Source organism: Daucus carota, chromosome 3, assembly GCF_001625215.2.
Source record: "Daucus carota subsp. sativus chromosome 3, DH1 v3.0, whole genome shotgun sequence".
NCBI classification, from domain to species: Eukaryota; Viridiplantae; Streptophyta; class Magnoliopsida; order Apiales; family Apiaceae; genus Daucus; species Daucus carota.
Genome location: NC_030383.2, coordinates 3,113,036 through 3,253,989, shown reverse-complemented (window position 1 = coordinate 3,253,989; position 140,954 = coordinate 3,113,036). Strand labels below are relative to the sequence as shown.

At 34.8% G+C, this 140,954-nt stretch overlaps 17 protein-coding genes, 1 long non-coding RNA gene and 1 other non-coding gene across 34 annotated transcripts in view; 11 read left to right on the top strand and 8 right to left on the bottom strand.

Moving 5' to 3' along the window:
- LOC108214940 (serine/arginine-rich splicing factor SR34A) overlaps nucleotides 1–5,373 on the bottom strand; it is a 5,553-nt gene extending 180 nt beyond the window's left edge. Inside the window, exons 1-13 of one of the 3 annotated variants that reach the window (XR_010289788.1) lie at nucleotides 5,208–5,373; nucleotides 4,767–4,891; nucleotides 4,310–4,375; nucleotides 4,133–4,207; nucleotides 3,922–4,048; nucleotides 3,725–3,771; nucleotides 3,581–3,638; nucleotides 2,369–2,418; nucleotides 2,221–2,277; nucleotides 1,182–2,016; nucleotides 980–1,105; nucleotides 855–891; nucleotides 1–296 (exon numbers count right to left, since the gene is read on the bottom strand). The exon at nucleotides 1–296 is cut by the window's left edge and continues 3 nt beyond it. Coding sequence is in view for 2 of the 3 variants with exons in the window: in XM_017387203.2 (XP_017242692.1) it covers nucleotides 276–296; nucleotides 855–891; nucleotides 980–1,105; nucleotides 1,182–1,267; nucleotides 2,221–2,277; nucleotides 2,369–2,418; nucleotides 3,581–3,638; nucleotides 3,725–3,771; nucleotides 3,922–4,048; nucleotides 4,133–4,207; nucleotides 4,310–4,375; nucleotides 4,767–4,853 (837 nt within the window). In the remaining variant the exon portion in view is untranslated. Of the gene's footprint in view, nucleotides 297–854; nucleotides 892–979; nucleotides 1,106–1,181; nucleotides 2,017–2,220; nucleotides 2,278–2,368; nucleotides 2,419–3,580; nucleotides 3,639–3,724; nucleotides 3,772–3,921; nucleotides 4,049–4,132; nucleotides 4,208–4,309; nucleotides 4,376–4,766; nucleotides 4,892–4,990; nucleotides 5,106–5,207 lie in introns of those variants that run through there. The other 2 variants (XM_017387203.2, XM_064088909.1) reach the window with 2 other exon arrangements.
- A 1,739-nt stretch (nucleotides 5,374–7,112) lies between these two features.
- LOC108215228 (uncharacterized) lies at nucleotides 7,113–23,207 on the top strand. 7 transcript variants are annotated; one of them, XM_017387630.2, is made up of 20 exons: nucleotides 7,219–7,272; nucleotides 11,475–11,555; nucleotides 13,870–13,950; nucleotides 14,606–14,730; nucleotides 14,854–14,938; nucleotides 15,118–15,220; nucleotides 15,323–15,407; nucleotides 15,695–15,778; nucleotides 16,100–16,200; nucleotides 16,314–16,386; nucleotides 16,701–17,158; nucleotides 18,487–18,568; nucleotides 18,657–18,833; nucleotides 18,937–18,990; nucleotides 19,397–19,489; nucleotides 19,573–19,638; nucleotides 20,527–20,573; nucleotides 20,905–21,600; nucleotides 22,256–22,811; nucleotides 22,913–23,207. In XM_017387630.2, exons 4-19 carry the CDS (start codon nucleotides 14,611–14,613, stop codon nucleotides 22,638–22,640), a joined length of 2,709 nt encoding a protein of 902 aa, XP_017243119.1. In that variant the 5' UTR covers nucleotides 7,219–7,272; nucleotides 11,475–11,555; nucleotides 13,870–13,950; nucleotides 14,606–14,610; the 3' UTR covers nucleotides 22,641–22,811; nucleotides 22,913–23,207. The 7 variants fall into 7 exon arrangements, with proteins under 7 accessions (XP_063946539.1, XP_017243121.1, XP_063946540.1 ...); XM_017387632.2 differs by lacking the exon at nucleotides 13,870–13,950 and having other exon boundaries at nucleotides 7,115–7,272; XM_064090470.1 differs by lacking the exon at nucleotides 11,475–11,555 and having other exon boundaries at nucleotides 7,117–7,272.
- A 3,986-nt stretch (nucleotides 23,208–27,193) lies between these two features.
- On the top strand, nucleotides 27,194–32,378 carry LOC108210753 (polyadenylate-binding protein-interacting protein 12). Its single transcript, XM_017382147.2, has 11 exons — nucleotides 27,194–27,326; nucleotides 27,492–27,982; nucleotides 28,240–28,350; nucleotides 28,461–28,505; nucleotides 28,606–28,678; nucleotides 28,762–28,874; nucleotides 28,983–29,042; nucleotides 29,132–29,179; nucleotides 29,267–29,335; nucleotides 31,863–31,924; nucleotides 32,014–32,378. Exons 2-11 carry the CDS (start codon nucleotides 27,521–27,523, stop codon nucleotides 32,072–32,074), a joined length of 1,104 nt encoding a protein of 367 aa, XP_017237636.1. The 5' UTR covers nucleotides 27,194–27,326; nucleotides 27,492–27,520; the 3' UTR covers nucleotides 32,075–32,378.
- Nucleotides 32,379–32,769: 391 nt separating this feature from the next.
- Nucleotides 32,770–33,457, bottom strand: LOC108213704 (uncharacterized). The gene is made up of 2 exons (XR_001805352.2): nucleotides 33,271–33,457; nucleotides 32,770–33,153 (listed from the first exon to the last, which is right to left on the bottom strand). It is a non-coding gene; the product is annotated as an uncharacterized LOC108213704 (long non-coding RNA).
- A 6,475-nt stretch (nucleotides 33,458–39,932) lies between these two features.
- On the top strand, nucleotides 39,933–40,457 carry LOC108211449 (uncharacterized). Its single transcript, XM_017383053.2, has one exon. The coding sequence runs from the start codon at nucleotides 39,933–39,935 to the stop codon at nucleotides 40,455–40,457; it is 525 nt and encodes a 174-aa protein (XP_017238542.1).
- A 203-nt stretch (nucleotides 40,458–40,660) lies between these two features.
- LOC108211448 (small heat shock protein, chloroplastic) lies at nucleotides 40,661–41,998 on the bottom strand. The gene is made up of 2 exons (XM_017383052.2): nucleotides 41,529–41,998; nucleotides 40,661–41,234 (listed from the first exon to the last, which is right to left on the bottom strand). Exons 1-2 carry the CDS (start codon nucleotides 41,812–41,814, stop codon nucleotides 40,801–40,803), a joined length of 720 nt encoding a protein of 239 aa, XP_017238541.1. The 5' UTR covers nucleotides 41,815–41,998; the 3' UTR covers nucleotides 40,661–40,800.
- A 1,491-nt stretch (nucleotides 41,999–43,489) lies between these two features.
- On the top strand, nucleotides 43,490–45,652 carry LOC108211725 (protein IQ-DOMAIN 17). The gene is made up of 4 exons (XM_017383400.2): nucleotides 43,490–43,943; nucleotides 44,029–44,373; nucleotides 44,486–44,719; nucleotides 44,822–45,652. Exons 1-4 carry the CDS (start codon nucleotides 43,818–43,820, stop codon nucleotides 45,428–45,430), a joined length of 1,314 nt encoding a protein of 437 aa, XP_017238889.1. The 5' UTR covers nucleotides 43,490–43,817; the 3' UTR covers nucleotides 45,431–45,652.
- Nucleotides 45,653–45,793: 141 nt separating this feature from the next.
- Nucleotides 45,794–47,937, top strand: LOC108211724 (stemmadenine O-acetyltransferase). The gene is made up of 2 exons (XM_017383399.2): nucleotides 45,794–46,080; nucleotides 46,457–47,937. Exons 1-2 carry the CDS (start codon nucleotides 46,067–46,069, stop codon nucleotides 47,763–47,765), a joined length of 1,323 nt encoding a protein of 440 aa, XP_017238888.1. The 5' UTR covers nucleotides 45,794–46,066; the 3' UTR covers nucleotides 47,766–47,937.
- Nucleotides 47,938–49,010: 1,073 nt separating this feature from the next.
- On the top strand, nucleotides 49,011–50,945 carry LOC108213297 (stemmadenine O-acetyltransferase). 3 transcript variants are annotated; one of them, XM_064088696.1, is made up of 3 exons: nucleotides 49,014–49,147; nucleotides 49,241–49,295; nucleotides 49,489–50,945. In XM_064088696.1, exons 2-3 carry the CDS (start codon nucleotides 49,258–49,260, stop codon nucleotides 50,795–50,797), a joined length of 1,347 nt encoding a protein of 448 aa, XP_063944766.1. In that variant the 5' UTR covers nucleotides 49,014–49,147; nucleotides 49,241–49,257; the 3' UTR covers nucleotides 50,798–50,945. The 3 variants fall into 3 exon arrangements, with proteins under 3 accessions (XP_017240566.1, XP_063944766.1, XP_017240567.1); XM_017385078.2 differs by having other exon boundaries at nucleotides 49,241–49,326; XM_017385077.2 differs by lacking the exon at nucleotides 49,241–49,295 and having other exon boundaries at nucleotides 49,011–49,147.
- A 4,786-nt stretch (nucleotides 50,946–55,731) lies between these two features.
- On the top strand, nucleotides 55,732–57,652 carry LOC108210884 (stemmadenine O-acetyltransferase). The gene is made up of 2 exons (XM_017382335.2): nucleotides 55,732–55,912; nucleotides 56,182–57,652. Exons 1-2 carry the CDS (start codon nucleotides 55,899–55,901, stop codon nucleotides 57,485–57,487), a joined length of 1,320 nt encoding a protein of 439 aa, XP_017237824.1. The 5' UTR covers nucleotides 55,732–55,898; the 3' UTR covers nucleotides 57,488–57,652.
- On the bottom strand, nucleotides 57,523–60,646 carry LOC108210885 (growth-regulating factor 7). 2 transcript variants are annotated; one of them, XM_064090746.1, is made up of 4 exons: nucleotides 60,449–60,646; nucleotides 60,190–60,358; nucleotides 59,511–59,865; nucleotides 57,523–59,175 (listed from the first exon to the last, which is right to left on the bottom strand). In XM_064090746.1, the coding sequence occupies exons 2-4, from the start codon at nucleotides 60,350–60,352 to the stop codon at nucleotides 58,509–58,511; spliced, it is 1,185 nt and encodes a 394-aa protein (XP_063946816.1). In that variant the 5' UTR covers nucleotides 60,353–60,358; nucleotides 60,449–60,646; the 3' UTR covers nucleotides 57,523–58,508. The 2 variants fall into 2 exon arrangements, with proteins under 2 accessions (XP_063946816.1, XP_017237826.1); XM_017382337.2 differs by having other exon boundaries at nucleotides 59,511–59,877; nucleotides 60,449–60,645.
- Nucleotides 60,647–77,086: 16,440 nt separating this feature from the next.
- LOC108211188 (GRF1-interacting factor 2) lies at nucleotides 77,087–81,757 on the top strand. The gene is made up of 4 exons (XM_017382715.2): nucleotides 77,087–77,346; nucleotides 78,872–78,948; nucleotides 80,931–81,012; nucleotides 81,091–81,757. The coding sequence occupies exons 1-4, from the start codon at nucleotides 77,269–77,271 to the stop codon at nucleotides 81,568–81,570; spliced, it is 717 nt and encodes a 238-aa protein (XP_017238204.1). The 5' UTR covers nucleotides 77,087–77,268; the 3' UTR covers nucleotides 81,571–81,757.
- A 1,267-nt stretch (nucleotides 81,758–83,024) lies between these two features.
- On the bottom strand, nucleotides 83,025–94,775 carry LOC108214759 (uncharacterized). 5 transcript variants are annotated; one of them, XM_017386932.2, is made up of 15 exons: nucleotides 94,580–94,775; nucleotides 93,689–93,898; nucleotides 93,508–93,606; nucleotides 93,356–93,411; nucleotides 92,487–92,598; nucleotides 91,934–92,113; nucleotides 91,433–91,687; nucleotides 90,581–90,790; nucleotides 90,309–90,509; nucleotides 90,088–90,210; nucleotides 89,685–89,972; nucleotides 89,494–89,592; nucleotides 89,062–89,411; nucleotides 88,929–88,961; nucleotides 83,025–83,319 (listed from the first exon to the last, which is right to left on the bottom strand). In XM_017386932.2, coding segments are annotated over exons 1-15 (2,313 nt in total). In that variant the 5' UTR covers nucleotides 94,676–94,775; the 3' UTR covers nucleotides 83,025–83,318. The 5 variants fall into 5 exon arrangements, with proteins under 5 accessions (XP_017242421.1, XP_063944711.1, XP_017242420.1 ...); XM_064088641.1 differs by having other exon boundaries at nucleotides 83,111–83,319; nucleotides 88,907–88,961; nucleotides 93,689–93,904; XM_017386931.2 differs by having other exon boundaries at nucleotides 83,111–83,319; nucleotides 93,689–93,904.
- Nucleotides 94,776–107,350: 12,575 nt separating this feature from the next.
- On the bottom strand, nucleotides 107,351–107,722 carry LOC108212070 (auxin-responsive protein SAUR32). The gene has a single exon (XM_017383802.1). The coding sequence runs from the start codon at nucleotides 107,720–107,722 to the stop codon at nucleotides 107,351–107,353; it is 372 nt and encodes a 123-aa protein (XP_017239291.1).
- Nucleotides 107,723–110,335: 2,613 nt separating this feature from the next.
- Nucleotides 110,336–110,415, top strand: TRNAL-UAG (transfer RNA leucine (anticodon UAG)). Its single transcript has one exon. It is a non-coding gene; the product is annotated as a tRNA-Leu (tRNA).
- Nucleotides 110,409–114,579, top strand: LOC108210442 (pyridoxal reductase, chloroplastic). The gene is made up of 9 exons (XM_017381725.2): nucleotides 110,409–110,602; nucleotides 110,708–110,942; nucleotides 111,501–111,594; nucleotides 111,820–111,943; nucleotides 112,436–112,537; nucleotides 113,103–113,254; nucleotides 113,388–113,481; nucleotides 114,000–114,181; nucleotides 114,283–114,579. The coding sequence occupies exons 1-9, from the start codon at nucleotides 110,483–110,485 to the stop codon at nucleotides 114,284–114,286; spliced, it is 1,107 nt and encodes a 368-aa protein (XP_017237214.1). The 5' UTR covers nucleotides 110,409–110,482; the 3' UTR covers nucleotides 114,287–114,579.
- A 907-nt stretch (nucleotides 114,580–115,486) lies between these two features.
- LOC108213969 (rab GTPase-activating protein 22-like) lies at nucleotides 115,487–121,586 on the top strand. The gene is made up of 5 exons (XM_017385754.2): nucleotides 115,487–115,990; nucleotides 118,922–119,057; nucleotides 119,162–119,211; nucleotides 119,882–119,935; nucleotides 120,047–121,586. Exons 1-5 carry the CDS (start codon nucleotides 115,848–115,850, stop codon nucleotides 121,278–121,280), a joined length of 1,617 nt encoding a protein of 538 aa, XP_017241243.1. The 5' UTR covers nucleotides 115,487–115,847; the 3' UTR covers nucleotides 121,281–121,586.
- Nucleotides 121,587–124,191: 2,605 nt separating this feature from the next.
- On the bottom strand, nucleotides 124,192–133,413 carry LOC135146775 (putative disease resistance RPP13-like protein 3). Its single transcript, XM_064088618.1, has 2 exons — nucleotides 131,204–133,413; nucleotides 124,192–124,859 (listed from the first exon to the last, which is right to left on the bottom strand). Exons 1-2 carry the CDS (start codon nucleotides 133,216–133,218, stop codon nucleotides 124,250–124,252), a joined length of 2,625 nt encoding a protein of 874 aa, XP_063944688.1. The 5' UTR covers nucleotides 133,219–133,413; the 3' UTR covers nucleotides 124,192–124,249.
- A 2,670-nt stretch (nucleotides 133,414–136,083) lies between these two features.
- LOC108213970 (uncharacterized) lies at nucleotides 136,084–138,734 on the bottom strand. Its single transcript, XM_017385755.2, has 3 exons — nucleotides 137,804–138,734; nucleotides 137,368–137,423; nucleotides 136,084–137,178 (listed from the first exon to the last, which is right to left on the bottom strand). Exons 1-3 carry the CDS (start codon nucleotides 138,732–138,734, stop codon nucleotides 136,084–136,086), a joined length of 2,082 nt encoding a protein of 693 aa, XP_017241244.2.
- Between the last annotated feature and the right edge of the window lie 2,220 nt (nucleotides 138,735–140,954).

Genomic DNA, 140,954 nt, shown 5'->3' with positions numbered 1-140,954 from the left:
AGCCTTAAAAACTAGAATTTTACTCCCAGGTTACACCCTGATCGAAAAAGTTCGAATAATGAAGCAATGCAGAGATGACCTCTAGACTCAAAGTTGGAATCCATACTAACGTAAATAGTTTACAACACATTAATGATAAAAAGGTTTAGCTTTCTAAAATTCATAATTCTCATCAAGAAATATAAAACTCTAAACACAAGGGTTCCTTCCAATAAGAATCCTATCAAACACTCCCTTTCAAGCATCACTGGACATTCGATTATCTGGCAAGAGTATCAAGCACTTCCTGATCGCACCTGAAATGGACCCATATCTCCAATGAGAACACATAATTTTAATATAAAAATATACAAATTCATTGTTTATTAGTGCAATAGTAATTCATATTTGATGCTAATCAATACTTTCAGATAGCCTAAATTCATTACTGTAAAACGTACGATTACCTAGCAGGAAAGGAATTTCATATAGGCCAGCACCCTATATCGACACACCAGGAAAAAGCACCAACACACCAAAAGTTCTTTATGTATTAAATTACAAATTAAAGACTAGAACATCTGGATTCATCCATCCATTATTTTTCTCCTCTAAGATATCCAAATTTTTAGATCTCTCACTTCAGCAGAAACTTTAGAGCAGGACAGAAGTGTGTAGTGAAGTACTATTAGGTTACAATAACATTTAAGGAGACGAAGTAAAACAAGATGAGAATGATATGCAGAAAGGGATCTTTACAAGAACTCCTAATGCTTGCACTACAACATTCAACCTCAATTAGAACTCATTATTTCTGATCGACTAGAGTGACTAGACTGAACACATGTATGTCAACCACTTAACAAAAGGTTCACCTGTTTTGGGGAAGCGGATAAGGATCTTGACCTAGGCCTGCATATATCATAATTAGAAACATAAAACTTAAAAAATTAAGATAATGGGGAAGGAGCAAAAACTTAATCATATAAGAGATTATGACCTGGATGATTTGACAGGAGATGCTGCCCTGGTAGATTTTACAGGAGATGCTGCCCTGGTCGATTTCACAGGAGATGCAGATCTAGACTTAGAAGGTGACCTCGAGACAGACCGGTCCACAGATTTGCTGCAGAATTAAACAGTTTAATTTTAGTTGAACAAGTATTCTGCAGGACGTATACAAAGTATTGACAGAGGCTTACCTCCTATCCCTTCTTAAGCTTCTACTCCTACTCCGGCTCCTACTTCGGCTTCTTGATCTTGATGGACTGCGGTCAAACTTGCTAACCTGAACTCGGAATACAATCAAATCAAAGGCTTTTAGATCAGAAACAATTCACACATTCTTGTTATGAGCCAAGGTATCAGCTTTAAACGGAAGTGTCCAAAAAAATGTAATATGTTAGAAATAATTTACTTTTCACGTCATTCAGTGGATTTCATTTAACTATCAAAAATTTAGTTATCTTTCTGATGTTATAATTAAATGTTCCAGGCTTCTACTTTGGAGTAACATGAAATTAAGTTGGGGCCTGTAATTGCAAGAATCAGTAGCAGACCCACATAAGTTGTTAAGCGAGTGAAAATTGCCCTTCTAATGTATGAAAATATTAAGTATCAGCCAAACTGCTGTTGTGTCTGCAGGAATTCAATGGTCTAATTGAAGAGCTGAAAACCAAAATATTAAATCTCGATTTATATTCTATTATATACTTCTCTACTTCTGTTTCCTTGGCAATGAGAGGTTAGAGGCATCGACTACACATGCCTATTCAAATATCTTAGTTTATGTACTTATCTTTTATCTATATATTAGTTTATTTTGAGGTTTTTTAAATTAATATATAGATAGCTACATAAATTAAGATATTCGACTAGGCATGCATTACATATGCACTATCCTATGTATATTTTCCGTAGGTGTGTCCCCCAGTATCCACGAGGCCAAAGCAAGAAAGCTTGGATGTAGAAACATCCTAATAGATCCTATCCTTTTAGGGTGCTGACTTTGATTTGGCCCATTAGCTGAGCACCATCCTGTAAATTTAGAAATTTGTTTGTCATATTTAACAAGCAACGATCAGAGGATTAAACCAACACAAAAGTACATGTGTAGATGCTATACACTTTTTTCATGAACTACAGAAATCTGCAATGAGTATGAGGCACTATTCAAAAATCTATTAATATATTAGGAAAGTATGAAATCACACTAGATACAAATACCGGAATGAGTATTACCCGGATATAGGTTTTTGTCCACGGATTTTTAAACTCGGTGTCATCAAGTTTCTTAATCTGAATTCATAAATGAAAATCATTATAGCTGGGGCTGGCCATGTTCATGGAAATAAACTATGCTTAAATATTAAAAAGATCAGCAACTTACAGCATATTTCATGTCTTCATAATTTGTGAAATCAACCAGACCAAAGGTGCCTGTATACAACAATACAATGATCATGAAAAGACTGAAAAGCAACAATGCGAAAGTCAAACTAGTATATTTGGAAATCTGAATATAGCTCTGCATACGTGTGTTAATTGTTGTATCTTAATCCCTGAACTACTGGGAAGTGGGAAGTGCCCGTTTAGAAAAATTATATCTCACAACTCATGAGTAAGATTTTGTATTACATAATAAAATAATCCAATCTATGATAAAGATAGAACTATAGAAACAAAAACCACCAGCACAAGAATGCCAAACAAAATGCACAAGTATACTGCTTCTAAATTGCTTAACAGGCGAAAGTGCAATATTTAACCAAGAGCATAACCAAAACAATTATAACACTCGATTAAGCTTATGTAAAACATATACAAGGATAAATATTGTAATCCTTAGTTCCCTCCATGCTATATAAACAAGCATAGTTCCAGTTTCTTGGTACTAAAGTTCCAAAATGACCCTTCTTTTACATTTTTAGCAGTCCAAGAGACGCGCCATGTAGCAGACAGAGCATATTTCCCATAGAAAGAGCTGTTTTAACAAGATTACAAAACATACAATATGACTTGTTTTCACTCTAAAACATGCTCAATATGACCCCCATTTAACCTTCACGCCACTCTAAGAAAACTTGCACTATTTAATCAAGCAAAAGGGATTAGTTTCTTTTGTAATCAACACAAAATTTAACATATTCAACCCTAACCTCCTATCTTTAGAATACAACTCATACATAGTCAGTCAGCAAGGGCAAACATATTACAAATATGGTCATCTAAAATGAAAACCCATAGTTTCCTATGACGAAAACTAAGATCGAAACAAAGATCTGGACATCAGATCCATAAAGCTCTACCCAGAACAACAGAATACTAATCAGCATGTGCTTGGCTTAATTCCTCTAATCACCTGCTTCAGAATTCCCAAAAATATATTCATGGTAAGGATGACTAGAAAATATAAAATTGATGTCAAGTGAACACAAGGCTCATGCGGCGCCAAATGTCAATACGATCTACTAATATCTGCTATCTTACACCTAGTAATCACTGTCCTCGATATTGAAAATATCAATAATCCAGGAAACTAACGAGAAAGATAGAATTTGACCACCCAAATAAAAGTACATTTTATTTAAACAATGAATACCCTCTCTGTCACGAGAAATTTCAGCGAAGGACACATCACCAGCTTTCCTCATGTGATCCTGAAAATAATTTAAAATTTGATTAACAATATCTACTAGGGGGATTCTAGCATCAACTCAAGTAACTTATCTTATTAACTTCTTACCTTCAAATCTTGCCATGAAGCCGAAGTTGGTAGTCCACGAACAATAACTGTGGCACATATAAGCACACGTGTTAAATTATCTACACATTCTAAAAAGTAAGGATGCCAACTGAAACATTTTGGCCTTGGAAATATATAAACAAACGAGCTAGACAGCGTTAAGTTATCCATAGACAATATTACAATAATATTCCTACCTCGGAACTCAGAGTAGCGTGAAATGGCAGGGCGACCCCTTCCACCCCCAAAACTACCACCACCACCACCATAACCACCACGGCGATCACCAGAAACTGACCCTCTACCACCATGTGCAAGTTCAACCTGCACCATTGGTTTTGAGTGTTATATAACTATTTATCACAGTGCCCTAATACGGAAGGTAGTTAACAGAGCTACGTAATGTACCCTCAATCTACAACCGTCAAAGTTGTAGCCATCTCGACCCCTAATTGCATCTTCAGCATCCCGGGGATCCTCAAACTACAAAGTTTAGTATATAGAAGTACAGAAAATAAATAGATTTTCTAAAAGAATATATTAACCGCACATTGAGATAATAAGTTGTATATTATATTTAGGTACCTCCACAAAACAAAAACAAGGAGGACGAGATGGAATCTTCAGTTCAATATCCAATATACGGCCATACTGCATGAGGAGAGATAATGATTAACTCAGCATGTAACTGTAGCAAACCACTGAATGCGATGATAATGATTATACGAATATCACAAGACTGACATGTTTCACCAAAAACTAAATGTTACGAGAAGTCTTGGCTTCTTAGAACCTCTAAATAACTAGCAAAAAAAAAATTATAAGAATGGGCATTCTATGTAGTAATCACTTAAATTAAATTGATGCTTACCACATCAAGTTTAGCAACAAAGACTACAATTTCAGATAAACATACAGTATAACTTAAGCATTTCGTGTCTACCACCTCAAATTTAGCAACAAAGACTACAATTACACATCATAAGACAATACATCTTACAAAATGCAAACACAACCCATCTCAGAACCACCGAAAACAAACCTTGTAAAACAGGTCCTCAACTTCAGACTCCCTTATGTCCAAAGGAAGATTTCCAACATAAATCGTGCGAGAGAATCGGCTACTCATCGTTATTCAACTCAAATTAGCACAAAAACCTCCTCAACCTGCAAACACACAAACCCTAAAAATTAAATCAAAGCTTAAACCAATAACCAACATTACTTCGACTACCATAAATAATCATAACAAACAAACAAAAATACCCCCAAAAACCAAGAAAATTCTAGATTCAGATCTTTCGTGCAAAGATAATAAATTGCATTCATATACACTTAACATAAACACATATATACAAAACAAGAACTGTTGAATTAGCTAATCTGCAAGTCTAGAGGATGACATTGATAATTATACATACATGGGTTTGTGTGTATTAAAAAACAAGAAAGTGGAGATGGAGACTGAGACAGAGAAACATACGATTTAATGGGCCAGACCCAAATTGAATCTGCGAAAAAGGGTTGCAATTGATTTGGGTAGTCGCAGAGAAATGGGGATGGGGTATTTGTAATTGAGGGCTTGGATAGAGGTTTTAGGGTTTTGCTCGTGAGCGCTCCCTTTCAATTTTATTATTGATTTTAAGTGTGTTTTACATAGGCCTCGGTTTTTTTTACGTTATGAAATTGAAATTCTTTTTCTTTGTTTGAAATTGAAATTTTTTCCCCATTAGACCGTTATTCGTTTGTATCATCTCCCTTTGCCGAATATTGATTATATTAATCTTCTTGGTTTAAATAGTAGTTTAAAATAATTTGAACTCCCTTAAAAAAAAGATAATTTGAACTCATCCATCTATATAAATTTCAATCTAAATACATGCTCAAATGTAACAATTTTTAATATTTGAGTGAAAACTACAATTGAATACGCACATTTTGAAACTCACGTTCTTTCACAAAACAATCCATTTAATATGTCCGATGAAAAATAAATAAAAATGAATTGTCGTTTAACGAAATGTCCATATGAATGTAAATAATACATAAGTTGAATAAAACTGAATATCTAAATAAATAAGCATGATAAATATCAAAGAAACATAACAAATGCATTCTCAGCTAAAACAATCACACTGTTTAAAATATTCTTAACACTTATACACAATAATCACATTTACTTTAAAAAAATAAACCAATAACTCTCATAACTCTGACGACACGCGTATACAATTTAATTAGAAGAGTTTTCATAACACAAAAGAAATATTATCAAAATGACTAAAACATACAAATAATAGTCATGATTATACGTGTCCAATAACTCCAACTACACGCTATACTATTTATTTACACCAAATAGGAGATGTCTACACAATATTCACCTCGTTTTGACTAAGGTCTTGCTAAATCTCTCAAACCATACATATGTTATAAGTAATATATAAATACAGTACTCAAATTTCTCATAAAAAGTGAGCATTATTTATGCTAAAATTTATAACTCAAAAAAAATAAATAAAAATTTACGCCCGAAAATTTTAACTTGGCAAGTCCTGAAAATTTAAAAACTATTCTTAAAAACAAATTTAAATTAAGAAAATATAAAACACGGAACACATAAATAACTACGACACCTTTCCAAAATGGTAAATTTTTTTTTTTTAAGAAAATAAGTATGAGTTTGAGATCTCAATTCGCATTAACTAGACTCATTAATCACTAATCACACATTTTTTTTGAATTTTTTTTTAACGTAGGAACCCGCAATCGTTACCTTTTCGGGTGCGCCTTGGGTAAACCCACGAGCTGACATAATAAAAGACTTTTTTCTTTTTTTCTTTTTCTTTTAAAGAAAAATAGATTTTCATTGATACCAAAGATCGAAAATACAATGTCCGATGGAATAGAATTTCTTTCATCCACAAAAGTATACTATCTAATCCAAGAGTAAATAAATACTCCGGACGTTTAGAAGGTATGGTCTCTATTGTGTGAAAAAAAAACTCACCAATTGGACCTTGTTAAAACCCCGCAAGAGGAAACCCTATGGGAAATAACTTAGGGGGAAAAAGAGTACCCACAAAACAAAATACAAGAAAAACTCATATCATCTGAAATATTCCTAACCAGATGTAATAAAAAGTATACTATTTATTATTTTAAAAATATATAATATATATTTGATATATAATTTTGTATAAAAAATTACGTTTATATAAAATTAACATCATTTTAACGTGTATAAGTTTTTTTTTAAATAGTCAAGAAACAAGTTTGAATTAATATAAATATTTTAATTAAATCTATCAAAAAATTTATAAATTAATCGGCCTAGACATTCAAAAACACCCGTTAAAAAGTTACAAAATAAAAGGATCGGGAGGGCCTAATCCCAAACCACCGAAACTTTAAAACGCAGCCTGAAGGGAACGGAGCGGCATTCACAGACACCTCGAAACCCGTGCTTGAATGCCTGCTGATTTAAGTTGAATTCGAGCCTTGTTTTCCGGCGAGGGCATCGGAAGAGGAGTTGCGTGTAATTAAAGGTACTTTCTTTTCTCCGCTCAACTCAGTTTCTCACTAGTGCGTATTGCTTATTTTGCATAATCAACCAATATGAATGACATAGATATTAGCCCTGTTAACTATTTTCTTCAATTGCTAATTACACAATTGCTTAATTACGGTATAGTGGGTTGGAACACCATCGATTCGTCAATCAACTCGGTTAATTTGTAGGTTTTGTAGCCATACAGGCCTTCGATATCAAGTTATCAACGGCTAGAAACGCATTACAGTAGTTATTCTGGTAACAGGTAACAGATGCTCCACACTCCGAAATTAACAGGAAAACTAATATTGGCATGTACTCCCGGGAACGGGAACGGGAACGGGCTCTTATCAGAATTTTTCTGTAGAAGTACAAATGAAAAGCGTAGAATCTTGAGAGTAGATCATGATTAGGGGTGTGCATGGTGCGGTTTGGTGCGGTTCCGAACATTAACCGTTACCAAACCGTTGAATGCGGTTCGGTTCGGTTAATTATCATTAACCGTAACCACACCAATTAAATCGGTTTTTCGGTTGCGGTTAACCATTAGTCGGTTGCGGTTTTTTTTTCGGTTTTTCTACTATGATTTGTTACTTTTGTCCATAATAAATTTCTAAACAAAATAGAAAAGTTTCATGTACATGTACAATGTATACTATGTTCGGTCACTCTTATTTCCATATATGAGGATATAGAAAATATTACATACTTTAATCTAAAATAAAAAACTTTAATACATAATAAAGACTAAAAAATAAATATTTTGACAAGAAATTAGATGATGCTAAGTCAATAAATTACCCAAAATAAACTAATCATGAAATTCAGATAAAAAGTCTTCAAAAAGTACATAAATAAAAAAAGTTGGGTAATTGAATAAGTTTCATAATAACATCTAATCAGCAGATTAACACCACAAATATTTCAGCTCTACTGCAATTATCCTATTCTTCGATCAAGCTCTCCTCCAAGTACTTAGGTGCCCTTCCCAACTCATCTACAATTTAAACAAAAAATTATAAGCACAATAAATCAATAATTATATTAATGTGAAATGTAAATTTTTATTTTTATATTTGATATTCGTGTGTGTTTGTTTATAAAAAGAATTAAAAATCAGAAAAAAATATATTATATAATGAAATTGCATGCAACAACCATTATTTTATATAATTAAAAGACTCATTCTATAACATAAATTAATATAAAACTAATAGTAACTAAAAATTTAAGATACCTTTTTCAATTTCTTCAAGCTGCTTTCTAATCCCATCAAGAGCAAAAGGTTGTGAAGTCTCCAGATCAATTTGCTTTGAATTCTTTGACCTGATCCAATCCTGTGTACAAATTAAAGCTTCAGCAGTCTTTGGAGTGAGTGAACTTCTAAATGGGTCGATCACCCTCCCCCCAGTGCTAAATGCAGACTCTGAAGCCACCGTAGAAATAGGCATGCCCAACACATTCTTAGCTACCTGAGAGAGAATTGGAAATTTTACAGAACTCATTTTCCACCACTGCAAAATATTAAAGTCATCACCTAAATTTCTCTCAATAGCATCTGACATATAAATATCAACTTCAGATTTGTTAGTCATGCTATCTTCTGACTCCAAGTGCTTTTGAAAATTCGCTATCAAATCAACATCATCCTCCTCATCTTCCTCGTCATCAATGGACATGGGTGCAATATTTGAATTTATCACAGAATATTTTTTCGATGTGTTACCACTTGTCTGGCCCTCCTGAAGTCTAGCATAATCTTTGTAAAATGCATCCAGGGTGCTCTTCACCTTTTCTTTCATTAGAATCTGCTTCTCTTTTTCATCAGGATATATCTGTGAAAAACAATAGTCAATGTACTGCATCTTCCTGCGGGGATCGAGGAGGACTGCCACATAGAAGAGAAAGTTTATGTTGTCAATATTATCCCAGTACTTGTCGTATTTTGCTTTCATGCGCTTTGCCATTTCTAAATATCTTGCATGCTCACTAAAACACATATTTCCAATTTTCACATGCATTTTCACAAGCTCATCAAAGAACAGGTTTGAGGTAACATACTTGGACCCTGAAATTTTCTCTGTCACCCTGTAAAATAGCTTCAAAAATTTCAGAAAATTCCGAGCTATCTCAAAATCATTTTCTGATGGAGGTCCTCCAACTACTTCTTTTCTCTTCTTCTTCTTCTTAGCTTTGGTCCTTGTGTTTGTTGTGACATCTTCTTCATCTCCAATAAGAAAGTAATTAAAATAAGATAAGTCATCTTCTTCAAGTCTTTTGAATGCCTTTTCATACTTTACTGCTGCCTCCAACATCAAGTACGTGGAGTTCCATCTCGTCTCGACATCAAGAGACACATTTTTATCACATTTTATGCCTTCCTTTCTAATACATTCCTCAAATTTCTCAGAACGAGATGGAGACGACCTAACATATCTTACAGCTTTTCTAACTCGCACAATCGAATCATGTTCTTCTTCCAGCCCGTCTTTCACAACTAAATTAATTATATGGGCACAACATCTTAAATGCATAAAATTGCAATCTAGGATCGCATTCGCCCCCTTATACTTTTTCTTTAAGAATCTGATTGCACCATCATTAGAAGCTGCATTATCGACCGTCACTGTGAATATTTTGTCAACACCCCACTTTTCTAAGCATGCATGTACCAACTTTCCAATTGTTTCCCCCTTATGATTTGCAATTCGACAAAAGTTCAAGATTTTTTTTACTAGATTCCAATCTTCATCTACCCAATGTGCTGTGAGGCACATATAGTTTATGTTTTGGACAGAAGTCCAGGTATCAGTAGTTAAGGACACTCTTTGACCCTTCAATAGTATCTTGAGTGCTTTAGCTTCTTTTACGTAAATACTTAAACAATCTCTTGCCACTGTCCAACGACTCGGAAGTTTAACTCTTGGATTTATTTCACACACATATTCAACAAAACCTTCATCATCAACAATACTAAAAGGTCTATTATCTTTGATACACATCCTAGCAAGTGCCTCTCTACTCCTCTCTTGACTAAAACTATAAGCCTGTAGTGTACGTTCACATTCATTTCCCGCCTGATTCTTAGGTGCAAATGTTGCCTCCAATGTTTTCTGCTTCTTGTTGCTAGTTTTAGATTTAAAAACAGGAGAAGTCCTACAGTGATTAGTAAGGTGATTACCTAAAGCACTCGTCCCATTTCTTCTAACATGACACTTGATTATCTTTTTACAGTAAGGACATTTTCCTTCAGTCATGTTCTCTACATAGGTAAAATGATCCCAAACAAATGACTTTCTTTTCGAAGTTTCATTTTTAGCATCAGCAGTTTCGTGTACCTGGGGTGTATCATGTTTTTGGTTGACTTGAGATGTACCATGCTCCTGTTGTCTCTCTGTTTGAGTCGGAGGAAGTTTTTCTCTAAGAACTCCAGGTGAAGAAAGTGGATCATTAAACTCCATCTGCAATAAAAAAAATTAGCAATATAAGTAATCTATGACTATGAGTAAAGAAATAAACTTACAAATGAACTTAGATATTTTATAAGAACCTGGTGTTTGAATCTGATTAAGACCAAGAAAAATAAAGAAGGATTCACCGGAGCATTATATGAATTGAAAGGAGTGAGAAATTGAAAAACCAAGAGTCTGTTTTAATATTATTGACTTGCTGTATAGTTATTTGTAGAGACTGGAGGAGAGCAAAGCAAAGTTGACGCTTGAGTTTACGTCTCGGCTAGTGTGCAAACTGCGTAGTCTCTGGAAGAAGCTAGCAGGTTTCGATAAAAATAAGATACAAAGTATCAATATTACTGAGGTGATTTATTATTATTTATTAATATATATATATATATATATATTTATTTATTTATTTATATATTTCGGTTCGGTTAATTTCGGTGCGGTTTTAATATAAAACCGAAAATAAAACCGCACCATTATTTTCGGTTATTTTATTTCGGTTTTTTTCGGTTTTATTTTCGGTTTGGTTTTTTTCGGTATGGTTTTTCGGTTTTTTCGGTTTTTTTTTTCGGTTTCGGTTTTTTCTGCTCGCCCCTAATCATGATTATTAGCGCCTAGGCGGTTATTGTGCAGTTGAATTAAATAATCTTAAATATGTATCAGCTATCCAATTATAAAAAGAGCCACGTAAGCGGTTTAACTTCATTGAATTCCATTTATGTATTTATCTCTACAGAGACTTTGTACCTGCCCATTTGGAGTCTAATTTACATATCAAAGATCTATAAACAGGAGCAGGCTTTCCTCTGGGGCAGAGGTAAAGATCCCCATATTTTAAAATGGACCAAATACAAAGTTTAAGTCGTTGGCTCTCATCTGGTGATCATATCTGTAGTCATTGTTTTTGATTAGCTTTAGTCACTCAATTACCCTTCTGATATGCAGTATTATAGTACATAAGGCTTTATTTTGGTAAGCACAGGACATAGTGTAATATCCGGGGATTTCGCGAATTGTATATCGAATATTATATGCAAATGTGCCATTTTATGTGAAATTAGAAAATAAATAAATATTATATAATATTCCAGTTGGATGAGGTGGTATATGATTTATGAATTTGAGTCAACGGTCAAGGAACCGAAAAGTGATTATTTATGAGGATTTAAACGAGAAATGAGTGGGTTATTAATTTCATGGAAAATATATGAGTACATGATTTTGTGACCCGTATGTGTTGATACGGTTAAGTGGATAAAGTGAATTTATGACCGATAAAGGATATCGGATTTTACGCAAATGACGGAAATAGAAAAGTGTGAATAAATATATTTTGATACATTAATTAAATGAAAGTATGAGATTTGATTGTGGATGTATGACTACGTGCTATATGACTTGTACGGGTTGAAATATGTGATTGATGTGGCTTTAGATAATTTTAAATATTTTATCATGTGAAAATATGAGTATATGAGCTTACATATCTTTGTAAAATATTTGAGATGTGATAAAATCATGGAATTTGCTTTATTATCTCTAGAATATTATTAAAGATATTTTAAGAATGATCGTTGAATTTATTTCAGTGATTTACTATTTTAAAATGATTTTATAATCATAATTTTGATTATCGAGCATTATCTTGTAAAATTCATATAAAATAATCTATGTGCTCAAAAATTATTTTAAAAATATGGGGAGAGAGGTAATTTCATATTCTATATTTTAAAAATATAGTTCGAGTTGTTCAGAGCAATTTCATAGAAGTTTTATAATTTACAAGCTCGTTTTTCAGGAATTTTGCAGTAAAAGGGTATTGGTTTTAATTGTATGATTACTAAATTGTCCCCGGCTATATCCTCTAAACCACCAGCCCAGTTCTTTCTTATTTAGTGTCGAGTTCTCTCGAACTCTCTTCATCTCTCTCGGCTCTTCTCTCTCTCTGGTACTCTCTCCCTCCTCACTCCCTCTTCCTTTTTCGTGTCCGATTCTCGAATTGAGACCGGATTTTTGTCTTGAATCACTTCCTAAACTATATAGTTGTGGGTATTGCTTGGTTTATTAGAACCCACTTCGGGTTTAGTTCGATTTTTGTGTTCTTGAATTTGATTCATGGAAAAATCTTGATAAGATGATAACTTTGTATGCATATTGGATTTTGTAAATTTTTAAAACAGATTTATGAGTTGGGCTTGATTAATATTGATTTGTTTTGATGATTGGGTTTAAGATTATGCATACAAGTATGAAGGTATGCTTTTAGAATGGTACTTTGAGAGTGTAAGTAGCGGATTAATGATTTAGAACGTTATAAATTTGTAGACTGCTGCTGGGCTGTTTTTGTAGCATAATTTTGGGTTAATTGAATCGACTTTTGTGCCTAATATTTCTGTGATAAGGTGTTCCTTGATGTCTATATCAAGTACGAAAAAGAATTTCGATGTTTCATTATATGAGCTAAAAGATATAGCCATTTAAGTGACATATGTGCGAAATTTTGTTGTGCTGTTGTGATGCATCTGTTGGAGTCATTTTCTGGATAAATTATGATATGCATGAGCAGTAGTTTCTGGTCATATTATATGATAATTGGAGTCTAGTTTACTCTCCAAAAAGAATCATTGCATTTAGATTAATGAGTTGGGAGTTATGATTATTTTAGTGAGGTATGTGCAATAAGCAAAACTGCTCCAATTTTTGATTTTATAAATTATAGTTAAATTACTTTGACTTTGATTTTTAAGCCAAAACAAACTTTGTAGCTACTTGGGGAGTTCAGGAAACTCTCCTCAAAATTTCAAGTGAAAATCATATATTTCTGATTTATTAAAAATGTTTGAATGTCGGTAGCGCAACTTTGTGAAAATTCTGTTTTAAGGTCACAAAGAGAGTTTTCTTCACAAATTCAAATATATGAGTTGAGTTGTGATTTATTAGAGTATAAATGTGTATTACTGGTTATTGGTCAGTAGTTGTTAATTTGTTTGATTTAAAATTTGATTGGTTGGTTGTTGGTATTGTGCAGTTGGATTAAATAATCTTAAATATGTATCAGCTATCGAATTATAAAAAAGGCCACGTAAGCGGTTTAACTTCATTGAATTCCATTTATGTATTTATCTCCACAGAGACTTTGTACCTGCCCATTTGGATTCTAATTTACATATCAAAGATCTATAAACAGGAGCAGGCTTTCCTCTGGGTCAGAGGTAAAGATCCCCATATTTGAAAATGGACCAAATACAAAGTTTAAGTCGTTGGCTCTCATCTGGTGATCATATCTGTAATCACTGTTTTTGATTAGCTTTAGTCACTCAATTACCCTTCTGATATGCAGTATTATAGTACATAAGGCTTTATTTTGGTAAGCACAGGACATAGGGGAAAAAAGAGCCCAAAAAACAGTGGTAGAATTACCTTAATGTCCCCATAAAACATAGAATAGCGGAAGTACCACCCTCTACAATTTCATCTCCATTTTATCACACAACACTGATAAATATTCCATTAACCGGCCTCGTAATTAACCCACTTTCCGGCAGGTAATTCCCCAACTCCTCGTTTCATCTACTCTGTGGTTTAGATTTTTCACTTATGGTTGCGCATTAACTGTTTGATGCAAGTCCCAAAGAATATATAGTTTTTTTTAATGTGATTATTAAATGCTTAAATTGTCTTTAAAAAGATTCGAACCCTCGACATTTCGTTTCATAAAAGGAGCGAGAGAGTTACCATTAGACCGAGAGGGCATTGGTTTATTTTTTGGTGCTTTGTTGTATGGTAACATGCTATTTCCAGAACTTCCTGCAAATAGAATCAGTTTTTTTTATTGTAGTCATTGTTTTGTTTACTGACCCATTGCAGCAAGAATGGCGGCGTTGCGCTTTCAAGCTGCTTCACTAGTGGCTTCACCTTGTTATCCGAATGCTGTTGCTTGGTCTGAAGAGAACTTGGTTGCAGTTGCTTGCGGGCATGTTGTGACTATTTTGGTAATGCTGGACTCACTCGCATTACGATTATGAGTTTATAAGGTTATTATGTGGTTGCTTGTTTATGTTTTTTTGGGTTTCTTTTGATACTCGTCATTTGTTGGTTTTACTTGTATATATTAGACTCCAAACATGCCTTTTGGACCTCGAGGCCTTATTACAGTACCACCAAGCCAACCTTTTCAAATTGGAGTAATAGACAAGGAAGGTATTTGTTCATTATGGCAACGTACTCATTAGGACAGAATCTCTACCAATGGAATAACCACTGGTATATTAGGAGAGTTGTTGGGATCTCTTGGTTGATGAGTTATGTTTAAGATCATGTAACCTGATTTATTGTTTGGTTTGCCTTGATTAGCTTCTTTTTTTTTTCCGTTTGCTTAGATTTGCTCAGTGGTTGCATGCAACCCATTAGTTTTCATAGAGATACCAGTCCTTGTGTTCGGTCTATCTCCTGGTCTCCCACTGGATTAGCGCCAAACTCAGGGTAAATTTTATCCAGCTTACCTTGTTTTGGTTTACATTTTGTTAGGTGTTGTAATGTGATTATATTTGAAAATGTAAGTTGCGTGTGTGTTACTTGGTGCAGATGCTTGCTTGCTGTTTGTACCACTGAAGGACGAGTGAAGCTTTACCGTTTTCCTTTCTATGACTTCTCCGCCGAGTGGGTTGAGGTATGTCCTCGTTTAGCTCTGAGTGGAAGCGTAGTAGAGTCTTAATATCTTAATATCTGTAGTTGACCTTTACCAAAAGTAAATAATCTTGAATGATTTAATTTGTACTCGAGTCACAAGGACATCGATTTCTTAAAACATTTATAGATAATATACTCTCTCTCTCTCTCTCTCTCTCTCTCTCTCTCTCTCTCTATCTCTCTCATTACACACACACACACACACACACATATGATTGTACCAGTAATCGTCTTGTAATGAAGTTTCAGTTTGTCATCATAACATAGATCTTGGATATTTCTGAGAAGCTGTACAAGTATTTACTGGATGTCAATTTCTGGGAGTCGGATGTTTACTCGGAGCTTTTTAATGTAAGTCAAGTAATTGAATAGTTCTAGTAGACCTGTTCTAGCAGTTTAACATAACCTGATAACTTTTCTTTATGTAACATGGACTCTGTACCTTGTTGTGAAGTAAGTTCACGTGTGCATGTATCAAACATATGATTTGTAGATAACTAAGCACACTTGAAAAGCACTTGTCAAATGTTTTTTGAAGTAGAAATGTAAATAGCGCATGAAGCGTTGTATGATTTATTATTTCTTTACTGTTTTATTGGTTCTGGTTATCCTTCATCTGTTATATTCTCTGTATCAGAACCCCCAAAAATAAAATATCTTTTTCTGTTTTAGGAGAGAGCAAGTGAACTCGGGAAAGATCATGATGTTGATACTTCGACCCCTGTGATGAGAAAAAACCCTAAACGAAAAAGGCGTAATGACATAGCAGTGAGGTACAGTGCTCGACTATGCCATATTTACTAGTATTGCACAGATTGTTTGATTTAATCAAGATAATAAACTCTAAACTCATAAGTTTATTCTGTTCTTCTGTGCTTGATGGTAGTGATTCTGCAAATGATATTACTGAAGTCTCAAGTTTTCCATGCTCGCTTGCAATTGAAGGTTCATCTATAGAGGTTGGTGTCTTTTAGTATATGAAGTTACAATGTTGTAACATGATATCATATATAGTCATTGCACTCTTCATTGTTGGGTTCATGGTAATTATAACACACACACACACACACACACACACACACACACACACATACATACACACATACATACATAAATATATATATATATATATATATATATATATATATATATATATATATATATATATATATATATATATATATATATATATATATATATAACACTATTAACTCAGTTAAACTTCACAGTTAGTAGTCATAGTTGTCTCTAAATCCTTTTGCTTGTTTTCCAGGCTCTTAAAGCCCCTGATGACAAGCTGAAAAGTAGGTCTCTTCAAATTGTTTGCATGCCTAAATCTAAAACAAAGAGTAAGAAAAGAGTGCCAGAAACGCATAACGTCGCCTTAATATCAGCTGATAAATATGCTTCACGCAGCTCAATGCTAGCTTCAGTTGTTGTTTCCTGGTCACCACTTTTACAAACATCCGAGTATAGATTATCGTCACCAGATGATTCGTGTGACTGTTGTTCGATACTTGCAATTGGAGGAAAATCGGGCATGATTTCGTTCTGGAAAATCAATAAACCACAACACTATTCTATTATAAACAACACATATACCAATGATGTACAGCTCGTTGGAATTCTCCATGCACATATGTCTTGGGTCACTACAATGAATTGGGCAGTGTCTGTTTCTGATGCTTCTAATCATCAGCTTCTCTTAGCTACAGGAAGTTCGGATGGGAGGTGAGTAGTTTGATGCTTACACATAGACTTAATTTTTGTACCCCTTTGTATCTAGAGCTTTGACATAATAGTGCCTTGTACACCACCTAGTGCTATGAAACACACAAAATTGAAAAAACCGCAAGAGATTCTTAGCACGGGGTATAAAGGATAGGTGCTCCAATTGTGAAGCGCGATTACTCACACGTTTTTTTTCCCAAAATTGAAATAATCTATATTTGTACTTATATGATATTGAGAATGTTTGTTCTAATGGTAAACAATAAAATAGTACTTAAAATAGTTTCAAACATAAATTACAGTCTCAAACATGTGGGAATATTATATAGCAGTATTAAACTATCAATCTATAATATTTAGTAAGTCAAAGGCTTCTAAATTGTTTAGCTCAATTTCATTCTTTTAAATTCTTTCTCTTCTTTGTAATGGGTACTTAGTAAAGATAAGTAAGTTATTTTTAACTTGGGGGTATTTCAGTTTTTGTGTTTCTTAGTGCGATTTTTGGCGAGTAATACTCGAGCCAAGCATGATTTTATGCCAAGTTTATAATCACACTAATACGCAGCTCGTAAAGCGTGATTAATCACGCCATTTCTCACGACTTAAACAACACATGTTATCTACTACAGTTGTCTGTTCAATTGCAACTTGGATGTGATTACACTGAAAATGGACAGAATGAGGTTTTACTTTATACTTATTGTTATTTATTGTGAGTAGATTTTTAAAATATTTTTTGGCATGTATTTGTTCTACCTTAATTATAACTAAATAAAAAGTGGCTAAACTCTAAAGTAACTGTTATACAAAATGTTGCTAAAAGTAGCTTCAGTCAACTTATTTTGAATGATAATTCAATAGGTAACAGAAGATACTAAATATTCTCTTGCTATTGATCTGATTATTGATATAGATGTATGCATCTAAATCAAAACAGTAATAACCCATTGCTTTGTCTATAATGCTAGAGAAGTTGCCGAACTCCGAAGATCATCTAAAAATTCCAGTTTTAAGGTTACACGTATATGCAAATCTTCTTGTGCTCAAACTTATGGTATTTATAGTTGTATGTAAAATTAATGACAAGATATCTCATATCTTCAAACTTTCAAGGTATATTAAATTTTATTAGACGCTGCAACTTCTACGAATATCAAATAGGCAATACAAGCAACATATACTTATATTTTGCTTTGTGTTGTTTTGGTTTTTTGTTATTGTATTTGTCTGTTACTAGAGGGGGACAACATGCAGTTGATTTGATCACTTGAATATAGAAATATTTGATTCAAAAAAGTTTGCTACTAATATTACTCTTTCATTTACAGTGTCAAGATTTGGCACTGTTATAGTGCGGAATTGCTGAAGCCATCCAAAACTAGTTCTGCCTCCTTCTCCCTATTTCACGAGGTCACCCTTTTGAACTCTTAGTTTTTTACTCCAAGCTTTTGAATGAATATATATTTATGTTGATGTGGATCAGTCTATCTCTATGCAGCTCATATCCGTGGATTCTGTTCCAGTTTCTACACTTTCTCTTACTGTGCCCATAGCCTCTGCGGAAAAAATTCTTCTAGCGGTTGGCAAAGGTTCTGGAGCTTTAGAAGTGTGGAAATGTGACATATCTACCAGAAAATTTCATAAAGTTGGTTCTGATGATTTACATGGGCATGTTGTAAGTTTCCTTCTATTCCTATCAAATATGATTATAAGTAAAAATATATGTAAATATATTATCATGATAAATTTTAAGTTTTCTATTTCCAATTACTTTTCAGGTAACAGGAATCGCATGGGCATTCGATGGAAACTGTTTGTACAGCTGCAACCAGGTATTTAGGCTCATTGTGCTCGTATGTGGCTAACGGCCAGCTTATGCAATTTGTGATGGTCATGTTTCTCTTATATGTATCCTGTTCACGATTTTCTCTTCTAACCTTTTTCCTATTCTTGTGTCTTTTCCGTATTTTTGACCCAAAGCAATTTTGAGGTTTCTAAGATTCTGTTTTCTTAGGTACATGGTACCCCCCCATAATGTTTGCACTTATCAATTCGTGGATTTAGTTATAATGTAGTATGTTTAATAGTAGAACTGTGTCGGACTTGACTCATTAATGCTTTCCAGTACTGACCATATAGCCCCCCCTCCCCCCACCCAGTTTGATGGCCAAGTAACTGGAATATTTTCTTCCTGATGATAAAAGTATGTACTCCTAACTACTAAATGTGTTATTTAAGGATGATTCTTTTCACTGCTGGACTCTAAATGGAGATTCCTTATGCAAAGTAACTTTACCTTCAAATACTCCTGGTGTGGAGAGCTCTACTGATGTATGATGTGATCCTCTACAGTTCTTAACACTCCAGATACACATATTATTCAGCATCTAAAGTTTTCCAGGGATCCTTTGCAGGTCCCAAATGCATTCGATTCATGTTTTGGTCTAGCATTATCCCCTGGAAATCTGGTAGTTGCTGTGGTACGTAATGTTGTCCCTGTTTTGTTTCATGTATTGCTATCAGTAAGCACATTAACAGTATATATTTAACATATTAATATACTACATTTAACATATTAATATACTATATTTAACATATTAATATATTTAACATTATTCCCTGGAAATCTGGTAGTTGCTGTGGTACGTAATGTTATCCCTGCCTAGTATGTATTGCAAACAGGAAGTCATGCTAGTTATCAAGATTATAATTAGGAACTGATTTTTCTGCTGCTATGTATGCTTGTATAGTATTTAGTATATATATAAGCCTTGGTACATCCCTAGTTTTTACACGAATGTGCACATAACATTAACATTTAAGAACATGCAAGATAGTCCTTAAACTATTTAAACCTTAAGTGTTGCTGTTGAGGTGTGTTCAATTGTGTATTGCGACACCAATAGGGTTCCAAGTTCCAACTGTTCACAAAATTTAACGCAGTGTACAGTCTAAAACTCCTTGAGTAGGGGTTGCATCCGCCCACATCTTGCATGTCTCAGCAATAAAGCCTCGACTGTCCAGCAGACTAGCAGAGATGGAATCCAACTATGTATCGTAATTGTGTTATTTATCGTAGGTCTGTAACTTAAAAGAATAGCAATGGATTTAGGGACAAATTTTCAAGAAAGTATATCTTTAATGTGCAAAGTTTGTTTGTTTTTGAGGAACAAGGAGTTACAGTGTGAAGTTTTTTGCACACGGAGGTGTAAATCATCGACTTAAGTAGAGACGCCGCGTCTCTACTGCTTGAACTTTTGCTTTTTGAGGGAAAACAGTAGAAGTTCTTTGTAAATTTGACTCGCACTATAGGTTGATTATTGCTACCATTATCGGTTGGAAATTAACAAGTTTATTGTCGATTACAGGCTCGTCGTTTTGATGCAGGTCTATTAGATCCAATGTACCAGTTAAGGTAAAGATTTTCATCTATTCAATATAACTCACAAAAAGTTTACATAGTTTCGACTTGCTCGCACATTTGCTACTATATTCTGTATATCTGCATATACAATATAGAATACATGCATGCATTGTCACTTGGTCAAAAATGATACATTAGGACAACTATTTAACGTCATATAAATATGTCACACATAAAAGTAGTCCAAGGAGATATAGCTGAAATAGATTAGTTGAAGGCGGAAAGGCTTTTCTGGACATGTAGAGCTCAAATTTATAATAGTAAAATTGTTGACAGGGCCTCTTTGCAGCTCTCTCTAAAAGATATTTGTGATCATTGTCAGGTCTCAGAAAGCAGCTGTCGAGTTCTTTTGGACCGGTGGTCAACAACTTGATAAGTTACTAAAAAAATGTTCAGACTTCGACGGTGAAGCTTTTTCTGGGTTTTCTACGAGAGAATTGATAAATTGGGATTTTAACATAATGTGCTCCCTCAGTCAACATGAACATTTGAACAAGCCTGTGGTTATTTGGGATGTGGTGGCAGCATTGTTGGCATTCAAGCAATTTGCTCCTATATATGTAGATCACATACTAGCCAAGTGGCTAAGGTCTTATGTGGGATCCAACTTGGAAAATGCTCCTCTTCAAAAAGTCGTCTCTAAATACCTCTCTAATATTACCACCCGTCGGCTGCACTTTTTGAACATCATCATTAGGCGTGTAATACTTGCAGATATGAAGGCAGATAAAGTCAATGAAGAAAATCAGAGCTTTGTAGCTGAACCTGGAAAGGGACAAATGGGTTTGTGGTTGAAGCTTCTAAAGAGCAGTGAAAAAGAACTCCGGGAAAGGCTCATTTATTGCAGTTTCTCCATCGTTATTAACTTAGTGTCTCAATCATCAGAAAATGTTAGTAAACTTGGATACTGGCAGCCTGCTGGATTGGCACAAATGGAGAACTGGGTTAATTCTCAACAGGCCCATATCAGGAATTCCCTTAAAGTACTTAAATCGGAATTTAAGAAGATTAAAAAGAGGTACTCAAATATTTTAGATATGCTTCTTAACTGTTCCTTTACCCTGGTCCCTTGAAGGTATATGTGCAATACCTCGTGGCAAACTTTATTAATATGCAGTATGTATTCATTTTGGATTCTCTTAATTTGTTGCCAATTGGTAATAGGGTTTGTTTGTTCAGGGTATTGCATAATCTTATGTGCACTTTCTATGAAAAAATAGTATCGGGGGTCATTGAATTCCATCTTGCGAGTCATACAGCAAGATTATGGGAAGTGTAGACACTAAGTCACTAACATAGCCCTAGTAGATTAAATAATGGTGATAGGTCTTTTCTGTGTTGTGCAGACCCTACTTGGTCTTGTTTGTGCAAGATCATAAATTTAATTTTGTTCTTCTTGTGTAAATTAGAATGTTTATGGAAGATATCACATTCTTTTTTAACAGCTTAATAATTTGTGAGAATAATTACAGTGTGACACTGACATTTGTGCACTTGTTTGTGGTAAATGGCAACTTGAATTTTCCTCAATTCATGCTCAAGTGGGTTGTGAACTGGGATTTGTGCATTTGTTTAAGCGTTTGACTGGGCCTTGCTGCTTATATTAAATTATAACAATGATGTAAATGTTTGTGGTTTTGCATGGCTAGTAATATGAAATTTTCTTTTGACAGCAAGCTTTGCTCAGTCGGTAAATATACAGCGAAGGAGCAATGCAGCTACTGTTCAGCACCTGTTCCATTTGAATCTGCAGAAGCTTCTTTCTGTCAAGGTACAGAATGCGAGAATGGAGTTGTACAGAAACACAAACTGACACGCTGTGCTGCCTCTATGATCGTTAATGATATCACTCCAACATGGTTTTGTGTGTGCTGTAACAGACGGTCTTCAAAATTTGCACCAAGGGCACTATTTTCAATGCTCCAATATCCTAGTGACCTTAGTAAAGACCCAAAAATTACAACCCTCCGACCATCATCGACACCCATGTGTGTATTTTGTGGTATACTACTACAGAGATTACAACCGGAATTTCTTCTAGCAGCTTCACCTGTATAAACTATAAACATGTTAGAACGGTATTTATTTTTGTTGTATATTAATACAAGTTAATATATATAGTATATGGTAAGTAGGTTCTGAAGTTCCAGAGTTGAGCATTCTTTCATTCTTTGCCTTCACCAATGTGTTTGCTGGAAGTCAACTAATGTAAGGTCATGGTACCCACAGGTTAGTGTTTTTTTTTTTTTGCTAATATTTCTGAAAACAACCCACATTGCACAACATATATATCATAAATGTATGTATAATATATTTATGGTGTTCTGCAGGCATCCAAGGACAAGGTACAGCCAGAAGAATTAATACTTGTGGTCACACATTATTCAAGTGTCCCGGAGGAAGATGTAAACATTAAATCTCAAGATATTCATCTTTTTATCATCTGCTCCCATGTTAGATGAATAAAATGAAACTGACTTTTTTTGGTTTGATTGAAATACGTATTGTTACTGTGTTCGTATATCCGAAGTCTGTACCGTTTGCTTTTAATTCGATACATGCTTAAACAGCTACCACACAAGTTTAATTGTTGTGCTTGGATGGTGCACGACACCTTTACTAGAATGTTTGTGTGGAAATGTCAAATACCTGTCACTCACTTAAATTATGAAACTTCATCTCTGCTTTATCAGTCGATTGTTATGTTGATGTGTACAAATATCAGATTTATATTGTACTGTAATGTCAAAAGAAAGTATTATAGAAGATGATATAGGTAAAGATTTTACATATGTGAAGGCTTGCTTTTTAATTTTGGTGATTTGTGTATATAATGACCTGTAATTTGTACGGTTGTAAGTTGTAACCGGTGATTTGCAATATTGGCTTGGGACCGATGATTTGATGATTTGTACCACCGAAACTCGTGATTTGTATTTTTGACTTTACAGTTTTCGGTCTGGGTCCTTGCCATATGTATGATGTATCATACTATCAACAGTTTTTTTTCCTTGCTGGATGACATTAATCTTTAGCGGAAAAATTATCCATTCTAGGATTTTTACCATCCATCGATTTTTTTCATGCTGAATTTATGCTGCTTATAATGGATTGGCGTGTCATTACCGATATAACAATATAAATATATTGTCTACTTTGCATTTTCTTGACAAATTGTGAATTGTGTGCAGTATGTGTCCAATGGATTGGGGACCTATACAGCCATTGCTGCAGGGGATGAAGGTAATGAAAGAATTGTTGTTACCAAAAAGCTGAACAATTATTGAGCATTTTGTAGTACTCAATAGAATAGAATCTGTGTACGTATGAAGCAACAATACTTGTCTAGTAAAGGGAGAAGCAACATTATTATGATCTAGGGTCACAAGAAGATTGACCCACTTGGGATGAATTAAAAACTTGCCACAGTTCTCCATCAATAAAGGCCGTCTTTGCATCCATTTTCAAGTGTATATAATTCCAGAATCAGTTTCCTTTCCGTGGTCCATCCGACCTAGCTACCTATCTAAGAGTCTAACCGAGAATCGTTATTATTTTTGATACCATCGTAGAAATCAGAATGAATCGGTCGAATTACCGATTCAAAATTTATAAGAGATATTTTGGATAAATCAGGAATTTTTAGTCAAATCGGAGTGTAATCGATAAATCGGTGTTTTTTCAAAAGACTAATCGGAAAATTTTAAAATATTGTGTCGATACTTGATACATCGAAAAATAAATGAATAAGAATATATCGTTATTTTCTGTTAGGCTTAATAATCAGCAACTTGTTCAGGACAGTCTAATACGGCGCACAACGAAACAAGATTTTTTCGGAAAACTGATATGAATCCATTTATCAACATTTCGAATTCTGTATCTATTACATTTTCAATCAACGGTGGAGATGTGTACAATGGGTCAATAATGGTAGCTAGGGGGTGAACTCTAGTATTTCTTGATCATAGCTTTCCATTCCTGTAAAATCAAACTAGCTTACCTCTTTCATTGTTGAATAGATATCAACAAAGTCATCAATTTTATTGTTTCGTGACTGCACCATAATGACGCCACCCGATTAGTTGAAATGTATCAGAAAATTGTTCGAATAGATGATGCGATTGAAATCAGAAATAAATTGGATAATGTCGAAGTTTAATTGGACGACAAGATATTATTATTTATTTGATAATTTTTTTTAATGGGATATACAAAAATATTTACTGATATAAGTGGTTTTTTTATTTTACATTTTTGTAAAATACATCACTTTTTCCCGGACAGTATATAAAAATTATTCAGGTTGTTATAAATAATTATAATGCTAAAAAAGGAGGCGTGCTGGGTGCTAAAAGCCTAAAATGATAGTAACATTACAACTTTTAAAAGGGGAAGGTACCGAAGTGCAGTTCCAACTTCCAACCATTGTCAACTAAAAGGCACTGTATTACGTGGCGAAAAAAAAAAAGACACTGTATTATTACTGCTATTATCCTCGTATACAATATTAGCATATAATAATTGTTTAATTTTTTTCTCCGCATACTTTTAAGAGTTTTGATCATATATTTATAAATATTATATTGATTAATTTTTGTGAATTAAAATATATTATTAATATTTTTATTCACAAAAAAATTAAAAAATAATATTTTTAAGTTGGCGTCAAATCTCCTAAAAGTACTTATAAATATGATTATTATATTTAATTTATACGAATGCAACATGATTCGTACAATGTATTCGCTGGAACTGTTGTATTCCTCAAGTTTCTCTTCCATGAGTTTCACATTTTCTTTTTAATATAACATAAGTACTGTAAAATTATTGTAAGTAGGTTTGACAAATAGATTTTGTGTTTATAAATGATCTTTGAGTTTTTTGATATTAAAATTAATTATTAGAACTTGGCTTTCGGTTTATTCCATCCATTCCCGTATATCATTTTTCTAAATATGAATTCTAAAAAGAAAATGAGCGAGTTTGAGATGTGAGATTAACCCATAACCCAACTAAATTGTTTGGTTTAGTTTAACTCGGCTCAAATTAGCAAAGCGGCTTAGAATATCATCATATATAATAAACAAAATCGTTACAATATAATATTTAGAATATTTCAATGTTCATTCTTCTCTTACTTATAATTAAGAGTAAAATTAGTATAATATGTTTAAATAGTCTACTTAATCATAAATGATTAATATCAATGAGTTATAACATAATTTTAGTTGCTGGCTCGATGTAAATAATAATATAATAATTTTAAATATTTATATTGAAAAATAAATATGAAAGATATTTATATATATATATTTATGATTTATTTTTAACACATGTATGCATGTATGTATACGACTAGTTGCAGAGTATATGTATAATTTGATTTTAAAACGGTTCATGTTGGATCAAACCGAAACTAACTCATACATTATTCTCAAATGGATAATAAGCGTGAATTATATTTCGATTTTGATTCAGGAAAAAAAATCTAAACTGTCTTACAGATTGTGTGATTCAATTAGTCATCCTACTGACTAAATATGACACATAATAATGATATAATTAAGAGGTGCGGAATTGTTATTTTAACATTTATCTTTACGACGAATATTAATTTTTTATCAGAAATAGAATGGGCAAAAAGTTTCTCATGTTATCTTTTAAATAAAACAAGTGAGATAAATTCTCTTATTATTTAAATATCTATTTATTCTTAAAATATTTATATTTGTGATTATTATTAACTAACTAAATTTTATTTTTCAAATAATATCCTTATAAATTAAATTTTCAAACTATTTACATCAGTAGTATTCAACGACCACACGTGAATATTTACCTAAGTTACAATGCAAAACGGTTTTGAAACGGACCTTTCAAAGAACACAAACATTTTTTAATCTCCTGTGTTCCCCCACACACAAAAAAATACATTTAAATATTTATTTTTGAAAAAAAAGAGATAATTCAATAAATAATGGCCATACGGCATCTACAAGAATGATCGAGTCGAACAAACATAGAAAAAATTAACATGCCTGTCTTCATACCCAAGATGAGACAAATAAGCGATGTTGAAATTGACGATGGTACATGTATAGATCCTTGCTCTGTGTTCACCATCTTTTCCAAAAACTCCGTTTGAGCTATCGACCACAAATGCAATTCCCGGAAGACTTTATCTATGAATCCAGACCACTCTCACAAAAGGAGAGAAAAATCACACTCTCTCACCAGGGAGAGAAATCAAACTATAATCAAAACAAACTAAAACAATTAGATCTGCACCACGACGCTTAGGAGATAATCGATCCACTCACAAATCCAAAAAGGCCTCTGGAAGCGAATAAGAACGAAAATCGAAAGTTTCGGTGATATAGATCTAAGAAAACTTTCCCCAAAGATGGAGATTTATTAAGAAACTCAATGAAAAAGCAAGAACAATCAAAAACTAGCAATCAAACGAAAAGATTTGGGGCTTTCCACCGGAAACCGATGGAAGCCCCGTCGGAGATGAAAAGAGGATGCGGCTACATAGAAGAGAGAAAAAAAACCTAGGGTTTTTTAGTTTATAAAGACAGTCTTTTGAAATAACAGTTTTTAAATATTTATTATAAAATATAGAATATATTGAAAAAGAAAAAAGAATAAAGAATAAAGAAAGCGAAGAAAAACAAGTGAGTTATTTTTGTTCTTGTTGAGTTTCCATTGTGTAAACTGAGGATCTTTATCATCTCCAAGGTATGTCATTCATCTCCTCATTTCACATATACATACATGTTCTACACACACAAACACACACTGATTTGGTTATTTGTGTGTGATAAAGTTTGAGTCTTTTTCCTGTTTCTTGGCTCAAGAACATATGTTTTGTTTTTGATCGGCTGTGTAATTTATTTTTTACAGGAAGATATTATATAAAGAAAGATTTGATCATGGCAGTGGTTGAAAATGGTGAGTTGAATGTTAATAATTTGATGAATCAGACTGAGGTGGTTAAAATTAGTGAGCCCAAATCAAAGAATTTTGAGATGGGTGTTGAGAATGAGCTGAAAAAAGTGAAGGGTAGTGATCAGATGAGTTTGGTTAAGCTGCAGAATGGTACTAATGGGAATGGAGGGGTTCATCATCAGATGAAGGGTCAGGATGGTTTGAGGAGTGATGGTGATGGTGATCAGGATGGTGGTGATGATAGGGGGGAGGGGTTTAAGAAGGAGATGAGGGATTTGGAAGAAATGTTGTCGAAATTGAACCCGATGGCGAAGGAATTTGTGCCTCCTTCAATTACGGGGTTTGGGCCAGTTTTGCAAGCACCTCAGTTTGGTTATATTGCTGATGGGAGTTTTGTTGTGCATACTAGCTCTCCTGTTGCGGCTGGTGGGAATTCGGTGAGACGGGTAATATTAAAGTTTTGATCTTTTTCGTGTTTTGTACAGTTTCTGCCTGATTTAGTCATGTAACTTTAAGTATTCTGATGATTGTCGGTTTCTTAATCAAGTAGTGATTTTATAAAATTAGAAAACTTTCCAAATTTGTAGTGTGAGGTTAATTTATAGGTTTGGAGGTATACTTTAAAAGATTGTGTAGATATAGGAAGGACTTCATTTGTTTTGTTTCTATAGTGTAAAGTTTTGTTTTGTATTTTAATCCTCAGAAGAAGTCTGGATATAGTCATGGGAAGCGAAGGATGAATAGTCGAACTAGTATGGCTCAGAGGGAAGAGGTTATTAGGAGGACTGTTTATGTTTCCGACATTGATCACCAGGTAAGAAGTTACTGCGATTGCTTGGGCATTATTGAAATTCTATTCAAGTTCGTCTTCTTCCTTTTTGTTCTAATAAATAAATTGAAGTATATTTGGTTGCATGGGTTTAGGTTACTGAAGAACAACTTGCAGCTCTCTTCATCAGCTGTGGTCAGGTAAATTTGACATATTAATCTCAATCGTTGTAAATTCTATGCATGCTAATGAAGGAATATTAGTTTAAGTTATTCTCCTGAAATTCTTTTTGTACCAAAGGTTGTTGATTGTCGTGTCTGTGGCGACCCAAATTCTATTCTCCGGTTTGCCTTTGTTGAATTCACTGACGAGGGTAAGCTGATAAGTTTTTTTTTTCTGACACATTTCTGATGAATTGGGTGGTCTTAAATTTTGTTACGTCTGACATCTCTGCAGACGGTGCAAGAAATGCTTTGAGTCTGGAAGGGACAATGCTTGGTTTTTACCCTGTCAGGGTGCTGCCTTCGAAAACTGCAATTGCACCTGTTAACCCTACATTTTTGCCAAGGGTTAGTGGTTTAGTTCATATGGTTAAATACTTCCTATAGTTATGTAATGCTTCAATAGTTGAGAAGTAAAGTCATAGTATCTTATTGCCTTTTGCAATGTTTTTGTAGTCTGAAGATGAAAGGGAGATGTGCGCAAGGACTATTTACTGCACAAATATAGATAAGAAGGTGCCATGGAAGAACTTTTATTCGTATTCAGTTTGTTAAAATCTTTGTAAAGCATTTCTCTGAGCTCTTTTAATGCTTGTTTGTTTCAGATTACTCAAGCAGATGTCAAACTCTTTTTTGAAACTTTCTGTGGGGAGGTATGCGACTTAACTGACAAATCTAAAGGTTATAATAGCTCCGATTTTATAACTAAGTTATGCAAAATAATTTGCTGTCTGTTATAGGTTCTTCGCTTGAGGCTGCTTGGTGACTATCATCATTCTACTCGTATTGCATTCGTTGAGTTTGTGATGGTAAGTAAAAATGCCTCCTGAAATCTTGCATAAATTTGTCTTGCACGTATGGTTCCTGCAAGTAGGTGGATTAGTTGTGTGCAAAGTATTTGGTAGGGAGTCAACTTACACCAAGGTTTCTGAAATACTTGATGGGCACACTGGAGGAGATAATAAGGAGGGTTTATATAACTTAAAGCCTAGATAAACTAGTACTCAAATTGGATGATAACCCGTATTGACTGATACATTATATGATGCTGACTATAACAGAGAATGTATAATTTGTCTCAATTAATAATAAATTTCTATGGCTCGAGGCTATCAATTTAAGGAGGTTTTACTATGTAGTACATCTGTTTGTGTGACTCTTTTAGTTTGATTTCCGTTTCTGTCAAGGACACTTGACACTCATTCTTGGGCATGGATACTAAACACTCATATATGCCCAAAAGCATGTTTAATTTTTCCATATTTTATGAATCCAATACCTGGATGCTTTTAGCGGAGTCGGGCAAACCTACTTAATTGATATATATAATTTGAAGGCTGTGTGGACAGCTAGCTCTAGGCTATAGCTTCAATCCTCCAAAACACTTAGGCCATGGGTTCATACCCCCAGAAAAAGCTAGGCCACGAGTTCAAACCCCTTCATAAAAAATTGCATACTTAGAGGCCTTCACAGAATTGGCTGATGAAGAAAAATTCTGCACTATGAACAAATTTTTTTGAAGTATATTTGGCGGAAATCGATGTATTTGATATAGAATTTAAAGGTAGTTTTTTTGGGGTGGGGTGGGGGGGGGGGGGGGGGGGGGGGGGGCTGATCTCTGTGGTTAAGTGTAAATTATATATTTTGAGTTATATTTGGATCCTTATTCAGTTTTGGAGAGGAATTTGAGTTCATGGAAACTTTTGGAATTAGTATTAGACTATTAGATTATCTTTCACCATTTCACTTTTGTTTTGGATGGGATGCGAAGGGTCTATATTTGCAATTTATTTTTTTAAAGAGGGAGTGAGGATGTGGCCGTGTTGGAAAAAGAATTCTTAGTAGGACGCATCTTATTAGCGAGCACACGAAGTTTAACTGGAGTGCTAAGTTTAGCGTTTTTTTACACTCTGGAAGCTATTAATCAGGTAGACAAATATGAGTACGTTCGACCATGGTACCTCATAAACAAAGGCCACAAGCAAACACCATCCTGTCAGGTCTTGGGTGTAGCCGCAAGGCACTTCAATCATCTATAATACTATGTACAGCATGGCTGGTTTTATTTATTGTAATTAAGTTTGGGTTAATTCCTAAATATTTTTCAAAGGGTCTTTAGCTATAAAGAGAAAAATTTGGGCACTGATAAGCCTGGATTAGCTTTGCAAAATAATGACTTAGTTGAAAAACTACAGAGGACCTGGCTGAAACAGGTAAATCAGGTTCTGGTATTAGTAATGAAAAGCATAACAACTTAGCCCTAATGTGATTATGTGATTTATTCACAGCCTCATCATCAGATAGTTCGTGTTCATGTGAAACTCTACAGTTGAATTTCTGTAAATATGCTATATTATTAGTTATCAGGAAGGTATAAAGGTTCATTAACTCGACAATAAAATTATGTGAATCTTTGATAAGTTCCTGAGTATAATTTCCTTGTGCAAAATTATAAAGGTTCTAAATTTTAAAAATGCAATAAAGTATTTGACTATATTGTATTAATGATTTATTAATTTTTATTTGTCTAAAATATATTAATAAACATTTCAGAATCAATGTAGCAAACGTATGCGTTAACGTTGGTGTGTAAATACCAGTAGAGAAGGTTTTTCTGTCCTTGTATTTCATCCTCCAAATTTTATCATGTGTGCAATCTCATTTTATATTTTGTGGGTAGGTATATATGCAAAATGCTATAATGTATATTGTTCTGGTATGGAACTGAGGAGTAATCTAAGAAATATTACCTTTGTACTTTTCCTAATTATGGTATGTTATGCTGTAGAATCATATGTAGTTTAATTTCCTCGGCTAAACTTCTTAATATGACAAATTACATGATTATGAACTTTGTTGTTAATCTTCTGGCCTTGTTGTCTTAGACCCCCTCTGCATCCTTTTATCCTTATCTTCATCCAACTTTTGGGCATCAAATTATTAGGACACTTGGTGTAATAATAATTTCGAATCAAGTTCAGTGACCTGCACAAAGCATGATAAAAATCTTGCCACCAGATAATCCTTTCTATGCTTATATTTTTATGCATGGTATAAATACTTGAGCAATGACATTCACGAATGCATTAACGAGAATGATTTGGTATCTGTGTTACATACGGCAACACATCTGGATAGTGAAGAGCCTATGCTTTCACAGTTTTTGTGATGTACATGTTTTTGTGGAAAATCTTTCTTAAATAAGCAATTTTCTTACTAAATTACGTGTTAAAAGATCCCAACTTTTCTCTTCTCTTTGATGTGTTGCGTTATAATCTGTGCATTCTTGTTATTTCCAGCAAAGAGTTTATACTAACTGCATTTCAACCCATACAGGCTGAGAGTGCAATTGCAGCCCTTAACTGTAGTGGTGTCTTCTTGGGATCATTGCCAATAAGGTCAGTCATGCACTTATCCTAGTCTCCCAATTCCCCCCTTCATTTTTTTCCATTCTAATTCGGGGTGCTTTGGAACATTTTCTATGCAGGGTAAGCCCATCAAAGACGCCTGTCAGGCAACAACGTGTTCCTCGTTCTGCAATGCACTAAGTCTACCATGCAGCACTTCTAAATCAATTTTCTGCTAATATAATATCTACTTATACATACATAGATATGGAGATACTTTCAAGGTACTTTTGTCCATTCCATGCCGGCCAGTATCTCCCATCTATAGGGTTATTTATGCTGTTTCTTTATCATGTAGAGTTAGATGGAATTCCGAGGCTATAGCTGGCTTGGTTATGCTGCATGTTAAGCTAAACTGTGTAGGTTTTGTCCCAAAGTGTTATGCTTTTGGAATGTTTCTAACATGAAACTCTTTGGAAGTCTAATTTCATGGGATTTTGTCCAACTTGCTTTTTTAAAGAGCAATCATCAGGAATGCTCTTTCTTCCTATATCTGTGAAGTTTTAAGCATGTTTGTTTTTATACTCTACAAGAATTCGAGCGAGTGAAAATCTAGCTCTTCTGTGTGACTGTAGTTTGTTACGACTTGGTAAAAGATAGTAGTTGAAGAATTAGTACCTATTATTTATTTATTAGGTAAAGGCGGACTTGCCAATTGCCGTAGAGTTTTGCACCTTACTCGCCTCTCTTTAGTAGTAGTGCACTCGATAGCTTAAGTGTGGCTTCAAAGCTAGGAAGGGAGGATATTGGTAGCTTTCATATGGAAATGTTATGCTCCGAATAGGAGCTTGATATGCTGATGATGAAATCCCATGAAAATGCTCAATGACAAAATATCAGTAAAAATAGTGCTTTCCTCCAACTTCCCGAATCTTTTATACTTTACAATATATTGATTAATTTCACCACTTTATTTATTTTCCTTACCTTACACACGTTTCCTAAAACGTAAAAAGATGGATGGGCGGGTGGGAGGGAGTAGTAATCATACATGGAGTCAAGTTACGAGGCTTAACTTTAGTGGCCTCAAGTGCTTGAGCTTCAGTTGCACTCATAGCGGTTGTAGCAGCCACCTCCTATGGGGATGGCTTTATAGGTTTCTCCGTCTCCATTGTGGTGGCTGCCGCCTCCTCTACTGTAGGCACTTGCTGCAGGGTGACTCCGGCTTCCACCAACTCCTCCAGCATAGTAACTGCTGCCGTCTAAACTGGCTGTCTCAGCTGCAGGACACGGGTAGTATATTAATTAGTAGTTAACTAGGCATTAGCCAACTTAAAATTCCTGCAATTCTTGTAGAGAATAAAGAAATAGACATGAAAATAGCTTAGACTTGTTACTCTTTAGAGTAGTTTCAGCTAAATCTCGAGCTGCAACTTGTGAACTGATGAGAAAAGTAAAAGCAATGGAAAGAGCAAGCAATAGCAAAATTTTGGAACCCATTTCTGCTTCAACTCTGATTCGCGTTTGATAACAATGAAATGCGAGGGCTGAATGGTTATAATTATAAACAAAAGATTTATGCATAATGCTTTGAAAAATATTTAGTGGAAATCAATTGCCTGGCTCAAAGTCCTTATTGCTTTCATGTCATACGCATGATCTGAATTTAAACTATGAACCCCGAACGCATTAGCTGTTCGCTCTTAGGTTTGAGAGTAAGGATCGGAGAAGGACAATCATTCATTCTTAATCGTGAGCATTATATATTGAGAGACGGGGTCACTGCACACATTTTAATACGTGACAACCGTACCATGACAATATTACTTCTCACCCCGTCTGGCCATTATCTTTTCTTTTGATTTTTTTGACGCAATTTTAATATTGTTAAAAAACGTTGGACGTGTTAAAATAATATTATAATTGTAATGATTAGATATTATCGAAGAACATAAAAATACAGAAAAATATTATATTGTTAAAACATCCCAACAAATGATTGTTGGGAACCGGACTCATATCTATAAAAGATAGATTGAATTGTGAATTTAGGTCTTTCCGATACGGTCTAGAGTCCGATCTCTGTTCAGACACCGTGATGACGCAGTGGCAAACCTTCTGCTGTTAAATTCCTGTAATCATTCTGTACTATTGATGACGATACTGGATAGTAATTATAATACTTACTTTAATAATCACAATTCACAAGTTAAAAACAAATAAAAAATCATGCTAAACAAAAGTTAAGATTAAGGTTGATGATGACATTCCCAATCACATCTTATTATCAAAACAAGGTAGAATCAATTGATCATAATCACCTGACCTTTATTTATTATCAGTCAACTTAACCATTCAGATGGATGTGATTCATAAAGATATAAAGTTGTGTTCATTTGGATGAAATAGAAGAAGAGGAGAATGAAATGAAAAATTATATAGAGGGTCTATAGAGAATGAAGAAAATATGATATAATAATAATTAAATATGAATAAGTTTAGATTACTTGCGATAAAAATCGTAAAGAAACATAATGTAGAAATCTAATGAGTATTCTTTCGAAATACAAATCGAATGATTGAAATAATAAAAATAATAAACATTTTTTTATCATCAATCAACATGTTAAGATACAAAATTCATTTCATTATCAGTACATTCTATTCACGTGGATCTAACCTAAAAATTGACAATCACGACGAACTATACATAAACCAAAATTTACGAGAAGAACGTAGAGACATTGTCTTTCCAATTTTAAGAGCAAAATATTATGGCATAGTAAAATCCATAGAAGTCCAGAATCTATAAATTTCTATCTGATCATCGGTGTTTTAGAAATTCCCAATTTAACTGATTAATCCCCAATTAATTCATGGCAGACCGATTCGATTTTTAAAATTTGATTAATCCTTATTAAATTTTCTCAATCAAATATATATAATAATTTATTAAAATGAAAATACTATATGCCTTAAATATGACCAATTATTAAATTTATGATATAATTAATATATATTTGTTAATAAATAACTAATATAATAATAACTAAATATTAAATAATATTTTAATATTAAAATACATTCAATTTTCATTCCAATTCCAATTAATCTCCGATTTTCGATTAATCCTAAATCGGTGGCGCAATCGATTAAGTCCGATTCCCGATTTCTGTAACACTGTCGATCACTATCGATTTGTTTCGGTAGCAGAATGGATAAAATTGATATTTAAATAACTAATAATTATAACTAAATCAATTAAATACTAAAACTAAATGAAAATCTAGAGCAATTAAGTTTACTAAACTTGGATAATAACAGGCCTGAAACAACTGAAATTGAAGTATTCAGATAACTGGACCTTGCTAATCTCCTTTGAAGTACAACATTGACACCATTGAGACATCCGGAACCAGCACTGAGTGAAGTACCTAGGCAATTAGCATTTCAGCTTTTGATAACAGATAGATTCAGACATGAATCTCTTAGTTGGAGTAATGGATATAAAGTGAAGCTGTAAGAAACAAGATCGAGTTGCAACTTTAGTGGAAATACAAAATCTTGGTCTCAGTCATTAGCCTATGTGATCAAGACATCCTTCCTTAATGGGGATGTCCCAACATCAACATGTCCTACTTGCTGCACTTTAAACCAAACAAATCAAAGTGAATCGCGCACACAATGACACAAACATGCACAAGGAAAGAGTGCAAATTAGTTGATGTACCAGTATCAACAGAACAGAACAGATACTCCTTCTATTTTTTAATATATGACGTTTGACTTTTAAGCACACATTTTTAAGTGTTCTGACCGGCTAGTTTAAAATATTATTGAATTTTTTTTTCTGAATAAAAATATATAATCAAAATTTTAATTCACAAGAAAAATCATTTAAAAATAATAATTTTTACTATCCGGTCAACCTACCTAAAGTTACATGCCCAAGTCAAAAGTGATATCTCACTCATTTTGACAACCAAACTTCACAACCAAACTTTGTCATTAATATCTCACTCATTTTGACTCTGTTTTACATGATTTAAGGGTCTATTTTATGTAACTTTTCGCAAGGATTTAAAATATATAATTTGTTTTACAGTTTGAAATCAATAGAGAGTAGATCAAAAGTACACGAGTGTACCATAGAAAGTAAATTAAAAGTACGAGGGTACCACCGGTAGAAATCAAAAATGCGATGGTACCATTGAGAAAAGCCAATTCTATGAGTGTACCATCAAGAATTTCCCTATATTTTATAATTTAGATAATTATATCTATATCATAGTAATCTGAAATAAAATTTCATCAGATAATCAGAATTGGTAAAAATATGATTAAAATATATAATTAGTTTTTCGAAACGAGTTTTGGATACTCTCTAATCTTCCGAATCCTCAATTATTTGAAGAATAAATCGAATTGAAGAGATTTGTGATATTTTCAACCTAACCAAAAATTGAGTGGAAATCAATTGCTTTCATCACATACACATAACCTCCTGTGTATTATGTCAAATGCACCTCAGCAAAATATCACTCTCCACCTTTTTTTTTTCAGTATTCCTAGATTGAACATTAATTTTTCAATTGTAATTTTTTACCAAAGAAAAACCTAATTTTCTCGTACCTTAGAGCATTTCCGATGGTGTTGGCTATAATCATTGGCTAAAGTGAACTGTAAGACATTATGTAAAATTTGTTGAACCTGTAAGACATTGTAGTATTGGCTATATTGGTTGGTTATAATTTAAAAATAGAATGTTATTAATATTTTAGTTTGTTAAAATAGAATATATCAGTTTAATATGGTAATAAATGATGTGCAATCATCCTACAGATTTTTTAATATGGTAATAAATGATGTGCAATCATCCTACAGATTTCTTACAAACCTGTAGAGGTTCGACAAATATAGTCATCCATAGGAGGGTGGCTAAATTATAGACAACAGGTTCACGTGGTTGGAGTATGATTTTTTCAACAGGTTGGCTAGATTTTTTATATTTGGAATGCCAACTCACTTTTAGCTAAGGGGTTTGTATGGTTGGAGATGTCTTACTTTTTCTTCCGAACTACAAAATTACTATCTTAATTAAATAAACATGCTTAAATTATTGTAACTTTAAATCAATAAAAATCTACACACTACAACTCTGCTGGGGAAAACAGCACTTAACAAATTGCTACAGATTTTTTTAAAATTAATTATATATTTAACAAATTCGAAAATGGCTGGGTAACTACCAAATTTGAAATTATTATATTCTAACTTCTTCGAGATGAATGATAGGCAGTGGCAAGCATGCCGAATGCTTCCACTGTTAAAATCCCATCACTATTGTACACTATCAATGGCGATATTGGAAAACATGCATGATGCTTATCTTTAATAATTTAAATTACAAGTTGATGAAAAATAATGCAATTGTGGTATCAACAACGTCAACTTATAGATTAAGGTTGATGATGACATTGATAAAAAAAAAAGGTTGATGATGACATTGCTGATATTATTCCTGCCTGCAAATTTAAAACTTAAAATGACAAATTTCAAAAAAAAATTGCCCACTTAAATAATTTTACATTATAATTAATTTATGTGTTATTGAAAATATAATAAAAAGGTAAACATGATAGGTTATCTACTGAAATGATGATATTACTTTTTATTATAAAATATAATAAAAATAAATTAATTTATTCAAAAAATATCAGCTGATTCTAAGTTAATTTTAGCTATAAGACGGTTTTTAACCATTACACAAATAAATATCTTGTAACTTGAACTTAAAATAACTAGTTGAGAAGCCGCGCGTTGCGGCGGTCTATAAAAATTACATTAATGATTTAATATTAATATTTATAAAATAAAATAATTTTATGGTTGTCCATAAAATATATATTAATGTTTCAAAATTAATATTTGTAGGATAAAATAAATTTTATATTATAAAAATCTTGATGTAATATCAATACTAATATATAAAATTGCAAAATTGCAATATAATTCATGGTGAAAAATTGAAAATAAATTTATACACGTATTAACAATTTAAAGCACGGTGAATCTTAATTTTATTTGTGTTTTTTTTTAAAGTAATCATTTTCTTACATTGTCACCTTCCTCCAATTTTTTTGGATTGATTGAGCACAAAAACATCTAACTTAAATCCGTGAAATAGCGTCTATAACTACCCTTACTTGTAACAATTTTTATTTTTTAATACTGTATAAACAGTCTTCACTTAAAAGTTGCTTCAACGGAGCAAACAAATTATGCATGAATAATTTTTTCCTGTATACAAAGTAATTCATATAAAAATTAACAAAAACAAAAATATCCGACGAACAAAACAAATATTATAAAAAAATAACCAACAGACATACATCACTAATAGTTAATTTATTGATATCATCCATCAATATCATGTCAAGACTATATTCTTTTCCCATGTTTGGATTTGTCGACTCCCACATAACGGTCTATAACTACCTTTGAGAGAGGTAGGGTTGTGGTAATAAAAGAGAAGGTTGTGTTTAGATGATCCAAAACCCTGCAATCTATAGGAGTATTTATAGGTGCAGAAAGACTTGTGTGCTACTCTTTCCCATAATTAAATAATCGGAAACAAAATCAAATTAAAACTTTCAAGCTACTATATTCCATAAATAATCTAAAACAAAATCAGATTCTGAAACTTGTTTCCAATATACCCGAAACTAAAAAAGGTAGTTCTAATTTTTGATATTTTTTATCCAAAAATTTCAGAAAATTAAAAATATAGAACGGAGCGATGTGAGAGGCGCCACCTGCACGCCCTTCGCTTCTCCTTTATATAAGTATATTGATTTCTGATCTTTTTAAAACTTATTTGACATTGGTGTTTCATGTCACATTTATTATAATACCCCCTCTTTCATGATATTATTATTGGTATATAAAATTTTAAAATCAAACAAATTCAAGTTTGACTATAAATTATATATAATTTTAGCAATTTAAATTCAATATTTACTATTAAATCTAGAATATTTTTTAGTGACATGTTTTTGATGATTTTTGTATCTAGTAATCATTATTAATTAATAGACAAAATTAGCTAAATTTTGATTTTAAATTTTACCCCGCCTTTTTTTTGGGACAGAAAATATAACCTATTATTCTTTTCATGAATCAGTTCATTAATCCTCAATTATTCTATCATCGTTGCAAGATCATGACACTGATAAATTTGAAAATTGACTCATATTCTAAGGGAAATTAGTAGATGATTGAATCGATGGGCAAATAAAAAAGAAGCTAGTGAAAGGGCATGGGCAGAGTACTTTGAATGTTGAAAGATAACACACAAGCCATGATCGTATACTAAATTTACAATAACACACAAGAAACAACTTGAAAGATGAGCAATGCCAATGCGCAACCTTCCACTGAGCCACCCTTCTTTGCATGCGTGTTGACAATAATTACACAAAAATCTTCACTGCCTTCCTCTTTTACATCTTCTTTATTAGTATTAGTTGTTACATCTCCCCCCTTTCTTTTTCATTCCCAACCGAAAGATACTTTTCAAACATTCTCTTGCAGTCTTGCTACATTACAAAACCGCCCCATAATAGCCTAAACAATTTCAACATATGCTTAGTAAGCCTGCATCGGCGAGTGACGAAATCAAGATTTCAAAATATTTAAGATATCAATCGAAATCTTTCACTAGTTAAAAGTTAATCAGAGTTTTGACAAAAAAGAAGAAGTTAATCAGAGTTTAAAATAATTTATATATAATTTTCAAAAACTCAAAATCTCAAAATCATGATTTGAAAATTAAAAATTTATTGATTTTCGAATATAACACGGAATAATAGTCTAGACCGGCCTCCAGGTTTCCGTCACTGTGGGATACTTATATATAACTACTTCCCTTCCCAGCTACTCGACTAATCACTTGCACACAGTTTCCTCTTCTTACACTATATTATACTCCTCCATCTACATTTTTTGTACATTTCGATCTATATTTCTTAAAGAAGCTATAATATTTGCATTGCATATCATGGGAAATTGCTTACTTGTGTGCGGACACAACAGAGTTTCTTGTCTCGCAGCAGTTGAAACAAGCAAGAATGCAAATATAGTGCAGCTTCTAAAAAGTGACGGAGAGATCCTCGAGTTTTCGACACCGGTACTCGTAAAAGACGTGCTGACAAACTTCTCAGGTTTCAATATTGCTCTGGCGGAGAAAACTCCCCTGCATCTTCCTCCGGACTTCTGGTTAGAATTGGGAAATAAATACCATCTTATTCCTTCCGTTGAGACGTTAGAAACTGTTGAAGAACCTCGATTTGTCGAAAAAGATAGCGGTGTCAAGAGGATTAAAGTTGTTATAACGAAGAAACAACTGCAGGATTTGCTCTCGCAAGAAGTGTTGGCTGTTGATATCATCTCCGTGCTTCGGAGTAAAACATGTGATGATTACGACGACGATGACGAAGATGATTCTAGAATTTGGAAGCCGAAGCTGGAATCGATACCAGAAGAACACGAGACAGGTAGCTTAAGTTCTGTAATAACCAGCTAGTTATACTATCACATTTAGACTTATAGCTGAAAAGAAGATGTGTAATATTTTGATCAAGCAATATATATGTACATAGGGAAATGATATTTGCAGCATAAGTTTGGAAGTGATCAGAGACGGCTATATCCGTCCCAGAGACGGATATAGAAGTGACTCTTACTATATCCGTCCCACACCTTGTAAGAAAAACTCGGAACAATGGATAGGGGAAAACCCAACATTTCACATGATAATTTTTACAAGCCTCATCATAAAGTATTTATTCAAGATTACGGAGACAAAAAAAAAAGACCAAAATATACAGACAGATAATTAAGCCTCATGTTTTCACAAGCATCACAAATCACTCGATGTTAACATTAACCACTTTGCGTTCAACTTTAGCCTTGGGGATTGTAATGAGAAGCACCCCATTGTTGAGCTCTGCTTTGATCTTGTCTTTCTCGCAGTCCTGAGGCAGCTGAAGCCGCGAATTGTAGCTACTATAACTCTGGTTCCGCCAGGATCCATCTCCGTCGCCACTCTCTTCTTTCTTGTAATTCCCTTTGATAACAAGGACATCATCATCCTCAATTGTGACATTCACGTCTTCTTTAGAAAGGCCAGGCATGTCGAACCTCATTCGAATTTCGTTTTCGGTCTGTTGAATGTCCCAGGGAGACCGCACGTCCATTGTCCCGGGCATCAGAGATGTCGAAAATGCATCCTCGAACATCCGGTCCATGGTGTCCATCATTTGTCTCATTGTCCTCATTGGAGAAAGCGGATCCAATAAACCTATAATCACATCAAACAATAAGAACATATGCATGAACTTCCGTAACTTAACATGATATCAGAACAATAAAACATAGTAATTTTAACTTAAAATTTAATAACTTAACATGATATCAGAGCAATAAAATGTAAAATTAGATTAAACAAAAATGCACCCAACATTTTGCAACTAAACATGTAGTAACTTAACATGATATCAGAGCAATTAAACGTGTCACGTCATTGCTTAGTATCTAGCCACTTAACATGATATCAGAGCAATAAAACATCACGTTCTTGGTACTTAGTACTTACCGAAAGGCGAGATACTGGGTGCCAAAGGCCGTGATCGTTGTTGAACGGAAGTTACCTCGTTATTGTTCTGTGGACTGGAAGTACGGTGAACTTCTACCGCACTCTCTTTACCATCTCCTCCATCTTGAGCAGCTTGAACCCTAGTTTTTCGAGGCCTTAGCTTCACATTGTGAACGAAGCTAGAAGGTTTCGGAAAGAAAACAGAGCTTTTCGGAGAAGTTTTAGAAGAAGAATGCGAAGAAAGCAAAGGAGAAGCCATGCAGCCCAGGATTGCCTTTGAAGCCATTTACTCTGTTTCTTCTTTAAACTTGTTACTAGTCAATAAAATTTTGGATGTTGATTGTGTAGTGTGATTGTTTAGCACTTTGAGTTTTTTTGATGATGAAAAATGGTGTTAGGGTTTATATAGATACACATGTAAAATTTGTAGAGAAGACTAGAGAGAGTCAAGAAGGTTGAGGATGAGTCTTGAAGACTCTGGATCCTGTTGTGATGGACATAGTGAAGTGAATCTTGTCAACTTCCGCACCTTAACGGCGTCGTTTTGGGACTGTTTATTGGTTTATACTTTATCCAGCTTCGTTCTGGAAAGATCGTGAATGCCCTCAACAAGTCCCATGTTTTGGCACTATTTTCTCGTTAGTTATTTAATAATAATGCAGTTTCTTTCCGGAATTCTTTGAATAATTAATTTGTATGTATAAAAAATTGATATTTAATTTCTCAAATCTCGGATAGTAGAATTAGATTCAGAATGTGGTATGGCAAACAATATTTTTTTCGTTCTTTCCATTTATTTATAAATGGACTGAACACATATGTTAAGATTATGTACAAAATTATAAAAAAAAGAAGAAAAAGTGAATAAAATGATGGTATTTAATTTAATGTATAAATAGATTGATGTAGTTATGATAAAAAATATATATATTGAGGTAGTTAACTTTATTATATATTTTTTGTTTTTGATAGATTTTAAAATGTATAAAATTGTAAAGTATATTAGAAAAAATTATAAAAAAGATTGTTGATTTTACCGACAGCAACCCACAAAATTTTACTTTCATCTTAGTTATTTATAAACATAATTTTTTATATTTAATCTACGTTCATCTGTCAAGATGTCACCGTCATACATTGGACACCTGTGGCCGTTTTAATTTATTGCATATAACATAAATATTCATTTTGTATACTTACACGTAATAGTTTCATCACGAGACGAAGTGTTGGGCATTTAGTTAAGTGAATAATCACACAAAACAAATGAATAAATATTTACTGAAAATATTAATAACAGCCTCAAAAGACTTGCCAAAAGAATAAATCAGAGAGACTATAACTGTGCTGCTGTCAAAGTTGCAAACCAGATCTTTTGACACATGAAAAAAGCCAAAGACTAAATTCAAGACCCTGCTCAACACTTCTTTACTAACACCTTGCTCCCGAGTTTTAAAAAGGGAGGAAAGCAAGTGAAGAGGAAGGAAAGTTATCTAACTTTCACTCGTACTCGTGCTCCCGAGTTTTTTAAAGGGAGGAAAGCGAGTGAAAGTGAGTGAAAATATAGTATACTTTCACTCTAAAACTTTCACTCCAAAAATGGGATGAAAGTGAAAGCACACTTGATTTCACTTGCTTTCTCTCCTAAAGAAACTCGGGAGCAAGGCCTAAGGCTGCTAACATGCTAAAGGAGCTCATGCACAATGACCATCCACATTTTACTAACAGTCATTATTCATACTGTTATCAGTTGAATTTCAGATCAATCATTCCCGTATGCCCCACTCGGAAGTAAAGTATGATAATCGCGATGTACCTAAATCCAGTGGCGGAGCTAGGTGCTAGCATACTATTATAAAACTGAGAATTTGAAATGACATGTCATTTGAAGTCCAAAATTTGAAATGAAATACACGTCCCAAACGCAATCTGATAGTATTTACATATCGACAATTCTGAAAATATGATTATGTTTACGAGAATTTGCCTTTGCAGATTGCAGGTACGCAGAAGAATATTACATCACAAGTGTGTGACAACTAAATGAAATATGGCTGCTCATACCAACTCATTTTTACTACTTTAAGTGACACAGCATTCTCATGACAGCTCCTATTCCTCCTCAAATAGACATAAGAGCACAGTCTTTGAGGTTTCGATGTCCCAGCTGACACTGATCATAATGCTTTTTGTTAGTGCATCCTTTATAATTGTTGCTACTGAGTTTAAAGCTTAAGACCTTGTGCTCAGACAGCTTTGGCCTCAAAACCTGATATATGCAACTTTGCTATGGGAAAGAATAACACCTCTGGAGGACATTCATTGCTAAACGTCGTAAAAAAGGCTTTCGGGTCTCCTACAAAATCCACCAAATCAAGCAGGAGTGAACAACATGAACAAGAAGCTGATGAGAAGGTAATTATAACCACGCGTTCAGACTGTTTATTTAATTACGTTGAACACTATTAGTTATGGACTTATCTCATGTTTGTTTCCGCAGAAAAGAGGAAAGCGGATGTGGATTTTCAGCAAACCATGTATTTATGAAACTACAATTCAGCACAGTGAATCAGCAAACAGTGGGACTGCTGCCACTTGTTATCATAGTTGTTCTAGTAATGCCAGTTCGCGGAAGTTGGCTGTGAATGATGTGAGGCCGAAGGCTGATGATTTGAGTCACAGACGCGCTATTGCATTGGCTGTGGCAACCACAGCAGCTGCTCAGGCAGCAATTATGACTGCTCAAGCAGCTGCGGAAGTTGTGAGATTTGCCAGTTCTTCAGAAATTGCCAGAAAATATTGCAATGCAGCCGTGGTTATTCAAACAGCATTCAGAGGCTATCTGGTAAATGATGTATTTGTGTCCAAATAGCTTTAGTAGGGTACTGGAAATGATGCATTTTACGCGGTTTTGATTTTTCTAATTTTTTATTATAAAATGACTATGGTTTTCTTAGGCAAGAAGAGCACTGCGGGCGCTTAGAGGAATTGTGAAACTACAGGCTTTAGTCAGAGGACATAATGTCAGGAAACGAGCAAAGATGACACTCCGATGCATTGAGTCTCTTGTTCGAGTTCAAACTAGAGTTCGTGATCAACGTAGGAGGCTTTCTTATGAAGGCAGCAAAGAATCTACATTCGGTGTATCCATCAGCTTGAGGGAAATTCATGTTGCAAACAGGAAATCTCAAGTGAGTTAAAATTTGTACTAGCTCTAGTATATATTAGTATGTGATTATAACACTTTGTGCTTATGTACCTAGTTTTCGTGTTTTGACCAAAATTTATGCCAGGAAAAAGAAGAAAAAAATTATGGTTGGTCAGAATATTGGGAAAAGATGAGCAGAAAATCTTGTGATAAAAAAGATCCTATAAAAACTGTTGAAATCGACACTGCTCAGTGTTATTCTTACCGAGTCCCAGGTTCTGTTTGTTCTCCCATGCACAGAAGAGACAGAAATCTCTCTAGTCCCTTCCCTATGACACCAAGTCCGTGCAAAACAAAACGTCTTCAGGTCCATTCAGCCAGTCCTCGCGGCCTAAAAGAAGGGAGGAATAGTATAATGGCTCAAACACCAACATTAGGCTCAAGCTACCACAGAATGTTCAGACATGAAAATGGTGTTTCAGCTTCAGTGCCAAGTTACATGGCAGCCACTGCATCAGCCAATGCTCGGATCAGGTCTGAAAGTGCACCAAGACAGAGGCCTTTGACGCCAGAGAGAGAAAATGTGAGTCATGTGAAGAAACGACTATCGTTCCCAAGTCCTAAAGCAGATGTTTATGGTGTCATGAGTGACACAGAATTAGAGAGGAGGCTAAGTAGTCCGAGTTCTACACGAGGCATGCAGTTTGGAACAGGGAGAAGATCAAGCACAATGTTGCGCAAACAACCTTGGTGAAGACTTATAATTAATGCAGTTTGGTTAATCTGTGTGAACTTTTTCTGGCCTTTCTGAGAATTAATCAGTTATTTTTAGGTGGAAGTCTAATCACAATAATTTGTTGGGATTTTCCTCTTACTGTTCGGATTTTGTGCTCTTTCTTTTTGCATGAGCTTAGTGTGTGAACTGTGTAGTCTTAGCAGTTGTCTGGAGAAATTTTAGTATGTGATTTGCTGTTTACTTGACTGCTATAATATACAGAACAAGCAAGTAAAAATCAAGATTAGTGGTAGCTGTAGGGACAACATGTTTGATGCTTCTAGATACACCATCATATTACAATTTACGAATGCCTATCACAAGTGTCCTTTCTGGAAATCAAAAGGGTCCTAACAAGCATTTTAGCAGGAAAAACACGATTTCATCGACGATGCCAAAGAAAGGTTAATGAATTAGTTTTTGTTTCGAGTAATAGTATGGACGGTGGCCCTCAGACTCTAAAATACGGAAAAAGAAGGGTGACAGCAAAATCTAGGGAGGGGCTGCTTGAAAGCGAAGTAGATTTCATCTTAAACACTGTCAGTGTTTAGGATATCTATATATAAACTATGCTTTACAGCTTAGTAATAACGAGCAGATCAAGCATATACTACAATGGAAGAAGCAAGGTACATGAGATTCGAACTACTTACTATTTGTTTGTAATTCAGCTAATTAATCTGAGAGTAAAGAATGTTATGTTACAAACGCTGATAAAACCAGGGGAGGGCCGGGAAGGCTGAAGTCTCGCCTGACCTCCAAATGCTAGTGTAAAATATGTATTTTACTCCCAGGCTCCGAGCTGATCTTAAGAAATTAATGTTTATTATATTTCATATCTCAATTATATTATCTCTGCTCAGATATTAGGAATCCTATTTCTGCCACTGGTCACAGATAATATGCGACAACAATTAATAGGCCTACCCTTTTTTGCAGGTCTTATCTATGAATTATATACGCCTGTTTTGTTTCATTACTGAATTAACTTGATTGATCATGCAGTTACATGGAGGAAATGGTTGTTCAAATTGTTTCAAAGGAGAACATTTTACCAGCTGCTTCAACACCAGACTCCTTGAAAGAATTCAAACTTTCTGTTCTTGATCAAACTCAAGTTAAGCTTTATGTTCCATTGACGTTGTTTTATCATAACAACAACACTAGCGATCTCGATTCTGTAATTTCAGATAAATCAAAACGTCTGAAGCAATCATTGTCAGAAACCCTAACCCGATTTTACCCTTTTGCTGGAAAGGTTCGAGATGATTTTTACATTGATTGTAATGATGAAGGAGTTCACTACATCGTGACACGAGTAAATGTCAGTCTCCCGGATTTCCTGAGTAAATCTCCAGGAGATGAAATGATCAAACGTTTAATTCCAGCGAAGGCCAGAGAATCGCCTCTAGGAAATTATGTTCTGATAATTCAAGTGAACATATTCAGTTGTGGTGGAATTGCACTGTGTACTTGCATTTCCCACAAAATTTTGGATGGAAGTACTTACGCGTTGTTCTTAAAAGATTGGACAGCTGCAGCCAGAGGATCTTCTTCGGAAATTGTACATCCAAGCTTCACTGGACCATCATTGTTTCCTCAAATTCCATCTCTATTGTACAAGTGTCCTATTGACTTCAGTAAAATTAACTTTCCTTCCCAGAGGTTCGTCTTTAGTGGTCCGAAGTTAGCAGCTCTAAAGGCCGAAACCAAGGTCTTAACATCAGAATGTGTCCCATCTCGATTTGAAGTTGTAGCAGCCTTGTTATGGAAATGTGTTGCTAAAGCTGCTTCCAAATCATACGAAAACTCTCTGGGAAAGCCTTTTAACTTGGGGGTGATCATCAATCTTCGCGGAAAGAACTGTGTACCAAAAAACTCTGTAGGAAATCTTGTTTGGCTTGGTTTAGCACAATGCAAGCTTTCCCATGAACTAGATCATACGACATTGGTCAATCAAATAAAAAAGTGCAAGGCACAAATCAATGACGACTTTGTGGAGGCTTTAAAGGGAGACGATGGAACTCCAACTTTCGTTAAAATTGCAGAAATGATAACCTCTGAGGAAACATCTTTCTCTGTTTGGATCACGAGCATGTGTAACATGAGTCTCTATGAGCTTGATTTCGGATGGGGAAAACCGGCCTGGTTCTATTTTTGCAATTTATATTTCACGAATTTCATCTCCTTATGTGATACGGGAACAGGTGGTGGGATCGAAGCAGTAGTTTCATTACGCGAAGAAGAAATGGCAGTGTTTGAGAATGATCCGGAGTTGCTTGCTTACGCTTCAGTAAACCCTGCGCTTCTATGAGGTTTAATAACTTGGTATTTGGTAGTTCCGATGTTCCATTGAAACGGTGTTTCGTTTATTAATAAGGAGTATAGATACTGTGTTATCCTACTTAGAACAAAGAACAGATGATCCAGCTTAGTATGCAGTGATCAGCGCTGAGTATGTAATAAAACAATCTATTTCTAAACAACGAATGCATTAGAGCATCTCCAACCATCTAAAGCCCTTGGCTAAAAAGTGAGGTGGCATACTTAAAATAAAAAAATTTAGCCAACAGCTCCAAAAACCCAACTCCAACCATGCTCAGCTGTTGTCTATAAATTTAGCCAACCTCCTATGGATGGCTAAATTTGTCGAACCTCTACAGGTCTGTAAGAAAATCTGTAGGAAGATTGTACATCATTTGTTACCATATTGAACTGATATATTCTATTTTAACAATTTAAAATATTAATAACATACTATTTTTAAATTATAGCCAACCAATATAGCCAATACCATTGAAACAAAATGTCTTACATGTTCAGCAAATTTTACATAATGTCTTACAGGTCCAATTTAGCCAACGATTATAGACAACGCCGTTGGAGATGCTCTTAGCTTGAATAAAAGTTATATATGGAAGGAGATGAATTAAATATATGAAAAAACAGTATAACTATATAAAAAAGAGGAAAAAAATGAAATAAGGAAGGAGATGAGTTGAGTAACTGGCAGTTTATTAGATTTATGGAGTGTGTTCAATTTTTTAAAGATTTTGTCATTCTTCAAAGGAAAATGATATATATCTCAAAAATGTTTCAATTTTTTTTTTCAAATCTAATCCACAATGTATAGTTGGTTCAATTTACACTAATAATAATCATAATGGGATTCCTGTATACACATCAACCACCCAATTAAAATTAGCCATTTGCTATAGCACTATTAATACAGGTTATCTAATTCGAATTTTGAAAATGTATTTAAAAACTTGTCATAACCTTTTATTTTAATATTTGATTATGTGAAATAATTCTTTATTTTTGGTAGTGTTCAAACAGGCCTAATTGAACAAACGAGTATACATGAACCAAATGCAGAAAATCTTTCCAAATCATGTTTGCCGACTTGTACTTTACAAATATCTATGAGTGATTTCTAGAAATAAAAGGGGTCCTGCTACTTTTAGCAGAAAAAACACAACTTCATCGACTATGCTAAACAAAGGTTAATAAATCAGTTTTTGCATGGTGGCACTCTTAATTTGACTCCTTTGACAGCAAATGCAGGGAGGTCCTGCTTAAAAGCCAAGTAAAATTCATCTCAGACACTGTCAAACGTTAAAACAAATCTGAAATACTACAAAACTTGGTAATAACGAGCAGGCCGAGCATATATACTACAATGGAAGAAGCAAGGTACATGAGATTCAAAATACTTGCTATTGTTTGTAATTCGGCTAATTAATTACAAGAAATTTAAATACGTCGGTCTTGAACACTTGACTCCAGGTGAGATATATTTATAAATGCTGCAAATGGGGATAAAATCGGGGGAGCGACTAGGGTGAAGTCTTGGCTGACCTCCACGTATCAGTGTAAAAAATATATTTTAGTCCGGAAGATATTAAGAAGTTAATGTGTAGAATATTTCAAACCGAATAAATATATGCATCCACTGTTAGTTAGAACAGGTTTTATCTGTGACTTAAATATGCCTGTTTTGCTTCATTACTGATTTAAGTTATTTGATTATGCAGTGACATGGAGAAAATGGTGGTTCAAATTGTTACAGAGGAGAACATTTTACCAGCTGCTTCAACACCGATCTCCTCGAAAGAATTTAAACTTTCGGTTCTTGATCAAACTCAAGTTAAGATTTATCTTCCACTGACGTTGTTTTATCATAACAACAACACTAGCAATCTCAGTTCTGTCATTTCAGATAACTCAAAACTTCTGAAGCAGTCATTGTCAGAAACCTTAACTCGATTTTACCCTTTTGCTGGAAAGGTTCGAGATGATTTTTACATTGATTGTAATGATGAAGGAGTTCATTACATCGAGACACGAGTAAGTGTCAGTCTCTTGAAATTCCTCAGTAAATCTCCAGGAGATGAAATGATCAGAAGTTTAATTCCAGCCAAGGCCAGAGAATCACCTTTAGGAAATTATGTTCTGATAATTCAAGTGAACATTTTTAGTTGTGGTGGAATTGCGCTATGTACCTGCATTTCTCACAAAATTGTGGATGGAACCACATACACATTGTTTATGAAAGACTGGACAGCTGCAGCCAGGGGATCTTTTTCGGAAATTGTACATCCAAATTTCACTGATGCATCATTGTTTCCGCAAATTCCTTCTCTATTGTACAAAAGTCCTGCTGATTTCAGCAGAAGTGACTTTCCATCCCAGAGGTTCGTGTTTAGTGGTCCAAAGTTAGCAGCCTTAAAGGCCCAAACCAAGGTTTTAAGATCAGAATGTGAACCATCTCGATTTGAAGTTGTAGCAGCCTTGTTATGGAAATGTGTTGCTAAAGCTGCTTCCAGATTAGATGAAATCTCTATAGGGAAGCCTTTTAATTTGGGGGTGATCATCAATCTTCGCGGAAAGAACTGTGTACCAAAAAACTCTGTGGGAAATCTTGTTTGGCCTGGTTTAGCACAATGCAAGCTTTCCCCTCAGCTAGAACTGATGGAATTGGTCCATCAAATAAAGAAGTGCAAGGCGGAAATCAATGATGAGTTTGTTGAGGCTATAAAGGGAGACGATGGAACTCCAACTTTTGTTGGAATTGCAGAAAAGATGACATCTAAGGAAACATCTTTCTCTCTTTGGATCACTAGCATGTGTAACATGGGTCTCTATGAACTTGATTTCGGATGGGGAAAACCGGCCTGGTTCTATTTTTGCAATTTATATTCCGAGAATTTCATCTCCTTATGTGACACAGCAGTAGGTGATGGAATTGAAGCAATAGTTTCCTTGAGCAAAGAAAATATGGTGGTTTTTGAGAATGATCCGGAGGTTCTTGCTTTCGCTTCAGTGAACCCTGCTCTAATATAGAGCTGTCTCTTATACTTGTTTGCTCTGAACCATCTAATTCTCCCAATTATCAGGAATTACAAATGTCCAAAATTAGCCTCGTTCCATGATTAGTATTTGTTATGATTCTGTTGTAATGTTTCTTTGTTTTCAATCTTATTACACAGTACTATTAATACATGCATGCATGGTCATGAAATAGGAATTTGTTGTCATAATAATTAAAGGCTACTAATCTCTACTGCTTGTTTCGTAATAAAAGCTACTGTACTTGTTCTCTGAAGCACTGGTGCAATTGTATGCACTGAAGATTCATCCTGCTCTTGAAAGCAAGTTCCAAAAAGAAGATCCTTCTAAGTGGGTGTTTGGGAACAGAACTTCTGGGCTTAAAAACTTGAAAGCGGACTTCCTTTTTTTTAACGTCCGTTTGGCAAATATTTTGAAGCACTTAATTAAACTAAAAGAAATCCAACAAAAAAGCTACAAAACCTAGCTTTTTTTTTTAGACTTGACTTCAACGAACTCGCAGATCTCTCTTTCGGCGGTGCTATTCCCCCTCTTCTTTTCAAGCTCTTTCCGTGTGGCTCAGGCTACCACAAAATTAAAATGTTTGGAAACGAAAATGGTCCCGGAGCATGAATGCCAAATTACATGGCAGTCACTGCATCCGAAAGTGCACCAGCACAGAGGCCTTGACACCAGAAAGAGAAAATGTAACTCATGTGAGGAGATGACTATTCTTCCCAGCTCCTACGGCAGATGCTCGTGGTGTCATGAGTGACACCGAATTAGAATGGAGTTAAGGAGCCCAAAGTTCTACGTGGCTTGTGTAAAAGATCCAAGCACATCGCTGATGAGAAGACAACTTTGGTGAAGAGCTGCTAGTGGTTAATTTCTGGAGATGTTTAATACTTCCTCAATTTTTAAACACTGGTCGGTTGACTTTATTTTTTATGAGTCCCGTGCCAAGCACGGGATTATATGAATTTTTTAAGTTTATTACTTATTGGAAATATAATATTTTTGATATAGTTATTTAAATTATTATTGTTGAGATACAAAATTTATTATGCATTAACATATTAGTAATATTTAATTATGTTTAAGTTTTATTTTTCAAAATAAATATTCTCAGGGTACATGTTCTTATATGAATCTATTTTAAAATGGTACGTTTTATTTTATTTAAATCATTATGTTGTTTATGATTCTAGATAGATGGGGAAAAAATTCACCAGCATATATAGCGCCCGTTTGGATACCACAAAGAAGTGCTTCTTTTCTCAATAAGCCAACTTCTACTTTTCTTGACCGTGTAAAAAGTCGAGAATCACTTATAAAAAGTTGGGAATGATAGCTTTTCTTTCGGAACTTCTACTTCTTTCCCAAACACTTTAATCACTTATAAGTCTTAACTTGTTTCTCACTTCTTTTTCACTTCTTTTACTTTAAGCAAGAAGCACTTATTTTAAGTTCAACCAAACGGCCCCATAAATTGGCTGTGAGTGTATTCAATCTTTAATAAAACTCAATTTCAGTTCATAATTGTTTTAGACGTCTAATAAATATTATTAAATGCAACGCTAATTGAAGTTCTTGTAGATTTAATATTGATGGATATTTGTCAAATTAATATAAAACTATAACAGATATTATAAATTAAATGAATTTAAAATTAATTTATTTATAAATTTTTTTGACAAAGTCTTGTAAACCTCTTTTTATGACTATAACCAGAGAATTCACAGTAATTTTATTCTCATCGGAATTTGCGTTTGTCATGGTAGTGCTACCACCCCCTTTCCGTTATTATAATAATATTATAATATCGTGAAGAGTAGGACAACGTTAAATTACATGATAATAACCAAATTTTGATAGTTCGGTATATGGTACTGATGTTCTTCCACTAAAGGAAAATTTCGCATATTAATAAAAAGTATATGTATGGATAATATCGATCTGGCTATTAATATCAATATAAACCTTTATTTATTTGAATGCTGAAATATGATAGGAGTTTTACAGAGTTGTTTCATAAATTAAATTGTTTGAGTTTAAAGAAATTAAAATAAATAGTTTTATTGGTGGTATAACTGTTGCATTACAAAATCCTAACAACGTTAGAAGTCTTTTTTTAATAATATAACATTGAATTCTTTAATTATAAAATCCAAATCAATATCAAAGTCTAATAATTATAAAAGGGATTTATCCAAAATACCACTTTTCTAAGTTTTTTTGCGATTTTACTATATTCTGGAAAAAATTGCAAAAATACTAACTTTTTAAAAAATATTTGCATAAATACGGTCTGCAACTTGATGCAAACATATACAACTTCAGTTAATTGATCCCGCAGAGGTTGCAAGTGTGGTTGCAACGATGCAAACAGATACAACTTCAGTTAATTGATCCGCAGAGGTTGCAAGTGTGGTTGCATCTGATTGCAAGTGTGGTTGCATCTGGTTGCAAGTATGGTTGAATGTGGTTGCAACCGGTTACATACAGTAATTTTGCAAATATTTTTGAAATTTGATTTTTTTGTAAAATATTTTTTAAAAATATAGTATTTTTGCAAAAATAACTTTGGACTTAGGTATTTATGAGAAAACCCCATTATAAAATCCTAACCAATATTAAAGTCTTTATTTATAAAATCATAATAAATATGAAAGTCTTTTCATAAAAATATAATAAAATTATAAAATCCTAACCAATACGACATTTTTTTCATAATAGTTTAATGATTATCATTATTACGTAAAAAGGTTATATTGATTATAAAATCCTAATAAATATAGAAGTCGTATTTAATAATAATATTTTAAAATAATATTAAAACCTGACCAATATAAGTCTTCTAATGATAATATAATACTTTTTGTAGGAGTAGAATAATAATAATAATAATAATAATAATAATAATAATAATAATAATAATAATTAAATATGATATAAGATAACCAAATTTTGGTATTTTTGGTACCGATGTTCCACTGAAACGTGGTTTCGCTTATTAATAAGGGGTATTGATAGCATTAATTATATACTTTTATTAAAAAAAATTTAAAAATAAAATTTTAATTATGCGATGAAATTAAATAGAAGAAAGTGTCGACTAACCCATATTTTAAAACATACTTAATTTAGCTTAATAAAACACTGTATCGAATAATTCTTCTTTTCATAACCTAATCGCAATTCACACAAGTTAAATTATTGTACTCCATAACATTTTATACAATTACTTTATTTCTTATTATATATTAAATTAAATTTTAATATATTTTTTATTGTTTATTATATTTTGATACAAATCGAACTTACATTTTTTTTTATTTCGTTACAATAAATATTATCATCATATATAAGTTGATACTATATTCTTGTATTAGTGTTTCATTTTAATTTAGTTATTATATTAATATATCACTTTATTAAGTATTCTCGGTAGATAATTAATATATATACTCTTTTTATCACAAATTATATGTTATAAATTATTTTTTTCTATATTATATATATTAATATATCTAAAATTAATAATTTCATATAAAAATAATTTAATAAGTTGGTGTCTCCGGATTATTGAGTCGGAGCTGCCATGTCGACATTGCACTACATCTCGGCCTTTGTTATTCTTGTTTTTTTCGTGATTGAAGTGACTTGTGAGATTAGTGTGTTTTAATGTCATCACTCATGAGATCAGAACTGCATACTATTCAAAAGACACTTGCCTAATTTCTAGATGGAGTCTACGCAATTTTTTTTATTTATTAGTAATAAATTTAATCATGTCTTTCGGTATGTGTCAAGTCATTTAATTATTTATGTTGATAATTAATTGTTTATAAATAAATGAACATAACTCAAGTTATTTCTTAAACTCTATATTAAAATTTTAAAACTTTTGTTCGTAGATGTTGTTGTTAATGTTTATATTTTTAAGAATAATTGAAACACTAGAATTCAATAATTATAATTATAATTATATATATATATTATAATATTTTCATAATTTGTTTTGCAGAATTTTGGATTTTATAATATATTTTATATATTAACATATCAAAATATTTCATATTCAATTTAAAACTTCTTTACATGTATATGTATATAATTATATATTATTTGTTTTTTAATTGATCTAAGTTTTACATACTTGCACAGTATATCGATTTATTAAATTCGGTTTATAAGCTCGATTTATGATCCTTGTTAATAATTAAAATATATTTCTGATTTAAATACAAATTTAACAATCATTAATAAGTTTAAATGATTTTGTTAGACCCTGGGCTATTTCTTAAACGGAGGGAGTATTAAGTAGTCTAGACCAACAGAGACACACTACTGTCAGGGACAAGATGTTTTCGGCTTCCAGATGTTATTAGTGAAATTTCTGAAAGTCGGATTACGAATGCTAATAAATAGTGTTCTTTCTGTATTATCCAAGCAGGATATTTTGTTTTTATAATTAAAATATTATTCTACGTTTTAAGCATGCAATACAAAACTAAAATTATTCGTTTACTCTGATTCCCAAGGAAATTCATTCTCAAATTTCAATTTCAAATATAAATATAATCAGTTCGCTAATAATGAAGCGTCAATAATTTTTTTTTTAATAATTAAACACACTCCCGCAACCGACTGCATGGGTCACCGGTCACGGCAGGGAGCAAGAGCGAACTACAGAAATCCAAACTGCTGCCAAAGCACCTTTTAGCACCAAAAAAAGATTTTAACAACGATGCCAAAAAAAGCTCATAAGTTGGTTTTTGTTTCAAGTAATTAGTGTTTATCTAGACATACTTGCATTGCGGCACTCCTAATTTGACTCCTCTGCTCCACAGAACGTGAAACATGAAAACAATCAAGACAACAAATTTAAGGAGGTGCTGCTTGAAAGGGAAACTTTATATATATTATTACAGTCCTTGTTAAATGAAACTTCCTCAATAATCACATCTACATGACAACATTACTATATATATCCCTGTTTACATGACTAAATCATATCCATTTACAGATAAACAAGCCTTCAGACTCTGCACATACATCTGTTTTTCTCAGTTAACTTATGTGAACATTGGAAGAGCAGTACTAGCATATTACAATGGGTGAAGCAAGGTACATAAGTGTTGGATTTTTTATTTTATTTTTGGAATTTTCTTAATCCACTGAAGAAAGGGACTTATTTACTCTAACGTTTATAGCATGATTCTCTACTAAGTAGTAATGTTGAGATTATTTTTTGTTAAGTAACTAGCTCATCTAAATCCTTAAGATGTTAGAGTAAGGCCTCACAGGATCTTATGCTGGAACAAACATTGTTCAACAGTTTTTACAATAAGCATGCATAAGTTTAACATACTAAATTAACGCAATTGATTATGCAGTGGTATAGAGAAAATGGTTGTTCAGATTGTTTCAAAGGAGAACATTGTGCCAGCTGCTCCAACGCCTGACTCGTTGAAAACATATAAGCTTTCGGTTCTTGATCAGACCCAAGTTAAGCTTTATGTTCCACTGATGCTGTTTTACCTCAACAGCAACTCTGGTGATCTGGACTCTTTCATATCAGACAAGTCAGAACTTCTAAAGAAATCGTTGTCAGAAAGCTTAACTAGGTTCTACCCTTTGGCTGGAAAGGTTCGAGATGATTTTCACATTGATTGTAATGATGAAGGAGTTCTCTACATAGAAACTCGAGTAGATTGTAGTCTCCTGGATTTCCTCAGTCAGTCTCCAGGAGACGAAACAATCAACAGATTAGTCCCTGAGGAAGCCAGGGATTCACCCATGGGAAATTATCTTCTTATAATTCAAGTGAACATCTTCAGTTGTGGTGGAATTGCAATATGTACTTGCATTTCCCACAAATTTATGGATGGAACCACCTACACGTTATTTATGAAAGATTGGACCGCTGTAGCCAGAGGATCTTCTTCAGAAATTGTGAATCCTAGTTTCATTGTTCCATCATTGTTTCCACAGATTCCTTCTCTGTCGTTTAAAAGTCCCATGAGCTTCAGTAATATCAAGTTCGTTTCTCAAAGGTTCGTCTTTGATAGTTTAAAGATAGCCGCGCTAAAGGCCCAACCTAAGCTTTTATCATCAGGGAGTGAATCATCTCGGTTTGAAGTTATAACAGCCTTGTTATGGAAATGTGCTGCTAAAGCTGCTTGCAAATCAGACGACGATTCTCTGGAAAAACCTTTTAACTTGGGTGTGATTACTAATCTTCGAGGCAAGAACTGTATTCCAAAAAACTCCGTAGGGAATCTTATTTGGCCTGGTTTAGCACAATGTCAGCTATCCCCTGAACTCGAACATAAGACATTGGTGGATCAAATAAAGGAATGCAAGTCGGGAACAAACGACGAATTTGTTGAGGCTATAACGGGAGATGCTGGAACTCTAGTTCTTCTTAATGTTGCAAAACTGATGTCCTGTGATGAAATATCTTTCTCTCTTTGGATCACTAGCATGTGTAATATGGGCCTCTATGAACTTGATTTCGGATGGGGAAAACCGGTCTGGTTCTATTATTGCAATTTGAAATTGGTGAATTTCATCTCCTTGTGTGACATAGGAGCAGGTGGAATTCAAGCAGTAGTTTCCTTAAGCGAAGAAGAAATGGCGGTTTTTGAGAATGATCCGGATCTGCTTGCTTTCGCTTCTGTAAACCCTGCTCCTCTTTGAGGCATAACATTAGGCTTTCTCTTTTACTTCTTCTCACTTCATATTTGTGTGGTTTTACTAGATTGAACTCTATGATTATTTGTGTAAATCCTTATGCACTGTGACTACGGCCAAGTATGTAAAACAATATGTAATATGATCAAAGTTTATGATTATTTGTGTAAATCCGTATGAACTGTGACTACATGCAAGAACTATCAGGTTAAGACCGGAGATTCTGAAAACTCCGGAACCAACCATGTCCCATGAATAATATTCTGTTATAATCGATCTATGTGTACAAATATGTCAAATTAGCCGATGAGGTCCTGACCTAGTGACGAAGGCTGAGGTCCTGTGTACGAAGATAGATACTTATTTCACTTTCCCTTTCCCAATTTGTCAGTTGTACCGTTCTTTGGCTCGTATGGACAAAAATATTGTCAAATCAAATTTATTATCAGCGAAGATTTAGGTAAAAATATTAGGCCCACGGGCAAGGAAAAGGAAGCAGCAGATTGTAGGGACGCTTGTTTAAATGACACTGTCAAATACAAGAACAAAACAAACTCCTCTTAATGCTTGTGACTCTATTAAATCCATGGAAGAATACAGAACAGTCTATTTCACTTGTACTATATTTGAAAATTCAAATAAATGTGTCTAAATTTGAAACAAAGATAACGACATAGTACTTGTTAACGACAAATATATGCAGATCTTATCGCTACTCTTAAGTGTATGGATGTTGATAGTTTCAGGACCAGCATGATTAATAATAAACAAGTTCTAATCTTTCGGCCACCAGTGTAGTCTACTCGGTTAGTCTGATTTACATGTCACGTGTTGGGCCTGTGGCGGTCTGGCGTGATACTAGATGGGGTTTCCGGAAAATAAATATTGGTTAATGATTGTCCAAAAAAAATCAAAGCCTAATTAGGAAGAACAAGCAATTTTGATAAAATAAGTTAGCAAAAGAACATGAATAAAACAAGAAGATCCTTGACAAAATTCGGAAAAATTGAACCTTACATGGGGTTATTCAATTCAGCCACTGGAATCCAACAATCTCCGCTGCTGCAGCTGAAGTAGCAACTCCTGTTGGACTATTGCAAACACTACTATCAGACAATGATAACATTGTTCTCTGCAAGACGCCCGTTGGAGACGAAGCAGAGGTTGCTAGAGGGCTAATAACATCTCCATCAGCAGCATTGGTAGGCCTCAAAACCTCAGCTAATGGACCGCCAGAATCAGAACCCATCCAAGAAATCGGACTTAACAAGTTTAAATCGCGACATCTTTCATATGCATCTCTATTTTCTTCCATTTCAATCTGACCCATTTCATTGTCAAAAGTATCTCTCACAGCCATGGTCATTGAAAAATCTAGTGAAGAAGGCGAGACATTTGCATCAGCTGCACCAGAGGACTTGTTCTTGCTGTAATATTCCGGATTACTGTCATTAGACCACACGTCAATGAAATCCCGAGGATTATAGTAAGGACTCAAAAACATAGTGTACTCATCAGTACTAGAGTTTTCAATCTCCGGAATAGAAAGCAAACTCAGTTCTTGTTCTTTCTCATAATTACTATGCTGGAAAATAGAGGGGTTTGTGGTAGAGCCTTCACTCATTAACTGATGCCATTGTTGTTCAGATGTCTCCATTGTCATCATCCTGCTTTCGATCATCCAGTCTGAATCCCTTCATTATCAGACAAACCGAAGAAAAAAAATTTAAAACTCCTTGCACAATTGTTAGTATTTAGAAATCAAGAACAATAGGCTAATATTATGTGTAAAAACGCGATATTTATGCCAGTGAAATCATTGTATCATGAGATAGTTGCAACTGTTAGAGCCTCGACTTGTATGATTTCATTCAAATCTCTTTTTCGCGATTTCTAATAAATAATGCATAACCCTGGCCTAAAACGTTAAATTCAAGATTTGAGCAAGACTGCGTATTTATTTGCAAAAAAAAAAAAAAAACAATATGGAACAAGTTTTTGTGACATTCTTGAGTAGAACTGAAGTGACCTGAGCGAGACATCTTCAGTTTCTGCAACATTCTTGAGTAGATTCATAGATGGGTTGTTGTGAATGCTTGTTTCTTGAGGAGCTGCTGGTGCTTTCGGTGAGGCCGGAGCATTTGCAGGAAGGTGCTGCCTAGTTTTCTTGTTACCGGTGGAAGAGACTTGTTGTTGTTGTTGTTGTTGTTGTTCCACAGGCTTTCTTGAACGAGGCTTGCCTCTATGCATGTGACGCTCACAGTATTTTTGACAAGGCGCCACATCTCTAGAACACCTCCATTTCTTCCCATCTGTTCTTTTACACCTCCATGGCTCTGCATCTTTGTTGTTCCCGTATTTCAAGTTGTATACTAGAGAAGACCCTTGATTATCAACTACCAATATAATTCATATTAAAATTTCGCTACAAGAAAAGGGGTCATGAATAACATAAATAATCCTCATTTTGACCGAACATAACCGACCACAATATTGCTCAGGAATACTGTCAAAATTAATTAGCCAATTCCTGATCAATGATTAGTCGGTTATGTTATTCATTTCCGACGACCACAATATTGGTCAAGAATACGGTCAAAATTAACTGACCACTTCCTGACCAATAGTTGGTCGGTTATGTTATTTATTTCTGACAAAACATACTTATGTAAAGTAGAAACGAGAAAGGTCAGGCGTTGATTTATTACAAGAAGTGGCATCTGAGGAGAGAAGATGAGGAGGGACAGGAACAGAAGCAACAATGTACTTATAGATCATTGCTTGTCTCTCAAGCTCTTTCCATTGTGCTCTTGTAAAAGCAGCAGCTTCTGCTCCTGAACAGCCAGGATATCCCAATGCTGTTGTAGCCATCTCCTCCTGTACCAAAAAAAGCAACCACCAACATTAAAAAAGAGAGAGCTTGAAACATCACTGTGTGTGTCAAAAGATTTTGTTGACTTTTTTGACCTGGGCTTCGGTAGAAGAGTCTGTAGTGGAAGGAGAGATTAATGAGAAAGTACTCTGGTTCTGCACTAGCAGGTAGTTTTAGTTAGCAGTAATTGCTGCTGGTGCTGGTTTTGCAGTTTTGCTGCATTATCTTGACGACATATATGGGTGCTAGTGTTGCTGCATCCCTATCATAACCTCGGCACCCCTCTACTTTTATTACTTTTGGGGACCATTTTCACCCTCGTCATTAATATTCTCGACATGGTCATTGGACGGTCTTGATTCAATTTATCTCGACGGCCTTGATTCGAGTTATCTTGGGCAGAGATGCGGTTAAAATTCGTAAACTGACCATCAAGATTTATCTCGTTAAATATCCAAGAGACTTGGCATAAAATAACGGTTGAAAAGAGAACCGGACAATTTTTATTTTTTTTTTAACAATGCAGACTTATATGGATCATTTAGTATCAAAATATGCCACAACATCAATCGGGTATATATATATATTTTTTTACAATACAGACTTATATGTCTTACAAGATCTTTCGGAACAACAGAGGATAAATCCAGCGAGCTATCCAATCGTGCTCAATCGCGTATCATTTAGTATCAAGATATGTCACCACATTAATCGGGTATAATCGGGTATCTTGTGACAGTGGTTCGATAAGTCAGCCTACTTAAAACTAAACGAGTCTTTTAATTTAATTGAAAAAATACTTATTATTTATTGGTGAGAATTGTTTATAAATGTAAAATAATTTTAATTAATATATACAGACAATTTATTTTAAATATAACTTATCGAGCATAAGAATCTTATATTAATAATAAGATATTATAAATTATTTTTCAAAACTATATTTTATAATTTCATAAAACCAAATTTTAAAACAAAAATAAGTCATTAGAAAATTTAGTTTTTTTTGTCCTAGTAAATTTAACATTTTCAACTTCTAATATTCAGACAAACTGTGCAAATAAATTATTTCATGACTTTTAATTTTAGAAACCGGTCTTTCGAACCCAGCAAAACAGCATCAATAATTCGATAATAACGAGTCAACTCGGTGGTGTCCCCGAATAAGGAGAGGGTTTGGCGCCATGCTCGCCCTCTCCTTGCTTCCGAGCTTCCAACATTCACCTACTTCGAATTTGAGCATCATCATTCTCTCGCTTTGCTTCGTCAACCTTTTTTATATTCTGTTAATAATTTGGGACCAATGGGCCATGACATGTATTCGCTGCCCATATTTTCTTGTCGTTCACTTTGACATTATTAGATTTTTTTTACTTTTTCAGAAAGCCATGTGTAATATTTTTGTAAATATCATGCATTCATATACTCGTCCGGTCGTCCCATTTAATTCTATACACTTTCCTTTTTTGGATGTTCCATCCATTTCTATACATTTCAAAACTTTCCCAAAATAGTCAAAGTTTTATAATATAAAAAACCCACTCACCCACTACTTTCAACTACTTTTTTAAATCCATCAATTATATATTGATGAGTCCCACTATCTTACCCACTTTTATTTCTCTTTCTTCGTACTTTACATTACTTTATACACTTTTCTTAGTCTCCGTGCCCAATCCATATGTATACAATTGCGAGGGACGGAGGGAGTACTGCAAACAAAAATCAGGAAAATATTAGTGGAATTAAGTATTTAAATGAATACTGACTTATTCCTACTAAGTCCCATATTCTTTTTTATATAGTCCCTTAATTATTTATATTTTAGAATTTTTTAAATTGGTAAATATTTTCAATGATATAATAATTAATCTCACTAAATATTTCAATTATTTTTCTCACTACGTATTTTAAGATAATTTTTTTTATTTAAATATAATAATATTAATTTATAAAGCTATGTTTTCTAAAAATATTAAAATATCTGTCAAAAGACAAACGCTCTGACCCAAAAATGAAAGTACTTTATTCTTTAACTTCCATGTTCGACTTCAATGTAAGGAAAAATTGGGAGGCACTTGGGAGCATATATCAATTTATAACAAATTAGTTTTTGATATAATCAAAATCGCTAACTAAAATTTGAATATCAGTCGGGGTTAAGCAAATATTTCTACCTGCTTCATTCGAAATTTGCGTCTCAAATAAAAATTATTGATTATTTTTAAAAGTTTAGCCAAAATTAATATATAGTGGGCCTTTTTTATCCTTCACATGAGTGTAATCAGCAAAAATTCTAAAAAATTCATATTAATTTATCCAAAACAAAAAAGTCATTTATATATGAATAATCACAAATTACTCCTCCCAACCGGTTCTTAATAAGACGGGGACTCAACATTAATTAAAGATTCCGATTGAGTATAATTTTATAACTTTTTTTGAAATACAAATATAATATTTAAATTTTATTCATGAAAAAAAATTTCAAAAATAAATTATAAAATTATAATTAATCTCCTAAATTTTAATCTACGGTCACCTCTCTTTATTCCGTCATGTTTTAGTTAGGTACGGAATTATTTGATCCATAATTAATTTATGTCTATGTAGGTATTTAAATTTTGATAATCAAATGAAACTGAAAAAAGTGAGACGAAACATATGGACTGACATGAGTTCTAATTTCTTCGCCAGTCCACAGTTCTCTCATCTCCTGTCTCTGTTCTTAGCTTTGTAATTACTTGTAAAGTCCCCACTGTGCAATCTCTCGGAATCTCTTTGTACATAATTAAAATCTCTCTGAATCTAACATTTACGAGGAGCTTTAATACTCTCTTTGTTGCGAATGTTTTTCCAAATACAATGTGATAATAAATTCTCCGTGCAAAAATACATTTGATCATATAATTTAAAAACATTGTCATAATTTTACATTCGAGTATGTAGACGAAATGTGTCTATTGTCTATGAGGCATAGGACATTATTGAAAAAACATTTCTCGCATTTTTATGTCTCAAATCTAGCCTAATTTTTATGCTCCGCACATTGTTTTTCATCATTTAGTCACTTTATTTTTTATTCCATCTTCCTCTGTACCCTTCCGCCAGTCAAAGGTTGATTTGTCGTCTTCTTCTGTCAAAAATCACAAAGTGAGTAAATTTATAATATTAATATTTTGCATCACAATTGGCATATAAATGCTCGCACTTTTCTCTATTAAGTATAAATATCCTAAAATTATAGTTTTAATAGAATTTGCATACCTTTTTCTTTACGTTTTAGAGCGTGAAGAAATCAAAATCAACCCTCTGGCATGATAAGATTTAATTCAAAATTTGAGAATATTTGGTAGTATTAGGCAAAAGCACGCAAAAAAAAAATCATGACCGGATTGCTATTTTTAAGTAATATACTTACAAGTAATGTCGTGTATACTTCAATGGGTCTGCAAATGTTCATCGCTCAAAATGTTGACTTAAAACAATCTGAAATATGTCTCCGGGAAGAATATGTTCTTTTGCATGTAATACTGCATTTCTTAACTCTTCCCTTATCATGGTAGCCTTTCGAAGGACCCAGATTAGTGTGTGCATAACTCGATCGAACCTACACGAATAGGCAACTCTATGTTTTCCGTTATATTTGTACTGGCATTTCAGAGCAAGAAACAACTGCAATAAAAATCACCCAAATTTGTTAAAGATGTGATGAAACAATTATATATTGTAAATGTTGAATGATATTAAACATAGAAAAGATGATGGTAATAATGACCTTAAATAATTGATGTAACATGAACAACCCCGATTTTTGACTACTTCAGCCATAGGATGATAAAGATCTGTCCGGAAAAAAAACATTAGTCGTGAATTTTCAAATTCGTTATCTGGTGTATACATATGTATATAAAAATATATATGCAATCATACCCATAACTATGAATGTAAGAATGTAAGAAAATTCAAAATAGTACCATTCGACAAATCATCTACTATATCTTTTTTTCCTCTTGTAAATCGACCTAAGATGAAGAGAGAAAATAAAAATATGTTGCATATATTAGTGTATTATTTTAAATTGAATAAATCATCATACATCAATATATTAATCTTTGTATTTAAATTTTTATACAGGTATTCTCTTCAATATAATGTTTAAGCTGAATTGAAGATTTTAGACTATATCCATATCTCACAAGAAAAATGTCTCTTAAGACTATGAATGCCGTCTTTTATAGGAGAAAATCTCATAAATTGAGAAACGTTTACATTTATTGAGATAACAAATTTGGTGAGGAAAAATCTGTTGAGCAATCGCATTTAAAATTTTTATTGACAATCAAATCTGAAATAGTTTGATTGTTGAAATTATAATTTTTTATGCTTTTAGTTGTTGAAAACAAAATATTTGAAATGATATCATCTTAATTTTTAAATATTGTTAGAAAAAGAAGATTTAATGATAAATTATTATTAACGGTTTTTATTGATAAACGCTTGCATTTATATATAACAATCTGTTGGGGCAAAATCTGTTGAGCAATCACATTTAATATTTTTATTGACAATCAAGTCAAAATTAGTTGAAAAGTTGAAATTAATTTCTTTTATAAATTTAGTTGTCGAGAACAAGATTTTTGAATGATATCACTTAAATTTCTAAAAATTAATTATTTATAATGATTTCAGAGTTCAAGTTGATGAGATGCTTTGAGTATTACAAACTTGCATGCATGCAAACTGCACTTCACTTTATTTCTTATTTGAATTCAGGACTTAACCCGATTTTTGTTAATAAAAAATACAACATTTGTTCAAAAAACGTGGAGACTTTACTTTAGTTTATAGTGAAAAAAAATCGGGTTCATATTTTTTATAGGCCGCTCCATTACTGAGGTCATATTATTCTACCTCGCCATATAAATATACTGATGACCTATAGTGCGGTGATGTCATATCCACTTTTACCTTGCATAATTTCACCTTATCATATAAAGACAATGAGATAACTCCCATTACTGGTCTCATATAATTTCACCACATCATATGAGTAAAATGAGGATGTCTCTGCTATCAGACTCATATTACTTCACATAATCAGACCAAAGATAAGAAAGACCAATCTCAAATACTTACATTAATTCACATCATCAAATGACTAGCATGGAACACATCACATCTAAGAGAACAAAGGTGACCCCCTCCTTGAGTTCACTTCACATCAATTACTCTCACACTATGAGACATCATATAATTTACTTTGAAAACACATAAACTTCTTCTCTTCATAGGATCATATTACTTGACAAAAAAAATTTACATATTATACCATTAGAGAATGAAAACGCGAATTGACTTTAACAAATGGCATGTGTGGATTGAGGTTCGCTTAGGAGGCAAGATCTTTAGGTATCAATCATATGTACGGGCTCTCAAAATTCACGTCACATGTAAACTAATGAGTCGAATGTATGTGAGATCCGCATAAAATTTGAAGAGTTAGACTTTCATCACTTAAAGTACTTGTGTAGAAGTTAAATCTCCCCGCATGATTGATGTCTGATGATCTCATTCAAACATGCCACTCTTCCCAATATTGATATATCGGGTTAAGTCATGAATGTGGCATCCCCGTACTTCGTTGTATGCAATGAATTTCATTATTCAGATCAAGGCGCAAATGTCTTAAGTGCATTGCATGCATGCAAGTTTGTAATACCTAAAACATCTCATTCACTTGAACTCTGAAGTCATAATAATTAATTATTTTTAAAAAAATTAAAGATACAAAGAGTCCGTTTGAAAAAATTTAAAAGTGATATATGCTTATTTAACAGGTTAAGTGTACAACTTAAACTATTCGTTTAAGTAATTAAGATTATTCATGAGTTATTGAAACATAATAATAAAAATAAATTCGATAATTTGTTTATTTAAATGATGAATATTAAATTTTAGCATATAAAATCATAAAAATTAAAGAGATTAAAAAGAAAGTACTCTGGTTCTGCTCTAGCAGGTAGTTTTAGTTAGCAGTAATAGCTGGTGCTGGTTTTGCAGTTTTGCTGCATTATCATTATCTTGACGATATATATGGACTGACATGAGTTCTAATTTCTCCGCCGGTCCCCAGTTCTCTCATCTCCTGTCTCTGTTCTTAGCTTTGTAATTACTTGTAAAGTCCCCACTCTGCAATCTCTCATAATCTCTTTGTACATAAATAAAATCTCTCCGAATCTAATATATACGAGGACCTTTAATACTCTCTTTGTTGCGAATGTTTTTCCAAATACAATGTGATGATAAATTCTCCGTACAAAAATACATTTGATCATATAATTTAAAATATTGTCATAATTTTACATTCGATTATGTAGAAGAAATGTGTCTATTGTCTATGAGGCATAGGACATTTTTGAAAAAACATTTCTCACATTTTCATGTCTCAAAAGTCAAATCTAGCCTAATATTTATGCTCTGCACATTGTTTTTCATCATCTAGTCACTTTATTTTTTATTCCATCTTCCTCTGTACCCTTCCGCCAGTCAAAGGTTGATTTGTCGTCTTCTTCTGTCAAAAATCACAAAGTGAGTAAATTTATAATATTAATATTTTGCATCACAATTGGCATATAAATGCTCGCACTTTTCTCTATTAAGTAAAAATATCCTAAAATTATAGTTTCGATAGAATTTGCATACCTTCGTTACGTTTTAAAACGTGAAGAAATCAAAATCAACCCTCCGGCTTGATAAGATTTAATTCAAAAATTGAAAATATTTGGTAGCAAAAGCACGCAAAAAAAAAAAATTCTTGACAGGATTGATAGTTTTTAGTAACATACTTACAAGTAATGTCGTGTATACTTTAATGGGCCTGCAAATGTTCGTCGCTCAAAATGTTGACTTAAAAAATCTGAAATATATCTCCTGAGAGAATATGTTCTTTTGCATGTAATATTGTATTTTTTAACTCATCTCTTGTCATGGTAGCCTTTCGAAGGACCCAGATTAGTGTATGCATAAGTCGATCGAACCTACACGAATAGGCAACTCTATGTTTTCCGTTATATTTGTACTGGCATCCCGGAATAAGAAACAACTGCAATAAAAATCACCCAAATTTGTTAAAGATGTGATGAAACAATTATATATATTGTAAATGTTGAATAATATTAGACATAAAAAAGATGACGATGATAATGACCTTAAATAATTGATGTAACATGAACAATCCTTGATTTTTGATTATTTCGGCCTAGGACGATAGAAATCTGTCTCAAAAAAAAATAAAAACATTACTCGTGGATCTTCAAATTTGTTATCCGATGTATATATATGTATATAAAAATTTTATATGCAATCATACATACAGCCATGAATGTAAAATTGTAAGAAAATTCAAGATAGTACCGTTCGACAAATCATCTACCACTATCCTTTTTTTCTTGTAAATCGACCTGACATACATCAATATTTTAATCTTTGTATATAAAATTTTTATACTGGTATTCTCTTTAATATAATGTTCAAGCTGAATTGAGGATTTTAGACTGTATCCCTATCTCACAAGAAAAGTGTCTCTTAGAATTATGTAACATCTTTTTTTTTATAGGAAAAATATCATAAATTGAGAAACGCTTACATTTATTGGGATAACAAATTCGTTGAGGAGAAATTCGTTGAGCAATCGTATTTACTATTTTTATTGACAATCAAATCTGAAACAGTTTGATTGTTGAAATTATAATTTTTTTTTTTATGCTTTTAGTTATTGAAAACAAAATATTTGAGACGATATCATCTTAATTTTTAAATATTGTTAGAGAAAACAAGATTTAATGCTAAATTATCATAAACATTTTTTATTGATAAACGCTTGCATTTATATATAACAGTCTGTTGAGGCAAAATCTGTTGAGCAATCACATTTAATATTTTTATTGACAATCAAGTCAAAATTAGTTGAATAGTTGAAATTAATTTCTTTTATAAATTTAATTATCGAGAACAAAATAGTTCAATGATATCACTTAAATTTTTACATAATTGTTATCAGTTAGGTCACTTACTTCGTTTCAATGTATCAAGTGCATATCCGGTAGATATTTGTTCTCATTATTCTGACATGATTATGATCGGACTTGACATGAACTTGTACACAAAAATGTGTCGATAAAATAATAAAAAAATAAAGTTTAGATTAGATTAGAGAAATTTGTAGAAATAGAGGTTAAATTCAATTTAGAAAGGAAGGCGTGTATATGGTTAGTTAGAAAAATTGAAGTAGTCAGAAAGATGGGTTATACATATTTAAAAAAAATAATTAATAGTCAACTCTTTTTTCCATTTATGAAAATTTTAAAATTAACAATATATAACTTTTTTTTTGACGAAAAGCGAAAAGTTTAATAAATAACTGAAATCCAGCCGAGACAAACCCTCGAACTGTCAATTACTACCTGATTAAGAAACAAAAAACGAGTTAAACATATAGCCGCTTTGTTGTCAGATCGCTTAACAAATGGAATATTTATATTCTTTAGAGCAAGTCCAATACTATGCTAAGAGGTTCCCTAAAAATATTATAAAATAATATGTCTTAGTGATTTAGCACAAGATTTAGCACATGAGCTCCAATAGTACTCTCTATATCCATTCCCTATTATTATAATAATATTAAATTTAAACAACTTTGGTGTGGAGGAGAGAGGGAAATGAATATTTTAATGATAAAAATAGTTTAGAAGCGGCTAGCATATTCTAAAAATAGGGAAGGGGAGGCTTGTGCTAGTGATTTAGCACATCACTAGCATAGTGTTGGAGTGCAATTTTATCCCATATTCCCTATTTTTGGATTTAAGACTTGATTTAGCACACCTATTGGACTTGCTCTTAAACTAAAAAGTATTACAATCAAATCTCGAACAATCCAACCTACATCATTTGTGAACATAGTAGCATCGCAATTGACCTTCACATACTTGAGAATTAACCCAAGTTTTATATATGTTACATCTGGTGCTTGCATTCAATATCTTCACAAATTTGTTTGAGAAAATATTTAAATTATTTTAACAAGTGGAGTTTTAGCCAATTATAATAAGATATTAATCGAAAGAAGTAGTTGAACAAACATAATTTCTTAAGCATACGAAAGTTTAATGATTATATTCAAATATAGCAATATCTAAATTATAAATGATTATTTTTAAAATTTAATATATGGTATCAATATTGGGAGGAGTGGCAATCATGCGGGGAGATGCACATATGAGTGCCTTCGAGAGATTAGTATATGAGCTGTAAAGTGATTTAACTTCTACGCAACTACTTTAAGTGATGAAAGTCTAACTCTTCAAATTTTATGCGGATCTCGCCTTGTAGGCGACTCAGAACCCATTCATTCGACTCGTTAATTTCCATGTGATGTGATTCTTGAGATCCCGTACATATGATTGATCCCTAAAGATCTTACCTCCTAAGAGAACCTTAATCCACATATGTGATCTGTTAAAGTCAATTCACGTGTTTTCATTCTCTAATGATATATAAAATATCTGTATTTCTTTAATAGTATTAGAGTAATGATCAAATTGTTGGAGAAACATAAAGAGGAGAGAGTCAAAATCGATTTATAAGATTTTATTTATTATCATACAAATTTATTTGTATACAAATAAATTTTAAAATTTCAATCTCCTAAATTTTGATCTATGGTCACCTCTCTTATTCCATCATGTTTTAGTTAGGTACGAAATTATTTGATCCATAATTAATTTATATTTGTGTAGGTATTTAAATTTTGGTAATCAAATGAAACTGAGAAAAGTAAGACGAAACATATGAACTGGCATGAGTTCTAATTTCTCCGCCGGTCCACAGTTCTCTCATCTCCTGTCTCTCTTCTTGGCTTTGTAAATTACTTGTAAAGTCCCCACTGTGCAATCTCTCAGAATCTCTTTATACATAAATAAAATCTCTCCGAATCATATATATGAGGACCTTTAATACTCTCTTTGTTGCGAATGTTTTTCCAAATACAATGTGATAATAAATTCTCCGTACAAAAATACATTTGATCATATAATTTAAAAATATTGTCATAATTTTACATTCGAGTATGTAGACGAAATGTGTCTATTGTCTATGAGGCATAGGACCATTTCGAAAAAATATTTCTCACATTTTCATGTCTCAAATCTAGCCTAATATTTATGCTCGGCACATTGTTTTTCATCATTTAGTCACTTTATTTTTTATTCCATCTTCCTCTGTAGCCTTCCATCTTCTAATATCCGCAGTCAAAGGATGATTTACAATCTTCTTCTATCAAAAATCACAAAGTGAGTAAATTTATAATATTAATATTTTGCATTAGTGGCATATAAATGCTCGCACTTTTCTCTATTAAGTAAAAATATCCTAAAATTATAGTTTCGATAGAATTTGCATACCTTCGTTACGTTTAAAACGTGAAAAAATCAAAATCAACCCTCCGGCCTGATAAGATTTAATTCAAAAATTGAAAATATTTGGTAGCAAAAGCACGTAAAAAAAAAAAAAAATTCTTGACAGGATTGATAGGTTTTAGTAACATACTTACAAGTAATGTCGTGTATACCTTAATGGGCCTGCAAATGTTCGTCGCTCAAAATGTTGACTTAAAAAATCTGAAATATATCTCCTGAGAGAATATGTTCTTTTGCATGTAATATTGTATTTTTCAACTCATCCCTTGTCATGTTAGCCTTTCGAAGGACCCAGATTAGTGTATGCATAACTCGATCGAATCTACACGAATAGGCAACTCTATGTTTTCCGTCATATTTGTACTGGCATCCCAAAACAAGAAACAACTGCAATAAAAATCACCCAAATTTGTTAAAGATGTGATGAAACAATTATATACTGTAAATGTTGAATAATATTAAACATAGAAAAGATGACGATGATAATGACCTTCAATAATTGATGTAACATGAACAATCCTCGATTTTTGATTACTTCGCCATAGGACGATAAAGATCTGTCTCTAAAAAATATAAAACATTAGTCGTAAATTTTCAAATTTGTTATCCGGTGTATACATATGTATATAAAAATATATATGCAATCATACACACAATCATGGATGTAAGATTATAAGAACATTCAAAATAATACCATTCGACGAATCATCTACCATTATCCTTTTTTTTCTTGTAGATCGACCTAACATGGAGAGAGAAAATAAAATATTTTAATCTTTGTATTTAAATTTTTATACAGATACTCTCTTCAATATAATGTTCAAGCTGAATTGAAGATTTAGACTGTATCCCTATCTCATAAGAAAAGTGTCCCCTAAGATTATGTAACACCTTCTTTTATAGGTGGAAATCTCATAAATTGATAAACGCTTACATTTATTGAGATAACAAATTCGTTGAGGAGAAATTCGTTGAGCAATCGCATTTAATATTTTTATTGACAATCAAATCTGAAATAGTTTGATGGTTGAAATTATAATTTTTTATGCTTTTAGTTATTGAAAACAAAATATTTGAAATGATATCACCTTAATTTTTAAACATTGTTAGCGAAAACAAGATTCAATGTTAAATTATTATAAACAGTTTTTATTGATAAACGCTTGCATTTATAGACAACAATCTATTGGGGCAAAATATGTGGAGCAATCACATTTAATATTTTTATTGATAATCAAGTCAAAATTAGTTTAATAGTAAAAATTAATTTCTTTTATAAATTTAGTTATCGAGAACAAAATAGTTGAATGATATCACTCAAATTTTTACATAGTTGTTATCAGTTAGGTCATTTACTTCGTTTCAATATATCGAGTGCATATCCGGTAAATATTTGTTCTCAGTATTTTGACATGATTATATGACATGATTCTAATCGGACTTGACGTGAACTTGTACAAAAAAAATGTGTCGATAAAATAATAAAAAATTAATGTGTAGATTAATTAGAGAAATTTATAAAAAAAAGAGGTTGAATTCAATTTAGAAAGGAAGATAAGTATATGTTTAGTTAGAAAAATTGAAGTAGTAAGAAAGATGGGGTATACATATTTTAAAAAAAGTTCAACAGTCAATATTTTTTCATTTATGAAATTTTAAAATTAATAAAATATGACATTACTTTAAATAACTGATTCGGATGAGACCAACAAAATTGTCGATGACCCACTCAATATATTCGAGTAAAAAAAAATGATCCACTTGAGAATTAACCCAATTTTTATATATGTTACATCTGGTGCTTGCATTCAATATCTTCACAAATTTGTTTGAGGAAATGTTTAAATTATTTTAACAAGTGGAGTTTTAGCCAATTATAATAGAAATATTTATCGAAAGAAGTAGTTGGATGAGCATAGTTTATTAAGCATACGAGAGATTCAATGATTATATTTAAATATAGCAATATCTAAATTATAAATGATTATTTTTACAATTTAATTATATGTGACATCAATATTGGGAGGAGTGGCATGTTTGAATGAGATCATCAATCATACGGGAAGAAATGCATAGGAATTACTAATTAGGAGGGACTTTCAAAGATTAGTATATGGGCTCTAAAGTGATTTAACTTCTACACAAATATTTTAAGTGATGAAAGTCTTACTCTTCAAATTATATATGCGGATCTCGCCTCGTAGGCGACTCAGAGCCCATACATCCGACTCGTTAGTTTACATGATGTGATGTGATTCTTGAGAACCCGTACTTATGATTGATCCCTGAGGATCTTGCCTCCTAAGCAAACCTTAATTGATCCACACATGCGATCTGTTAAAGTCAATTCACGTGTTTTCATTATCTGATGGTATAATATGTCATTTATTTGATCAAGTAATATGATCCTACGAAGAGAGGAAGCTTATGTGTTTTCAAGATAAGTTATATGATGTCTGATAGCGTGAGAGTAATTGATGTGAAGATAGCGTGAGAGTAATTGATGTGAAGTGAACTCAAAGGAGGGGGTCATCCTTAGAGCTGTTCGCGAACCGAGCTGTTCCGAACAAGCTCGAGCTCGACTCGATAAAAGCTCGATTCGGCTCGGTTCGTTAAGAACTCGAGTTCGAACTCGAACACATAAATGTGTTCGTTAAGAAAACGAGCTCGAGCCGAGCTTTTAGTGTGTTCGGCTTGAGCTCGGCTCGAGCTCGGCTCGTTAAAACTCGAAAAAAAGCAATATTTTCATGATAATTTCGTAATATATATATATATATATATATATATATATATATATATATATATATATATATATATATATATAGGCTAGTGATCAAATACAAACCATTCTTAAAATACAAACTAAGAACCTCCTATTTTACACTATCTACGCACCCCATTTGCATGACCCATCATCCAACCACCTATCTCGATCCCGACCACCACCCTGCCACCCCTCCACTCAGCCCCACTAGTCGGCAAATTTGATAATAAATTCGTTGGTCGCTGCTATATATTTTAGTGATATTCGCTTCAGAAATTAGTGATTACTGCTTTAGAAATTAGTGATTACTACTTCAGAAATTAGTGAAATAAAGAGAACAGAGAACAGAATCTAGATAGAATCTGGTGATTCACTATTTTTGATGATCGAATATATTGATGTTATTTGATGGTTGTAGTGGCTTTGGTAGTATATATTGCATGATTGTGATGATATATATAGATTGTATGTGTATATATAAGGTATATATATGTAGATGAGTGAGTAGTTTTTAGTTTGTAATTTAACTTGGTTCCATGTCCACCACCTCCATCTCCACCTTCACCTCCACTATCTCCACCACTGCAACCACCACCTGAATCGGCAACTAGAACAGATTGAGAGATTCTGAGCAGAATCTGAAACAAATTTGAAGATTCTGGACAGTTTCTGCAAGTTTTCATTAATTCCTGCAACACATATCACTAAATTCTAAAGAGAATATCACTAAATTGTATTGAGAATATCACTAACTTGTATTGGTTTCTAGTTTTTATTTTAAGAGTGGTTTCTATTTGATCATGAGCCTATATATATATATATATATATATATATATATATATATATATATATATATATATATAAGGGTGGTGCTCAAATGAGAACCCCAACTAATGTGAGATATGAGATCTAATCTCAGCCACACATTTTTATCTCCAAATCAAATCACAACCACACATTTAAACCTCTTCTCTTTCATTCACCTCCCAACACCACCACCCATCACCATCACGCACAGCCACCTCCCCGTCACCATCGAACACCGATCTGCTCTTTCTCTCTCCCCCCTCTCCCTATATACGTCGTGACCGGGAAGCGCCGCGGCGGCTTAATCGTCACCGCCGGCAGCCACACACACATTGTCTCCTGCATCTCCCCGTACGTTCCTCAATATGACAACCACTGCTCCTCCAAACAACGCCGTTCCAAGCCTCGGCAACGTCCTGGACTGTTTAAATCCACAGCGCCGCCTCTGTTCTTACCCCCATCGCCTGAACTCGCCGAGTCAACTCGGTCCGCTTCGTCGAGTCGCCGTTTGATTCTCTGTTGACTGATGGATTTTATGTGAAGCGATTCGAGAGGGATGAGGGGGAGATTCGAGGCTTTTTTTAGATGGAGAATGAGAGAGAGTGTGTGGATGTAGAGAGAGAGAGGAGGTGGAGAGAGATAGTGAGGAAGCTGATGAATTGGAAATGATAATTTTCTATGGTGTTTTTGATTTTTTCCGACGGTGATATTGTTTTGTATTTGGTGATTTTTCGGATTTGGGGTGGTGGTGGTGGTTTTTAGATGGTGGTGATGTGGTGATTTTAATTTTCTGGCGTTGATTTTTGGTTTTCTGGCGGTGATTTTTAATTTTCCGGTGGTGATTTTATATTTTACGATGGTGATTTTATATTTGCCGGTGGTGATTTTCTGGTGGTCGCCGGAGGTGGTGGTGGTCGCCGGAGGTGGTGGTGGTGGTCAAAGGGTGGTTGAAGGTGATAAGTAGTTGAATGAGAAGATGGTGTAATATTAAAATATTAAGTGAATGGTGAGAGATGAATATAATGTATTTAAATGAGTGGCTGAGATTAGATCTCATATCTCACCATAAGAGTGGTTCTCATTTGAGCAAGACCCTATATATATATATATACATATATGTTATTGAACGCCGAATTCAACATATAATATATCAAATCGATCATGAGAATATTAACTATAATATGGTACCATCAAAACACACTAAAAATTTTATTTGGCTTGCTATTTAAGAGTAAAGTAGCGGTTTGGCCTTATTTTTCTTTAGCTCGGCTCGACTCGTATTTGTTCGTGAACAAGCTCGTGTTCGGCTCGTTAGTTAACGAGCTCGAGCTCGAACACACTATTTTGTTCGATAAGAAAGCTCGGCTCGGCTCAGTTCAATAGGAAAAAATTTAAAGCTCGGCTCGACTCGGTCAAAACTCAGCTCGGCTCGGTTCGTGAACAGCCCCTAGTCACCCTTTTGTTCTTCTAGATGTGAGTCAGACAACAGAAACATCCTCATTTTCCATATGATGTGGTGAAATTATATGAGACTAATATGAGCTGAGCAATGGGGCGGCCTATAAAAAATATGAACCCAATTTTTTTCACTTTTAAACTAAAGTAAAGACTCAACTTTTATTGATCAAATGTTGTATTTTTTATTAACAGAGAAATCGGTTAAGTCCTGAATTCTAAATAAGAAATAAAGAAAAGTGCAATTTGCATGCATGCAGGTTTGTAATACATATGCTGATTTAAAGGGTTAAGTGTACAACTTAAACTATTTGTTTAAGTAATTAAGATTATTAATGAGTTATTAAAAATATGATAATAAAAATAAATTTGTTTATTTAAGTGATGGATATTAAATTTTATCATATAAGATCTTAAAAATTAAATAAATTGCATAAAAGCATCTCGTACTGACGCCTTACTGCAAGATAATATCGAACTTACTTTTAATATTAAATTAATTTATAATCTATTACACACACACATATATATATATATATATATATATATATATATTAATTGAAAGTCAAAAATACTTTAGACTCTGTGCTTTAAGATCAAGCAAACATTCTGCAAGAGGACTTACCAATTTATGTTATATTCAAACAAAAATAATCCAGCAATTTATAATAATTTTAATTTTTATTAATTTTCAATCAAGTAGGAAGCAATTTATTAGTTACACGTGAACTATTGTTTAATCAACAGAAAAATAATTTGGCCCATTAATCCCTTAATAAATTTTTATAAGACGGTATAATTATTTGATTCTTGAGATTTCTAATATTTTCATATTTTTAAAATTAACATGACTATTTTTAATATTTTAAAATTTCAACACATCTTATTAGTATTTTAATTTATTGTTTTAGTTAACTTTCTATCCGTCTATAATTGTTATAAACTCACTTTATCATTGATCTCCGATTTTCGTGATTAATATAGTTTTTGTTCCATAATAAAATATATAGAAACACTAATTATCCAAATAATCATCATAAGTACTGTGTTAATTTTTCAAAAAAAAAAAGTACTGTGTTAATTAAACTCTTAACATTTGATGAACTACTTTATATTATTTGGACAGTAAAATAGAGATCATAATTATATAATATTAAACTAAATTGTTTTATAATTATTTTAATATATAATATTTATATATTTATATTAAGTTCAATTCCAATTTTTCACGGAAGGCAAAAAAATGAGAAAAAAAAAAGTGAACTCCGTTGAATAACTGGTTCCGGAACTGAGTTGGTCCTGTCCCGGAAGCTAAGTTAGTCCCAGGATCTTTGTTCTGTCCCCAAACATACTTGTAGTAGACTAGACTAGTAGGGTTTTATATTCTTGTTACTTACAACATATACATACAGATATGCAGCAGCAGCAGCCATCTGCAATGAAATCTGCTCCTTCACCTTCTAACTTGGTCACCACTGAGCAGATTCAGAAGGTACCCTCCACCCCTTTTCTCTCAATTCACACACACACACACACATGTATATATGTTTGATTAATTGATCTTTGTAAATGGTTTGGAGCTTTGTAAAGTTTTGATCTTTTTTAATTTGGATTAGTTTGTGGTGTTTAAGAATGTGTATAGATTTACAAGTTTAAAGATTTGTTGTTAGTTCTTGATTTAGAGTATAGAAATGATGGTTGTTTGAATCAGTTGGTATTGGAGTTGGAAATTGAAGGTATAATAATGGCGTGAGGAAAGATTTGGGATTTTCAAGTGGAACTGTCTGAGGGAGGTTTTAGTAAAATACAATTGTCGGAACAGTTATCTACTTGAGTTTAAGTAGTTGCTTGTTTTAGATTGTTTGGGTTTGACAGTAAAGCAAGTCGGTTTTGAAAGCATAGGGCGTATTTTAAGTCTATATTGATTATTGAGCCTTTAGTCGGGTTAAATTTAAAGAATGGTACTTGGCAGTAGTTCCGCCTGCTAAAATTGAATTGGCTGGGCCAGCGCCTTCCGCAAATTTATACGAGTAACTGCTTAGAACAGTGTCAAACCAGTGAAGGAAGGCACCTAAATGTCATTACTGCACATAATCAATTCTTATATTATGTGAAGGGACAATGAAAAAATCAATATTTTTTTTATTCCAACCTACCAGAGCTCTGGTCAAGTTACTGACTGCACCCTTGATTTTGTTTTCTGCTCTGGCTGGCAGCTCCTTTTAATACTGCTTGCTACTGACTCCTCTCTTCTCAATTCATTTACGTATTATGAACTCTTCTGTTATAGTGTATCATTTATGACTAGCCGTCTGTAAGTATGCTTCTGAATTTATATGCATGTGTATACAATACATGATAAATTTAAAATTTTTAGACTGCGGCATCACAGCAAAGAAAATCCTGTTGGCTTTAAGTACAATTTCTTGGTTTCACAGCTGCCTCAACTGAATTTGAGGCCCTAAGCTTAGTTTAAATTGTAAGACTTTTACCTAATCTATATTGTTCTACAGCTGTCTCAACTGAATGTGAGGCCCTAAGCTTAATTTATATCATTTTTTCAGGGAAACGAATTGTTGGTATTCTAAATTATATAAAATATGATATTTTTATAACTATAAGCCCTAGAACTTTTGGTGTCCTGTGCGGAAGCTTAGTTGGCCTTGCGTTAGTGTAGACTTCACTCTGATCGAACCAAAAAGTTAAAAATAATCTCACGGTATCTCAGTGTTAGATATCTTTTGCAACTTCTAAGTCATGATGATATAAATAAAGTAATAGACTGTGATTGTTTTTTTGTCCCTTTTCTTCCTGTTATTTGATCTGATGAAATCATACTCATAAACACCCACTGCCAAGGTTTGGATACGGTTTCCCTTTAACAAACCGAAAGTGATTAAATTTACAACTAGCAGGTAGCATGGATTTAAAATAATAATCTTGAGCTCTGGAAATTTTATGTTCTAGGTTTTTTGTGATCTGTTCATTAATCGTAATGCCCCCTATTCATGGTGCAGTATTTGGAGGAAAACAAAAACTTGATACTGGCGATACTTGAACATCAAAATCAAGGGAAAGTTGCAGAATGCAACCAGTAAGTTTTACAGTCGAACAATCTTTTATCTTTCTAACTGTGCCGCACATGAGTTGTGTTATGTACCTTTTACGTTGTTGCGAGATATTCATTTCTAGCCAAAATTTTGCAAATAACAAACTTTGATATGTCGGGTTTAGCATATGCTGAGTTTTCTTGAGTTTAGCTGTCAAAACTAAGTCACTCAGACTAGGCTGGATGTGATTTGCATTCATATATGTCCATGCTTCCTTCAGACATGGCAATAGATAAACTTTTTGCATGTTTTTGCACTCTCCTAAAATCACACAAATTTAGTAGTTGAACCTTACAGCCTTATCCGGTGCTGCTATAGTGAATCTTCTTATCTATCCATGTTATAATACTTGTAACAGTTGCAACAGCCTAGTTTGATTTAATTCTGGCCCACATACTTTATATCCTGGTCATTCTTCATCCTTTGCTGCTATATACTCTACTGTCACCTGCATATGCTTGTAGATTCTGTTGATAATTGGTGATCACAAAAGAGCATTCCTTTGCTCTCTTGGCCCATAGTAGAGTTTTATAGGAAGTTAGGAACATTTAGCATTATCGAGGTCTTAAGATTATAAGTGATCATAATAGTAATGTTTCTTAATCTGGCAGTGGGTTGATGGACTCTTATTCAATGGTGATGAATACTTGGAGCCCACATTTTGTTTTGTGTTGGTAATAGAGCCACACATCTTCAGGCTCCTAATTTGTTCTTGATAATGTGTCAAGATATACGGAAGAGTTGTTTTAAGAAAATTTACTATGTAATATCGATCTTGTGAAATTTTTCTGGCTGAAGTTAGACTTATTTTGGTGCCGTCCAAATCTTAATGGTATATAATTTCAGTTTAGTGTTTATTGGGTGTTTGAAAGTTAAACGCCTGTTTTTCCTGGTTCAGAAATCACACTTAAATGTTCCCCCACTCTAAGGTATACAATTACATCACAACCAGGTCACAGTCCACTTCTCATGGATGTACCAAGCTAAGATGACGTGGCCATGGTGAGTCTATTGAAATCCTTTCTTTTCCAAGTCTCCCACACCATACTCTGAATTGAACAGAAAAAAGGACTCTGGAGAATTTCATAACTGGTAGATGGCTAAAGGTGCCTAGCGCTAGAAGGTATTTTACCCACCTTGTCTAGGGAGGCCTAAAATTCCGATTCCTAGATAATAGGCTAAGGAAGCCTAGCCCTGAAAGGTGTTTTACCCACCTTAGGGTAGAAAGGCCTAACCCTGATTCCCAAAAGAAATGTTTAAGACCCAAAACAGAAAAGCAGCAGGGACACCTGCTGTTGCTTGCTACATAATTATTGAAATACTTTACTGCTACCTATATACAAGATTCAATCTTATCACTATGAATCATACTTCAAATTAGAGGGCTAGGTGGGTGATCTACCTGAACTAGAACCACTTGGGCTTGATCTTTGTAAGTGGGTTACAGAGGCAAGTTGAGAAGGGATCCCTGAATCCAACACTCTTGAAGTAAATCCTTGAAGCTCATTACTCACAAAAATCTTACGGATCCATTAAAGCTTTATACAATTTATCCTAGTTATAAATCCAATATTAAGCCTTAACAGTATCTATGCATTCAGAACCTTAGTAGTGAAACTTCTATTTTTTCACCAAGCAATGCTCAAACTAAAGTTTGTGTTGTATTTCTTGAAAGGGACCAGGTCCCTGGCATACGGCTGCCAGGGACTGGTTAACCAACACCCCACATCCTGGCCGCTGGATATGCATCCAACGGCCCAGAATCTAGGTGTTGGTTAAGCGCTCCACAGCAACCGATTGCTGTGGACCGCTACCCTTCTTGAAAAACCATGTTTGTTTGTTCAGAAACTTCCCAACTTTATTTTTCATTTCTCAGTGTGTCTTCCTCTTGAGGAAAATCAGTTTTAAGCAAAGTATGCATCCCAGTTTTTTACTAGTCTAACTAATTAATAACCCCTTTTTTTAGATTGCAAGCAGTGCTTCAGAAGAATCTGATGAACTTGGCTGCAATTGCAGATGCCCAACCACCGCCCTCTGGCCCTCCACAGGTATTTTGCTTATACTATGTCATCTTAAAACCAACTATAGTATTACAACATCTGATGATTCAAGTTTTGCTGTTGTAGGGGCCACCAAACTCTATTGCTCAACAAGGAAACTACATGCAGCCACCTCAAGGTCCAATGCTGCAGCAGCCACCTCAAGGTTCAATGATGCAGCAGCCACCTCAAGGTGCAATGACGCAGCAGCCACCTCAAGGTGCAATGACGCAGCAGTCACCTCAAGGTGCAATGGCGCAGCAGCAACATGGTGGCCAAGGTGTTTCGAAGGCGCCCAAAGCTAATGCCCCCAGATCACAAGATCAGCTGCAGCAACAGCAGCAACAGTTGCTCCATTTCCAGCAGCAGCAGCAGCAAATATATGGCCAAATGGCGATTAGAGCTGGCGCAAACAATGGGATGCATGGTATGAATCCGATGCTGCAGCATGGGCTGGGAACTTCAGGCAGCTTGATGGATGGACGAGGGATCAAGAAAGATTCCCCGGAGTCTGCTTCTGGTGATGGACAAAGAAAATATGCTCCTGGACGCGGTAACAGAGAATAGTCAGTCCCAGATGATGCCTAATTGCAAAGGCACTATTTGTCTATGTTACATTTTACAGTAAGGTCACAACAATCATCTAGATGGTACTAGTAGCATTCTGAACACTTCTGCATTGGTGCTTATTGAAAACATGCTTTGTTAGAATGTAAAGAAGTCAGTTCCATATGGGTTTTTTCAGTTGAGGTTAGCAATCATAGTCCACCGAGATGGTACTAGTAGCATACTGAACACCTTGGTGTTTATTGAAACATGCTTTAAAGAAAGAAGTGAAGAGAACTTACTTCCTATCCAGCAGTCTTAGCTCAGCTGGTACTTTCAACTTGGCTACAAATTATGCAGAATCTGTATTGGAAAATTGAACCTCTCTTTTAAGGAGGTGTCTGCTACTAAATCACTTTGGTGGTACCAAGAAATAAACAAAGCAATTTCTCGACTACATTAAGAAGAAAATATTTTGAAGTAACGAGTGACAAACTAGTTTGATTGATTTTCTACAAAAGATTGTTCAACAAAAGCGACACACATTGAATCTTGACCTATGAGTTAAACTAGATTCAAGTGTTGGCCCATTTAGGGAAGACAAGGCTGTCAGATATTTGTCAGGTACTTTAAGGTTGAAGAATATGGTCACCTTCTAAGTTGCAAAATCAGTATCCTTAAGCCACTCCCTCGTCCACACACGCACTTCACTCCCTCCGTCCACACACGCACTTTAATACCCGTCTAAAATATAGTTGTATAATTTATTTATTTTTTGAATAAAAATTTGAATGTTAAATTTTTATTCAAAAAAAATCTTAAAAATAAGTTAAATAACTATATTTTATAAAAAATATTGAAATACATGTCGAGCAGTTGAAAAAATACGTATAAAATTAAATAAAACATTAGCTCAGCACACATTCTAAAACTCTTACAAATTATAGTAACATAAATTGATTTAAAAAACTCTTTTCTTCTAAATAAAAATTTAATGTTTAAACTTCTATTTAAAAGCAAAATTTTATATAATAAATAATAATAATGTATTTCACAAAAGTCTTAAAATACGTGTCAGACAATATAAAAATCTATATAAAAATAAGTTAGAAAGAGGGAGTATCAATGTACAGGAACAGTTACATCATATAGATTACAATGTTATACATACCCGGACTCATCAATCATCATATGGATTACAATGCTATACATACCTGAACTCAAGATGCTTCTTAGCATTATAAATTCTTCTACTGCTGGTAATTCATCACTTCAACTTATCAAGAACCTGAGTTCACAAGTTAATTTCTATGACTACAAGGCAGCCATTACATGAAATGCATAGTTCCATGTAAGGGTCTTGTAGAGCAACTCTTGCTACCAAAATTTCAATATCAACAAAACAAATAAATATTTATAGCAAAGCAAACATTTGCAGAGCACCAAAAGGCGCTGCATTTCATCCCGGCATCAGATATAAGTAGCTTGCTTTTTTGAAAAAAAAATCCTGTGTTGATCCAGTTTAAAAACGCAAATAACAATGGGAACCATAACGAGCGCATGTTCAAAGTCTGCATCTATAAACCAATTGGATGTACACATTTTGAGTATCAAAATAGTAAAAATTGGTTCTCCCATGAAAACCTAAGCTCAAGATGGCTTTGTAAGTTTTTTCTATGTAACGCAAAATATATGATCCCGTCAACAAAATACATCATTTGCAGTAGCTGAACAGAGTATTGCTACAGTGATCAAGCATCTTCCAACATCCTGCAAATGCGAATTTGAAATATTGTTGTTAACAAGAAGAAAACAAACAGTAGAAATAATTATAGCAAGACAAAACTAGCTAAAGGAAGAGTATGTAGGATGCTTGACTCATAATTTTACATACTGTCAAATGTATTAGCAGTCCTAATTAGATATTAGATATATTAGCTGTATAAGCAGATTTGGTGTCATTGTAAATAGTTACATTCCATATTTAGACTATAACAACTGTTGTAAAGGCTGAAAATCTGCTAATTAGCTGGATATCAGGAGAAAATTCAGCTTGTATTATTGTTATATAATGAGGACTCTCCAGCAATGGAAAGGACACTTTTTCCCTTCCAATATTCTTGTCATGGTATCAGAGCTACAGTTCTGATTTGCCTTTTGTTTCTGATCAATTCTTTTTCATCGTTCTTGTATCTTGATAAAGATTCTTGTTCCTAGTTACTCTTGATCATTCCCTCAGAATCATGTCTCTCGATAAGTATGATACTCTCTTGGTTCGCCTAAACGGCAAAAATTATTCAGCATGGTCATTTCACTTTCAGATCTTTGTCAAAGGTAAGGATTTATGGGGTTATGTTAGTGGCACCACTATTGCTCCTGACAAAGAAAAAGACAAGGCTGAATATGCTAAGTGGGAAACTAAAGATGCACAAATCATGGGTTGGCTGCTCGGATCCGTTGATCCCAACATTATATTGAACCTAAGGCCTTTTAAGACTTCAGCTGAGATGTGGGCTTATCTCAAAAAGATATATAGTCAGCAAAACACTGCTCGTCGCTTTCAACTAGAACATGACATAGGCAAACTTCAACAAGATGGTCTTTCAATTTCTGATTTTTATTCACACTTCATGAATCTATGGGTTGAATATGCTGATATTGTCTATGCTTCTGTACCTGCTGAAGGCCTCAAGTCAGTTCAGAATGTACATGAAACTACTAAAAGAGATCAATTTCTTATGAAATTGCGATCTGAGTTTGAAGCTACTAGGTCAAATCTTATGAATCGAGATCCTCTTCCTTCTTTGGATACATGTCTCAATGATCTGCTTCGGGAGGAACAACGTCTTCTCACTCAAGACACGATGAAAGAAGAGAAATCTGAGTTAGTTCATGTGGCGTATGCAACACAAGGTAAGCCAAGAGGCAGAGATATGCGTAATGTTCAATGTTTCTCTTGCAAAGGTTTTGGACATTATGCTTCAGACTGTTCTAAAAAGTTTTGCAATTATTGTAAGAAAGATGGACATATAATCAAGGAATGTCCTACTCGTCCACCAAAGAAATCTGAGACAGCCTACACAACCTTGGTTGAATCCTCAAGTACAGGCGGTACAACACGAAATGCTACTGCTCCTGTTCAACCTGTGACACCTGAAATGATTCAGCAAATGATCATTTCGGCATTTTCTACTTTGGGAATTTCTGGTAAATCTGCCCTCAAAACACCTACTTGGTACTTTGATTCTGCAGCTTCTAATCATATGACAAATAATGCTGATTTTCTTACAAATATAAATAAATATTGTGGAAATCTTGAAATCGGTACGGCAGATGGAAGTCATTTACCTATTACAGAAACTGGTGATATTTCTTCCTCTCTGACCGATGTCTTTGTCTCTCCTACCCTTACCACTAATCTCATTTCTGTCGGTCAATTGGTAGAAAATAATTGCAAAGTGACATTTTCAAAATCTGGTTGTGTTGTGCAGGATCAGCAGTCAGGGAGGGTGATCACGAGGGGGCCTAAAGTTGAACGTCTCTTTCCTATCCAATTTCCTTCGCCATGTCACTCGCTTCCTATTGTTTCTTGTAATTCTGCCCGTATTGATTACCATGCATGGCATAAGCGTCTAGGACACCCTAATAATGATGTTCTTCGTGTTTTGTTGAAATCTGGTGTACTTGGCAATAAAAAGTTTTCTTCTCTTAGTTCTGTCCAATTCGATTGCAATTCGTGCAAACTTGGAAAAAGTAAAACTTTACCATTTCCCATTCATACATCTTATGTAACTCAACCTTTTGATTTAATACATAGTGATGTTTGGGGTATGTCACCAGTTGTGTCTCATGCTAAGTATAAGTACTTTGTCACGTTTATTGACGATTATAGTCGTTTCACGTGGATATATTTGCTTCGTTCCAAATCTGAAGTACTCTCCACCTTCAAGATCTTTCATGCCTACATTCAAACCCAATTTGATACTAAAATTAAAATTCTTCGGTCTGATAATGGGGGTGAATATATGTCTCATTTGTTTCAAGAGTATTTGCAAGCCAATGGCATTATATCTCAAAGGTCTTGTCCTTCAACTCCCCAACAAAATGGGATAGCTGAAAGAAAAAACCGACATCTTCTCGATGTTGTACGTACCCTTTTGTTGGAATCATTTGTGCCCTCTAGGTTCTGGTGTGAAGCTCTCTCCACTGCTGTGTACCTCATAAATAGATTACCCTCACCATCCTTAAATCATGTTTCACCTTTCACTCGATTATTTGGTCGCATTCCAGATTATTCAGGTCTTCGTAATTTTGGATGTGTATGTTATGTTCACCTTCCTCCACATGAACGCACAAAACTCACAGCTCAGTCAAACAAATGTGCTTTCTTAGGGTACGCTCTACACCAGAAAGGATTTCTCTGTTATGATCCTACTATACGACGTACTCGGGTTTCAAGAAATGTAATTTTCTTGGAAAATCAGCCTTTTTTCTCTACCTACAATGATCATCATTCCCCAACATTTTCAGTTGTACCTCTGTATACAGATCCTTTATCCACTCAAGTGACATCCGAATCTGAACATCTATCACCTAAACCACTTCTGGTGTATCAACGACGCACTAAAGTCATGTTAAACCAGAATACCATAGCAGAAACACCAACTTCTGATCCTCTTCCAGCTACTCCACCTTCTCATACTGATTCCTTTGTTGCTGATCATGTTCAAGCTAGTCCACCCCCTCGAAATGATTCCCTTGCTGCTGATCCCGTTCAAGCAGCTGCACCTGCCACTCGTAGACATAGTACTCGGGTGAGTCAGCCTCCAGATAGGTATGGTTTTCCTAATCCTGTATCATTGACAACTACTGTATCCACCATTCCTATTCCCAAATCATATAAACAGGCAATGAAGCATGAGTGTTGGAGGGAAGCTATTGAAACTGAGCTTCTTGCACTTGAAGAAAACCAAACATGGGATGTTGTAGAACGTCCTCAATCTGCGAAACCTCTGGGCAGCAAGTTTGTGTTTTCTGTGAAACTTAATCCAGATGGTTCCGTTGAGCGGTATAAGGCTCGACTAGTAGTTCTTGGAAACAGACAAGAGTATGGCATAGATTACGAGGAGACATTCGCACCGGTAGCTAAAATGACCACCGTGCGAACCATACTAGCCCTTGCTGCGTCTCAATCATGGAAATTGTCTCAAATGGATGTAAAGAACGCTTTCTTGCATGGTGATCTTAAGGAAGAAGTTTATATTACACTTCCCAATGGTATGCCTATTTCAACTAATCATGTTTGCAAATTGAAGCGTTCTTTATATGGTTTAAAGCAGGCACCTAGAATCTGGTTTGAAAAATTCAAATCGACTCTCCTTGGTTTTTCATATACGCAAAGTAAATTTGACTCCTCCCTTTTTCTGAAAAAGACAAGTACGGGTATTGTTGTGCTTCTTGTCTACGTGGATGACATCCTTGTCACTGGTTCTGATATACAAGCCATTGATCATCTTAAAAATCTGTTGAATTCTACTTTCAAGATGAAAGATCTTGGTCAGCTCCATTACTTCTTGGGATTAGAGGTACATTATCGACCAAAAGGTATCTTCTTGAATCAGCAGAAGTATATTCAAGATTTGGTTGAATTAGCTAGACTCAAGGGCTCTAATTCTGTTGAAACCCCAATGGAAATTAATGTCAAATATAGCAGAGAAGAAGGAGAGCTACTTTCTGATCCTACTTTATATCGGAAGCTAGTTGGCAGTCTTATATATCTTACCATTACTCGACCGGATATCTCTTACGCTGTACATATAGTAAGTAAGTTCATGCAATGTCCTCGACATTTCCACCTATCAGCTGTCAAACGAATCATTCGGTATATTCTTGGAACTCCTAGTCGTGGCCTATTCTTCCCTGCTACTTCTTCACTCGAGCTTCAAGCGTACAGTGATGCAGATTGGGCTGGCTGCCCTGACACTAGAAAATCCATTACTGGTTGGTGTACGTTTCTTGGAAATGCTCTTATATCTTGGAAATGCAAAAAGCAGAACCGTGTGTCGAAGTCATCCACGGAAGCAGAATATCGTGCCATGTCTGCTGCTTGTTCTGAAATTATTTGGCTACGTGGGCTCCTTGCAGAACTTGGATTCTCTCAAGCTCACCCAACTCCATTACATGCTGATAACACCAGCGCCATTCAAATTGCAGCTAACCCTGTTTACCACGAACGGACGAAACACATCGAGGTTGACTGTCACTCTATTCGTGAAGCTTATGACCACCTGGTTATTACTCTCCCACATATCTCCACTACTCTACAGGTTGCTGATATTTTTACCAAATCAATGCCACGTCACCGCCACAACTTTCTTGTTGGCAAATTGATGCTTGAAGATTTACCAGCAGCATCAATTTGAGGGAGGGTGTCAAATGTATTAGCAGTCCTAATTAGATATTAGATATATTAGCTGTATAAGCAGATTTGGTGTCATTGTAAATAGTTACATTCCATATTTAGACTATAACAACTGTTGTAAAGGCTGAAAATCTGCTAATTAGCTGGATATCAGGAGAAAATTCAGCTTGTATTATTGTTATATAATGAGGACTCTCCAGCAATGGAAAGGACACTTTTTCCCTTCCAATATTCTTGTCACATACGAGATAGAGGTCCAGAACAAAAGACTTAAATACACATAAGATTAGAAGTTTATATACTCTTCTTAGATATATTTCAGTTTGACAGCTGCTAAACTTTGCAACACTTGAGATACATCAGCAGAACATATTACAGCAACCATATCATGCGAAAAACTGTCTTCACTTTATGCCTAAGTTATAAAACTACTTCAATCATTAGGCAAGCAAACAATGTAATTATTTCTTTCTGGACTCTGGCACCACCATCAGTAAGAAATTTTTATTCAAAAATCTCTCTCAAGATGTCTAGATCACAGGCATTTGAGAAACACTGGCAGTAAAAGAAAGCACTGCAGCAATGTGTATAGTTTGACTATCAACTTTCAAGATACCAGGTTTGCTAATATAATCAATATTCCCTACTGCCAGTCACCAAGTCCCTCCCTCTTTCTTAATCCCCCACATTTTTCTTGGCAGTAAAACAATCATACCAAACTCAAATGTTGCCCAGTAACATTTTCTTATTTTGACCCAAAGAGGGAATTATTACAAAAAATTAAGTGAAAATAGGATGAATCTTCCCAATTAATTGCATCTTGGATAAAGAAAAATTAATGGAAGAAGGAAATAGCAAATAAACCTAGAACTAGCCAAACAGAAGTAGTGAAAACTAAAACATCAGGCAAAAACATTAGCTCTATAAGATCTTAACTGAAGGAACTTGGAACACTTACTATCTTCTTGTTTTTGATGAAGTTCCACTTGTCCTGTCACAACATAGTTCAAGTAATTAAGCTTCTAATCCGTACAATTAACTATAGAACAAGATAATCCTAGACATTTATTTTTTAGCTGCAAAATCAATACCTGCCCTGTTTCGCAACATAATTAGCATTCCCCCTGCCCTGCACTGAACCCCTAACTTGAGAACTAATTCCATCAGAACTATCTACAGTTGCTCCATTCCCAGAAGAAGACTGCATAGTCATCAAAGGCGGCGGATGATTGTCAGCAACGTTTCCAGGTCGGGAGGTTGAGTGTTCCCTCTTCAATCTGTGTTGCTGAGCCATGGGAGTGACAGCAACAGAAGGAAACAATGATGAGCTCGACACTGTTGCGGATGCAGCTGCTTTAACTTGAGCTACAGCTGCAGTGGCTGCAATGATCTCTTGTGCACCTTCCCTAAGCTGTATATAGTCGCCTTCAATGACAAACAGCTGGAAAACAATAAAGTCAGCTTTTAAAAAAGAGTGGGAACCTTTTTAACAAGTGAAAGTTGATTAGGTTCATATATATTACTTCAGGATGACCGGCTACGAAGTCATCGAGTTTTCCATAACTTTTCTTGTAGTCGTGCCAATGTAGAGGTGAAAGCATTTTTCCAAGCCTGTTGGGTAGCTGCACAGACACAGACAAAACACAACATCAGCTAACAGCAGCAAATCAGTAAAAATCATTAAACACTGCCCTGCGATTCTAATCTAACTTACCGTTGAACTGATCCTGATTCTACCATTTAGTGGAATTGTGCGAACAATGCAGCGCAACAGCGACCCTTGGTCAAGAAGAGTGATTTCTGAGCTCTTTCCAACCGAAATTTGAGTCTTCTCCTCCGAAGAGATAGAACCTTCGGAAGGTAATGTAACATTAGCACTGATATCTGTAGATTGCTCAATTGAATTTATCCTGTTCACCGGTTCTTCAGATATTTTGGCAGCTGAAGTGGGTTGTTGAGTCCTAGAAACTTGGGCATCTGCTTTCCCCAGAGTGTTAATAGTCTGCCCATGAAAATGTAAAATATTAATGCATCTAATGTTTATATTGCCAGCTGATTCAAATAAGCATCCATTTAAAAAATTCTCAAATCCCAAAAGAAAGAAAAAAATTACAAACCTCAGTCTCACTACTATGCATAAGAGAATCCAATTTTAAACCATCCTGAAACTGAGATGATAGTTGTTGCACATTGTTCTGAGGTTGAGAATCTGTAATGCCGCGTTTCATAGATTCCAGATCCTGAATGAAAATTTTGGCAATCAAACAGTGCAGAAAAAAACTGAACATCCAATAATAATTCATAGTAATAATAAAGATTCACATATCAAGTTACACACCTCTGCCCTGTCATTTGGAGTTGGAACCACAGCCTGAGGTTCTAACCCCTGACTGATATGATCAATGAATTCTGGATGGCTAGGTTTCCCATTAACAGGCACTTCATAGTCATTAGTATTTTCTGTTCTATCCAGATTTTGTCCACTTTGTGATGAAGAATATTGATCATGCGTTGGCATCTGCAAACCTTCTGATGCAGCCTGAATTTTTTTCGAAAAAGTCAAGTACTGCTACATGATTCCAAATAGCTACAACAGGGTATTGCTATTACCTGTTGGTTCTGCCAATGTTGGAGAGATGATACCAATGGTACTGAGTGAAAATAGGGGGTATGAGACGGAGGAACAGTAGTAGGGCCAGATTGGGGTACCACTTGTGGATGTATAAGAAAAGGATGCAATGCTGCCACCTGCCCAGGGAGGTAAGTAGGCATCCCAACCAGCGACTGAGGAATAACAGGAACAGCAGCAACAGGATTGGTCTGGTAATATGAAACCAAGAAAAATATCATTAGCACAGCAGTAAAGATTTATCTTGGTAATTTATGCAATTGAGATATTCAGAGGAACACGAGAAGAGCCATATAGCAATGAATATACAAACACAAGTGCACACTGGATTTGTAACATGGTCAAGTCTTGGAGGCTGTGAATAAGGGTGTTAAAAGACCAAGAAAAAAAATTACAATGCTTATAGTGCTCAAATTATTTATAGTAAAAAGGAAGACCTAATATGAGGGAGGGGGGATGTAGGATGATAGATCAAATCAGTAATTAAGAGAGATGTGGTCAACTTGAGCAGAATAAGACAACAATTCCCGTAATCTTCGAAGGAAATACCAACAATCTTCCATATTTAAATCAATTAAAAGGTAATCTTGCACAGCCATGCTATAATGTCCAACTCCGAAACGGCTGAAATATGCAACTACAACAACTGATAAGAATTAAGAGTACAAGCCACATTCACAGCTTCCTCACATATTCTTAGTCAAGAATCAGGATCTTTACCATTGTCAGTAAAGAGCAGCTGCAACTTACACCTCAGGAAATTCATTGCAATAAATCTGGTTTTATCATGAAAATTCAATAAAGAAAACTCTACACAAAATGGGTAAGTCTACCTGACCAACCTGTGCCAGAGCATTTCCTAGGGACAGAGATGATGAATCATTCTCCAAGTTTCCATTAGGGAGAGATGCAGAATCATGAGTTTGCGAATCCCCACTAACATCAAGTTGGCGTTCAACATTTTTCCCAGGCTGTGAAGCATCTTTTTTCTTTAAGTCACGTGATTCATCATTAGAAGTTGCATTTCCTTCTTTTACATCTGCCAGCTCAATCTGCAGCGCTTGTATTGTATGCACGAATTCTGTAAACTGAAAATGACAGTATGGATGAGAACAAGACGTGTCATAAAATATCTTGCTCAAGCCAATCATCCAAAAAACATAACAAAAATTATAATATGCAATTTGACTGGTTAGCAGAAAGCACTGCAGCAGGCAACACCAAATCCAGTATCTATTATCTATTAACTTACTTTGTAGCTGTCTTACAAGTACAACCAAGGAAGTATGGCATAGTTATTAAGTCAAGTAATCGAGTAATCCATATCAACCAACCTGTCTTTGACAATTCAACCATAGCTGATTATATTGGTCAGTGCGGTCTCGAAGTTCAGCTTGTAAGGCTTGGTTTGTACTTGTTTGCAATGCATCCATTTCCTGCGCTCGTGTGATCCATGTTTGTGCTTCTCTTAGTTGTTCATCTTTATATATTAGAGTGTCCTGCGATGCTCTATGCTGGGGGAAAAAAAAAGGATGATTCAGATTAGCTCAAAAAATTGGTTCATTTATCGATGAATTACCGACTAAAACTATATTTTGGCGACACAAATAGACTGAACAGGCATTAGTCATAAATATAGAGAAAGCAAGATCCCGCAAACCGCTAACCAAGTTTAAAAATAAGCATGATTCAGATTCGCTCAAAAAATTGGTTCATTTATCGATGAATTACCGACTAAAACTATAATTTGGCGACACAAATAGACTGAACAGGCATTAGTCATAAATATTGAGAAAGCAAGATCCCGCAAACCGCTAACCAAGTACTCATTTGCTAAAATGCTTATTGTGCAATTATTCGATGCAATTAAATACAATAATTTTTAACCTGTTCCTGCAACTCCGCCAACTGACGCTCTTTCTCCTGAATGTGTTCTTCAAAGTCATGGATTTGTTTAATATGCTGTGCTCTTTCAGCCTCTGAACTATCACGCTCCCTCCTGCAATCAAGAGGAGCCAGAATTATTCACAAAATTGACAATCCACCAAACCTCAAACACCCGGGAGAAGGTGTGACCAACTTAACGAAATATAGACAGCATTAATTCACGACATATGTAGAATCTGAAATTAGAAACAGACCAGTGATTCCCACTTCAGATCTATAAACATGGTTGTCATGTCAAGTAAATCCATCAAGATAAATTAAGTATATATATTTATACACATGTGGATTCTCACTTAAAAAAAAAAAAAAAGAACATTCCAATATGTACATAAATACGAACATCTCTATTTTTTCCTTCCATATACACAGATGAGCAATGTCATTAAACACGCAATGCGCACCGAAGCGCAAAGGCATTTGGGAGCATATGTGCAACATGCTATGTACATTAATATGAATATTTCTATTTGTTTCTATCCACACACACACACACATATATGTCACATATATGTGTGTGTGCGCGCGCGCTGACAGTAGATGTTATTAAACACGCAACGCACTTCGAAGCACAAGGGCCTCCTGGAGCATAGGCGCAAAGCGCTGATTCATCAGACAAGTAAATTAAGATATATATAATTGGTATACAATATAAATCAAAATAACTTTATAGATAATAAGACATTGATATGCATAACTAAATTGTCATTAATGATGAAACAACAAAATTCAGCAAATATATACAAGTCTTTAATTATTTAAATTCATCTCACAAACAACAGGTAAACAAAAGTTCTCTCTGCCATACATACCTAAAAGTTGCGAGTTCTTTGTTTTGTTCTCGGAGAAGATCATCTTTGGCCCAGACCTGCCCATGAAAAACACTCAAGGAAGAAATTAGCTGTGCAACTAGAAACAATCAGAGCCGAATGAGATTAATAAAGGCATAAATGTAGAGACAAACCGCTTTAGTATCTAATCTAATAGCATGTAGCTCTCTTTCTTTATTTTCAATCTCCCTTTCCAGTTCATGTTTAGCCTGTTCCCTTTCCCGCAATTGCTCCTACAGAAGCCAAAAACTTAAAATTTTACACATACAGGTCACAACAAGTACAAATTCAAAAAACTGAACTCAAGAAACATACTTGAAGCTTCACATTAGCATTAACATGCTCCTTGATCTGAGACTCATAAGTGTTCTGCAAAGATAAGATCTGTGATCGTGCTATAAGCTCCGCCTTAAGCCCAGTCTCTATGCGCTGCAACTCTTCCCTTTGCTTAACAACAGTATGAAGCCGCTGCTGAAACTCATTGTCCATATTTGTAACCGAACAGAAGTCCACGTCAGCCGGTTGCTGCACCTTGACAATAAATTAAAGCATCAATATATATAGACATATATAATACAGTATAGTATATACTACCAGCTACGGCAAAAATACATAGCCCTAAACAAACACGCGTCAAAATTCAATCGTTGGAATGTTACAACACATAATACAAACAAATAAACTAAATCCAGTAGCTTTTAAAACAAGCAACATGAGATAGTCTAGTTAAAAAAATCACATCCAAGTATACACAAAATTCTATACATACTGTCAAAATATATATACACTAACAGCTCGACCGAAAACAAGCCCTAACAGGCAAACATCACATCAAAATTCGATCTTTTCAACACCAACGTTACAAAACACATATCAACACAGTCCACACAATGTCAAACCATATATATACATATAACAACAGCTCCACCCAATAATTTTGCCCTAAACAAACACGCATTACATCAAAATCCGATCTTTTAACTCATCAACACCGGAAAGCATACCACACATAAAGTAAAAGCATTTATACACACATACATACATTGAATAACAGCTTCTGCCCAAAACTTAGCCCTAAACACGAACACATTACATCAAAATTCGATCTTTTCAACTCGAATACGCACCCGAACATTACGAAACATAGATAAGCTAATGAAACAGTGAATTCAAAAGTTAAAGAGGGAGAAATGTGCGAGAAATAACCTCGTTGGTGGAGTTCTGCAGATGTTCGGAGACAGCTCGCCATTCTTTGCGGTGCATCGGTAGCGACGCGGCGGTGACACCGGGTGGTGCCTCCATTGACTCAGTGAGTTAATACGCTGTTCCAACTCGTTTTCTGCAGAAATAAACCCTAGGTGTTCTGAGTTATTAGGTGATTTGGGGGAGAAGATGAAGAGGTTTTTGAATTATTTATTGATGGTTTTGGGTGGGTTTGGGCTTTTAGTTTGGGCTTTGTAGTTGGGTTTTTGTGTTTGGGTTGGTTGTGAAGATAGTTGTATTGGTTGAGGTTATGAAGTGTTTGGATGGTATACGTGGCCCAAGTGAAGTGGGCTTGTAATATTTTTGGATGATGTCTAGAGTCCAAATGAGAAGAAGTCCTCAGAAGTGAAAAAATATGCACTGACAACTGTCGGGAACTCGGGATATCAGGGAAGTTTAGGGCTGAGCATTCGGTCGGTTCGGTCCAGAACCGGACCGGACCGAACGGACCGAGAACCGAACTTCTGAAAATTTCTGGACCGGACCGGACCGAAGTTTGTATATGGACTGAACCGGAACCGAACCGAAATAGTTCGGTCGGTCCGGTCCGGTCCGCCAGAATCGAACTTTTTTTGAAAAATTTAAATTAATCTGTGTTATAAAGGAAACATCAAGCATAATTAATGTAAAAAAATGCAGCGACCAACACATGATTTAGAAAGGCAAGTAACATTCAAACACCACTCCAAAATAGCCTTAAGTTTACAAATTTTAAAAATTAAAACAATGACAATTGACATTAGTATGCTAGAGTCAGTGAATATAGACATTAGATAATATAATATAAGTGTATAAGTATAATATGTTATTTAATATATAAAATAAAAATATTATTTATATTATATATAAAAGTTCGGTCTGTTCGGTCCAGGACCGAAGTTTTTCGATGGGGACCGGACCGGACCGTATTTTATTTCGGTCCGGACCGAAATACCCGAACGGACCGAACTTTCAGAAAATAAGGACCGGACCGGACCGAAATTATTCGGTCCGGTCCGGTTTTTCGGTTTCGGTTCGGTTCTGCTCAGCCCTAGGGAAGTTTATACAATTATACGTTTCGATCAGCTAGGGATGGGCACGGGGGCACTTCGGGGCGGGGAGTGTTATCCCCGACCCCGATCCCCGAAGTCAATACCTCTACCCGACCTCATCCCGAACCCCGAACGGGGATTATTTTCCGCCCCGATCCCCGCCCCGAATGGGGAACGAGGATCCCCGTGGGGTTTCGGGGAATTTTATAAAAACATAATAATTTTATAATATATAATATATTTTTTAATTAAAAAACAAACTACAAACTCCTAATATAATAATAAAATAATATTATCTTATATTTTCAACCTCAAATCATATTAAAATTGATTTATAATATAAATAAACAACAATTTAAAATTATAAAATATATTATATTACAATATATTTATAATCAATCAATAAAAATAAAGATTATTTTTTACTTTTAATTATATTATTAAGTTTATCTATTTTTAATAATATATTTAGTATAATATATAAATATATTATTATTTATATATATATATATATATATATATATATATATATATATAGGGGGCTTCTCAGCGGGTAACCAACCTAAATAGTAACTAGGTAACTTCTCATCTCAACCACTAGATTATTATATCCACATGAGTTTTGTGTTGCCTACAATACTAGATCATCTGGACATGGACATGACAGTTATGCTTTTCATTCCTGCTTTTCTATACGTGTGCACACAATAATTATCACTTGTTTTTCATATTTTATTATGATCTATTTTATGTTTATGTTGTATGAATATGTTATATATTTTGTAAATATTTTATTTTGTAAATATGTTATATATATATTGTAAAGACAGTATTTTAATGTTGTGTATTCTGGAAATATGTTATGTATTTTGAAAATTTTGATATTAATAAAAAAAATCGTGAAAGAATTTTATAAATCTATACTAGAAAATTTATATGTTTAGAAAAAATTTACTGTAATATATTATATTACATAATTACAGAACATATACATATATTTTTAAAACTACAGAACATACTTAAAATTATAGAACATAATTATTAAAATACAGAACCCACATAAATTTATACAGAACTTAATTAAAAAAATACAGAACACACAAAATTACAGGACATGATCTTATAACAAAATTACAGTACACACACATATATATTTTTTTATTTTGGTTACAAAACATACTTAAATTAATATTGAACATAATTATAAAAATACAGAACCTGTGGAATTACTGAACATGAAATTTTAATAAGATTACAACAAAAATATATTTTTTTGTTTATCTGCAAAACATATGAAATTATATAAAATTTAGTTACAGAAATACAGAACACGCACAATTAAAGAACATAATATTTTAATTGAAATATTCTAGATAAATTTTTATTTTTATTTTAATTAAAAAGCGTCAGAATTTAATTATAAATATACAGAATAAATTTTACATAGTATAATAAAAAATACTGGACACGACTTGCAAAATATAATATATTTACTATATAAAAATGATTTGAAAAATATAATTATACATGAAAAAATTATATAGCATCGAATAAAAATAATATAATTTATAAATACAAAATTTTAAAAATCATTTCATAAACAAAATAATAATTAAGAGATTAAATAATATTTATAAAGAAAAATGAAACATAATTTATGGAGAGTGCGTGTCTACCCTAGCCATATAATCATGTTGCTTTCGGTTACTGTACGTGGCGTGGTGTGTGACTGTAGAGAAACTGGAGGGTGTACTGTACTATCTATGTCAATAATCCTAGGGTTGAGCGTGAGTTACCCAGTTACTCAAATAAAAAGAGTTACTCGTTGAAACACCCCCTATATATATATATATATATATATATATATATATATATATATATATATATATATATATATAATCGGGGTCGGGGATCGGGGCGGGGAGACACCAATCCCCGACCCCGCCCCGATCCCCGAATTTTTTATAAAACTTTCCCCGATCCCCGCCCCGCCCCGAAAAATTCCCCGAATCCCCTACTCGAACGGGGCGGGGATCGGGTCGGGATCGAGCAGGGTAAATGCCCATCCCTACGATCAGCTCAGCTCCCGCAAGAGAATATAATTTCTAAGCCTTCATTTTTAGGGGTATATTAATTTGGATCTTAAAAGATTTTGCTTATTTATGAAATTTGAGTGTATTGAATTCGAATTTTTAATAAAAATCATCAGAATTCAGAGTATTCAATTCGGATTTAAATAATACTATCAAATTTAATGATATTTAATCAGAATTTTAAATTATATTTTAAAATTTGGTATTCAGTTAGGATTATTCAAAATTCAAAATCTATTAAAACATGATGGTGGATGTTTTTGTACTTAATAAGGGTATCTTCGATACTGTTGACTATATAATCGTTGACTAAATTGGATATATAAGATATTATGTAAAATTTGCAATCTTGTAAGAGATTGCGCTTGGATGATATTGACTATCATGTTAACAATAAATTAAAAATAATATGTTATTAATATTTAAATTGTTATAAATAGAATATATTAGTTTAATTTTTTAATAAATGATGTGTAATATTTTTACAGATTTCTTAGAGCATCTCCAACCATCAAGAGCCCTTAGCTAAAAGTTTGATTGGCACACCATAAATAAAAATTATAGCCAATCTCTTCGAGTATTGACGCTTCAACCACATCTCTAGCTCTTATCTATAATTATAGTCAATCTCATGTGGATGACTATATTATTTGTCGAAGCTCTACATGACCTGCAAGACATTACGTAAAATTTGTTGAGCCTGATATTGTGCTTCAATGATATTTTCTATAATTAAAAATAGTATGCTATTTAATATTTTTGATTGTTAACATAGAATATATCAGTTCAATATAATAATAAATAATGTGCAATTTAGCCAAATATAGAGTCATACATAGGTAGTTGGCTAAAATTATCTGACAACAGATAAATATGATAAGAGTGTGAGTTTTTCGCGAAGTTGACTACATAACATATTTTCTATTTTTAATATGTCAACTCACATTTTAGCTAAGGGTTTTAAGGATCTTCTTAGAGCATTTCCAACGGCGTTGGCTATAATCGTTGGCTAAATTGAACCTGTAAGACATTATGTAAAATTTGCTGAACTTGTAAGACATTGTACTTCAATAGTATTGGCTATATTGGTTGGTTATAATTTAAAAATAGAATGTTATTAATATTTTAGTTTGTTAAAATAGAATATATCAGTTTAATATGGTAATAAATGATGTGCAATCATCCTACAGATTTCTTACAGACATGTAGAGGTTCGACAAATATACCCATCCATAGGAGGTTGACTAAAATTATAGACCACAGGTTCACGTGGTTGAAGTATGATTTTTTCAACAGGTTGGCTAAATTTTTTATATTTGAAATACCAACTCAATTTTTAGCCAAGGGATTTGTATGGTTGAAGATGCTCTTAGTTCATCGTATAAGCCACATTAAATTATTAATCATTACAAATTTAAGTTATAAACTCAACCAAAAAAACTATTATCCTGACCAGTATTTTGACAGTAGAGTATACACTCACTCCTCACCTGTTGCCACTAAATAAGTAATGGAAGGCACATTCAACAGCTGGTATCACAATCAAAAATTAATCCAAATATACTTTTCTAAAAAGTTCTCTATTCATAACTCCACTGTAACATGGAATACGATACGGAAAATAAACAAAATCTTTCGTGACATCCATACAAAGGGGTCCAGCAACTGCTTGCTTGCAGACAAAACACGTAAATTTGTTCGGTGGTTCATTTTTTCTCAGGTACATGCACCCAGAGCTCAATATTTTATGTCGATTTGTAGCTTACTGGCAAATCACTGGGTCATGAGCTTTGAATGGCGACCTCTACATGTTTCTTGTTATAACAATTTTCACGATTTGCAACGAAAAAATCTTGAGGACATGGTCCGTATGTGGGGTTTAAAATTACTATATCGTTAAAAAGATGTTGACAGCTATTTGTTTAGCTCATTTTATTGTTTATCAATCTGATTGCATTATCAGCTGGGGATTTGTCCCGACTAGACTTGTTTTAATTTAATGGAATGAATTTGCATTTTGTCAAAAAATGATATCTTATAAGAATTAGATAACTATTTGATAATCTTTTTAATATTTATATCTTTTAAACTGTAATATTAAAAAAATATTATTTTGACAGAATGAATAGTGAAATTTGTAATAAAAATATTTCTAAAAGAACGGGGGACACGTGAAGTTGTTTGTTCAAAACAACCTTTTCTTACATTTACCGAAAAATATTGAGAAATTTACAAGAATATATATATTTTTAACTTTTGTTTACAATTTTACTACCTCTCATTTACCTTTTCAATTCTATATTACTATTTTTTTAATTATACCGTTACCTTTGTCTCTCACCTTTACTCTTTTCAAAATTACGGCCTCTCCATCGTCTCTCTCAAACCCTGCTGCAATACTTCCACTCTCTCGACAGGTACTCTCTCTCTCTCTCTTGCTCTCTCTCTCTCTCTCGCTCTCGCTCTCTCCCCCCTGCTCTCTCTCGCTCTCTCTCTCTCTCTCTCTCTCTCTCTCTCTCCCGCTCTCTCACTCTCTCTCCGCTTACAACTTACTTTCTCTCTCTACAGATTTCACAATCAGCTTCGTTCCTTTCCGTCGATCGTGCTCGTTCCTGTTCGTCAATCACCTGACTCTTCTCAACTCGGTAAGTTCACTTCTTAATGTGTGTGGTTGTGTGTCTGTGTAGCCGTACTGTTTTTTGTGTTTTGAGAGATCATATGCTTGAGATGATAGTACTATAAAGCGTGTGTGTGTGTGTGAATTTGTCATATGTGCTTGATGTGCCCCGCAGGAGCTGTAGGAAAAGTAATTTGAGATAAGCACCTTAGGCAGTTCCCCAAGAATCTAGATTCTTATAAGTCCCGAATATCTCATCTCTTGCTGCTAATGTTTATATACAATATTAGTTCAGTGTATCCTATTATTTGCCAATATACTGATGGAATTTTCACACACAAAATCAACTCAATTTGGTAATATGCTAGTTTGAACAGAGAGAATGATCAAATAACAGAAGCAGCGCATACGAAGTTAAAAAGAGTAACAAAGATATGCTTTGTGAAAGTATTGATGGTGGGAGGGATATTATAGTAAAGGCAGCCACTCCATTCGTCCAATTATTGCCAAAGTATCTCGAGGCAACTGGTTTTTATGATCGGACGGATATAGATTTCACAGCAGATGCATATTCTGATAAGTTATCTCTTGATCCGTTTGGAGTGACTTTGCATCATTTTGATTTAACATCATCGTCTATGTAAGTCACAAATAAAAGTATGACTTCACACACACACACGCGCGCACACACACACACATAAATGTATTTGACTAGTCCCATTTATTCTTATTTTGAATTTCAGTATAGGCCCCGCAGGGGCACTAGTCTTAGATATAGATTTTTATGGGTTTGCAACCATTGCAACCACATTTGCAACTTCTGCAACTATGGTTGCAACCTTTGCAACCACAGTTGCAACTTCTGCAACTGTGGTTGCAAAGGTTGCAACCACATTTGCAACTTGTGCAACTGTGGTTGCAACCTTTGCAACCACATCTGCAACTTGTAATTATAACTATGTAAGTGACAAAACTATTCAAGTTTATATAGTTTATGTACTGCATAATCATATTATATGTTGTGATTTAGTTTGATATGTTTTTCTTAATGCAGTGACAGTGGGATATACATGTGTACATATGCCGAGTATTATGCTACTGTGCCGGAATTCCCTAATGATGAACTAGATATTTCTACTTATAGAAGTAGGCTTGCCTTATTGTTTTATTCGTATGGAATGGCAAAGCAAATACACGGCTATGAGAGTGATTCCGATTACACTGCAAAGGTTCCATCAAAAAAGCCTCAAAAGACAAGGGCATATGAGCGAAAGAAAAAGACGAAAGATGTGAAGACAAAAGATGTTGAAGAATGACTTGTATTCGTTGTTTAATGACATTAAGTAGTAGTTCTTTGTTTTATGACATTAAGTAGTTATTTGTTTAATGACAGTACTTTGTAGTTGTTTTGGTTTGATCAATTCGAAAATTAAAACTTTATGTAGTTATTATAATCGGTTCCACTAGTATTTTTCATCTCTCAAATTAGCAATTCACACATAATATATTTCATATCTTTTCAATAAGTTTTATTTCAGTTGATGATTTTATGTAAAATAGGCCTCGCAGGGGCAACCATCTTAATTTTAATATTTTAAAAAATTACTATAAATTAAATCGTATTATAATCTTGTTTGTAGGAGTTGGAAATTTCTTTGCAACATTTGCAACTATGGTTGCAACTTTTGCAACCATGGTTGCAGAAGTTGCAACCATAGTTGCAAAGGTTGCAACTATGGTTGCAAAGGTTGCAAAACCACATATTCTATTTATTTAATATATTTTCTGTTTAAATGCAATTTCTTTGAAACTTGAGGAACTTGTAATTCTTGCTCAAAGTCTATAGAACTTGAAAATTTATAAACACATATCATATCGGTTCCACTGGTATTTTTCACTCTCAAATTAGCAATTCACACATAATATATTTCATATCTTTTCAATAAATTTTATTTCAGTTGATTATTTTATGTAAAATAGGCCCCGTAGGGGTAACCATCTTAATTTTAATATTTCAAAAAATTACTATAAATTAAATCGTATTATAATGAAGTTTGTAAGAGTTGAAAATTTCTTTGCAACTTTTGCAACCATGGTTGCAGAAGTTGCAACCATGGTTGCAGAAGTTGCAACCATAGTTGCAAAGGTTGCAAAACCACATATTCTACTTATGAAATATAATTTCCGTTTAAATGCAATTTTTTTGAAACTTAAGGAACTTGTAATTCTTGCTCAAAGTCTAAAGAACTTGAAAATTTATAAACACATATCATATTGGTTCCACTAGTATTTTCAACTCAATCAAATTAACAATTCAGTATTTGCAACACTATTTGCAACATGATTTGTAAAGAACCAAGTTTTTTATTTAGATGGGTTTCTGCAGGTTCTTCTATTATGTCCACATTGACCACATTTCCTGCAGTTGAATTGTTGAGTTGGCATATTTGTCTCCCACGCAGCCTTGCGCCTCCTCTTTTTGGGTCTCCCTGTTCTGATTCTACCTTTCGGCGGATACATTATCCTCACCTTGATCTCTTCTGGAACTTTCCATGTGTCTTTTTTGCCAACTGGATACACCAATTCTTTTAAGCAGCCACCATTGCTTGTTTTGTGTAATATGGTGAGCAATAATCATAAGGATCGTGATTTACTTTCGCCACTGTGTTGGAGTATAACAGCAATGGTTTCCATTTCTCTGCAACCAAATATAATATTGAAATATGACAATTGTCGCAACTGCAGTTAATATATATGCATAAATAGTAGTTGCAACTTCTGCAACCATGGTTGCAACTTCTGCAACTATGGTTGCAAAGGTTGCAAACATGGTTGCAACTGTGATAACTTGCACATATTTTTCAATCTGATACTTGATATAGGTGTTTTCCATTTCTCTGCAACCAAATATAACCTTTAAATATGACAATTGTCACAATTGCAGTTAATATTCATGTATATATAGTAGTTGCAACTTCTGCAATCATGGTTGCAACTTCTGCAACTATGGTTGCAAAGGTTGCAAACATGGTTGCAACTTGCAACTATAATCACTTGCACATATTTTTCAATATGATACTTGATAAATAGCATATTTATTCAAAATGATTTCATAAATGAACAACATCAACAATTCACTATTGAAATTCAATAAAGCATCAATTGTATTGATTCTTTTTGCACAATTTGTACAATATGTCTTTCATATCTCGCATAAAAATATTGAGCTGCCCTAATTACATTGTTAATTGAAATAACTCCTAATTGATTTAGATAATTCATTACATGAAACCTAAATCTAGATATAAAACCCTCAGCCGAAGGTGTCAAAGTCGTCCAAAATGTGAAATTTATCCAGCATTTGTGGATCCTTAGAGCTCTTCGGAGATTATTGTTAAAACGAATCTGGATTTCTATAATATCCAGATTCATGTCAAATGGTCTTTGTAGATGCCTTACTACCCTGAAATATATAGGGTTTGAAATATCCCAAGTATATATCCCATTAATGCACTGAGAGAGAGTCAAGTCTTCCAGGGTTCTATCATCCATTGTTTCAAAGTACCCTGCAATGTATCATGACCTCTATATACCATCTGACTAAAGATACTTAACATGTCATTCACATATTTCAGAATGGTCTTGTGTGTGCAAGTACCTAGACTATTTGCAACATATACTAGAATAAATTGGTGCAGGAATACATGTGGGATCGGGAGCATATCTTAGCCAAGGGTACTTATTAACGTACTACTCATAAACACTATTAAAAAATGTGAGCCCCTACGATGCCTCCTCAACGGAATGTCACAAAATACTAAATACATAATTTAATAAAGCATGACAAACATGATCAACAAAGTCTCATTTAATCACAAACATCATATCATAAGTATGAATTCACTTCTGAAAACAAAAACTACAGTCAAAGAAACACTCATGACTGCATAAGATCAATACGGAACTGAATTTTACCAGTTGCAACTTTTGCAACCTTATTTGCAACTTTTATTAATGTTTGTTCCTCATCATATACAATTCAAGCACAACTCTCAACAACCAATATATACTACAATCATGTATATATACATACAGAAAACACACAAATAACGTACACACATACCGCTATTCTAGAACAAAACTCATAATCTCAGTTTGCTATCTCTATATAAATTGACATTATTCATATATACATACATTACACACGTAAAATCACTTACAAATCTCAGTCGTTGCAGCTTGTTGCCGATCCAATTCAGCTCGAAATCATTGTGAAACTACCCCTGCGGGGCCAATTGAACGCAGAAGAAGAATTTCCGAGCGTTTCCGAGCTGCGTGATTGAGAAGTGTGAATGCGTGAGAGAGAGAGTTTTCGAGCGTTGAGAGAGAGGCGCGGTTAGGGAGAGAGAGGCGCGAGAGAGAAGCGCGGTTGAGAGAGAGATGTGCGAGAGAGAGCCGGAGGAGCTGGGCTCCTTCTGTTATACAACCGTATTTTTAAAAAAAAATGAAACCATAAACCGTAAGTTTGTAATATGTGAAAAGTTGGGCCATATATTTGAAAGCCCAATAGTTAAGTTAGGTAGTTATAAAATTAACCCAAAAATATTTAACATGTTTTCTAGAAAAATTACTATTATTATTATCTCCAGTAATAATCCCAAATGAAATCTGTCAGAAAATCATATATTTGATAGGGGAATTTGGAGCTCGACGACGGTCATGTTATTATGACATACCCCCCGATAAATTTCTAATCTGGTTAAATATATATTCCTTACCCCTTTGATTTTTTATATTTGGGAAATAGAACTTAACACTTATTTAATATTTTTATAAAATATAATTCCACAAATTATTTTAACTGAACAAAATTCAATATTTAAGTTACTGTTTAGAAAAAAATATTAAAGACAAACTAGGAAACCATAAATTATGTAAATCTTAGAATGTCTGTCAATAAAAAAAGGACAAAATAATAAGTGACATGGATGGAATGATAATCTTGAACATTAAGTGCCCACTTGGCGATACTTACTTTTCAGAAATAAAGACTTACTTTTGAAGAAAAGTGTAGTAAATTTATTTTTTCTTAAAATAAGTTCTTATTATTTTAAATAATAGATATAAACCACCTACTTAATATTGATATTTGTAAAATTTATAATATATATTTTTAAAATAAGCTCCTACATTTTAAAAAACTCCTGAACAGGTCTAAGATGCGCGTACTCTGTTGCGAAAAGAATGCAGCTGTGTTTATTACAAAGAGCAGGCAGCTGTGTTTTTTTACTTGAAAAAACTACATGTGAAAATGTGATGTGCGTATCATGAGGAAAGCAAGCAACACACATGGAATACGCGTGTTAACCGCCAACAAGAGCATCCAGGAATTTTGGGACAATCATGATGAGAAAATCCCACTTTTGTGAACCAATTTACCCCCATAATCTCGGGTGTTCCAACTGTCATCCATCTTTCCCAATTTTTCCTTGAAGAAGAAGTCTTACATGGCCGTTTGGGTTAGCTTAAAAGAAGTGATTTCTTACTTATCGTAAAGAAATGAAGTAGAAGTGAGAAGTTAATAAGTTAATAAATTGTTTGAAAAAAAAGCAGAAGCTGTGAGGGAGAAACCAGCATTCCCGGCTTCTTAAAAGTGCTTCTACTTCTTTATACAAACCCTCGATTTTCTCTGCATAAATTTTACCGCCCATGTTCTTCTTAATTATCTATATTATAAAATATAATTTGATAAATTATTTTAAATTTTTTTAAATAAAAATTTAATATTTAAATTTCTATACAAAAATGAAATATTTTAAAAATAAGTTATGAAATTATAATTTACACGCGTCTTAAAATGTGTGACGAGTAATGCAAAAAACTGTAGAGAAACGAGAGGGACTGAGGGAATACATATGAAAAAATTACAGTATATGATTTAATCCAAAATACAGAAAGATAATAGTACGAGTTTTTCTCGTACAAAATAAGATATGATATATTTTTATGAAAACTATCGTGACAATTGAACGGTTATTAATTTAGACGTGTATGCAGGGCGGATGACAGGAAGGGCCGACAGTGTCACCTTCCCACCAATTCACACTTTAATTCTCTTACCCTACCATTCTTATTTTCTCAAGTTAGTTGAGATACAAGCACACATATTGCTTGTACAATTACTCTCATCAACAACATTACACGCCATGTTTGTCTAATTGTTTAAAGTGACTTGCATTAATTAAATTTATATTATTTTTGTAATTTTTCTTTCAATATGTTCTTTATTTTTATTCAAGAGTACTCGTGACATAATGTGCATGTATATTGTATAGTGTACTCCACCTTTTTTTTTTATCAACTCTATCACACAGCATTTGCCATCAGAGGTGGAATCCAAGAACTCCAAATATTCCGTCGGATTTTATGCTAATTATGGAATATTTAAAAGCAATTTGATAAAGTCAAATGCCCTGAGAATTTGCTTTGATAAAGTCAAAAATAAAATTCAGTGGTCTCAGTTGTAATCATTTGAAAAGCTCATATATACAGATGCCTCCACATGGAAAAGAATATTTTATAATGTAAATTATGAAATAATCTAAATCCAGCCAGATGATCACAACAATGTCAGAAATTTTCATTTGGACGATAAATCACATGCTCGATCTTAATTTTTATAAACAAATATCAACATAACACAGACAAAATTAATATTTTAATTATATTAATTGTAATTCACAAATAAAATACTGAATAATCTCGATTCTCGATTTGTACATGAATTCTGTGTCAAAAATTAGCATAACACAGAAATTAAATATCATGATTATATTAATCATAATTCACAAACACAATTAATACTCCTATGTCAAGAATCGAGCAACATACAATCTCGAAAATTAAACACTACTTTTAAAAACAAGAACTGAAAACAAAGGCCAAGAAACATCTTAGCCTGATGATAAATCTCTCAAGCCTTGAAGCACCAGACATGGTGATTATGATGCTGGTGGCCATGGCCATAGCCATGATGAAGAGAACTATCCTTGTCAATCAAGCCTTGAACATTCTTGAACTCCTCCACATGACAAGGAATATTAATAGGCCCTTGATGATCAAACCCATACTCCTCTTCAGCTTCTTTCAGCAGCTGCATGAACAAAGGATGGTTGATGTAGATCACAGGAATGATCACCTTCTGCTGCTCCTCTCCCTGGCCAACAATTACGGCTAAACACCCTTTCGGTATCTCCTTCGAATCCTTCTTGTGATGGTGGTGGTGGTGATGATGATGTATATGCAAGTGAAAATTCAACAAGTTTTTGTAATCTCCAGTGCCCATCTTTGGAAGTTTTTCAAAAAAAAAAACCGAAACCGAAACCGAAACCGAACAGGTGTGGCAGCTAGGGTTACAAGAAAGCGGAGATGGAGAAGGGCCAAGGATTGGAGGAAGAGATGGCGAGTTTGAACAAAGTGAAGGAAGCGTTTGTAAGAGAGGTGGGAATATTGGTCATGATAAAATGTGAAAAAGCATATAGAATGAATGAGTTGTTTTGAGATGAATACTATGAGAGGTGCACAAGGGGTATATATATTGTGGTGGAGAGATTACTTGCAAGTAAAGGTAAAGCAAAAATAAAAAAAAGGGTTATTCGAGGAGGGGCGTTAGAATACTACAAAGCTGTAACCGTGTTGTAAACGGAACGAGATTTAATTTGCCGTCTTGTAAACGGCTTCGAAACGGTTACGGGTGTGCACGCGTTGACTTTGTGAATGGGCATGTTTCAGGTTCATATCTGGTGAAGCAAGTCTCGAATTCAAAATTAGGTTAATTTAGTCATTGTTTAGAAAAGGTTGAGATTTAAAAAAAAATTGTGACAGGTGTGTAAATTTTGGTGAATTTGGTCTCTGCAGACCGTTAGACATAATTTAATTTTATTGCCGGTATTCGTTATAAGCTCAACAAGACAATAACGACTATAAATCGCAAAAATAAATATCTGAGAAACGCATGATAATCTTGAAAATCATGAATATTTTGCTTTGATTTGTGTTTGCTGTTTTGTGGGTCTAAACAATAGTACTAACGGTATCATAATGTAGACGATGACGTAATTGACGGCCACTAATTATGGAGGGACCTTCGCCACCGATGAGTAAATTACACGAAGACCACATTTGTTTGGAATGATTTATTTTATAATTTATTTTTTCTTGAAAAGTGACATTTAGGTGGAAATTGAAATAAATTGAGCGAGTCGTTACAATACTTCTTTTCATTGAAATAAAATAAGTTTATATTTTTCAAAAAAGACAAGATTGAATAATTAAAGTCCATCAAAACGTCTATTCTAAAATTCGTTCAATAACTCGTCGAACTGATTAAATCTCCGGCTAATCACCGATCATTCCGATTAATATCCGATCAATTCAATTAATCTTCGATTACCCCTTGTTCCGTGACTTTCTTGATTAAGTTTAATTCCGCTTTTTACAACACTGACCAAAATACATAAAAACGTAAATTAGCGTAAAGAATGTATATAAATTAAAAGGGTTAATTATCAAGTTGGTCACTGAAGTGGGCTTAATGTATCAAGTTGGTCACTGAACTCAAAACGGTATCAAGATGGTCGCTAAAGTCATCATAAATATCAAACAAGTACCTTTAAATATGAGTTCAAGTAGTAAAAATATTATTTATAAAGTTTTACACATTATTTTTAAATGTTACCGCAACCAACTAAAAGGTTATGACTTCTAGTATTTAAAATAATATATTTATATTTTATCAAGTTTATTTATTATTTATATTTTATTATATAGTTATTTTTTTTGTTTTAATTAAAAGTAAATAATAAATAAACTTGATAAAATCTAAATATATTATCATAAATATCAGAAGTCATAACTTTTTACTTGGTTTTGGTAACATTCAAAAATAATGTGTAAAATTTTATAAATAATATTTTTACTGTTTGAACTCATATTTCAAGATACCTGTTTGATATTTATGGCCACTTCAGTGACCATCTTGATACCGTTTTAAGTTTAGTGACCAATTTGATACATTAAATCCACTTCAGTGACCAACTAGATAATTAATCCTAAATTAAAATATATGCAATATATGAATGTACTTCTATTATAAATTTATAATAGAAATATATATTAAAATAAAAATTCTTACACCAGTACGAATATCAACCGTTCAACCGGTATTTACTTTTTAAATACAAGTCATCATATATTGTATTTGTATTATACAAATAATTTCGCTCATATGTAACAATATGATACTCCTATATCTTAGTCGTTTAGATATTTGTATTATCCGGCCCTCCCCACTTTCGAGAAATACTAAAAGACAAATATAATTTAAAGTCAACCATCCAAAATTTTAGTCAACCCATAATTAGGATTCCGTGTATATATGTTTCAAGTTTCAATTATGTAGCGGTACTATCCGAAACTGGATCAGTTGGAAATGTACACCCTGCATTCCAACTTTCATTCTTAATCGGTGTTTTCTTAGCTAAATTGTGTCTAGTGAATACAGATGATATATTAATATGCCTGTCAAGTGTCAACAAACTGATGATATGATTTGCGGATAATTGAATGAGAAATTAGAATAAAAGAAAGATAAAATTAGGAACATTTTGGATATCGAACAAACTGATCAAGGTGCGATCGATTCACAATGTCCAGCTTTAACACTTGGTCAAGCAAGGCAGCAGCCCAACATTTAGGAAGCCCAAAAACTACACCAACTTGACAGAAGAAAATACATCCTCACAACAGATACCAAAAAACGAAATTCACTTTTGTCAAGTTTGAACATAATCGGCTCGAAAATAAATCTAAACCGATTCTATTTCACCGAATCTAATTCTTTCCTGTGATTCAAGTTAACCAGAGATATGTACCAGGATTTCGAAATATTTTCAACTGAGACAGTTTGGCCGAGTGGTCTAAGGCGCCAGATTTAGGCTCTGGTCCGAAAGGGCGTGGGTTCAAATCCCACAGCTGTCATAATTTTTAGAAAATTATCTACCAAGTGATTTCATATCTGCTATCCAAAAGCTCAGTACATCAATTTATGAGTTTAACAATGGCAGCCACAAGCTCCTCAATTCAAAACCAATCAATTCACTCCCTTCTTTCATCTTCTCCCATCAAAGTTCCCAACTTTAAGCCTCTCTTTTGGCCATGGCAAAAGGTGAATTCTTTTTTTTTTTTTTTCCTTAAAATTCTCTCTTATGTGTGTATTGCTAGAATGGAATCTGATCATGTTTTTGTGTTGTGAACTGTTTGATGGAAGCAGAAGAAGGTGAAGATGGGTCCACTAACTGTGTCTCCAATGGGGTTTGGGACATGGGCTTGGGGGAATCAGCTTTTGTGGGGATATCAAGAATCCATGGATGATGAGCTTCAACAGATATTCAATCTTGCTGTTGAGAATGGTGTTAATCTTTTCGATACGGCGGATTCTTATGGAACTGGGAAGTTAAATGGCCAGAGTGAAAAGCTTCTGGGCAAGTTCATTAGGGAGTATCAAGGTTATCTTTCTGAATTCACTTTTTTTTTTTTGCCTCTTGTTTGCATATTGTTGTGAGGGACTGTGTGTTGCGCGGGGGTTAGTCTGCATATTGTTTGCGCTTTAACTCCATTTGCTATGAACATTGTAAAGTTATTAGCGGGAAATTGGTGACCCTTTGATGTTGGAGGGGGGGGGGGGTGAATTCTTGTAATTTGATCTTTGGGTACATATTTTCTAATAACGCTTGGGGCGGGGAGGAGGGGAGTCGATGTCTCTATATATTAGTAATGTTCTTTGCATAATTACAATAGTGGTGATTCTTTGAGTCTAGTTGCTAGTTCCGTTTGAGGAGGGGTAGGGGCTTTGTCGGTTTTTTATCTATTTAGAAAATTTAATCTTTGTACAATTATAGGCGAATAACCCTACCCTTTGATTCTAGTTGCTTTGGGGATTGGGGTGTTTGGAGTCTATATAGAAATTTAAACGCGGACAGGATGCATCTTAGCATAACTTATAACTAAAAGCAAAGAATAGCAACCCTCTGATTCTAGCCAATGGTTTGCTTGACTATAACTAGGACGAAAGCAGGAAGCAGACGATGTTGTGATTGCCACGAAGTTTGCTGCATATCCATGGCGTCTTACACCTGGACAATTTGTCAATGCTTGCAAGTATATTTTTCCTTTTCCAACTTATTTTGAGTGCCACTTTATATTTATATATTTGTAAAATATTTGCACCAATTAATTAAGCTAAAGAGTAACGATTACACAATCAAAGTTAGAGAGGTATTTGTATTCTGAAACCTAAAAACACCATGTATGATGTACATATGTAGAGTGTCAAAACGTACCTGTTGGCCTTTGATACTCTTTTAAATTGTAATAGTCTTTCAGGGGTTCTCTGGATAGGATGCAAATTGAGCAAATAGGAATTGGACAATTGCACTGGTCAACAGCAAACTATGCACCTCTACAGGAGAAAGCACTTTGGGATGGTTTAGTGGCAATGTATGACAAGGTTACCATGAAATTGTTAATGCCAATAATTTACCAGAAGTTCATCTAACCAGTCGCATTCATTCGTCGGTTTGAATTTTTATTAATGTTGCATTTCTAGAACTGTAAGTTTTGGGACCGAAGGAATATTCTTTAACAGTGTCACACCATTTTCCTTAAGTGGGAGGTTGAGGTTTCATGTCTCCGTGAAGTCTGTGAGTTGGGTACCGGATCTCTTCAAAATCTTCACTTGCCTAAAAAAACCTGGATATGGCCAATATAAGTTAGATTGATAATCACTACTAGTATGAGCATACTTCCAAGGTGTCATCAGGTCAAGATATGTAGTCAACCTAGCTCATCAAATTCTTTTTTAATATATAGATGATTTTGAACTCTCTTGTAACGGTTGTCTTCTGGCTTGTATGCTGTATAGACAACAACATACTGTCATATAAAATTACAAAATTGCAACTTAATCAATTTGCACTGTACTCATAGTATAATCATGCAGGGTTTAGTTCAGGCAGTTGGGGTGAGTAATTACGGGCCAAAGCAGCTCCTCAAGATATATGAATATCTTCAAGCACGTGGAGTCCCCTTGTGTTCTGCTCAGGTTTCACATTTTTTTTTCACGGCGCTCTCATATGGAGATTGTTGAATTTTTTTCATTACCTTTATGGCTTCATTGATATGATCCGAGGTGTAAGTTAATGCACACGACAGTTCTTCGTAGCCTAGGAGTTGCTGAATGAATCATGACAATTTTTAAACTGTCCAGCTATATCAATAGCTTATAACCCTGATAATCTCTCTATTATCATAGTAACTGTTAGTAGACATGCCCATTAATAGTCTAGTAGCCCCAAGACAGAAAAGAAAAACCTTCTGCGGAATCATGAAATAATAATATCTTGGAGTAAAAGCCTCTTATATATTGCTCATCAGTTCCATATAGCACCGTGGCTTTAATATTAATAAAGACATATAGTTATTTACTTTGAAGTAACCAAGTAAAAGAAAACCAAGAATGATGTAATAGAAGTATAAAAGAGGAGTGAAATTTTTGTAAATTATAATAGATGTCCCCATGATATATCTTTACAGTTGTACTCATCTTACCTTTACCTGTGTAGCTGACCCTCATTATATATTATTACTCTTATCGTATTACAATGCAGGTTCAATTTTCATTATTGAGTATGGGAGAGGATCAGATGGAGATCAAGACTATATGTGATTCTCTTGGTATTCGTTTAATTTCCTACAGTCCTTTGGGACTTGGTATGCTTACTGGGAAATATACACCTTCTACTCTTCCAAGTGGACCGAGGTACAAGATCATCTGTCACTAATGTTTTCCGAATTTAAATTGGAGAATGAAGTAACACTATTAGTCCTTAATTAGGATTGCATCGAGCAATAACATATTTTTTTTACTTTAAAAGTTGGTTCCTTTTATACAGGGGCCTCCTATTTAAACAAATTATACCCGGACTGGAACCTCTACTCGATTCCCTAGGTAAAATTGCTCAAAGAAGACGGAAGACTATACCGCAGGTATGTCTTTGTCATTCATCAATATATAGTCGCTTCACAGCCAAACTGGTGGGAAGGCTAGTTTAACATGGAATCACATTACACGGTCAAATTTGTCAGAATACCTGCTAGCCAATGATGCTTATTTTCTTCGTATACCTAATACCTCAATTACGGTGTATCACTTACATTCAACCATAGTAGCAACTTTGGCACACCAAGGCCTATGCACTACAATTTGGCACTAGAAAGTCACTATCTAGGAATAGGAGCCGGGTCGGTGAATCTCCATGAAAAATGAACAAAATACCACAGTTTCGCCAAGATTTGACTAAAATAAAACATTTGAAAGGGGGACTATTTTACAACATTGGATATGCATTTCACGAATGTGTTAACAGCAGAAAAGGGAACATGGTCCCTATTTTGTGGTAGAAGGGCCTTAAATCTCCTCACCATTCACAATGCTAATTCTTTTATTATAACAAGTACTTGTAGTATCACTTGGTCATTTGATGTAAAAGAACCTTGATTATTAGGTCGCGATAAACTGGTGCATCAGCAAGGGTACTGTTCCAATCCCTGGAGTGAAGACACTGAAACAAGCCAGAGAAAATTTAGGTGCTCTTGGCTGGTATCTTAGTTCAGACGAGGTACTCGAGTTAGAATCAGCTGCTCGTGAGTCTCCACGTAAAATGATACAGAATGTTTTCCAGACAAGGTATGCTTACTAGGCAGATTAAATTTCCATGGCTAACGTCATGATAAACACTTATTCGACATTGTGATCTTTTATTTTTCTGTTTTCTTTCGGAACCACAGATGAAGTCAGGAAATGCTGAAGCAAATATCAGAGAATCAAAGGCAAATGAAGGTTGGGATGAACTTCGCTGAAATGCTTGTGGAACTCCATTGACTCTTAAAGCATGAGATATTTTATAGCATTGTGGAGGCAGGATGCATTTGTGAAGTTCATGCAGTTGGGCAATGTAAACTTGTGTCATCCTCTTTTTGCCCAACAAACTTGTATCCATTAATGTATATACAATGACCACCTAGAATAAAAAATAAAAATAAAATGACTACCTAAAATATAAGAAATGAGAAAATTACTTAAAATTTTAGGTAAGCAGAGCTATATTGATTCTCGAAAATATAGTAAAATAATGATTATATAACATATAAGTAATAAAATATTGTTTTACTCCAATATTCATAAAATTTAATAATACATTTATTATTATGTATAATTACCTATCACACACACATATATAATTAAAATATTTAAAGAAACGGTAATATAGAATATTAAATTTGTACCTAACTCATTAAGTTGATTTGAATTTTTCTAATCTGTTATTCATAATGTGATTAACTAGTTGAAAAGAGGGCCGAATTGGTCTGCTTTGATCAGTTTCGTAAAATGGTTTTAATATAATTTGAAAGTGTAGAAGAGAGATAGTTCTTTAACTTAGATATTTGTTCAATTTTAAAAGCTCAAAGATATTTAATACATCCACAGATATTCAGATTTATTGAATGAAGATTTTACGTGTGCATCTTTAATTCTAAAATTTGATTATATGTATCAGATTTTCTATCAATTTATGAGATTTTGCACAAATTTAATACTCCATTTCTTCTGATTTGTAATCATATCTGAATTTTCATAATTAAATTTATCAAAATTTAAATTGAATACAATATGTAAAATCGTGTTCGACCAATTTTTCACTGCAACATAAATAATACGTTACAATTTAATCAAATTTAAAAATATTATCATTTATTTCATAAATTTAAGTTATAATTATAAAATTTCATTTTTAATATCATAATAATGAAAAATCTTGATAATATATGATAATTGATAAATTATTAATTTTTATAATTAATATTTAATCTCTCAAAACCACTAAATTTTACTTGCACCTAATCTTATGACAAGTATTGACAACAAAACTACTTGGCGAGATTTGTAATAATCTCAATAAATAAAAAGAAAGGTAGACAAATAAAAAGAGTGGTGAGAGAGAAAAAGGAAAGTAAAGTACTAGTCCATCTCCTACTAACTAGTCGTAAAAAGCAGTTGAGACAAGTTTGAGTAGTTGGTTATGCTGCATTTTTCATTAACACCATCTTTATTATTATCATTTTTATATTCTCCTTCATTTCCGGCGCCGGAGCTGCCGGAATTTCTGCCGCCGGCGTCTTCACGTGCCAATGCTCCCGCCTGGCCTCGACCCTTTTGTCAGTTTTGAAAAATAAAACGGCCCATCAAGTTGTTTTAGCGGTTAGAAGGCTGGAAATTGGTCTTTAGATTTTTTCGAGATTTGAGATATAGATATAAAGAGAGATTTGTGTGTGTATGTAGAGGTTGCGGATAAATGAAAGCTTTAAGACGAAGTCAAACTGCCTCGTCGTCTTCTTCATCGTCGTCTTCGAAACCGTCTTCTTGGATTCATTTGAGATCAGTTTTGTTTATTGTTGCGTCGTCTTCTCCTGCGTCTTCTTGCTCTACTTCTGATCGGTGAGTAGGCTTATTTTGTTGTTTATGTGTTTTTTTATAGTGTTATGTTTTTATATCTGTCTGTGCAATTTAGATCTTGATCTCAATTGCTTTAGTTTTGTTCAGCTCAATCTTAATTCATTTCACTGTTCTTAGGTTATTATATATACTTGTCGATTAGAAAGGCCGAGTCTTAATTTGGGGGGGGGGGGGGGGGGGGGGGTGGTTATTATGTTTTAGTACTTGAATGTAGGCCTGTAAATGGATCGGATATCCGATCCGACCCGATCCGATCCGTGGTTAAATAAATGGATATGGATCCTTATTAAAAAAATCCGATCCGATAATAATCCGATCCGATAATAATCCGGTCCGATAAAGAATGGATATGGATATGGTCAAATCCGATCTGTTAAAGATCCGATCCGATTCATGCTTAACTATATTATATATTATATATTATTTTGTATTATAATATAATATATTATTATTAATATATTACATACAATATAAAATTTCCTAAAAATACAAGACAAAACCCTAAATCATATTATCTTATAATCGATCAGCCGCTCCTAATTTTTGACATGACTCTCACTCTTGTTATCCGGTTAATCCAATAATCACTCTTTTTTTTATGTATAGTGGGTATAATTAAACACAGGAGCTAACTCTTCCACTTAAAACCTCCTCAATCACCTGGTTCCGTATTTAAGAGATATTTATCGATTTTAATCCTTATTAATAGAGGAGCAAATCATAATTTGATTCCTCCAAAAGTATTAAGCAACTTATTTATTATTTTTCTATTTACTTGATAAGTTTTTATAGGAACAACCAACAAAGTTTTTATTAAATACTGTTTTGTTAGTTTTTTTACCTATTACGCTAAATTTTATGAATTAATATAGTTAGAAAATATCACTTTTTTTGTATGGAAGTTAAAATATTGTTCACGGTGAAAAAATATATTTCATAATTTTTAGTGGATCGGGGCTCCGATCCGATTATCCATGATCCGAGTGGACCGGATATGGATTGACTTGTAAAATATCCGACTCCTGATCCGATCCGATCCGAATCCGATATATTTAAATGGATTAGGATATGGATTTAGCTAGATCCGATCCATATCCGATCCGTTTACAGGCCTACTTGAATGTAGTAATTTGTTAGGTAATCGAAACTTTAAGATCGTGGATTATTCAAGCTAGGATTCGCTCTTAAGGCCTCTAGTGGGTTCAGTTTCTCAGTAAAATTGGGTCATCGTAGTCTGCCTAAATAGTAGACACAAATGATAGATACAAGAATACCGAATTTTGGAATTTTGGTGTAGGAAGTATAATAGGCTACAATGATAGGTAAGAAAACAAACCTAATCGATCATCCCTAATAAATTTCTACTTATTGTACTAACCACTTATATAAACTTCTACTTATTCTTCTAATCACTAGATAACAATATATAGTTCAGCAATAATTCAAAGCAATATTCAAGTAACTTTGTATTATCTTCAACAATGTATATAGACTTTTAGCTTTTATTGTTAGATACTTACCTTTTAATGTTTCATGTCTCATTTTGGTCCTTTGGGCTGTTTATTATACAGAAGGTATAGCAAGGTATTTTTAAATTGTAAGCATTCCTGTTAAGTTAAAAACGTGACATGAATATTATCAAGAAATAGTCTTCCACTTTGAGAACCTTGAGGCTTGAGCATCTGTTAACTCCATCAGTTTGATGGTTGTTCAAGTGACAAGTTGTTTTTGGTTTAATGTATAGGCTACTATTAAAGTCTACTTTGTAACAGGCAGTTTACTAACATTAATTATGCACAATGAGAGAATTGCCTATTTATTTACGACATGACCTCTTATTGTTTTGACTGAATATTAAGATGCAATTTGTTCTGCTTTTTACTTATTTATCTTCATCTGTTATATCAAATGCACCGGAAACATTCTAGGATTAAGGAGTTGGAATTTATTTCTGAAATGTTTGTGCCATTTACTTTGACAGAACACTCCAACATTCTAGGATTAAGGAGTTGGAATTTATTTCTGAAATGTTTGTGCCATTTACTTTAACAGAACATTCTACCTGACTCCGGTTTTATGGTCCAAAAATTACCTGTTGCACCTAAATTAGAAGTGTGGAAACTGAAGTTTATTGACCTAAAGTTTTTAAACTCATAGTAGACATATGGATTGTTGACTTGGGGATTCTTGAAGAATAATTTTATTAATATATTGGTGGAATTTGTTTGCCATATCATCTCTTCTTATTCATCTTTAAGATCAGAAATTGTTTAGAGAATCAATAAAGGGTATAAGTATAAATAAAAACGTCAAGCGATTTATCATAACAATGTGTAGAGGTTGCGAGTGTTTCTAATTTAGTGTAGTAGCCAAAACATTGCTATAGCGTAGAGTATTTGGTTTTCTTTAAAGCTTATTTTGAAGTACGGCTTCAGGCTTCTGTTTCAATTTGGACTAGTTTATTAATTTAATAACAAAGTGGAAGAATATAGCAAAATATAGAAGGCCCTTCTTCTAGACGTGGCTAGACAGCCAAAGATGGCGAGTGTTCTCCTTTGATGATATATCTGTTAGTGCAGCTGATTTTCAATTTATGTGAGATATGTAAGGTAGCGGAATGCAAAATAACCCTTGAGCACATATATACATGTTTCTTCTTAACGATATAAAAATCTTGGGCTGGGACTAGTAGTTCCTGGAATCTTTGAGCTGAATGCATTTTGTGTTCTAATGCTTAGACACAGTGCATGATTGAAGCATTCTTCTCCATCACTTTATTTATGGCACATCTCAAGAAATGGTTTTGTGCAAATAAATTTGGGCTAAGGTCTTGGTAGTGGAACTAGTTTAAAGATTCTTTAGGTATTAAATACTATTGTTTGTAGTTCAATTCTAATTCACATACAATTTCAGGAATCGTCTAAAATCTCCATGGTCGCACAGAAAGAGAAAACGTGCCTTAACACCTCACCAATGGAGTAGGTTGTTTACACCAGAAGGAAAACTTCGTGATGGCGGGGTTCGAGTTTTGAAGAAAATACGCAGTGGGGTAATCCACTTTCCATCCTAATGTCATGAAACATAATATTAAGAGTTCCCTTATAAAATTAACCTAATTCTTTTAAATCATTGTTCCAATGAATATCATTGTAGGGTGTTCATCCAAATCTAAGGGCAGAAGTATGGCCGTTTCTTCTTGGAGTGTAAGCATCTTCAACTTGATCACTATTTTGCAGAAGTGACTTTCATGCTGCATTTAGTTTTACGAATGTAGGTGCTCTTATATGTCGAGGAGAGAACATCCTCATGCTCAAGCATGCTAGTCACTCTCATTCCTAATCAAATTATATGTTGGAACTTGGGAATGCTATTTCTGTTCTTTTAAGTTTGACCTTCTGTCAGTTCAGTATGTATATATGTAACTTGTCCACTGTCAAGAATCGGCATAGACGCCAGGTTTCTTTGCATTCACTCTTTTACCAAACATAGCCAGCCACATAAAAGTCTTCATATACCTATAGCTAAAATAATCTCCCATAAAATAACTTGGAGTTCATTTCGGGGCAACTCTTTTTATCCTTTTCTTTGTTATGTTGGAAGACTATAACCGTGATTATTTTTCACCAGTCAATAACACTTGGATCAAGTTTGATGCTATGATATTGTGACTATTTAGTTTGTTTGGATTCATAAATACAGTATAAAATTTTTTAGACAAAAAGCTGTCGACTTAATGAAGACTAGGACACTCATGATAAAAATTGTTGTTTTGAGTTATCATTGTTGTTAATTTTTAATCTCGGCTTGCATGCACGGATGCGAATCAATTGCGAATTATAACTACGTTGCCTGACCAAATTTTTTTTTCTGTAGCTATGACTTGAATAGTTCCAAAGAGGAAAGAGATAATTTAAGAACCAAGAGGAGGTATGTTGAACTGTTTTCATAAAATTAATGTTACATGATATGGATGATTTTCATCTGTTACAGGCATTTTGTTAATATACTTATATTAATATATATAATATGTGGTTGTAGAAAGGAATATGAGAAACTGAGGAGGCATTGTCGCCGGCTTCTAAAGTTGAACAATACCAAATTAAAGTTAACGGAAACAGGTAGAACTAGCAACAGTGAAGAAGGTGGACATGTCATTCAAGGTAGGGATTCTGCTGATTCTGAAGATGTTGTCAGTGCTAGGGAATCTTTATCTAGTGAAGATATAAGCCCATCTGTTGAGTACTTAGACGACTTCAGTCATGCTGCACTAAATGGGTGTGATGGTTCGAAACGAATCACTGATCCTATTACTTCTGGGACTGAGTCATCAGACTCGGACTCCTCTGTAGATGTGGGCATTACTTTTTCCTCAGAGTGTAACGAGGAGAATGATCCTGAGATGCCCTCCAAAGACTCTCCAAACATGGAAAATCAGTCAAAAACCAGCACATCAGAAGATTTTGCTACTTGGCAGCGCATCATACGGCTAGATGCAATTCGTGCCAATGAAGAATGGGTACCATATTCTCCATCCCAGGCTGCAGTGTCAGAGGAAAGGGCAAGACGTGCAGCTGAGGTTGTCGGGCTTAAGGATTATGATCACCTTGAACCATACAAAATCTATCATGCTGCTCGACTTGTTGCTATTCTTGAAGCTTATGCTCTATACGACCCTGAAATTGGCTATTGCCAGGGGATGAGTGATCTACTTTCACCAATAATTACCGTGATGACAGAGGACCACGAAGCTTTCTGGTGTTTTGTTGGTTTCATGAAGAAGGCTCGACACAATTTCAGGCTTGATGAGGTCGGGATTCGAGGGCAATTGGAAAGAGTTTCTAAGATAATCAAATTTAAGGATTCCCATCTTTTTAAACATTTGGAAAAGCTTCAGGCAGAGGATTGCTTTTTCGTGTATAGGATGGTGGTGGTTCTTTTCAGAAGGGAATTAACTTTTGAGCAAACAATTTGCCTCTGGGAGGTAATGTGGGCAGATCAGGCAGCAATTCGAGCTGGAATCGGGAAGTCTGCTTGGAGTAGGATTAGACAACAAGCCCCACCAACAGAAGATCTGCTGCTTTATGCTGTTGCAGCATCTGTATTAAAAAAACGGAAACTTATTATAGAGAAGTACAGTAGCATGGATGAGATAGTTAGGGAATGTAATGGCATGGCAGGACATCTTGATGTATGGAAGCTCCTGGATGATGCACATAACTTGGTGGTCACCCTCCACAACAAGATCGAGAACCCCCTCCCTGACATAGATTAGGCCCGGAGGTTTTCCATTCGCTAAATTATCTCTGATACCGTCATCTGGACTTGTATTTTGAGGTCTGTCCTTTCTACTCTTAAAAACCGATGCTCCAAATGAGCAGTTGGGTGTTTACTATTTTAGTATTTTATGATTGTCATTTCGACACTACCTTGCGAGGACTAAAATATGTAGTACTTGTAGAAACATTCCACTGTTTTTTTTGGGAGGTGGAGGAATTGTGGATATCCGATCATTCTCTCGCCTGAACTTATAGGATTGGAACCATGATAATTGATAAATGATGTACATTTCTGCTGTCTATCGATGCTTTCAGCTGCAGATTATGTTTATGTAACATTGGCTTTCAGAGTTCAGGCCAGTTTTTACCATTGTGAGTAAAATGCACTGTGCACTGTGTAAAATTGTGATCAAGTTGAAGATGCTTACACTCCAAGAAGAAATGGCCATGCTTGTGCCCTTAAATTTGGATGAACACCCTACAATGATATTTATCAGAACAATAATTCAGAAGAATTGGATATATTTTTCAAAAGAACTCTTAATATTATGCTTCATGAAATTAAGACAGGGAATGAATTTCTTCAAAACTCGAACCCCGCCACCCCGAAGCTTCCCTTCTATTGTAAATAGCCTACTCCATTGCTGAGGTGTTAATGGGTTTGTTCTCTTCCTATTCGACCATGGAGATTTTAGACGACCCTTGAAATTGTATACGAGTTAAAGTAAACTTGAAACAATTTTTTTTTATGCTGTGAGTAATGATGGAGTTTACTATTTTCATTTTTGTGATTTGATTGAATTTCTGTTTTGGTTTTATATTTTCTAGCTAACAATCTTGATGATGATTTTTTCGACTATATCAGGACGAAAGCAATGTCTAGATAATAGCGATTGTCAATATCAATATATGCAGTGATATTTGCGTATATTGAAACTCTTGAGATTTTGATGATCACACTTATAACAATAAGCTGATAACATAAAATTAAGTTGTGATAGCTAGCTGAAATGATATGTATGCTTGTACTAACAACTAATACATTTTTAAGTTGATATTGTTCTGTCAGAAAGTTTACAGGGATGTAAATAGTTTTATCGCAGCATTTACAGAAATATACGCGGATAAAGATTAAAGTGCTAGTTTGAAAGAGATTAATTAGAAAGCAAATTTGTAAGGACTCTAACATATACATGCACTATATAAATATTAGAGCTCGTGGTTTTACAAAGGAGTTTCTAAAATCAGTTTTCCAAAATTGTAGGAGTTATATTTCAAATCGTTTTTATATTTTTAAATACTTCTACTTTCTCTAAACCATTTATATACAAACGTTCTAGTGAGTTGTTTTTCAACACTTACATTCTTTTACTCAGTAAAACATGTAGTGCTCAAACGTTCATGTTACAAGAAAATTAAACGTGAGATTGTTATAATCAAAAGCGTTAATAATTTGTTGGAATATGACTGTTAGTGGACTATGTATTAATATTTGAGTGTGTTTTCTTTGAGAGTTACAAGAACACACACCAAGTTTCAGAAATACAACACACGAATCTGTGAAATCTTTCTTTTGAGCTATAATATTTATATTTGTATATACTTATATTGAGAGTTTATAGTTTCAGTTGTATTCATTCACTTATATTGTATTGTTCAAGGTGTAAGTGTTTTGTTGCTGTGTATCCAGCTTGTACACAAGGGAACTAGTTGGCTAGAGAACAATATGCTTGTGAAGTATAGGTCTTAGAGAGCTTTTGGTTCAGAGTTCAGAAATTTCAGCAAGCTAATAACAGGAACATGGGTTGAATGGAGTTATATTATTTAATACTCCTTCCGTCCCATTTTAGTTGTCGCCTTTGTTTTTGTGCCGATCAAATTGACCAAAGTTTGACTGAGATTTATTAATATTTTATCAATTGAAAAATTAAAAATATATGTCACCGGAAATAACTTTTAATCTACTTTAAGATGTAATTTTCAATTTTTTAAAATAATGAAAGAATGATTTATAATCTCTGGTCAAAGATTAGTCAATTTGACCGATAGAAATAGAAATGTGACAATTAAAATGGGACGGAGGAAGTATTATAATTTTAATATTTCAATGATTAATAATATAACCAATACGGTTGGTGGTCAAACCTGAGAATTTTTTAAACCTGACTAAAATTCTCTGTGTTCTTAGCTTACTGTTTATACTGCTTTGCATTGTATATTCATTGTTAGCTAACTTACAATTTATCTTGAATCTTAATAGTAAGCTGTCAGTTAATTGTTTGATAACTTATAAAAATTGAATATATTAGCCATAACACCTATTCACACCCTATAATTTCATATATATATTTATGTGGTGAAATGTGTCTCAAAAATTCAAAATTTAAAGTACAATAAGAAGAATAAAGATCAACTAGGTTATGGTGTTAGAGAATTTCATATATTTATTTTTATGAGATTAATATATATTGATGAATATATATTAATGTCTAATAAATAGGTTAGTATCAAAAGTCAATAATAACTCATATATAAATATTCCTTTCAAAAAAAAAAAAAACTCATATATAAGTATATAAATATGGTACACGAGGAAGAGACGATAGTCGTAGCGGTATCTCAAGCCTATCCATTTCAATATCATCATCCAATGTAAAAGCTCTTAAAGAAGGCAGAGCTCCGTCATCAACTTCAAGTTCAAATTAGCGGCTGATTTTTAACGTCCGTAACGGCCGTCAACAAATTAGAAACCAGAATCAAATGATGACCACCTTTTTGCTATTTTTAAAATTCAGCCACAATTATGCAAATCGGTGTAAAATTTAGCCATATCCTTGTAATTTACTCCTTTATGAAATTAAAGGAATTCTTCAACAAATTAAAACATATGACATCCTTAAACAGAAATGATAGAAAATTTATGAAAATAGGATCCCTTCAACATATAATTGCCTTTATTTGTAATTTACAATAAATATTGTTGGAAATCCGGTACATCAGGAAGAGACTTTAATCTTCGCGGAATCATATCCCTGTCAGCATTCAATAAAAAAGCTCTTAAAAAAGGCAGGCGCTCTAATGTAAAAGCTCTTAAAGAAGGCAGAGCTCCGTCATCAACTTCAAGTTCAAACAGAGCACCAGTGGCGGGTTGTATTCGTAAGAATTGTAGACATGGAAACGCATCTGCACCGCAAACCATTTTGTCTCCACAGTTCATTAACCAAATGGAGGTAAGATTGGACAAACTCCCCAGGATGGGCATCGGATCTTCTGTGGAAGCGGTAACTGATAGTGTTAAATCAGTAACTGAATCTGGCAGAAAATTTACTTCTGCTAGATCTTTTATCTTACACAACAACACCAACTTGTTGAGATGTTTGCAAGATGAAAGCGGTTGCATTGTTGAAATAACACCATATAGTAGGAGGACTAATGTTCTGAGACTTGTTAAATTTGCTATAGACTCCAAACTATATTCTTCTTCTTCATAACTATCTTCTTCTTCTGAGATTACAAGTGTATGGAGATTGGTCCATTTATTGGTATCAATATGGCACCATTCCTTATACTTTATGGTACTGTTGATAGAGGAATTTGGTAATCAACAAAGATGAGGTTCACGGCCGGAATCAAGATCCGTGACGGTGGTTTTGGTCGCCGGAGAGTGGTGGTTGTTTGTTTTAGGGGGTGGCTGAGATTAGGGTTTTGAGTTGGTCTCACGTGCTCTCAACTCATGATCCCCCAATGTGCCTACGTACCCCTATATTTATAGGGGATCAAGCCGTACGTAGTTCTATGGAACCAGGAGTCCTAGTTTGATCAGGACTAGGCCTCTTGGCGATAAGGTCGGAGATAGGCCGAAGGCCCATCTTGGAGAATCCTACTCCTGTTAGAATTAGTCTTGAGTATGACTACCTCAGACTCCTAATCCAAATAGATCACGGATTCAACGATATCTCCAGTACGAGAGATAGCATCTACCACGACTCTTATGGAGAAGTTATCTGGGGGAGCCATGACTAACCCCTCGAGGTGCAGGGACACGTCCTCACCTCTCGGTGAGGTCTTCATCTTCAAACAAGGTAGACAAGGAGCCGAATTACACGATCGTCTCAATCCCCCGATGAGGGCTAACTCACCAGAATACAGGATCCAGACATATGATCGGCCTTCGTGTTACCCCGGAGGGCCTTCAAGAGCCATGATCACCTCAAGCCCCCACACGAGGGTTAACTCGGCAGATAGCAGGATTGAGGATTGTAGATCATGCCCGGATGAGCCCGGGAACTATCAGATGAGCCTGATAACTACCAAATGAGCTTGGTAACTAGTCTTCATATCCCTCGGAAGGGTCGTCACGGAGACTCACTCATCCTCTTTCTTTCATCATGTATTTCATAACTATGCCTCTTCTGAGTCAAAGGACGCGCCCTGATAGGGAGGACGTGTCCTTCCCAATTCCCGTCTTCATCCCTGTTTACTGGACAAGAGACCGCACCTCCCGGGCCATGTCTGGGGAGGGCGCGTCCTTCCCTTATCTTGTCTTCAATCCTCCTTACTGGACAAGAGACCGCACCTCCCGGGCCATGTCTAGGGAGGGCGCGTCCTCCCCTCCACATGATATACAAAAACGGCTACAACACCTCGGAAGAGTCGTCGTATCCCCCGGAGGGGTCGTCATATCCCCCCCGGAGGGGTAGGTCTTCCTATCCCCGGAGGGACGGTCTTCGTCTCCCTCGGAAGGGTTGTCTCAGCGAATGTACACTCTCCCATAAGAAGAGCCTTCTTACAACACATCAGACAGGTCCTTCTTTAACATGAGGTCGCGCCCCCAGGGAGGCGAGGACACCCCGTTAAAGGCACGCCCTTGGTCTTCATCTCATTGTCAACTTCTTGCAAGGGACGCGCCCCTCGGTCACCTCCGAAGAGGGCGTGCCCTCCTCCACATATTACAAGACGTGGGTGGACGGAGGTCGGTCGCGTCTCTCCATCAACACTCTCAAGTAAGGCGTCCCTCCTTGTGACTCGGAGGACGCGTCCTTTTCAAGCAACACCAAGGGTCGGTCGCATCCTCCCTTTATAAGCAGGAGGACGCCTCCTCTTCACGCAACACCAAGGGTCGATCGCATCCTCCCCTTATAAGCAGGAGGACGCGTCCTCTTCATGGGACACGTGTGACCTGGAGGACACATCCCTCCTTCCGACGCGGAGGACGCGTCCTCTTCATTAAGATACGCAACATCGGCGGATCAGTCGCGTCACGGAGGGCTGCGCCCTTCCGTTCAGACTAGTCTCTTCAAGGGTCGGTCGCGTCCTCCCTTTATAAGCAGGAGGACGCGTCCTTCCTTTATATAGGACTCTTAGCCCAATTCATGTCTTACTTAGTTAAACTAAGTACATACTTGGCCCAACAAGGACCTAGCCAAATTTGGCTATAACAAGTACTCCCCAAATTTTCTTGATATTGGAGATATCAGGGAAATTTTTACTCCATACCACACATCCTCTTCCGAGAGCGCGTCCGCGCATAGAGGCGTGACGTAAGCCACTTCTATTCCTCGACATTCCAAGATGCAGGCTGTGCACAAGCCTTGCATGTATATAATGTCGGTGTCTTTGATCATTTAGCAAAGTTGCTAAGCATGAGGCTGTCGCGTCTTCTTGATGTGTTCATAAATAATAAGCAATCTTTATGTAGACAAAAGAAAACAGGGGGCGCGGCCTATCTGTCGTTGACAGTGGCGCAGCTTCGCTTATTCCTTCCAAATGACACATTCAACCATAACATTCGCGCCAATGAACTTCAACAAAAGAAGGGCGCGCCTTCGCTGTGCGAAGGTTTGTGGCTTTTTTTTCAGCCTTACTGTGTCCATGGTATCTGGGAATAGTAAATATAAGGCGCGACTTACAGAATGGCGCCGCCTAGTTATAACATGACCCCTTTTAATTCTTTTTGTTAAAGAATTACCTAAGCAGAGGGCGCGGCTGATGGCGCTGCCTTGCAATATTTCTTTTCTTTCAAGGACTGTATAAGCAGAGGGCGCAGCCTTACTTGTAAGGCTCTTTTGATCTTTTCCAAGGATTAAGTAGAGGGCGCGGCCTTTGGCGCAGCTTTACTTTTTCACGCGTGAATCACTTGCTTAAGAAATTCAAAAGGACCACTCCCTAGTCCATACATCATCCCATACGAGGCATCACGAATCTTATCGTGGTTTAAAAAAGCTCCGGTGCATCGCACGGGTCCCAGAGCTAATAGCTCAATGGGGAATTAATAGTATAAACTGTTATCCAGAGCATATCATGAATATGTAAGATCCAGAGCGTATCATGGATGCGCAAGTATAATGTCCAGAGCGTATTATGGATGCGCAAATATAGTATCCAGAGCGTATCATGGACACGTAAATAATCATAGCATCCAGAGTAAATCGTGGATGACATCCAGAGCGTATCATGGATGGTTAAAATTCATAGTACCCAGAGCTAGTCATGGATAATTTGGTAACCTTTGAAAGGCCTTAAGTGTACCTTAATCAAAGACCTTGCAGGTATCATGCTACGTTCCCGTAGAACGGAGGGCGCGCCCTCATCAAGATGGACAGCTCCTTTAGCATGTTAGACTTGACCTGCACTTTATCATGTATACGACTTAATACTGATGGTCAGTGTTACCTCACGACGCGCCCTGTTAGGGGAAGACGCGTCCTCCCAAATTATCAACCCTGGAAACATGACCTTGGAACTCGGGGTGCGTCCAACTAGGAGGAGGCGCGTCTTTGAAGCATCTCCCTTCTCAACATTATTATCCTGGGGGCGCGCCCTCATGTGCTTCCTCAAGTGATGAGTACTTCCGAGAGGACGCGCCCTAGGGAGGGACGTGACCTCTTCAAGACTAGTGAGCTCCTTCCTGAGTATGTTTGTCTTCACAAAGTATCATATGAAGCAATTAATGCATCAGACATACCAGAGGGCGCGCCCTGTCAGAGGGAGGCGCGCAATTCGTTCTCTTGATAGAATACTGGTTGGATATGGCGTACCCCTTTAGGAGGGCGCGTCTTGTTGGAGGAAAGTGCGACTACTCCTCACGGCGAAGAGGTGTATTCCTCATAAAGGTAACACCATATTACCTGTGAATTTACACATGTAGTAGTCTTAGGGAACCAAATACTGGGGGAGTTTAGTATTTACCTGAGGGCGCGCCCGGTCAGGGGAAGGCGCGCACCCTTACGACTTTTCGAGCTAGGTTCCATCTCAATAGCTCGCCCTTCGTAACCTTCCCGTTCATATCATCACACGTGGTCAGGCCTCCAACATGCGCCTCTCGCGAACCTCAAATTACTTGCTCTGGGGAGGGCGCGCCCCTTCAGAAAACCGTTGAGGCTTCCAGGGAGGCGATCTCCTTCTCGTAAAGACTCAAACCACAACAGACTTGTTAGCAATAACATGCGAAAGCATTGTGAGAATCTTACCCGGAGGTGCGCCTTCTTCGGAGGTGTCAGGGAATTCATTCCTCACGGTGGTAGTCGAGCACCACATCACTTGGAGGTGTACCCTGTCAGAGGGAGGTGTACCCTGTCCTGGGGAGGTGTACTCTATCCGGGGGAGGTGTACCCTGTCCGGGGGAGGCGTACCCTCTTCGTAGGTGTCAAGGGATGCATTCCTCACGGTGGTCGTCAGACACCACATCACCTGCAGGCGTACCCTGTCAGGGGAGGTGTACTCTTTCCGGGGGAGGTGTACTCTCTCCGGGGGAGGCGTACCCTCTTCGTAGGTGTCAAGTCTCCGAAAATCGCATCCTTCGCTGACTCCCCGGTCCAGAATACCTTGTTCGCACATTAGGTTACCTCCTAGAATTTAGTTGATGATCGTCCTCCTTCAAACTCCCGATGGAGATATCGTCCTTTTTCTGAAAAAGTAGATGAAGGTCTCCTCCTCTTTTGTGCTCTAGCCATCGCCCTGCCGGAAAACGCTCCTCCTCTACGTGCGAATCTCCGTCGTGTGACATCTCTTCCTCCTAAGATGAAGATCTTGAATAGCCCCTCCTTCTAGCGCCAATTTGTTGATAGAGGAATTTGGTAATCAACAAAGATGAGGTTCACGGCCGGAATCAAGATCCGTGACGGTGGTTTTGGTCGCCGGAGAGTGGTGGTTGTTTGTTTTAGGGGGTGGCTGAGATTAGGGTTTTGAGTTGGTCTCACGTGCTCTCAACTCATGATCCCCCAATGTGCCTACGTACCCCTATATTTATAGGGGATCAAGCCGTACGTAGTTCTATGGAACCAGGAGTCCTAGTTTGATCAGGACTAGGCCTCTTGGCGATAAGGTCGGAGATAGGCCGAAGGCCCATCTTGGAGAATCCTACTCCTGTTAGAATTAGTCTTGAGTATGACTACCTCAGACTCCTAATCCAAATAGATCACGGATTCAACGATATCTCCAGTACGAGAGATAGCATCTACCACGACTCTTATGGAGAAGTTATCTGGGGGAGCCATGACTAACCCCTCGAGGTGCAGGGACACGTCCTCACCTCTCGGTGAGGTCTTCATCTTCAAACAAGGTAGACAAGGAGCCGAATTACACGATCGTCTCAATCCCCCGATGAGGGCTAACTCACCAGAATACAGGATCCAGACATATGATCGGCCTTCGTGTTACCCCGGAGGGCCTTCAAGAGCCATGATCACCTCAAGCCCCCACATGAGGGTTAACTCGGCAGATAGCAGGATTGAGGATTGTAGATCATGCCCGGATGAGCCCGGGAACTATCAGATGAGCCTGATAACTACCAAATGAGCTTGGTAACTAGTCTTCATATCCCTCGGAAGGGTCGTCACGGAGACTCACTCATCCTCTTTCTTTCATCATGTATTTCATAACTATGCCTCTTCTGAGTCAAAGGACGCGCCCTGATAGGGAGGACGTGTCCTTCCCAATTCCCGTCTTCATCCCTGTTTACTGGACAAGAGACCGCACCTCCCGGGCCATGTCTGGGGAGGGCGCGTCCTTCCCTTATCTTGTCTTCAATCCTCCTTACTGGACAAGAGACCGCACCTCCCGGGCCATGTCTAGGGAGGGCGCGTCCTCCCCTCCACATGATATACAAAAACGGCTACAACACCTCGGAAGAGTCGTCGTATCCCCCGGAGGGGTCGTCATATCCCCCCCGGAGGGGTAGGTCTTCCTATCCCCGGAGGGACGGTCTTCGTCTCCCTCGGAAGGGTTGTCTCAGCGAATGTACACTCTCCCATAAGAAGAGCCTTCTTACAACACATCAGACAGGTCCTTCTTTAACATGAGGTCGCGCCCCCAGGGAGGCGAGGACACCCCGTTAAAGGCACGCCCTTGGTCTTCATCTCATTGTCAACTTCTTGCAAGGGACGCGCCCCTCGGTCACCTCCGAAGAGGGCGTGCCCTCCTCCACATATTACAAGACGTGGGTGGACGGAGGTCGGTCGCGTCTCTCCATCAACACTCTCAAGTAAGGCGTCCCTCCTTGTGACTCGGAGGACGCGTCCTTTTCAAGCAACACCAAGGGTCGGTCGCATCCTCCCTTTATAAGCAGGAGGACGCCTCCTCTTCACGCAACACCAAGGGTCGATCGCATCCTCCCCTTATAAGCAGGAGGACGCGTCCTCTTCATGGGACACGTGTGACCTGGAGGACACATCCCTCCTTCCGACGCGGAGGACGCGTCCTCTTCATTAAGATACGCAACATCGGCGGATCAGTCGCGTCACGGAGGGCTGCGCCCTTCCGTTCAGACTAGTCTCTTCAAGGGTCGGTCGCGTCCTCCCTTTATAAGCAGGAGGACGCGTCCTTCCTTTATATAGGACTCTTAGCCCAATTCATGTCTTACTTAGTTAAACTAAGTACATACTTGGCCCAACAAGGACCTAGCCAAATTTGGCTATAACAGGTACTTATAGTTTGGAGTTTCGTCTGGTCGCGGCCAATATTCAAATTCCCTTCATTTCCATGAAAGATTATATGCTTTAACTCCTTAAGCTCACTTATCTCTTTAGGAAATTCGAATTCATTATCGGGCCAGTCTAAACCATGCAAAGTTTGTAAACTTTTCAATTTGCCTATACTTGAAGGGATCACTATATCTTTTCTTTTATCACCACCCATTAAGCCCAAGAACTTTAGGAGAACTAAATCTCCTACTGCTTCTGGTATCCCCTCAGAACCATGCACACTGGTCAAGTCGAGCACTTTGAGATAATGGAATCTCGTGTACATCAACTTTACTTCCTCTACTTTGATTTTATCAATTTCACTAGTTACAGCTAATGATCGCAAATTCAAATCATCAGAGTTAGGCCCAAGTAATTTCAAGTACTCACCAATTCCATTGTAGATTGCATGACGTGCCTGTCCTTGCAACAAATGTATGGGATCTGGATGTTGTTGACTTGGATCAAAAATTCCCAGTATCTTCTGCTCCCTGGCCTTCTCTATGACAAGATCACGTACAAGATCATGGATCTTGAACACCAAAACTTGACCATCCACTGTCTGTAGTTCTATCTGAATCATATTCCGATTAATAAGCTCATTTACATAATCCTCAGCGACATCCTCCATGTATTCTCCATCTCGTTTCTCAACAAATTCCTCTGCAATCCATAAAAGCTTTAACTTGGACACTTGGATAGTATGGTCTTCAGGGTACCTTGCAAGGTACAGAAAACACTGTCTCATGTTGAAAGACAAGTCATCATAACTCAAATTTAGTAGTTCTTGAATCTCTGAAGACTCGCCCTTCAACTTTCTCCAAAGCTGGTCCTTCACATTGGACCAAAATTGGTAGGTCTTTTTTTGCAATAATAGCCCACTCAGGATCACGATTGCAAGGGGTAAACCTCCACATTTATCAACCATCTCCTTACCTAACATCTCCAGGTTTGGGGTTGGTTTTGCTCTCTTACAGAACAATTTCCAGCTCTCGTCTTTGCTTAAAAAACTTAGTTCATGGATGAAACATGTGTCTTCTACACCCTCGGCAACTAGTTTATTCCGCGTGGTTATAATGACTCTACTTCCGTTTTTCTTGTCTGGGAAAGCACTTTTGATCTTTTTCCAAAAATCTACATCCCATATATCATCAATCACCACAAGATAGTGATCACCTTCTAGAAGTATCTTTCGCAGGTGCCCCAACAACTCCACCTCTTCCATCTTGCTCAACAAATCTCGGTCATCCCCCTTGAAACAGTTTATAATCTTCCTCAGAACAAGTTTGTTGTCATAATCCTCGGAGACACAAACCCAAGCACGACTTTTAAAATGGCTTAATTCGCTGGAGTGGTACAGCTTACTAGCAAGAGTAGACTTGCCCAGGCCCCCCATTCCGTGAATGGAGATGAAGCCAAGGGAGGAATCTTGATTATCAAGTTGAGCCAACAACGTCTGATAATCAACCTCAAAACCAACCACATCCTTCTCGTGGTCGAAAGAAGCTGCTCTGAGCAATGTTCTCCTTCTCTTCTGCACTCTTGGAGTGGCTATGATTATGTCGTTAATATGGTATTCGTCTCGCCTACTCTTGATGACAATGATTTTTTCTTTCAGGGACTCGATATCCTTACCGATATCATAAAGATTGGCTTCTTTTTTGCAAATGCAGATAAGTCTCCGCATACATTCCAGAACACCACCTTGCTCATCTGCAGCATGTTGTTCTTGTTGAGCGCTAAACCTCTCCAGGATAATAACCGCCTGATTAGCAACATCTTTGACGCTGTCTGTCCATCGACGGATATGATCCTTATCCTGGTGTGCTTCTGCGGCTCTTACAGAGATAAGCAGGTAGCCTAACTCATCTTTAAGCCACTCTATTCCATCTTTCACTCCGATCCTAATGTTAACTTGCTTGGAAACAAATTCATGAAGTTTTTCGATGGCAAACGATACAGCTGCATCAACCATTCTTCTCTGCAAAGTAAAACAAGAAACTGTAGTTTGTGATATGGCTAAAATGAAGGGAATCTGTATGAATGGGGCATATAGTGATAAGCTTCCACAGTTCCAGGCTATGGCCCATTTAGTGGTTTACTTTTTCTTTTTTGTACAAGCAGGGACTACTTTATCAAAGAAAAATAATCAATCACAAAAGATATAATTGATATGCAGAGACTACTTTATTAAAAAAAATAATCAAATCAAAAGAGATAGAATTAAATTCTTACATCTAGGATGGCATCAGTAAATCAATTATTTATTGAAATACTGAGATTGAGCCTCTCCACCTGTAATGTGGCTTTCCATGTACACATTCATGCAGATATGTTACTCGGTGTTATAAAAAGCGTTAATCGGTTCTAAGAGGCGGGAGGATCTTGTAACACTTAAACGGTCATGGATGTTTAAGTGGAATTTTGAGCGGTCAATAAGCGGATTAATAATGTATATTTAAATACTTAGCTATAATATATATTAATATATTTAAGCCACTAATCTTTAAGCCACTTTATACCATCTTTCACTCCAGCCCAAATGTTAACTTGTTGGGAAAAAAATTCAGCAAGTCTTCCGATGGTAAACGATACTGCAGCTGCACCAACCATTCTTGTCTGTAAAGTAAAACAAGAAACTGTAGTTTGTGATATGGCTGAAATGAAGGGAATCTGTATGAATGGAGCATATAGTGATAAGCTTCCAGGCTGATGGCCCATTTAGTGGTTATGGAGCCCTACCATTATTCAATCAATTCTTGCTTTTAGGCTGTAGCAAGCTTCTTCTTGTTAAGCCTTATAAATTTTACAAGGGCAGAGACTACTTTATTAAAGAAAATAATCAAATCACAAAAGATAGAATCAAATTCTTACATCTACATTGGCATCAGTAAATCAATTATTTATTGAATAACCAAAACCTCCAGAGAGATCATGTAAAAATAGGGTCAGGATAGGTGAACTGAACATCGAAACTTCTGCAACATCCACACAACAAGCTGTGATATACTGAGAAAATAATCAATCAAAAAGTAATCAAATATCACAAAAGGCAGAATTGATTTCTTACAACTAGGGTGACATCAGTTAATCAATTATTTATTAAATTAGCTTTATAAGCCGTGCGATGATGTGCATATTCTACAATGAAGACATAACACCAGAGGAAGAGATGTTATATTCCACCAAGAAGACTGATGTTCGGAGACTTGTTAAATTAGCTATAAACTCACGACTGTACTCATTTTCTTCTCCTCTTCCTGATATTTCCGGTGTCTCAGACGACGCCTTTTAGAACACTGATAATACTATAAAATCATGGAGACATCAAGTTATATAATTGATAGTTTGTCTATATTAAAGTTATACAACTGATATAAAATTACATTACACCCTCTGAGATGCGACTTCCTGGTGAGTATCTTCTGCTCCATGGCCTTCTGTATGACAACGTCACATACAAGATCATGGACCTTGTCCTCCAAAACTCGTCCAGCCCCAGTCCGTTGTTCTATCTGAATTATATCTGTAATCTTGTGTCGAATACTTGGCCCTCCTTATAATTAAAATTGCAGCCATGTAAGAGGCACAATATTGTACTCCCTCCATTTCCATTTACTTTTCTCGTTTGAAATGTCGGGATTGTTCATAACACGAGACAAATTACTAATTTACGTTTAATCTATAAAAGTAAATATAGTCATGAGTGATCTTGTTGGATTCGTATTCACGAGTACTTTAATACGGTGAAGTTTTTATATTTAATACTAATGCGAAATTAAAGATATTAACGTTCAAAAGTGTATGTTGGCAAACGTGATAAAAGCAAACAGAAAAAGTAGGGAGTAACTTTTTAAGAATTAATATATGATCTTTATTAAATATTTTAATTATAATAACGTTATATTTATAATTCGGTTGGTATTAATAATTGAAATTTGGTAATTTGTTTAGTACATGATTTTAAATTATTCTTTCAAATAATCAAATAATATGTTAGTTGATATCAACGTCTGCCGACTTGATTGAAATTCACGGACTCTTTTTTTACGATAACATATTAAGGCCAACATTCGAGAGAGACTCCTTATATGGAGTTACATAGTGCGCCACTATAAATCATCAATTTTATTATAAATTTTGTTATAAAATACATATAAAACGTGATTCCAATATAGAATGCTATAAAATAAATCTATTTTAAGTAATTTAACACTTAAAATTTGATTAAAAAAAGTATATTTTCGAAACTAATTCTACAACAGAATAATTCTGGATGATTATTATTCTGTTATAGAATCATGTTGAGATATTGCATAATTTAAGATGATATTTGGAATAAAAAAATTGTATAACTTCGTTTTCTATTTAATAATCAAAATTTGCAATTATATTTAATAAAAAATATAATAGAATATATATTATGTATATATTTATAATGGTGTGCTACGTAACTCCATATAAGAGGTATGATAGTACATATATGTAGCTTATCCTTTTTATAAGAAACTTAACTAATTTAAAGTACCCTAAACTTGATTATATTTGTTGAAAATAAGAATTTGTGCATTTAATAAAAGCTGAGGAAAAACTTATTTATTAGTTAAAAACAATTTTTCCCACTAACTATATGTTTTCAATAACTACTTGTTGCCCTGTAAACATATTCTGTTAAGTCGTTGGATATATAGAACACACTTGCAGATAGGCTTAAATGAATAAGTATAATGACAAATGACGAGACTTCTGTATGAAACGATCACAAGTATATCCCCGAAACGCAATTGGCAATATCAAAGTGAAACATAAAAAAATATTGAACTGAAAGGGGTATGACTATCTACCACAAATGGCCACTAAATTCTGGTGCAGGGGGAAGAGACAGAAGTCGTGGCGGAATCTCAGCCATCTCATAATGATAATATAATGTAAAAGCTCGTAAAGAAGGCAGAGCTCCATCATCGACTTCAAGTTGAAACAGACCACCAGCGGGTTGTATTTTTAAGAATTGTAGACATGGAAACGTATATGCACCGAAAACCAATTTGTCTCCACATTCATGCAACCAAAGGGAGGTAAGATTGGACAAACTCCCCAGAATGGGCATCGGATCTTCGGTGGAACCACTAAGATTCAGTGTTAAATCAGTGATTGAATCTGGCAGAAAACTTAGTTCTGCTACATCTTTTATCCTACACCACAAGGCGGCCTTGTTGAGGTGTTTGCAAGACGAAAGTGGCTGCATTGTTGAAATAAAACCAAAATGTACGAGGACTAATGTTCTGAGACTTGTTAAATTTTCCATGGACTCCAAACTAGATTCTTCTTCACCATGATATTCTCCTGAAATTACAAGTGTATGGAGATTGGTCCAATTATTGGTATCAATATGGCACCATTCCTTATGCTTTATTTCACTTATGGTTTGGAGCTTCGTCTGGTCGCTGCCAATATTCAAGTTCCCTTGATTTCCATAAAAGATTATATGCCTTAATTCCTTAAGCTCACATATCTCTTTTGGAAATACATATATGCCATAGTCTGAAGCATGCAAAGTTTGTAACCTTTTCAATTTGCCTATACTTGGAGGAATCACTAAAGCTTCACGAGAGTAAGGACTGCCCATTAAGCTCAAGAACTTGAGGAGAACTAAATCTCCTATTTCTTCTGGTATCCCCTTCGAATCATGCACACTGGTCAAGTCCAGCACTTTGAGATATTGGAATCTCGTGTACATCAACTTTATTTCCTCTATTTCGAGGCTAGCAGTTTGAGTAGTTAGATATTGGAATCTCGTGTACATCAACTTTATTTCCTCTAATTCGAGGCTAGCAGTTTGAGTAGTTAATGCTAATGAGCGCAAATTTAAACTATCAGAATTAGGCCCAAGTAATTTAAAGTACTCACCAATTCCGTTGTAGATTGCATGACGTGCCTGTCCTTGCAACCAACGTATGGGATTTGTATGATTTTTACTTGAGTCAAAAGTTCCTAGTATCTTCTGCTCGCTCGCCTTCTTTATGAAGAGATCACGTACAAGATCATGGATCTTGCACTCCAAAACTCATCCATCCGCTGTCTGGAGTTCTATCTGAATCATATTGCGATTAATAAGCTCATTTACATAATCGTCAGCTACATCCTCCACGTGTACTCCATCTTGTTCCTCAACAAATTCCTCTGCAATCCATAACAGCTTTAACTTAAAAACTGGGATAGTATGGTCTTCAGGGTACCTTGCAAGGTATAGAAAACATTGTCCGATGGGGAAAGACAAGTCATCGTAACTCAAATTTAGTAGTTCTTGAATCTCCGAAGACTCTCCCTTCAACTTACTCCAAAGCCGGTCCTTCACATTGGACCAAAATGGGTAGGTCTTTGTTTGCGATAATAGCCCACTCAGGATCACGATTGCAAGGGGTAAACCTCCACATTTATCTACCATCTCCTGACCTAACATCTCCAGGTTTGGGGTTGGTTTTGCCTCTTAGAGAATAATTGCCGGCTCTCTTCTTTGCTCAAAAAACTTAGTTCATGTATGAAACATGTGTCTTCTATACCCCTGGCAACTAGTTTGTTCCGCGTGGTTATAATGACTCTACTGCCGTTTTTCTTGTCTGGAAAAGCATTCTTAATCCTTTTCCAAAACTCTATATCCCATATATCATCAATCACCGCAAGATAATGATCACCATCTAGCAGTATCTCTCGCAGGTGGCGCAACAGCTCCCCCTCTTCCATCTTGTTCAACAAATCTTGTTCATCTCTGTTGAAACACTTTATTATCTTCCTCAGAACATTTGTGATGTCATAATCCTCCGAGACACAAACCCAAGCGCGACTCTTAAAATGGCTTAATTCGCTGGAGTGGTACAGCTTGCTAGCAAGAGTAGACTTTCCCAGGCCCCCCATTCCGTGGATGGAAATGAAGCCAAGGGAGGGATCTGGATTATCAAGTTGAGCCAGCAAAGTCTGATAATCAGCCTCAAAACCAATCACATCGTCCTTGTAATCAAAGGAAGCTGCTCTGAGCACAGTTCTCTTTCTCTGTTGCACAGCAGGAGTGGCTGTGATTATGTCAGTAATACGGTACTCATCTCGCCTATTTTTTATCCTAAGGATTGTTTTATTGAGTGACTGGATTTCCTTGCCGATATCAAAAAGATTGGCTTCTTTCTTGCAGATGCAGATAAAGTTCCTCATACGATCCAGAACGCCACCATGTTCATGAGATGCATGTTCTTCTTGTTGGGCGCTAAACCTCTCCAGGATAATCACAGCTTGATTAGCAACCTCTTTGACGCTTTCTGTCCATCGACGAATATGATCCAGTTGTTGGTGTGCTTCTGCAGCTCTGACAGAAATGAGCAAGTAGCCCAATTCATCTCTAAGCCACTCTATACCATCTTTCACTCCAGTCCTAATGTTAATTTGTTGGGTAACAAATTCACCAAGTTTTTCAATAGTAAATGATACAGCTGCATCAACCATTTTAGTCTATCATGTGAAAAGAAAAAAAATGGCTTGATAATTTGAAGCGGATTGAAGGCTTTTTGTTTTGAGTGAGGCGGGTGATTTAAGGGACCGGAAAGGAATAAAAAAAAAAATCTTTTGAAATGAGGGCTTTATATAACTCAAGGGGATTTCTATTGTTTTTCGAGTGAGGCTGGTGATTTAATTAATGGACCGGAAAGGAAAGAAATGGATAGCACTGAAAAGGAATAAAAATAATCTTTTGAAATGAGGGGCGGGAATAGATTGAAGGCCTTTATGATTTGTGATTTTTGTCAAGGTTGAAGCATGATGTATATATACTACATTTCAGAGATACAAGGCATTGTCATTTTAGAGGATATCAGCTGGTTCTAAATAAAAAATGATCATCCTGCAAATGGAAAAATTTCCTACAACAACCAGGCTCTTGTCTTTTACTGGATAATGACTTATGAACAGATAGTCCAACATGTTTACTTAGAGTATTAATTTAAGACGGTGATTACTGATTAGTATTTAATTATAACCAAATGCAATGTTTGACTTATTGAAAGCATTGCCATGAACTGGAGTGAGAGGTAGAAAGCCTGCAACTCATTACACTACTCAATTACTATTACAAAGTCATTAATCCAAAGGACTAGATAATTACATTTGATTTGGAAATGCGAAAACAATCCAACGGTGATCGATCTGTATATATGATATGCTCCCACTGTCCCATGTTACTGTGTTCTGAAATTACCAAATTGACTTTTGCATTTCTTCAGCAGGGAGGTTCTGCACTAAAAGAAGTGCTTAATGCTTACTTTATGACACAACTGAGAAGCCCATCTAACAACTCAATACATCAAATGAAAATGCTTGGTACTCTGAATTTGTTCCCGAATGATATCTAACTCCTGAGAAATTTTTTCATATATGATACAAAGATGGGAACAGTATAATTTGGAACTCTTAGTTTTAAAATAATAAATATCATTGTATAGATTGTAATAGTACACAAATTTTCATTTACTGCAAATATATTACTAAAATTAAAATATTGATAAAATATATACTTGAATTTTTTGGATAAAATGTCAAAATATAAAAATAATAAACATATATAATAGATAAATTGAATAATAGAAGGAAAAGAAGATATTAAAGATATCTATGTTAATAATAATAAAATATAGCCGAACAAGAAAAAAACACAAGAGAATACAAAACTAAAAAGGAAAAAAATTGGAATCCAGGTCATTTTATACATATTCGAGTATCAGTTTATGTGAAATTGCTTGTACATTGTCTTTATATTTAGGTCAACCAAATAAATATGCTTCAAAATCGGGTACAGGCCGAAGAGATTTTAATCGTAGCGGAATCATATCTGTGTGTCACCATCCAATGTAAAAGCTCTCCGTCATCAACTTGAAGTTCAAGCCGGTTAGCAGAGGTTTCGATATCGGGCTTAAGGATTATGATCACCTTGAACCATACAAATCTATCATGCTCGACTTGTTGTTATTCTTGAAGCTTATGCTCTATACGACCCCGAAATTGGCTATTGCCAGGGAATGAGTGATCTACTTTCACCAATAATTACAGTGATGACAGAGGACCATGAAGCTTTCTGGTGTTTTGTTGGTTTCATGAGGAAGGCTCGACATAATTTCAGGCTTGATGAGGTCGGGATTCGAGGGCAATTGGAAAGAGTTTCTAAGATAATCAAATTTAGGGATTCCCATCTTTTTAAACATTTGGAAAAGCTTCAGGCAGAGGATTGCTTTTTCGTGTATAGGATGGTGGTGGTTCTTTTCAGAAGGGAATGAACTTTTGAGCAAACAATTTGCCTCTGGGAGGTAATGTGGGCAGATCAGGCGGCTATTCGAGCTGGGATCGGGACTTGTATTTTGAGGTCTGTCCTTTCTACTCTTAAAAACCGATGCTCCAGATGAGCATTTTTTATGATGGTTATTTCGACCCTAGCTTGCGAGGACTAAAATATGTAGTACTTGTAAAAACATTCCATTGTTTCCTTTTTCTCTGTCTCCGATCGTGGCCTCCACCGCGGGGCTTTGTCCCCCATCTTGCACACAACTTCGACACAATACACACTACAATACAAACACATACATCCCGTCTCCAATCTCTTCGCTTAGTCTCGTCCTTCTGGCTCCTTCGTCCTCGTCATCGAACCGAGTTCTTTAGAAAGCGCCTTTTCCTTTGTCC

What these genes read in the sequence shown, in the direction of transcription:
- LOC135146775 (XM_064088618.1), bottom strand. Translation starts at nt 133,218, where the DNA reads ATGGTTGATGCAGCTGTATCGTTTGCCATCGAAAAACTTCATGAATTT. An exon ending in AAACTCCAAACTATAAGTAC is followed by an intron (nt 124,860 to 131,203) that starts CTGTTATAGCCA and finishes TATCAACAGTAC; the next exon opens with CATAAAGTATAAGGAATGGT.
- LOC108210442 (XM_017381725.2), top strand. Translation starts at nt 110,483, where the DNA reads ATGAGTTTAACAATGGCAGCCACAAGCTCCTCAATTCAAAACCAATCA. An exon ending in TCTTTTGGCCATGGCAAAAG is followed by an intron (nt 110,603 to 110,707) that starts GTGAATTCTTTT and finishes TGATGGAAGCAG; the next exon opens with AAGAAGGTGAAGATGGGTCC. An exon ending in TCCCCTTGTGTTCTGCTCAG is followed by an intron (nt 112,538 to 113,102) that starts GTTTCACATTTT and finishes ATTACAATGCAG; the next exon opens with GTTCAATTTTCATTATTGAG.
- LOC108213969 (XM_017385754.2), top strand. Translation starts at nt 115,848, where the DNA reads ATGAAAGCTTTAAGACGAAGTCAAACTGCCTCGTCGTCTTCTTCATCG. An exon ending in TGAAGAAAATACGCAGTGGG is followed by an intron (nt 119,058 to 119,161) that starts GTAATCCACTTT and finishes ATATCATTGTAG; the next exon opens with GGTGTTCATCCAAATCTAAG. An exon ending in TGGCCGTTTCTTCTTGGAGT is followed by an intron (nt 119,212 to 119,881) that starts GTAAGCATCTTC and finishes TTTTTTCTGTAG; the next exon opens with CTATGACTTGAATAGTTCCA.
- LOC108210753 (XM_017382147.2), top strand. Translation starts at nt 27,521, where the DNA reads ATGGCAGTGGTTGAAAATGGTGAGTTGAATGTTAATAATTTGATGAAT. An exon ending in TGTTGAATTCACTGACGAGG is followed by an intron (nt 28,679 to 28,761) that starts GTAAGCTGATAA and finishes ACATCTCTGCAG; the next exon opens with ACGGTGCAAGAAATGCTTTG. An exon ending in TTGAAACTTTCTGTGGGGAG is followed by an intron (nt 29,180 to 29,266) that starts GTATGCGACTTA and finishes TGTCTGTTATAG; the next exon opens with GTTCTTCGCTTGAGGCTGCT.
- LOC108213297 (XM_064088696.1), top strand. Translation starts at nt 49,258, where the DNA reads ATGCTGCAAATGGGGATAAAATCGGGGGAGCGACTAGG. An exon ending in AAATCGGGGGAGCGACTAGG is followed by an intron (nt 49,296 to 49,488) that starts GTGAAGTCTTGG and finishes TTGATTATGCAG; the next exon opens with TGACATGGAGAAAATGGTGG.
- LOC108211725 (XM_017383400.2), top strand. Translation starts at nt 43,818, where the DNA reads ATGGGAAAGAATAACACCTCTGGAGGACATTCATTGCTAAACGTCGTA. An exon ending in CAGCATTCAGAGGCTATCTG is followed by an intron (nt 44,374 to 44,485) that starts GTAAATGATGTA and finishes TGGTTTTCTTAG; the next exon opens with GCAAGAAGAGCACTGCGGGC. An exon ending in TTGCAAACAGGAAATCTCAA is followed by an intron (nt 44,720 to 44,821) that starts GTGAGTTAAAAT and finishes AATTTATGCCAG; the next exon opens with GAAAAAGAAGAAAAAAATTA.
- LOC108213970 (XM_017385755.2), bottom strand. Translation starts at nt 138,734, where the DNA reads ATGGTTGATGCAGCTGTATCATTTACTATTGAAAAACTTGGTGAATTT. An exon ending in GAACAAACTAGTTGCCAGGG is followed by an intron (nt 137,424 to 137,803) that starts GTATAGAAGACA and finishes TATGGATTGCAG; the next exon opens with AGGAATTTGTTGAGGAACAA. An exon ending in AGGATGTAGCTGACGATTAT is followed by an intron (nt 137,179 to 137,367) that starts GTAAATGAGCTT and finishes TTGCAAGGACAG; the next exon opens with GCACGTCATGCAATCTACAA.
- LOC108214759 (XM_064088641.1), bottom strand. Translation starts at nt 94,675, where the DNA reads ATGGAGGCACCACCCGGTGTCACCGCCGCGTCGCTACCGATGCACCGC. An exon ending in TGGCGGAGTTGCAGGAACAG is followed by an intron (nt 92,114 to 92,486) that starts GTTAAAAATTAT and finishes TTTTTCCCCCAG; the next exon opens with CATAGAGCATCGCAGGACAC. An exon ending in TATGTTGCGAAACAGGGCAG is followed by an intron (nt 88,962 to 89,061) that starts GTATTGATTTTG and finishes ATGTTGTGACAG; the next exon opens with GACAAGTGGAACTTCATCAA.
- LOC108211449 (XM_017383053.2), top strand. Translation starts at nt 39,933, where the DNA reads ATGGGAAATTGCTTACTTGTGTGCGGACACAACAGAGTTTCTTGTCTC.
- LOC108215228 (XM_064090469.1), top strand. Translation starts at nt 14,611, where the DNA reads ATGGCGGCGTTGCGCTTTCAAGCTGCTTCACTAGTGGCTTCACCTTGT. An exon ending in CGTAATGACATAGCAGTGAG is followed by an intron (nt 16,201 to 16,313) that starts GTACAGTGCTCG and finishes GCTTGATGGTAG; the next exon opens with TGATTCTGCAAATGATATTA. An exon ending in GATCCAATGTACCAGTTAAG is followed by an intron (nt 20,574 to 20,904) that starts GTAAAGATTTTC and finishes GATCATTGTCAG; the next exon opens with GTCTCAGAAAGCAGCTGTCG.
- LOC108212070 (XM_017383802.1), bottom strand. Translation starts at nt 107,722, where the DNA reads ATGGGCACTGGAGATTACAAAAACTTGTTGAATTTTCACTTGCATATA.
- LOC108210885 (XM_017382337.2), bottom strand. Translation starts at nt 60,352, where the DNA reads ATGGCTACAACAGCATTGGGATATCCTGGCTGTTCAGGAGCAGAAGCT. An exon ending in CTCCTCAGATGCCACTTCTT is followed by an intron (nt 59,878 to 60,189) that starts GTAATAAATCAA and finishes TTATATTGGTAG; the next exon opens with TTGATAATCAAGGGTCTTCT. An exon ending in ACTGAAGATGTCTCGCTCAG is followed by an intron (nt 59,176 to 59,510) that starts GTCACTTCAGTT and finishes CTGATAATGAAG; the next exon opens with GGATTCAGACTGGATGATCG.
- LOC108211448 (XM_017383052.2), bottom strand. Translation starts at nt 41,814, where the DNA reads ATGGCTTCAAAGGCAATCCTGGGCTGCATGGCTTCTCCTTTGCTTTCT. An exon ending in ACCCAGTATCTCGCCTTTCG is followed by an intron (nt 41,235 to 41,528) that starts GTAAGTACTAAG and finishes ATGTGATTATAG; the next exon opens with GTTTATTGGATCCGCTTTCT.
- LOC108211188 (XM_017382715.2), top strand. Translation starts at nt 77,269, where the DNA reads ATGCAGCAGCAGCAGCCATCTGCAATGAAATCTGCTCCTTCACCTTCT. An exon ending in CCACTGAGCAGATTCAGAAG is followed by an intron (nt 77,347 to 78,871) that starts GTACCCTCCACC and finishes TTCATGGTGCAG; the next exon opens with TATTTGGAGGAAAACAAAAA. An exon ending in AAAGTTGCAGAATGCAACCA is followed by an intron (nt 78,949 to 80,930) that starts GTAAGTTTTACA and finishes CCCTTTTTTTAG; the next exon opens with ATTGCAAGCAGTGCTTCAGA.